The sequence below is a fragment of the Brachionichthys hirsutus genome, chromosome 9, assembly GCF_040956055.1.
Source record: "Brachionichthys hirsutus isolate HB-005 chromosome 9, CSIRO-AGI_Bhir_v1, whole genome shotgun sequence".
Taxonomy (NCBI): domain Eukaryota; kingdom Metazoa; phylum Chordata; class Actinopteri; order Lophiiformes; family Brachionichthyidae; genus Brachionichthys; species Brachionichthys hirsutus.
In genome coordinates this window covers 3505453-3615865 of record NC_090905.1, presented here as the reverse complement: position 1 = coordinate 3615865, position 110413 = coordinate 3505453, and the positions used below count along the sequence as shown (strand labels likewise).

Here is a 110413-nt window from a genome sequence, read left to right as displayed (position 1 = left end):
AGCTAGCTGGTTAATGACAGGCAATCCTCAAACCTATGTCACTAATGAATTCAAGACTGTTTCCTTTCGTGCAGGAAGGCATGGCGGTTGTAATTTGGGTGCCGTTTTATGTGGAGCGCTTCTCAGTGGCATTGCTGCAGTACGTGTGTATAAACAAATCCCCTTGTGTGTCTTGAAATGTGCCATTTGGGGCCCAACTAAAAGCTGATACCAGATAAAATATCAAATCACCTGATAAAAGGCACCAGGATGCAGGAAATGACATCGACTCCGTTAAAGCTTTTCCCAGGCCCCTAACCTCCAGTTTCAGTGCTTCCCATGCCAGTAAAAGAATCTGTGGAAGAACAAAAACGGCACCTACATTATGCGGGATGAAGTAATGTCTACACCACATGCAGTTCAAAATACAGGAAAAGTCCTCTGTACGAAGCAAAACTGATGCTTCTGGTCAGGATAAAGACTAAAACACAGCTTCTCTAAGCCGCGTCAAAGAAAGCTTTGCTGTTGGGTTGAACTTTTGATTGGAATATATATCCTATACAGACTCCTTCCTGCATGGACCAATAACAGCCTGGCCGTGTACTGAGAAACACACAAAGAACTTTTCTTTTTTTGGCACAAATGCATCAGAAAGTTGCCTCCTCTTCCAGAAAGAAAACTTTCTGCCATTTGCTGCGGGAGTGAATGTCTTCATTTGCGGCGTTTCATGAATTGCTGCTGTTTGAGGTCGTTAGCTGAGTGTTTATGGGCTCTTTCCTCCTTGCTTCCCCTCCCGCCACATCCTCCCTCCATTCTGTAGGCTCGCTCCCCTCCACCCAACAAACGATCCCATCCCTCTGGGTCCTCCAAATCCCCCTTGGCCCGGGCAGCGGTGGGGGGGGGGGGGGGGCTGGATACGGCCCGTATAATGAACTCCACAGGGACTGCTGTTCAGTTTCATCACGGCAAAATTGCTCCCATGGAGCCCTGAACACAGTGAAAACAAACAAAAGTAAATATCTGGAATTAATACTTCGCTGTGGCCCCACCTTCTCGGCCTCCTCCACTTCAGAGTGAAACTGGGTCTACATTTTGGGTTTAATGATGAAAAATATTTTTTGAAAAAGCTTGGGATCACTCGGTCCCCCCCCCCCCCCCTCTATTTGCCATATACATCCAAATCCATGCATCCCTAAGTCCATCTTGTGGTGGAAAGTCTTCACTGCAAGTTTTGTGTTGCTCGTCAGACGCTTTGAAATAGCCTATATATGTAAACTATACACAAGAGCTTTTTTAAGTGTATTGTCAAATTATTGACCTGTATCTAAGCATGTCTAGAAAATATAAAATTGGGGGGGGGGTTAGATTGAATGCAAAAACCCCAAAGATAAAACATGCTGTAGAAAACGGTGCAGGGAAAGAGAAAGGCCTTGAAATAGGGTTTGAGTTGAAAGATGATTGTTAAATGTATTATTAAGGTTAAGGAACATTAGAATAATGTCTCAGCCCGTTGTCCTGGGTGATCTGTGAACGCTCTGAGGCAGAAACAGAAAAATAAAATGCGGCCATTCCAGTGGACGCTGGAATTGTTCATGTTTTAGTTTTGTTTTTAGAAGCCTGAAATATCCGGATTTATCTATTTATTTTCCTACATTTGATATCGCTTGGCAACGGCGGCACCCTGAGCTTCAAACACATTAGTTTACTGGGGAGAGAAGAATCCCGAACCACCAGGGACGGTCCCAGAACGGCTGCGGGAGGGGCTGTTCATCATTTGAAAGCCTCCCCTGTTTGAACTTGAGCAACTTTAAACGGGCTAAGCTCATATTCAGAATGAAGCGTTTGTCTTGCAGGCCCGTTTGGTTTTCAGGTTACAATATTTGTCAGCAGCTGCTCTCCAGGGAAAAATGTTCTCGCAGAGAGAAAGACGTTTCCTGCAGTCATTCATCAGCTGGAAGCTGCGCGCATGCAGGCCGCTGGCGCGCGGCAGGCGCGCGTCAAGGCGGCTCCTGACGCGCAAACGTGCGTGATGGCGTGCGCGCACATAAACACCGGGCATGTGCGTGCATGCGCATGTGACTGCTGCTGCTCGGCGCGTCATCAACGCGCAACCGCCGGGGACGCGGCGCAGAGGGGCCGCAGTAAAGTACAAGCAGCCTGCGGTGCGCCGAGCCAAGAGGCGCACGGAACCCGTCAGGGGGCGGGGAGGGGGGGGCGCTCCTAAAGGCACGCACTGCTGCTCTCCAGCAGCCCGACAGGAGGCTTCATAAAACACCAACCCGCGGAACTCAACGTGGACGCATCGGTCCAGCCTTCCGGAACCGGCGCGTTAACTGTGAACCGGTGGAGACAAATGCCGTCTTAAACGTGTTCAAAAGAAACCTGATCCTCAGAGACACTTTACAGGCGACGGGGGGGGGGTCAGACGTAGACGACCCGGCACACACACACACACACACTGTATCTCTTTACCAAACCACTACCTGTGAACACTGAAAGGTGTGTGTGTCAATCGAGTATTTGTACACACAAGGAGGAATATGGTGTGTACTCATTGATACACAAGTATGATAATGTAAACATCAATAACCACATAACGTTAATAAAAGTATGAATTCTGTAAATGATTTCATCAAATTAACGTTCAAGTGAGAATTAAATCCTTCGATCCAAGCTGACAATGTGCTGAATAAAAAAATAATAATAATTGAAATCGGGTTTTTATTTCTAACCAAACGGCATTTCAGTCAAACGTTATCATCAAAAGTTCTCTGGGTGATAAACGTTCGGGGGGGTTTTACGGCCTCTTAAGTCGCCTATATTTCAACCGTATGCCAGACTTCCGAAAGGATTTCCCTCACTGTCACGAGCACATGTGCTCGACTCTAGTAAAATAAGCACTCTGGCCATAAACTTGCCAATGAGCTGTCCCCAAATAACCACATCTGTCATCTCAACTTAAACAGGCCCTAAAGAGTCACGTTTAAAGATGAAGGGAGTCGCCGGCTGCACATGCACGCTGTTGGAGGAGCTATCGGTGCTGCCGAATGAAGCAAATACTGTGAAATAAGTCTGGGCTGCAGATTCCCCAAAATAAAAGATCAGATATTTAAAAAAAATAGTCCAGAAAAGCAAAGTTTGCTCCCTAAATCGATCAGTCATACTTAATACTGAGGTTAGATAACCTGCAGTTTCTGTCTAATTACCTCTGCATGACGAGTGACTTGGCTTTTATGGCCAGTCAAGTTAAATTTAAACCGTCGCACACTTTGCACACAACTTGAGCTCGCAGGCGGTTCTGGATCTCACCTCATAACAGTAAAACTCAGGACAATAAAGCGATCGCTGGCTTCAAATTTAGGCCGAGCGGATTGCATCTCCAGAATGATTTAAGCAGAGCTGCCGTGAGATGAGCTGAGACCCTTTACACGGGGGGATAAAAGCGTTGTGTAGGGTGTGTGTGCGTGTTGTGGAAGAAAAGGAGGGCGGTGTTTTTGTACCTGGCCGTGCTGTGTTTTCTCGTTCCCACGATCCTCTCTGTGTCGCAGCCAACCCCTCCACCTCCTGCATCCGACCCCCCCCCGAGTGCATTGACAGCACCTCCTCTGAAATTATAGAGGCAACATGTCCTCCTGTAGCCACTGCTTAAATGATGCAGAGGGGAGGGGCATGAGGGGACGGATGAAAGAGCACAGAGGGAGCCGGGGTGCCTGTCGGCGTATCCGAGATAACTTTTGGACGTCATCTTTAAAAAGAAGCTTTTAAAAAAAAAGGAGGCTAAAGATGAGACATCGTCTGGTAAAATAACGGCGCTAAGCGTATCGCTAGCTGCACCTGAAAGGCAGGCGAGAAGCCAGACACACTTTTTCATGCTTCAAAAAAAAAATAAGAGAGAGGATCAAATAAAAACTTGGATCATGGTGAAATGCCGTCTGTTCTGGATGTAATCAATAGCTAAAGAAGAATCAAGTTCAGGGTCGTCTCTCATATTTCAATCCCTGCTCCTCTGTGATCAATAAAAGTGAGCTGAAATCAAAGCGGGCCCTCTTTGCTATTGTCTATTCAACGTTAGCAGACAAAGACTGAGGAGCCTTTGATCGCCCTGTCTGCAGGGCCCACAGCTAAACGCAGACCCCATCCTCCCACTCCCACCCACCACCTCCAGGTGAGCAGTGTGTGTGTGAGAGAGAGAGAGAGTGGGCTCACCAAAATGTTTCTCTGCAGAAACACACACACATAAAACAGAATCAGAGCGGGGGGGGCTCTGCGGTTGCGTTGCCATCTGGCGGGTCGTTGCCTCAGCCGGCGAGGTCATGTTTTCACCCGTGTCCGTTGCTTCGTTACTTTCTTTGTTCGTCAGCAGGATTACTCAGAAATTACAAAACACATTTTTAGTGGCTCCAGGGATGAATTCTCTCGATTTTAAAATAGTTTTTTATTTTTCCTTCTTCAACATTACAATTTATGTAAAAAGAACCGAAACTTTGGAATCACGCTGATGCATTCAGGAGCGGATCCAGACTTTTCTCTAACTAAACCCGTAAATCAGGACGTTTGTCATCAAATGTGTCTGTTTGTGTCAGTGAGAGGGGACAGTGGGGTCAGAAACGGGTCTTTGCAGACGATGACCTTTAATTCAGCTGCTGCCTGGAGGATGTGACCTCCAGCTGAGATCAGGCTGTTTGGAATCGTCTCGGATGAGGTCGGCTTGTTTTATGGTCTTTGGTGGCATCCAGGTCCGGGTCCGGGTTTGGTAGTTGCCTCTTGGGGGGGGGGGGGGGTAGTAACCCTTGAACTTCCTCTGCTGGGGGCGTTGGCCACCATTTATAATGATGCAATGACTAAAATAACAAAATCTCTGGCTGAGTCCTGGAATAATGAATAATGATCAGGTTCTTTCCTTCCATATCGATGGTGGTCGATCCCGATGAGACTTTAGGAATGTAAAGGAGTTGAGGTACAAAGTACAGAGCATCAACTCCAAGATGGCCGACCTCAACGTTGCCCTTCAGTTTATTGTGTGTGACGTGGCTTGCAGTAATTAAAGCCTGGTCTCAGCTCCTTCCCGTCACCGGGACAGGCAACGCTTCCGCTGCTCGCCAGCCTCTCCTCGCCAGTCTGCCTGCTCGTTTCCTGTTTGTTCGTCGACCGGCATCGTCTGCCACATTCCTGTGTGCGCGGCCGTGGGAGCCCGCGGTGCGCGCGCTGCTGTTTATTTGTTCTGTGTGCTTGTTAAACGCACCGTCGCTCAGGAGTTGTCGACAAAAATGGACAGAAAGCCAAATTAAAATTGTGCACATCTCCCGTCACAGCCTGGCTTAGAAAAGGTGGAATGGGGCGACGTTTTCCATCAAAGACAGGAATGCTGGGCGAAGTCGTGTCTCGGGACTAATAAATACCGAGATGTTATTCAGATGCCTCAGAATTAATAGCCGCTGTGAACTTTATAGCATCGCTGCTGTGTAAGTCAGTAGATGTTCGCCACGGAATAAAAATGATATGCATTTATGCAAAGTGAGCAAACATGAGGCTGGAAGTGTTTTGCGCATTTGTTTAAAGGCCAATATTAGCATAGCGTAGCGACAGACAGGAATCCACGGTCCGTGCTGAATGCTCCGTCGCCAGCCAATCGGAATCAGCCCCCCCCCACCTCTGAAATCTTCCGAGGACGACGTGAACTGCCCGGCTCTAACCTGGGTGAGAGGTCGCGACCTTTCAGCCGGCGCCGTGGCGGTGGAAGGGCCTCGCTGAGCACAAAAAGGGTGCGAAGTGTGACAAGAAAAGTTAGGAACGCAGAGGCAGAGGAAGTTTTCCGATCTCTGCGCACCTAACCTTTAAGCCGAGCCCCCCCCCCCCCCCCCCGTGACTCCTGGATTCCTGATTAGCTTACAGTATACTCCCAAATCGGCATAATAAATCCTGTGATGAGGCTGATGAGATCTAACAGTCTGATCTTGTTTACCCCGCCGCAGCACCGGCTCTGTGTGTGTGTGTGTGTGTGTGTGTGTGTGACCCTGAGGCACAGAGTCACTTGATGCATCTTGCATCGCTCCGTAAGGCGCACACACATATACACCCACATACCCCCCCCACTGGTATAAATCCTGGTTGTGTTGCCGGATCTCAGCGGAGGCCGGGAATCCGCATCCCCTTTAGGCAAGTCCTGGGGTGCATTTACTCCACACACACACACACACACACACACACACACAGAAACAAACACAAGCCCAAATAAATGCATATGCGCTCGCGTAGACACGTGTAGCATCTTAATGAGAGAAGGAGACGGTGCTGTGAAGGCGACAGCAGAATGAAACCTACTCACCAAGGACTGACCTGTGGTTCAGGGGGTGGCGGCAGCTCGGTGGGGGGGCTCCTCTCCCAGCGCTGATCAGAGCGCTTGCTCTACCGAGGCTGCTCACGCTGACAGCGCTGGAGAAACCAACTGATTAAACGCCACTGTCGCCTCAGCTCGGCTGCTGTACGGAAAGAAAGCTTCCTCTCTTTTATACCTTTCTTTTTTTCCCACTCGCTGTTTGTTTGTCAGTCTCCTTTGTTTTCTTTGTCCTCGGCTGAGACAGCAGCGCCGGTGGATCGGAGCTGTAAGCGTGAGGGATTTGTGCGTAATTAGCTGAAACGCTCACCCAGGCGAGCACAAAAAAAGTTCAATTTTCAACTTTTTGAACTGTACTCCCTTTTTTAGCGGTATTTCACTGACACTCTGCTTCACTTCTAAGATCAAAACCTCGCTTCACGGTAGAAATATACTTTATTTGAGCCTTTGGAGTACACGGACAGCAAAACAGCACTGCCAAACTTGCAAGTCCCATTAACAAGTTGTGCAAACTTAAAAATTGTGCATGAAGAAAAAAAACTCGGAGAATATATGAATATATTGATGAAATGTTAACGGCATGACAGATGGAGTAATTGTATCCACTGACCGACGTTTTAACATTTTGTGCGCCCATCCTGCACGTTATTTATTACATTAGCATGGGGGGGGGGGGCTGTTTTAGAGACGCTCACGTCTGTCTGCAGTTACAAAGAGTTTGGGTCACATGAAGGCTTTAGGAATATTTAGGAAGTTTTCAACGCCATCCTTAACGAAGTAAATCCTGATCCTACTTGGGGATCACGGAGGTTGTTGGAGCCATCCATCATCCATCATCCATCAGCTGACCGACCGACCGGCCAGTTCTCAGCTCATTGGACCTCATCGGAGCTGAATGAGGCGACATTCTGGCACAAACGAAGGGCTGGAAGACTCTGCCCATTGTCTCTTCTGCCCTCTGGCCTCGTTGGGTGAGTCATCCGAGGCTGGACAGTATCTCTGCCAGCCTGGAGGTGGGGCATCATCGAAGGGCAGGAAGAAGGATGGCACGGAGGGGGGGGGGCGGCGCTCCAAGGGCGCTCCAAACCGCGCCCTTGAATGATGGCTGTTCCAACACACAGGAACGACATCCACCGGCTAAGTCAGCTTTTCGCTCATCCTCCCCAGGTTTCATTGTTTCAAAGCCGCAGCGCTGACCTTTGACCTCGCCGCGGCAGCCGAGAGAGAACCTAATATCTGCGATCCCACCGGCAGCGGAAGGAACCGGCACGGCAATAGCCGGGCAGGGGCAGCTTTGGCAGGGTAGTTAAGTAATGGCTGGCAGCACGAACAATGGCTCCCCTTCTGTTTTTCAGCCCCATTAATATCTGAGCACCAGCCTGCATATATCCTCATTCATTATTCATGAGGCGACCAGGAAAGAACACAAGCGGGGAGGAAGGTGGGAAAGCAAAGGCCAAGATGGTTGCTATCCGTCCCGGCTTAAATGACACTGAGTGACAGAGCCTGGGGTTTTATGGCTCGCCCTTCAAATGTGATAAAAGGGTCACACCGCCCCCCCCCTTAATGGCCGGCAGGACGCATTAGCGGCTGCGGCGCTAGTAAAGCCCGCTGCTTGCCCAAACTAACTTCTGATGGTTTCTGCACAGGAGCGCTTTACTGGCCTCGCCACAACCCGAGTTTAAGAGCAACTGCATAGATTTGGGAGGCTTGCAGAAAAAAAAGATAAGTATACAAGCAAAGGTCCTTTTATTTGTGCAGTTTTCTCTTATCAGAGCTCTCAGTGTAATTGGGAATCATGTTTGCATGTTTTCACGACTCTCACTGGAACTTATATAACAGATACAATGAAAGAATAAGTCTAGTTTCAATATGTTTAGTTCTTAAGATGAAGGCTGGTGAAAATAAAAATAGTCTGATAACATAAAAGAGCCTCGCTGCTGCACTGGGTAGCATTTTCTCCCGTTGCAATTAACATCAGCCCTCTGGTTTTTATTTTTTTTTAGAGTTGATCCAACAAACACCAGGAAATAACTAAAAGCCAAATGTGTGTTCATCCACTGCTGAAATTAGTCCCCAACTAAAGCAAAATGAACCCGTTTGGATAAAGCTCACGCTCTTCCTGCTATGCTTCTTTGGGATATTGTCTTTTTCTTAAAAAATAAAAGCGTCTATAGTGATGCTGTCTTTTCACTGGATTAATTTACAACATCACAGCCTTTAATACCCATGTTGATACCCCGGACTACCACTGAAACGCTTTATTAAAGCAACCAATGAGGAATTCAATCGGCTTTATTCCCGAGATGAGTGAAGTTTAAGCCCTTCTTTATTAATAAATAAAGGATTATCAATGTAAATTTTTATTTTTTTGGTCTTTGTTTGCTTAAACATTCTTCACTCAAAGTGAATTTGATTCTTGTCAGATCAGCGACAGCGCAGTCCCTCAGGCGCTGGTGTCACTTTTAAAACGCCACACGCTTAAGATGATCGTTGTTCAGAGAAAAAAATGAAAACAAGCCTTCAATGAATATCTTAGAGTAAAAGCTTTTTGCAAAAGACTCCAAAATATTTTATCATCTCATGGGGCAGCTGGAGAGTTATACCTTTGTTCGTGTGTGTGTGTGTGTGTGTGTGTGTTTTCCTGAAGTCTCAGAAATGGTAATGCCCTTAACCTCAATGCAGGGAAGACTTAACAGTTGGTATTGACTTTGTGAACATTCACCATGGAGGATTCAGACTATTCAATTCTATTCCAACTGAGGGCTGCAGACGGAGAGAGGGAGGAAGTCCCAAGGCTCCGTGTTGCTCACACACACACACACACACACACACACACACACACACACACACAGCTGCACACAGTCGGGCTGCGTGTTGAACGTGTTATTCTCCAGTGATATCGCCTCAATCGGATTTTAACCCCTCTCTGCTGGAGCCGCACAGAGACAAACGCTCCACATAGCAAAGGCTGTGTGTGTGTGCACATGTGTGTGTGTGTGTGTGTGTGTGTGCTTTTTTGATTGTTGTTTCAGACGTGTAGTCCTTTGAATAGCCGCCTCACAGGGGACTACAAATGTGCCACTTGTGTCAGTTTAAATAAAAATAAAACTGTAATCTACATTTTAACACCTTGAAATCCACTCGGTCCTTGAAAGTGTTCCCAGATTTCCTTTTTTTAAAAAAATGCATTTATGCTCTTTCTGATTAAATGATTTCTGAGCAGATTGACACCGCTATCCATTAAACGACAGCTGCTTAGCTTAGCTTAGCACGGGGGGAACTTCTCTCGTTTCCTGGTGTTGACTGTGTGAAAACGGTTCTTGACCGAGGTTGTCATTTTTACTCTTTAGTTTTAGCAGAGAAACATTTTTTAGGACTTCTGTCCTCCATTTGCACATTTCTCCAGCCCGCTCTTAAACGATATCCACGCCCTCTGAAGATTGATTCCACACGGCCGCACATCCTACCAGGACGCCTCCCCTTGTCCACCCACCCACATCATTTATACATGTGAGCATTAGGACTTGTCACAGCCCCTCAGTCAGACCCTGTATCAGTCCCGGTCATAGATTCTCATTAAATGGGTGAATCTCCAGCCTCTGACACTCGGCCCATCACATGTCCACCCTGCCATCGCTCCGCCGCTGACCGTTTGGCCGATCCATCCGGACAGATACGCGCGGAGAGTGTTTCTTCAGTCCTCTTCACACCTAAGGAAACCCCAAAAACACACCTGGCATTTGGGAATTAGCCAAAAATCCCATTCGGAGGCAAAAAGGAAAAAGTACGGGCACCGTAGTGTGTGTTCATCAGTGTGTCTCTGCTTACTGGAACTTGACTGGGTGATTGGCTAATCAGTTTAAACAAGTGGTCAAACCCGGTCAGGAGATAGCCGGGGCTGCGCGGCCGCTAGATAAGAGCCGCTCGTCCTCGAAGGCCGGCCGAGCCGCCTCGTTACTGCTGGGTCACTGAACTGCCGTCCAGATTTCTAAATGGAAACTCAAAAACCAGAGCTGTGTGTGTGTGTGTGTGTGTGTGTGAGCGAGCGAGCGAGAGACCAGCGGTACTGCTGTCTTTCTGGACTTTCTCACTGACTCATGTTCCCTCAGCTCGTCTTCACAGGAGGGAAATGTTTAATAGGAATGTTTTTATGCTTGTGTTGTTGCCAACTTGAGATTACAGTCAAGCTGCTGAGTTTATTCACCTTCTGCTGCACACAACAGACACACACACACGCACTCACACACACACACACACACACACACATGCACACACACACGCTCCTGAGGGTTCTGTTGTATTATTGAAGCAGGTAAATATCTGTGGCATACAGTATTCAGTGGGCTTGAATAGGAGAGCCCTCACACTCTTCCATCCCCTTGACCTTATGTCTCTGTACGCACACACACACACACACGCACGTGTCTCCAGCCCCTGACCCCCCCACAATAGCGAGGCGGTGAGGTCTGTACTGAGCTGCTGCTGGATTGACTGGCAGTTCATGTGTCCACAGAGAGACAGAGCCGTGTGTGTGTGTGTGTGTACAGGCCCAGTCTGGCAGAATAAAGCGGGACCTCCTGGGAGGGCCGGATGTTGGGTCATGAAGAGAGGAAAACAAGCAAGAGCGGAGGAAGAGAAGAGGGATGGGCGAGAAAGATATACATGAAAAACATGAATCTGTCTATAAGCGTGTGCGTGTGTGTGTGTGTGTGTGTGTGTGTAGGTGTGTGTGTGTGTGTGGCATGTAAAAAAAAAAAGGATGCATCCGCCGCATCCCTCACCTCCTGTTTGCCATTTGAGAAGCCACGTACAAAAATCCAGCACATGTATGGGAGGTAAATTCCCAATCGATTTTCATGTCTATGTAAAGCTCTATGGGTATAGATATATAAATCTATTTATATACAATCGCAGCGGGGTGGAGGGGGCCACAGCATTTATTTTCACCTCTCTGAATGCACCAGATCTGTCACTGCATGGGGGGTAGAGAGACTGTCACGGAGGAGGTATGTCTTTCTTCATCGTATCCATCCACATAGTATTTTAATTGGGCTCTCTCTCTCTCCCTCACATAAAAAAAAGAGCGAGAGAGAGAGTGAGCAGAGGTGAGAGGAGGAATGAATCACTCAGGGGTGGAGGGAGGAGTGCGTGTGCTGCTCAGGGTTTCCATCTTCACCTCCCCAGCTATGCCATCTCACCACTGTGGCCCTCACAATGACAACGCAGCAACACGCACACACACACACACACACACACACACACACACTCTTCAGATAGCCTTTGGAGCTGTTCTGCGCCGCTGTAATGCGTTTGTAGTGAACCTTACTGAACAATGGCGGAGCTGACATTCCGTCTGCGCCGGATGAGACTGTCTCCTAATGATGATGCTAAACCCAAAGCGTCTCTTAGTGACTGTCGAACTCATCCTGGAGCAACGGATGGAATCTGAGAAACGGGGCAGAGAACGTCAGCAGAGAGAGAGAAAGAGTGTGTGTGTGTGTGTGTGTGTGTTGATGATGTTTGTGTGTGTGTGTGCGTGCGTGCATTGTGTGTTGATGGCTGATGTGCAGGCCTGGAGGGCAAACGCTCCAGGCTTCTCTCGTTAAGAACCTGTCAGTCACTGGCGGAGGGGAACCAAGAGAAGTCCAAATTGCAGCACTGAGCACATGTGTATGCGCGTGCACATGTGTATGTGCGTGCACATGTGTATGCGCGTGCACACGTGTTTGCGTGTTCATAAGATGCATTCAGCCACTTGGCTATTCCCAAATATAACAAGTAAGAGGAGAGATGTGTGACGTGTTGCAACGTGAAGCCACACTGCCCTCCAGTGGCGGCGGACGACACATTCAAAGTGAAGTGTGGAGGTTGTTGGTTCAAATCTAGTTTAGTCAGGCGATTTGAGAATAGGATGAAATGGACTACGCCCAGAGTTTAGGTTTGCGTATAAATAAATCTCGCTGCAGCACAAAAAGACAGACCGGAAGGAGAAAAGAGGAAACGATTGTTCTGACTCACTAAATGTGAACGGACTCATATTGTTTTTAATTTAGAGCAACATGTTGGACTATTTGGTCACTTTATATTTATGAACTTAACGCTATATTTTATTCCTATATAACTATTTTAAATCAAATGTTTAAACGTATTTTTCACTTTGCACAAAGGAAGACTGACAGCGTGAGAACGATTGAATGATGCAACCAATCAAGTAAAGGATTATACTTGACGCTCTTCACCCACACAACATGCGTGGACGGATGCACAGTGTGGAGGAACATCTGCACACATCCTTATTTAGTGCACACACACACACACACACACACACAGGCATCACCAAATCAATGGTGGTCACAGATGTGACGTTCTTTACCGTGGAACTAAGCGGCAGCTTTAAAGAACGGTCTACGCCTCCTCTCCTCTGTCCTCGCCGATGATGGAGAGATGAGATGAGGGATGAGGACATGAAAGGGAAGGAAAGGATGCTAGAGAAGGAGACAATTGAGGAAGTAAGATAAAACTTTTGAGCAAGAATCCAAGCATGTTGAAACCAAAGAGGAAATTGGGGAACATGTGACCCAGTTACTTATCTCAGCCCCCCCTCCCCCCTCCCACTCTGACACCAAAACGGACACGCCTTAACTGTCGACACGCCAATGAGATTCATTCCCCTCATGCAGCAGCTGGAAGTCCACAAGAGCCACCTCCCTCTTTGTAGGGCCAGAGCCCAGATGTGTGACTGAGTCATGTTCAGGTCATGTGACTTCTGTTTTCATTCTGTGGTTTGCACGGAAAACCGGGAAAAGCTCAAACGGGCAAATGTGACTGTGCGTCATTTCATTTCATGAGATTCAGGACAAATGTAAGCATGTTGTTGTTTGGTTATGATCAATCAATCAATCGATCAATTCTACAGTAGTAATGACGAAACCTCATGTATGGGAATGGTGATGTATTTAAAAATATATTTTTAAAGCAGCCAAACAGATGATGCAGCTGAAGGTGCTGCGTCCTTCCATGTTTCCATTTCCGCTGTTGGTCGTTTCGACTTAGTGAGTCACTGCTCGTATTGTCTCTATTCTGGGGGATGTGCACTTTGAGCTCGGCTGTCTGTGGTTCGGGAAGGCGGTTTCGTTTTGATTGCATTAACTTGATGCTGCTTGCTTAAGAGCCACTTCCTGATTACAAGAACGTAAAGTGGAAAGAACCAAAAGGCGTGTGCTCCACTGGTATACGAGCAAATATCTTGATTTTTGTCCTGCAAATTTGAGCTTTTCCCTAATTACTTCTACCCATTTAGACTCGTTTCATCTAAAATGATGCTGCTGGGGTGCGTCTTTGTACCGTATCGACTCAGCAGTTAAAAAGTGGACGAAACCTCTAACAGGTCCAAAAACGGGCCTGTTTTGTCGCTTGCATTATGTTTCTGGATTCAGGTCCATCCAGCATATCTCCACTCCTCTCCATCCTCTCTTCTACCCCCCCCCCCCCCCCCCCCCAAGTCAAGAGCGGGATGATCAAACACGGTGCAGGATTAATAACTTTGAAGAGATCTAACATTTCACTCAGATTCACGGCCACGAGTTTTCTCTCTTTAGACTGGAGAAGAAATATGAGGGACAAAGTTGGAGCAGGGAAAAGCTGCCGCTCCTCTCCTTTGCATTTCGATGACGCACCCTCGTGTCTTTGTGATTGCGCGGCTGTAGGCCCGAAAGCTTCTGAGCAGGAAAAAGACATCAGCAGATTATATGTAGTCTTAATCTGATACCAAACATCTAACAGAGGCCGACGACTGCGACGAGACAGAAGGCTGTTACCTGGAAGCCTCTGTGTGTTTCAAAATCAGCATTTTCTCTTATTTCATTTCATTAATATGGAGATGAGCTGTGAACATTAAGAAGAAAAAAAAAAACACGAATTGTAAAGGAAATGTCCGAACACGGTGACCCTAGATTCGGATCGGATCGGAGAAGACTTCTGGTTCTTGGTGGCGTAGCTGAATTGAAGCTTCCTGTCACCAATATTAAGGTAAAGGCAGGCTCTGTTGCTGTGACATCACCCATCTCGCTCGACTTGAAACCACAGACGAGCTTCAGTGTTTGGGGAACAAGTCCAGGAAGCTGCGTCGACCGATAAGACAGAAAATGTCTGTCGCTTGAACAAGACGACATTACATTTTTTTTTTTAACTTAGGGTTGAGTTAAGAATCGGAGCTACAGCTCCAATTTGGAGTGTGTTTTTCCGCCTGTTGGTCCACGCCGGGACCGTGTTGCACGGTGTGTGCCTGAACACACCCCAGCTGCTGGAAATGGCAGGTCCCTGTGGCCTGAAGGTGCTGCTGCTCTGGGCCGGAATCATCAGTTTAACCAGCTGTAAGTAACCGAATGCGTCCTCTGTGCTCCGTTACAAAGCCGTGTCCTTGTGTTCGTCATCCGAAGGACTTGCGGGACACCAAAGCGTGAAAAAAAAGCCATCAGATGTCCTGTTATAAACTCCCGACTTAACCGTGTTTGAAGTTTGAGCATATTTTTTTGCTGCGTATGTGATCATGTTTATGAGGGAAAGGTGAAACGCTTTCCATGCCTGATGGAGACATTAATCTGTCAGGCCTCAACGCTCCAAAATGTAATAATTAAAGTCAAGAAGAAAACAGTAAATCTGAGGGCAGGGATGACAAGACGCCGCTCCTTTGAGTTGTGCCTGTGTTTGTGCCGCTTCATGTTTCTTAAACTTTTATAAACCTAAGAACACAAGACAATACAGCGCACACGAGTGATGTGAGAATGTAAAAAAAAAAACCTGACAGGTTTGTGAGCCCCTTTGGCAAAAGAATAAAGTTACGCTCAATCAAAGACTCCTTTTAATAAGAAGTCTCTTTTAAAACGCGTTCTTTTATTTCGTACAAAAGCTATGGGAATCTTTGCAATCATGTTTCCTGTTCTGCTTTGATATGCTCTGTATGATGATACGTGTGCATGTATGTGTGTGTGTGTGTGTGAGACAATGGTTCGGGGTGCATGATGCCCATCTGAGTGTGTGCACGCTGCATGCATGCGTGTCAGAAGTCGGACCACCTTACCGCCTTTTGCGCCAGCCTGAGCTCTGCTACAGTTCAGCACTGTTTCAGCTGAGGCGTCTAAGATTTTTCAGGTATTATTTATACATGCGCTGGTACAAATTTACATACATGTGCTGGTACAGTTTTACTCTCCCAGCGACGGGGCGTCTTCATCGCAATTTATTTATTCATCAGAATAAATTTAAACTATGTCTGAAATAACTTAATAACAAGTGATACTGTATTTTCCATTTCACTATAAAGAAATGTTTTTAAAAAAAGAATATAAGAAACACCTAAAAATTTTGAACTGAACAATGAAGTAAAGGTGTTTTGAAAAATATGGGCTCCTTAGACATGAGGTTAAATGAATAACTGAATAATTGATGTGAATATTGAGGTGATATACATGGAAATTAAAATGACGTTATGTATTGATATTTGTTGATGATGATATTGCTTATACCCTTAGACTTTTATGTAGTTTTTTTATGTTCTCCCTCATTACTTTTATATATATATACACACACAAAAAGATACACATCAAATGTTCAACTATATATGAAGACAATTCTACCAATCCCCAGATTAAAATGTAAATCACATCTAATATTTCATTGACAATTATCTTGATTATAACAGTTTATTCTATAACAATGACTTTTCTACAGCTGAATGAAAAGCAGCTACTTTAATATCTTGTGTTACACATAATACTCTTTGGAGACAACCTTTTTAAATCTGATGGATTAGTTTTAGCAATTTCTTTACTGCTTTGCTCAATTTGTTCGGCACTGGCAGTTATATTGGGATTTTAATTTGGTAACAATAGTTTAAAGTCTAAATCCTATTAGTATAAAATGTCTATTATGAGTTAAACGAGAAGCAGCTCGACTTTCATTTGGCTTCACCATCTCTGTTGGAGCCACTTTGCCCTCAGCAGTGACGCCGTAGAGCCGATCGCTTCTGGCTTCCATTCCGTGTTGCCTTCATTTCCTGGCAGAACTCAGCTTGTGAGCGACGGAAATTACACGAGGAGTCATGCAAAAAGGGGGAAGCACATGAAGCGTCGAAATTGAAGAAGTGAGGTCAAAAAATGTTTAAAAATACAACACGATTAACGCTTTCAAAGGGAGGAGGGGAAAGTAAGGGCCAGAAAATGATGGTGAGCATGGGTGGAAATAAAAATGACGAGGAGGAACACGGGGCTTGAGCTTTGGCTGTCACTAAATTTACGTATCGGATCAGGGATTTCTTTTCTACACTGAGCTGCTTGGAATGAGCTTCATTATGATGAAAATAGGGTTTGGGTGAGGTTTTATTCTCAGCAGGGAGCGATTGCAAAAAAAAAAAAATGATTCAAGTCAGTCGCCGCAGAGGATGAAGAGGCATAATGTCACTGCAGAGAGCATGCATCGCTGCTCGAGGCTAAACCACATCCTGAGACTCGCTGTTTGACGTGAACGCCCCCCCCCCCACCTTCATTACTCTTATTTCCATCTTTATGAAGAACAAATGGATACAACTGATGAGATGTGTTTGCAAGCATTTCTATTGTGTTGACATTGAAACCCAGACTTTGATCAAATCGTATATATGCCGGTGGATTCAACATAAAGAATTATATATAATAATATTATATCTTTTATGCTCTTATTTCCAGTGACTAAAAACGCAGATATAAAGGAGAACCCCCTCCAGCCCACATTAGCGGTTAGCTCAAGCTAACACTACTGTTTGAACTATGGGGAGGTGCTAGCTTTCCGTGCAGGGCAGGAAGCAGCAGTTTCAGTTTGTCTCCTGGAATAGCAAATGTGGCTCTTTGCTTGATTGCCATAGCAACCAGGATAATGAACTTCAAAGGCCTTTTTTTTAACGCCTCGACCCTGCAGAAAGGTTTGATCAGTCAGATTTTGGGCACTTCCTCACTACGTCTCTCATGTCCTCCCTCATGTCTCTCATGTCCTCCCTCACTACGTCTCTCATGTCCTCCCTCATGTCTCTCATGTCCTCCCTCACTACGTCTTCTCAAGTTGCTTCTTTTCTGTGAGAGATCTGCAGAAACCTTTCAAAGATTTTGATTTTTCTCCGAAAGTGAAGACGCACTAATCTTTGAATCTTAGCTCTGACCGCGGCGAGACAATCCAACGTCTTTCATTAACACCATTGTGCCGATGAGTATCGATTCAAACCTCTTGCCTTCACGCATCAAAGCAAAATTCCACTTTCCCTTCAGTGTCGAGTCGATCCATCGCTTCTCAGCCTTCACGCACCGAGACAGACGCTCCTGTCACGCCTTCACGCACCGAGACAGACGCTCCTGTCACGCCTTCAGTAACTGCCCTCAAACCTCCACTCACCTCACCAACCGCCCACCACTCCTCAAATCAGCCCCTCAATTCATCTCCCAAATCTGGTACTTCCTCCTCAGTTCACTGTATTACTGGAAACAACCTTTATACTATTGGCAGTGAAGTACTTCTCCTCATAGATGACCTTCAGCATGTTCTCCATCTTACAGCCACTGAGAGACCTTCTACCGCCGTCTCACACGTCCCCAGTCCAGCCAGCAAGGACTCTCAATCAATGCCTCACACCACAATGTCTACAGTCACCACAGGTTGGAGCTCTGCAACTTTAATCCTAGTTGTTCTTATGTGGGACTGTAATAAGATTAGGATTATCGATAGACTACCATTAAATATGGACGCGTTGAATTTTCTTGTTTCCTTGTCTGATTTCATTTGTATTCATTTTCCAGACACCACAGAAGCTCCTCCAACTCCAGAGTGTGAGTAATCGGACCGTCGCCGGGCCCTTTTGGACTCTTTCTCTCCAGTGATTTGGCTTCATGATCTTCTTTGATTTGTCTGCAGGTTTTTACGACGTCACACCCATCAAGTTTGGCTTCTCGATTAACATCACAAGCTCTATCCCTGGTAAATACAAATACATCATCAGCATCCATGAGGATAGACGACCTGCACGAACGGAACCTGGTGACATCTCTGGACAAAACTCGTTGCGAGACATAAAACACCTGAAGCCATGTACAAAATATAATCATAAAGTGGAGTTTGTAATGAATGCTGACAGACGAATCTATTGTAATGCCACCTGGAATGAAGCCACAACTACTGAAATGGGTAAGTAAAAATAATTCATAGCGCTTGATTGCATCTTGGTCTCAGTTCACTCAAACATTTGTGCATCATTTGCCTGTTTCAGATAAAGATGACATTGAAAAGGTCCAGTGCACGGATGGACTTTGTTACCGTAGCGACTGGGACATCAGCTCTTCATTGTCAGCAAATGATATTAAAGCTCAAGCATGCAGTAATGACAGTAAAGCATTCTGCATCAAACCTGCGTACACGGACATATGCAGAGACTTAAATATAACTTTCACTTCGGAAGACTGTGTGAATTCGTCCTTTAGCATCAGCAGCAACATCTCTGCCGGTACGTTCAGCGGAGTTCTGACTAACACCTGGCATACACGTTACGTCATCATGCTCGACCCGAACGCTCCTCTCTTCTGTCTACAGATTTCTTACATCCAGCAGACATAGCGCAGCGCGCTCCAACTAAATTTCCTGCAAAAATAGAAACGAACTTACCTGAAAACTGCAAAGATCTCGACGTCTCTTACAGTTGTTTCGGTAGGTGGGAAGACGAGAAAGCGTTTAGTACGAGCTGATTTTGCATGAAACAGGTCAGAGAAAATGTGCACGATTAAATGCACTAATAAGAAATGTACATTTAATACCTCTTGAGTTATAAAATGCCATTTGTCGAGGGAACAGTGCCATCTTTGCGTCTCCTCAGAGCGTGAAAGACGAAACGAGCCGAAGAACTTATCCATGTTGGAGCCCTTCAAAAACTACAGCTGCGTCGGTGACGTTGTCTACAAAAACGTCACCATCATAAAAACCGAGGCTGTCAACTTCATCATCGACTGCGGTAGGTTGATGTTCTTTTACTGTCTTTGCATTGAACTATACGTTTGTAGACACGTGCGGATGAGAGAGGAAACATCCGTGCTATTAAACTGAAATGTGTTCTGACAGATCCTAAAATCAGCAACACAAAGAAGGACATAACAGAAACGTCCCTATGTTTGAGTTGGACCACCGTCAGTGACAACTGTGCAGACATCCTTCCCAACCTCCACAATCTTTCTTACAGCTGCACTTGTTCACCGGACGGCAAGAAAACCGACGGTAAGTAAAATTCCTAATGATTAAATCTATTTAGTTCATTTCAGGAATAAACATTTGGATGTCGCTGCACAGCGATGCGTCTGGTTGCTTCACCAAAGCAACCAAATAAACCGATAACGTACTCGCCTCCATGCAAAGTCCACAAGCTCAGATAAAAGACTAAACGATGAGCTGATTGCAAAAAGACATTTACGGGTATCTTGAATAAAACCTTGTGCTACAAAAACCCGCTGCTCAACTGTCAGCAACAACAACAACAACAACAGCGCTAATGGATCCATGTTACAGGTGCGGCTCCCAAACAGCCGCGGGGAGGCTCATGCTGCCTTTCTGACCTGAAGCCCTACACCTTCTACACCTGTGAAATCCAACCCACCTACAACGACCGGAATGTCGGCAAACGGGAATACGTGTTTGAGAGGACTGTCGTTGGAAGTGAGTGTGGCTGTTGGAGAAGATTCCAGCTCGTTCCTGTATTAAATAAAATACTACTGGTTTGAATTTATTGTATTTTTTTTTATTTTAGATACAAATAAAGATGTTGTTCTTTTCGCCATGTTTGCAGCACCGGATCAACCTCGAGACCTGAAGGTGACTTATCTGAGTCATAATGCGATTAAGGCTGTATGCACTCCTATCAAGAATTTCAACGGCCCTCCTGAGTCCTACATCGCACGCCTTTTCTACGGCGATGAGGAGATTGACAGTAAAAAGGACAAGTCGTGTCATTTTGAATTCAAAGATCTAAGTTATTCAACATCCTACACTGTCAAGGTATGCGTCGTCCCAACCTTCGGTGTCAGAAGATGAATCGGATCCTCGTGTTCCCACAAAAGCCAAACGATATTCTGCTTTTCCAGGTGACGGCGTTTAATGGATTGCGTGAAAGTTCGCCCATGACGAAAGAGGCTGCCACTTTGTGTACGTACGACAGCATCTCCCATTTCTATATGTCTGATGGTTAATATAAATGTGACAACTTTGAAACGGTTTCTTTATGATTTCATAGATAACGACAAAGCTCTGATTGGGTTTCTGGTCTTCCTCATCATCCTCACATCTGTTGCTCTGCTTTTCGTGGTCTACAAGATTTACGTCCTAAAGCGTCGAATGTCCCTGTAAAGATCCTTCAACTTATTTTTCTCATCATCATGACAAACCTGATTTTAGTTTTCTCAATAAGCATATATTGGAATTCTAAGAGTATGAACGGTATTGTCGTTACATCTAACCCAAATACTGTTATAAATATTTTTGTGTTGGTATTCTTTTGTGTATTTCCTGTGGTTTAAAGCCAAAATTATCTCTCTTCTTGCAGTGACATGAATGAAAATATGAGGTTAATTCCATCAAGACGTGAGTAGATTTAGATTTTTTCCTGGATTTGCTATCAATAAAAACCTTTTGAATTATTTATTCACATGTAGCAGCTACTGGTTTCCAATATGTGACAGTCAGTCAGGATGTCTTCCTTTTTTTTTCCTTTTGTTGAAACATATTTCAGGAGAAATCACTCAATAGTACTCCAACAATATAAATATTCCCTCTGCTCTGCTCTAGTTTGTGTAACATGCAGTACAAACTGAGTATTACTGAGTATCACTGAACCATTCTGTTTGATGTTGCAGGCGACGAAAATAACCTGCTGACTGTCGAGCCAATTGCAGCCGAGCTCATGCTGCAAACCTACAAGTGGAAGCTTGCTGATGAGGGAAGACTTTTCTTGGATGAGTTTCAGGTAAATTTAATATATATTTTTTTTTAAGGATTTTATTTTTGTAGTTTGGGTGGATGTTAGCAGTGGGGGCTCAGAACAATTTGTCTTTGTGGGTCTTTTAGTATTATTTTCTTCTGTTTTCAGAGCATCCCAAGAATATTCTTCAGTTACTGCATGAAAGAAGCCAAAAGGCCCTGCAACGCCACCAAGAACCGCTACATGGACATCCTGCCATGTGAGTCTGAATGCGTTTCAGATCTTTAATGACTAAACTTCTCCTGCAGTTAATCACATCATTGCGTTTGTAGAATTCCTCATAAACAGTTTGTTTAGGGTTTCTAAGGTGTCTCGCCTGTAACTTCTATTTCCTTCCTTTTTCTGTCGTGAACCAGTCGATTGTAATCGTGTGCAGCTGACCACAGGAAACGGCGAGGCGGGATGCGACTACATCAACGCCAGCTTCATTGACGTATGCGAAACGCTGACTTGAGCTGCAGCTCAGATTGAACAAACAATGGGAAACATTTAGGGGCTAAATGTGCAAACCTTTCTGACACATCCTGCTGAACATCGTTTGTTTTCCTGCTACAGGGTTACAAGGAATCCAAAAAGTACATTGCAACTCAAGGTATAGCCTATTGTTCTGTGTGGTTGCATTAAGTGTTGGTGAATTTTTGTACAGAGTATGTATGATGTGTGCATTGTAGGGCCCAAGGAAGAGACTGTCAGCGACTTCTGGAGGATGATCTGGGAGCAGCAGTCCTCTATCATCGTCATGGTAACACGCTGTGAAGAGGGAAACAGGGTGAGAATGGCAGCTTTCAATTTTTGATGGATTTGATCACAATGTGAAATTGATAAAGAGATGTTAACAATTTAAAAAAAGAAACCCGACTTTTACTTTAACACATCTGCATCGTAGCCACCAATGTAAATACTGTACAATATCAGCTAATTCACACCCATCCACACACTCTGATCCCCATATGATCTCCATAAAATATACCTTTTCCTAACCGAAGCAGCGCTGCTGATTTGTTGCTCATTTGCTAAATTTGCCGGCCACTCTTTCTCACGTCTCCGTCTGTTGTGCTGCAGGTCAAGTGTGTGCAGTACTGGCCGGCTGACGTCCAAGATGCAACGATCTTTGAGGAGTTTGTGGTGAAGCTGATCTCAGAGGACCAGTGTCCGGATTACACCATTCGCCATCTCAGTCTGACTAACGTGAGAATGGAATATGATGATGCATGATGTTACTGCCTGCAACGCTGCTAGCTATTTCATTGATATTGTCGTTGGTATTGTTCTCACTGAAATGTGTGTGTGTGTCTGCAGAAGAGGGAGAAGAACTCCGAGAGGGAGGTGACCCACATCCAGTTCATGAGCTGGCCGGATCATGGCATCCCAGAGGAGGCGCATCTCCTGCTGAAACTGAGGCGGCGCGTCAATGCTTTCAAGAATTTCTTCAGTGGCCCCATCGTCATTCACTGCAGGTGTTTACATCCATTTTGCATTGTTTCCATCCCATTTCAAGTTTTCCTGTCTGCAGCATTTTGTGCATTGAAGACTAAATATTTGCTGCACAGAGAGGGTTCAATTTCCTTTTTCTGCAACTTTTCTCATGGTGTCTATGAGAAATAGAAATAGAAACAATAAAAACATATAAAATGAAATCATAGGGTATGACGGGACTAACTGGGCTCACGTCACCTGACATTATAATCTCACGCAGCGCCGGAGTGGGCCGGACGGGGACATACATTGCCATTGACGCCATGATGGAGGGTCTGGAGGCGGAGGGACGAGTGGACATCTACGGCTACGTTATCCGACTCCGCAGGCAGAGATGTCTGATGGTTCAAGTGGAGGTGAAATATTCATTCAGATCATATTAAACAGAACGTATGCAGAACCTGACATGAGATTCTGACTCTGTGTCGACACATTTTAGAAGGGATTAGTCCCGAGGTTATCACACAAACACATTTCCGATGCAGGTCAGTTTACACAGGCTGTTCTTCTTAAATGGATTTAGGGCTTTAAAGAAATCTTCTTTGCCGTCTGTATATTCTGAGTTTCTTAACTTGAAAGCCTTTTGCCTTAACGCAGGCCCAGTACATCCTGATTCACCAAGCGCTGCTGGAGCACAATCAGTTCGGGGAGACTGAGATCGCGTTGGCTGAGCTCCACAGCACACTGAGCATGCTCAGAGAGAAAAGCTCAGGCAGCGAACCCACCTTAATAGACGGAGAGTTTGAGGTGTGCATGGAACATTATCTCTCTATTTATAGTAAAATATGTGGCAACCCCCCAAAAAAAATATTTAAGGGAAATATTGTTATATAAATGTAATAATTGTTTGAATTACAGACCTTAATATCAGTATGAATTATATGATCTATCAATCTTTCCATTCAGCGACTGCCCACCTTTAAAAACTGGACGACTCGCAAAACTGGCATCACAGAAGAAAACAAGAAGAAGAATCGCTCTTCATCAGTCGTCCCATGTGAGTAGCGGCGCAACACGGCGTCAGGTTGCACGTTGCACGGCTAGTGCAGCGTGCGCATCGTGCACATCGTGCACACGCAGCCACGCACGAGTAAGTATTTTCCATCCTCAGATGACTACAACCGAGTGATGCTGAAGATGGGTGAAGGGCACAGCCGTGGCAGCAACACCAATGTGGAGGGTGAGGAAGAGTCATCAGACGAGGAAGATGAGGAGTCCACCAAGTACATCAATGCTTCATACATAAATGTATGTTATTTTACTGACCCCCCCCCCCCCAAAGAGAGAAACAAACAGGACAAACTGCGTCTCTCCGGTTGCAGCAGTTGTTGTCTCATTAACTCTGAATGCATGAACGTCTTTCATGCAGCCAGCTGAATTTTAATACCAGCGTAATTAAATTCATCTCATTCAATTTGTTTGGACTGCGTACAACAATACACGGATGTGTTTTTCTGCCCACGCAGGGTTACTGGGGCCCGTGCGCCTTCGTCGCAGCGCAGACGCCACTGCCAGACACTGTGGCTGATTTCTGGTCGATGGTTTACCAGAAGAGAACATCTGCTATCGTCATGCTCTCGGATTACAAAGAGGAGGATAAGGTACCCGAAATATCAAGCATGCGTGTTGTTGTGTTCACTTTCACGCACATAATATTTGATAAACACATTTGTTTTCTGTGTGTTTTCCCAGGAGTCTGTCTACTGGGACGAGAAGACCTATGAGGACTTTGAGGTGGAGGTGGTGAGCACGGATGCCTCCCCAACCTTCATCAGACGCAACATGCTGATCCGTCACGTCAAGGTGACGCGAGAGCGACCCACATATTTATCATTCCAACCTCACAAGCGTACTTACACCACGTCTCCCGCATCAGAGGAAAGAGAGTCGGCCAGTCACGCACTTCCAGTTCCTGAAGTGGGTGAACAGGGAGCTGCCGGAGAAACCTCAAGATCTGACAGACATGATGAAGGCCATCAAGCGCAGCTTTGGCAGCGACAAATCACAGAGCAGCGTGTCCATCGTGGTCCACTGCAAGTAAGGAAACCCCACAGAAATCGTCTCAGGGGTTCCCCCAGGTATTTCACGAGGATAACGCAAAGGCTCAACCTCAGGCAAGGAAGAATCCTCTGAGGGCGCTCCAGATTTATTGGTCTCATAATTGGGGCATGACAAAGTGTCCCCTGCCCGCAGGGTCTCCTGTTTCTCCTGGGGCTGCGGTTATATATAGAGTGCAGGACCCTGAGGACAAAGATACAATTCCAATAATCTATAAGTTTAAACATTATTGGGTCCATATTTCTCCAACTTGTATATATTACACTAGAACTGGTCTAAAGAGCCAATTTAGAGGAAAATGAAAATGTCTTGGCTGAGTGTGACAAAGGCGTAAAATGTGGGAGAACATTTATGAGCTGCTCTCCAGTGATTGATCACATGATTAATGCATCAATATGGAAGGAATGCTATGGTGTGTGTGTGTGTGTGTGTGTGTTTTGCACTTCCTCAGTGACGGCTCGTCTCGTTCGGGGGTTTTCTGCGCTCTGTGGAACATGCTGGACAGCGCCGACACTGAGAACCTGGTGGATGTTTTCCAAGTGGCCAAAACTCTACGTAAGGAGAGACACGGAATGATCTCCAGCGTGGTAAGGAAGAGGCATCAGACAAGATTCCGAGCTGCAGTATCCAGTAGCATCATCGGTGTTCTGAAGGGAGGCTGCTCAGTCGGTCGGTCGTGTTCTCACACACTCCTGTGCTACTTTCAGGAACAATACCAGTTCTTGTACGACGCACTTGAGGGCGTCTACCCTCTGCAGAATGGGGACGTGAAAGCAGTGCAGGCTTCTGCAGAAGACTCGGTCCACATTGTCAATGAAACCGAAGCAGCAGCAGAGCAGCCGGCCAGCACTGCCAGTAACGACCAGGAGGGGGCAGCTCCCCGTGAGGATGAAGGGAAGGCGGTCCAAAACGAGGAGCCAGAAGAAGAAGCCTCTGAGGTTGCGTCACCGGAGGACACCGGTTCCGGTCCCACGGTGGAGGACTGAGGGTGGCGGCGGGGGATGGATGTGCATTTCAACTTGGAAGAAAAATGCTTCAGCTAAATGCTTTCTTTTAAAATACTTCCTGAATGTATGAACATTGTGAAGCTATAAGAGTCTGGTTTTGGTTTAGCTTTGTTTGAGAAAAAGAAATATTTTTAAAAAACTGATAAGATTTTTTAAGATACATTTCCAAAATGATAATAATAATAATAAAAACTATGCAATCAGAGAGCACAGACCTCCGCCGAGCAGCTTTTTCCCTTCCTAATTGGATTTACACCGTCCACATGGTGATCTGGATCATCGTCAAAAGGTTCTAAAATGTTCTTTGTATCTTTATACACCAACCATGAAAAGCAAAAGTGAATCGAAGTTGATGTGCACTTTTGACAGGTTTTTGAATCTGTAAATGGGGTATTCGATGTAAAAATTAAATGTTTTTACTGACTCCATTCTGGATCCGATCCGGATGTAATTTTGTGATAAGATAGGGGCCCCCACCCTGGATGACTGCGTCAAACTCCATAAACATCTGTCAATAATCAACCGAGATATCAAGGAACACATTTTGAAGCTCCATTGAGTGCAATGTTACGGAAAATCTCAAACTGATTCCATAATCCAGGATCTCTTCTGGATTGTCACCAAAATGTAATCATCGGTTCCTGGTAACATTCCCAACATTTCCTGAAAATTTCACCAAGATCCATCCAGAACCTTTTGAGCGATCTTGCTAAAGACGGCGATTACATAACCTCCTCGGCGGAGGTAATTATGAAAATAAGTAAGAAATTCTTAGATGTTTATATTTACATTTTTTATCACTGTTATCAAAGCTTACTAGATGCTATTGTCAAACTTGAGCGCATTTGATTTACTGTACAGTTAGAGACATCTATGAATGAGATTTAAAATTTAATACAACATGGTGTTGTGTTATAATCCTTTATATATAGTTTATATATTGATTTCCTCCCTAAACTAACAGGTGCGCTATTCTAGATTTATTCTATAAGATAAATAATTTAGTCATTAATTCTAAAATTTGTGACACTGTGATATTTCATTAAAATAAACATTAATTTGATTCTAATTTTCATTACAGAAGTGTGAACTCTGCAAAATAATGTTTTAATAAATCCTGGTTTGACTGGATGTCTTCCAAGTTAGTAATAAATACTTATTAGGGAATCTATCTGTCTCTGAAAAGGATCAAGATCAGGAAGCCCATCCCAGATATCAGATATCAAGCTGCTGAAAACTGAAATGGATTTATTTCAGAATAGTTTCAAATCAACAGTTTATGGGATTCTGGTTAAAGGCAGTCACAAACAGTAAAATGAATTAAGACACAATTAAGACACACAAGATGTAATGGGTGAAAATGTAACCACTGGAACAATCAGTCATTTCTCATCGTTGCTGTCTGGTCAGCAGTCGCCGGTCGGACCTTGTAAGGCTCACTGGTCTTGTCGGGTCTGCCGTTGGCAGTCTCTGGACGTGTTTTGGACTCTTTCTTTGGCGGAAGAGGCGTGGCTGGCTCCCACAAGAAGAACTCATGCAGGAGTGTGTTGACAGCCTCGGGACACTCCATCATCACCATGTGACTACCGTCCTCCAGGACCTTCAAGAAGGCCATTAGGAGGATCTGACAGAAGTTAACATTTTGAATCAGCAACAGCGGAAGACTTCTGAATTAAGTCCAATTTACCGTACGGAGAAAGTGAAAAGTGGAGATGTTGGCTTTTCATTGAAACTTTTACGTACCTCGGTCATACGCTGGTCTTCTTCAACTGGGACAAACCTATCGTGCATGCCGTGAACCAGCAGGATGGGCACTGTGAGCTCAGCATGGTAGACCTCGTCCCCCTCAGGCCAGTACTGCCCACTCATCATGGCGCGGAGAACAAAGGACGACACGTTGAAGGCATTGTTGTCTTTCAGTAGCTGCTTCTCCTTGGCACTCTGGTGGGCAAATCCAGCCCTGAATGGAGCAGAGCAGGGCAGATTTACCTGGATGACAAATGGCTTACTCACAAAGGCCTTTTAAAGTTGTTAAACTAGGGGTGATGAACATACACCGTTCCTCGTGCAAGTAGGATTAGCATAAATATCACACTTCACGTGACTATCATGATGTCGCAAAACCTTTCTAAGATGTAAAAAAGTCTTTCGAATTTGGCTTGAGATCATTTTCACTCTTCCGTGTTAAGACACTGGTCAGAATGTTAGTTAGTCTTTTGAGTGATAGGATGCATTACAAGAATGACAAAGGACCAAGCACAGAGCCCTGTGGTACACCATACATTTAAACACATTTTTGAAAAGTGCATCCCCCCCAGAAAAAGAAAAGTAATGTCTACCTGTTAAATGTAAATGTCAATGTTATTTTTTGTCTCTGCTATCGTTGTGTGTGTGTGTGTGTGCGCCTGTCTTACTTGAGAAAGCTCCATGTCAACAGCGGGGAGAGGCAGTGAAGCACACAGGTGGGCAGGTTAAAGATGGAGCAGAGGCTGGGCTCCAGAGCTGTGGGGCCGCCTCCATTGATCATCACCATCTTGTGGACCTGTTCCGGGTACTCGTGGGCCAGGAAGGTACAGAACGACACACTGGGCAAGGCAGAACAGATGGCTTGTTGCAGGGCATGATAGAATCAGGGTAGTTAGGCTTGGTTATATTATATAGAATAATCACATCTGGAAAGTGTGTAAGAGTGTAAATAAGTGTAAGAGAAGAAAATAAAAGAACAATATTATTGTATTACTAACTGAGATGCAATTTGTGATCTTAAACTTACCCATAAGAATGTCCGATGAGAATGTTCCTCTTGCGCGCGTATCTCTTAAAGATGATTCTCATATCCTCAGCCAAGGCGTAAAACGTGTATGCAGCAGCTACCTGTGGTGCGGAGCTGGAGCCATGGCCTACTAGGTCTGCAGCTATCACCTCATAGCCCTGCTTGGAAAAGAAGTCCAGCTGGCTTCCCCAGATGTCCAGCGAGCCTCCCACTCCGTGAATGAAGAAAAGCGCCACGTCTGGATGCGTCTCTTTGCAGGCTGATATCTTCCTCTCGCTGTCTATCACCACAGTGCGCTTGGGCTTCCACTTGCGCCTCCTGGCTTGCTGCGACTGATCGGCCGGAGGACCAGCAGGAGCATCTCCTCCTGCTCCTCTTTCATGTATCCCATCTTTTCCATCAGTGAGAGACTCAGACTTGGCCTCGGGTAGGCTGACGGGCGGCGAGGAGTTTCCACAGTCTGTCATTTCAACCTCCCCGGCACGGTTTGGTTCTGCATTTCCATTTTGGCAGCTTTTCAGCTCAGCACTCGCCCTTTCACCCAAGTTCTCGACAAAAAGCTGCCCGTTACGAAATACTGTGATCTTCCGTTTGCAACTGACACTCCCACCCACTCCTGTGGGTTCCTCCACCACGGGCCGGTCAGGAATGATATGTCGAACCCGCAAGACACGGCCTGGCTTCACCTCCACGAACTCGTAGCCGTCGGCTGACTCTGAGGTCTCTACGGGAACCACGACGTTTGTAGACTTTGAGCACAGGCAGCGCAGAAGACCCTCCATCAAGGTCGTCAGCATGGCCGCCAGTCTGCAGGGAACACATTCATTTATAAGAACGGATGAACGTCTACACACAGGCAAAACTCAAAGTATTTATATCTTTATTTTCATTCCTCTATGTCACAACTGTGTTCCAAAAAAATAATAACTTATACTTTCATCAAAGGTTCTCCCACATATATGAGCGCCCACCCCAGGAATCCCTTTATCACTGCATTATCTGTCACTTTTAAGAAACACGAGATTCATTTCTTATTTTAGCTTCAAAGCGACTTTAAGTCTGTACATCAAATGGACATTTGAGTCTGCGACCGCTCGCACGCAGGTAAACACCAGCCTGTGCATTTACACGCATCAAACTCAAACCCTTGGGGACTTCCTGTCAGATTTTATTGAGCAACGTCTTCCTTCAAGCGAGGACTTTTAATGGACTTTTAGGGTATTAATAGACGGGGACAGTAATAGCTCCCTGGGTTAAAGCTGTCCACCATGTGATCACCCAGCCAGTCAAACCAACAGAACGACGAGCAGCAATGAATGGCACATTTGCGAAGTGCGGCTGAGTTGTTATACTTCAGACATGATATGAAAGAATAAAAGGGGAGTTCGATTATTGCTTCGGTATATGACTTAAAACAGCGAAGATGCGTTTCATTCACACGACAGCTGCAGTTTGTTTTGAGGTTGTTGGTGATTATCAACCTTGGTAACTGCAGCCAAGTAAGGTTTGCAAGTCTCCCTGCTGGTGACATTATCCTTCCTTCCTGTTGCTCCCCTCCCTGCTTAAGGGGATTATACAACACAATCTGTGCATCTACACCCTGGACTAGCACCAAGTCACTGTGTGGCAGCAGTTTTACCCTCTGCTACTTTTCATCTGGCGATAAGGACACAATGAGGTTCAGCATTCCCGCCCTGCTGGGTATTCTCTTGCCCCTTTTTCTTGTACTTGCACGTGCTTTACCTGGTCACTTGTGATTTCCTGTGTGATCTGACTCGGAAGAGGCTGAGCAGGCCATTTTCATATCGTCAATGGGAAAATCTGGATTTTTATTATTTTATTTTATTTTTGGTATCCAGACAGGTATCCGGATTGCTCTCAAAGTTTAATGGGATCTAAATTAGACAAAGACCCATGCTCACATTTTTTTCTTATCAAGATCCATCCAACAGTTTTTCCGTTATCCTGCTAACTAACTAGCAAACAGACAGACAGACAGACAGACAGGCAGACAGACAGACAGACAGACAGACAGACAGACAGACAGACAGACAGTCGCACGCCGTCAAAAACATAAATAACCTCCTTGGCGCAAGTAAATATAAAAGATTTACAAAGTCTTCAGACACGAAACAATGAACTCGTTCCATACGCGCGTTTTACCTGCTGTTGTGTTTTAACGTGCGTTCACTTTCACCCTGGAGTCTAATCTGTTTCTAATGACGTTCATTTCATGTCAAAACATTCAACAGCTTGATGCTGCAAAGAAATGTACAGCGACCAATGATGTTCTGGTGTTTTGACATTAATATGCGTCATAAACAACAGTAAATTAAAATAAAACGATAAAATAGTTGCTTACCTGTTTATGAAAATTCCGCTTGAGATCAAATTGTTGTGATTTTCTTACGAGGCGCGGGGGGAGGAGGAGCGCTGTAATCTGTTGCAGCCAATCCAATAATCTAATTGCTGTGGCTCCTGCAGGGAGGCTCCGCACGGCGGGCAGCACCGGTCTACCGACAGCATCTTTCTGCGGGTCACGGATCGATCCAAATGCTCCTGAGCGCAGGTGGATGCGCGTAAAGATCCAGGTTCAGGTTGTGGCCAGTGTCGCGCTGCCTCCTGCTGTTCTGTGACGCAGCAGGCGTTTTATGTTCAGATTAAAAGATGTATTTAGATTCATTCAGTGAAAGATAGGATTGTTTATTCATGAAATTTGCCTACTTTTTAACCTGAAGCGCCACTTTCGACTCACGTGACACCGATGATCAGGACAAGCCTCTTTTTTTTTTGTCATAATTATGTTATTTAATCTTAATAAGGAAGCGTCACCTACAATAGTCAGGAAAGCATTCTGCTGTGAAAGAGATTCGAATCTAGATATTATGGCAATAAAGTTCCATGAAATTCGAGTTATTTCACGAATATTTTGCCAAACCTTTGTAACCACCATGGCTTCAGTTACAACAAACACCTGTTTATTTTTTACGACTATATTAAATAAATTAAAACATATACAATAAACCACTCTAAGTGAGTCAGGTTAATGAAAATTTAAACTGGCATGTATACTACAAATAAACTAGCTCAATAGATTGAACGGATCCTGTTGAATTTCCAATGAGTTTTTGGTTTGAAGCTAATGATCAGTTAAAGTAAAACATAATAATTAATAATTATAAAAGCGTGTTAAAGCAAGCGCGTAATGTTTCTTTTACAAACCTCGCCATGTGAGAAACAAACCCTTAAAGTTTAAGGGAGGGCTTAAAACGTCTTGTCTAATGATTCGCTCTCAGAGCGAAAGCCAACCAATGACCGCTCTCGTGGGCGTGGCCATAAACGCTGTGTCGCGTCCTCCCAGCCGTCATGCTAGCTACAGAAGTCGCGTCTAACTAGCTTTGCTAACATTCTATTAAGACCTGGGTCCGTTTTCTCCGAATATAGTATTTTTTTTAATGGACAATCGGATATACAACAGAAACAACAAGTTGCGTCTTAACACATTTGTGTTTTTGCCCGTAGGACACGATTAGAGAGGCATCTCGGTGAACTAGCTGCTAAGCTAGCGTGGCTAACTGTAACGTATTCTCGCTGCCTTTCATCACCACGACGACAGACGCCGAGTAAAACAATCACAAGTCGGTGAATCGCTCGCATTATCATGGAGAAGGTAATTATTCCACTTGCGTCATTCCTGTAGCGTTAGTTCAAGATTAGGAGTATAGTCACAGAGCAAGCTAACAGATAGCCGCTAGCCACACCTGCTTCTCCGGTCGGGACTGGCTTACAGAGGCCATACCGGCATCGTTCGGTCCTCTCAGCTGCTCTTACTAACGTAAACTAACCCTGACCTGCCGCTGACAGCGCGCTGATCGCGGCAGGAGGCCCGTTAGCAGCACGGGTCGGTAATACGGGAGAACGCCCAGCACCGACTGGCTAACTTGTGTCCTGCATCCTGAGTCATTTGTAGGCAATCTGTAGAATATCTGTTTGATATCAAGCAAGTCATTTGGACGGCTAGTATTAAATACCACAGATGGGGAGTATTTTATGAAAGGTGTAATCTTAGTGGAGGACAGATTTTCATCCCCCCCCCCCCCCTATCCATCTCCAGGCTGATTTCTTGAAAGGACTTCCCGTCTACAACAAGAGCAACTTCAGCAGATTTCATGCAGACTCAGTTTGTAAAGCATCGGTAAGTCCTTTATATTATTCATCACCTCAGATTATTGCTTTTAATCCCTGTGAGGGGATATGTGAGACGACTAAGAGGTCAAGTCTAAATAAAATATGTGCTCATACCTGAGGTAAATCTCTGTGCTGATTTATACACATAAATATGGAGGAAGAATGCACGACTGTATTTTAACTTGTACTGTGCTGTTTTACAGAATCGGAGGCCCTCTGTGTACCTTCCGACGCGGGAATACCCATCTGAACAGAGTAAGTAACAAACGTGCAGTGCTCGAGGTAAAAGTTACTAAAAGAGAACTAAGGAAAAACTGATATGTTTAGAATATCCTCTAACTAGTGAGTTGTAAGCGAATATGTCATCAACATGCTAACAATGTTTTCTCTGCAGTTATTGTAACAGAGAAAACCAACATCCTTTTGCGTTACCTCCATCAACAGTGGGACAAAAAGGTGAGTCGGTTCCATTTTTGGAGTTAAACATCCAATTCTGGTTTTACTTTTTAGAAATAAATCTAATTTACTGACTGCTGTATAATCCTTCGTGTCACACAGAATGCAGCAAAGAAGAGGGAGCAGGATCAAGCAGAGGGTGACAGCCCAGCGCCCCCAAGGAAGATCGCCAGGACAGATAGCCAAGAGATGAATGAGGATTCATAAGGGGATGTGTGTCTGTGTGAGAGTGTGTTTGTGTTTGTGTTTTCCACTGCAGGGTATAGTCAGCGTAAACTAACAGAAGCAAAAGCTAATCCCACCTAAATAAAGACTTCTCGCTATTCAGCTCTGGAACGTCGGGATGACGTTCCCGCAAACTGTTGACCATAGAACATTTGGGGAATTCTTAACAACAAAAATCCACCTTTTTTTCTTGTCACCAGAGAAGCTCTCGGTCAGCGAGCGAACAGAGCTGTTGCTAGGCGGGGAACTTCTCATTTATGTCGGCTACTACCTGTGTGGTTCAGTAAACGTGCGGCTGAATGTTTTCTGAGCTGTGTTTGTTTGTCGTTCCGTATCGTGTGTGTGAAGTGAATGAATAGTGTCAGATTATATTTAAGATCGGACATGGACTTCACACTTAAACAGTCCCATAACTGGCACATGACTTGAGTCGCCTGGAGGGACTGTTTGATTTGTGCAAAGAGCATTTTGTTACTGTTTTAATTTTGTTATAAATATTCTTTTGTTTAAATACGGCAACGAGCTTCCTTCCTGCCACAGTGCCCACCCTCTGTTTCACCTCTCGGGGGGGCGGGGGGGGGGGGCATGGCAACATTTATCCACACTATTTAAATCGATAGACTGCAGAATCCACTGTGAAGAACAGCACATAGTCGACGCAACCCTTCCAGAATACCCTTAGATGTGCATTTATTATAAATATGCATATTATTCTCTTCTGGAATTAACGCTCGTTGGATAAATGTTGTGTTGGTGTTTCCGAGAACTATTTTTACACCTGGCAACACCTGACTAAGCAAGGCTTGTACAAATGGCTTTTTCTCACAGTCTTAGATGTTCTTTTAAGAAAGGATGTAAAAAAAAAAAAATGAGGAGGAAAGAGTTTGGCTTTTCAGCGTTGCAAGGTGGCGATGGATGGAAGCGATGTCTGGAGAAAGACTAGTCGTGTGTACATAACTGCCAGAAATGTAATTAGTTAATTAAATGGAGTTTCTTTGCGTCTGCCTTTTTTGTGAAACATTACGAAGGAAACGACAGAACGACCCTCGTGAAACAACGAGCCGCGTGGCCAGCGGATGTTTCTTTGTCTTGCATGAGTGTTAAATTCTAAGTGTAGTGTCGTCTTGTGCGATTGAAAGTTAAGTCCAAAGGCCTTAATGGATGCCATCGTAGCCCGGCCCGCTTTGCCCCGGGGTAAGGTACAGAATTGAGAGCTGGCTTAGGTGAACATGGGCGGGGTAACTGTTATATTTTTAGCCATAGAATGCACAATAAGCATGCACAGCTAAGTGCGGTTGCCATCCTGCCTTGTTCCTGAGATTCGGTTTGTATTGGTATCATACTGTGCGACACTGAATAAAGCTTTTCCCTGCCCTAACCCTGCCCAGCAGAGTCACGTTGAAGCTTCCTGTCGCTTCTGCACTTCTTTCCAGACGATGCTGCAATGTGTGTGTTGAAAGGGGTCGACTGTAAATAGGTTCCTGAACCGTGAAGCCACTTGCTTCCGCTCAGATGGTCGACCACAAGCTGAGCCTTGCTCCAGCTGGTTGTGGTGCGCTGTACAGTACATGTTTTTAGCTTCGCTGGAATAAACTGGATTTAAACTGGGTGTCTGCCGTGTGTCGCCATGTTTGCTGTAAGGAGATTCCTTTGTCTTAAGATCAAACTAAAAGTTGTGACGTTTTTATGCAACGCAGCCACAATGGTGATAAAATAGATGCAGCACAACACACAAAAAATGACTTGAAATACTTTTATTAACTATTTTTCAGGTCTTACAAAAATATGACAAAATAAATTAAAATAAATAAATCCCATTTCCCGTATTTCTGTTCAAAAGATTTGTATTTGTACAGTGGTACATTGGAAGAGCGTAGTGAGGCCTCTGTGAGGATGTCTAATCTTAATCTGAGGTTAGAGTAAGATTTTAACGTAGCTGCAGTGAGAATCTCACCTGTTCAAATCCGCTCTTTAAAACCAGAAGACGGTACATTTACAAAGTTCAGTCCTTCCCTACTGATCTCACGAGACCCAGCTGCTGAATCTAGAGAAGCCCAAATCTTCAAAAGAACTGATTTCTTTGTGACTTCCTGTCCCGTTGCCCCTGGAAGCCTTCACAGAGACCCCAAACTGTTCAAATCTGGTAATGCAGCTCAATCAGTGCTCATTTCAAGACCCCGATAATCACCATCTGCAGAATCCATGCCCGTCATAAATTGGCTAATGCTTTATACTTGGTGGAATAAAAGTTTTCTCTGAATGAGTAACCACATAACTCCTCCGTCATGTGCCAGTGTCGGCCAACGCCCCGGCCTGTGCGTGGAAACCGGATTCTTATCAACATGAACGTTGAAACGAGGATATCTTGACTCGACTGCATGACAATCGGTTACATTATCCCGCTTCTTATCACGTGTTCCTTGGACAACAGCCAGCCCTTGGGACTGATACACACATGACATTTCTCTCTAAGCTGTACTACGCACTTATAATGAACAATGACATCCAATTATAGAATAGGACAATGGGTGGATTGACACCGAAAGGATGCAGTGGCCATACATGTTTATCTCCTGTTTCCTTATTGCATTTATGTCTGTGGGGTTTTTTTCCTGATGTGGAAGTACATTTTAGTCCAGTGTGTTTTTTTGTTTGTTGCTGTTGTAAAATGTTTACAGACACATTAAATCAGCCATAAAAAAGCTGCAGCTCAGTAACATTACTACCCCTAGACCAGGCAGATCTCTCAATAGATGGATGGGTTTGCTATTTGGCTAATGAATCAGGGGACATTCGTCACACACAGAGGATGAGCTGTAGGTAAAAAAAAAAGAAGAGGGAATATAAAGAAAAGATGCATAGATTCTATAATGCAGTAAAATGTGTGCTGTTGGGGAGTTAGATGTCAAAGTCTCCTGCAACTCACTGTTATTGCCACAATTCTTGCCAGAGAGATGGTGTGGAAATGCATAGTTAATGTTTCCGTCCGACAGCTTACAGTGCCATGGCCTCGGAAAGGGAGGACCCTTGTGTAATTTCACCTTAATACATTTAAACTCTTGTTAAGAGTTCAGAGTCAACAAGGAGAAACTCTGGCGCCCCCTCCTGTAGATCTGATAGAAGTGGAAAAACGCTGGGCTTTGCTGACTGGAATGACATGAATAGACCATAAACAGTGTTGAATATTATTAACAGTATAACCCGAAAAATACAAAACACTGCAATTAAGCAATGCAGAAAATGGTGCATATGGAAAAAGATGTGGATCCCAATTATATAAAAGAATATTTAGGAAATCCCATAATGGCTGCGAATATTTAGGACATCCCATAATGGCTGGCTTACTTACCTGCGAGCAGACGCAGGTAAGTAAAAAGAATGTGTGAAAGGCTTTTGCATAATGTGATGAGGCAGGCTGGTGTTAGGGGTTTAGTGCAAACGCTACCTCGGTAACTCCAGGCCTGTTCCCCGACTCTGGATGGAACGCCATCTGTATTTACAAGGCGCTCTCTGGGTTTGGATGGATAACGACAGGTTTTCACCACATCGCTGTCATTTATTTCTGCTTGCTTTTGTCTAGTTTTTTGCTGCTTCTTCTTCTGCCCTCACCCTCCTCGGAGGAATACGGCGGATAGAGTTGAGCTTTTTTTGGACAAATCTTTTTTTCCCCCCCCATCACAGGGTGGTAGGAAAGTGTACAAAGCTCAGACGTCACCCCCGCTTTGAAAATAAAGCTGGTGTGCAAAAAGAAAAAGAAAAAAGAGGGCTATGCATGATGATCGATAATAACTAAAACACTGATTAATATTGCTTTTTCAATTTCTCCACTTCGATATTGAAGCGAAGGGCCCAAGTCTTCCTCACAGTTAAAAATGAGGCATTATACTGTACATTAATTCATGTTCTCGCTCCACAACAGGATGATTATAAATCATTGACTAGAAAAAAAAACCCCAGCTCAGCTTTAAAGGCTGAAAAATAAAGGAAATGCAGCTCATGCATTTCTTTATGTATTGCAGACCAGGAGGGATTCATATGCCTGTGTGTGACGGTGTGTGTGCGTTTTTATTTGTCATGACAGAAGGGCTTACATCTTTCTTTTAAAGCCTGTTTTTTTTTTTAACCGAACCTGAAGTCAACTCACATCGGCTTCATCCTCTCCCTTCCTCTTCTTCCTCTACTCTGCACAATGTCTGTGCCACACAGAAGGCAGGCCGGGTCTTTCCTCACAGTAAACGCACCAGTTCTCCCGTTAAGATGCGGCCGGCGACTCGTCTGCTAGACTTTAGAGCCGGCCGGGTCCAAGTCTGCTGAATGTCCGTTCTCTGACGCTTCCCCTCCAGGCGAGGGGATCTCATCCGGAACGTCGTTCAAGTCGGACCTGGATGGGGTCAGGCGTCTGAGGTCGGACACCTGAGATGATGATGATGATGATGATGATGATGATCCGTCCATGGATCTGGGTAGTGTAGCCCCGTTCACACACGCCCCCACCTCAGATTTCCCAAAGTTAAACAGTTTCCCAGGGTTGAAGGCTTTGCTGGGTGACTGGGAACGCTCCTGAGAGCTGCTACTTGATGACGATGATGAAGCCGACGGCGCCACTGTGGCGGTCGAAGCTGCGGTCGCAGCCACGGAAGCCGCGGCGCCTTCCTTCTTATTCTCCGGTGACTTGAGGAATTTGAAGCTCAGGAACCCGGGCAGTTTTGGCTCGCTTCCCGTCGGTGACTGCGGGGAGCGGGCGCCGCCTGAGGAGAACTTGCTCTGCAGCGGGATGATCTGTTTCAGCTTCATCACGTTGTTGTTGGCTAACAGCGAGCTGGGCCTCTTGGGCCTCTCTGACCCGCTGCTCCCTCCAGCTCCTCCGCCGGGACGCGATTTGCTGCTGTGACTCTTTTCATGGTGGTGATCGCCGGAGGAGTCGCCCTTGCCGTCATCCCGCTCCCTTTCCCTGCGGGCCATATGCTCGGCCTGCCTCTGCCTCTCCTCCTCCTCCCTCTTCCTCCTCTGCAGCTGCTGGTAATGCTGCTGCGCCTGGCGCTCATGTTTCTGCATGGGAAGGAAAACAGTCGCACAGTTTAGGATCGCTGTCGGATCGCCGGTACAATACTGCAGTCCTACCCAGCTAACAACGCCCTTCCTGCGAGGCCTGCGTCGCTGCTGCAGGGACCAATCCAGCCTCATCTTCTCTTTAATGCGTTCTATAAATACTGTGTTTCTCTAAAGCATAATTGCTTAACTATCCCCAGAGGTTTAAAAAGATATAAATGATCTCCAAAATGAAATCAGTCGAGTGTTTGCTGCAGGAAGTTCAGCCCCGTGGATAGCTAGTATACAAATTAGATGTTAAAGTGCTCCTCACATAATGAGGGTTTGTTCAATCTCCCCGGAGAATTCAAACACGCATCTCCTGCAACTTTTCCCGTCCGATCGCTTACCTTGAACGCTTCCCTGCGTTGATAATCCAGTTTAGCCATCTCCTCCTGCACCCACGTTGGAACGTCGGGGATGGCTACATGGATGACGTACTTCAGGAGGATGGCAAAGTGCTGCAGGCAGACAGGCAGGTGGGGAAGGCGACGATTGGGAAGGAAGCAAAAAAGATTAAATGAAATCCTAATCAGATGTAGGACGCAACGCTTCGGATTACTCTTGAAGTGAGTGATGAGCAAACGTTTTCTTGCACATCATCTGGAGCGTGAAATTCTCCTCCTCATGGCCTGACCGCTTTATCAGGCCCAAACAGAGCTGCAGGCTGTTTACCTTTTTCCAAATATAGGGAGGCACAGGTTGCAGCGCTAAGTACTATCTAAATATGTTTCAAATAGAGAGCTACAATCTACATGCTCGTGCTTTTTTTTTCTTATTATTAACAATAATAGCATGTGTCCATAACCTAACCTGGACATTTCCTGGCTCTCTAGGTGTTTAGAAAGCGCACGCATCCCGTTTGTGTGCCAGGCGGACGGGTGCAGGCAAATATTCTGCCCCGTAAAAAGCATTTCCAGAATCAAACATGTTGGCAGCCTGAACAGAAAGCACATTTTCTGATTACCGTGCCTTTTATGCTGCGTCAGAGAAAAAGGTCTGGAAAAGCATTAAGCTCAAAGCGCTTCAGGCAAGACGAGGAGGAAGGAGGCGCGCTACCTCGAGGATGACGATGGAGACAATGGCCATCTCTGGGCTGAGCCAGGGGAAGAGACGCTGCAGCTGACCGCACTGACCAATCAGGTAACAATTCACTATGATGGCGATCAGGCCCATGGCTTCCATCACAGTCTGAAGGAGGGGGGAGAAAAATGGGTTTAAGATAAAGTCTCTTGAGTTCATCCAGGCGATTATCTACAACCGATCGATTCATATGATAATAACACATTCACATTCACATGGCGGTAATCGAATCGATATTTATTTCACTCAGACCACTGCTGCAGAAAAGTCCGTGTGGGTGTAGGTCTGACCTGCCACTGGCCAATGCTCTCCACTCTGACTCCGAAGGGCCTCTGCAGGCCAGTGCACAGCTTAAAGGCATCGCTGCGGATTTCAATGATGTTGTTGATGAGAGCGCACATGGCAGCCAAAGGGAAGGCCGAGGAGAAGAGCACCACGTAGCCGAACTGGACGAACATCTCCTGGTAGTCCTGGAAGGGGTCCTGGGAGCAATAACACATGGTTCTAGCATGTTAGGCTAAGAGTGACCTTCTGCAGACCAAACTCAGGTTACCAAATTATGATCCGAGTGTCGTTAAGCTGTTGTTTATTCACGCGAGACGTTTTGGAACATGAACCCCGGTGGCAGACAGGAAACGTGTGAGGTGTCATGTAACTGAGAAGGTTTGGATTCAGGCGGCATGAAAACTGAGCTCAGTATGTGGAAAATGTCAAGTGTTACTACTACTACTAGTAGTACTACTGATATTTTGGATTACTGCCTATACCAAAAATGATCATTGATTAGTTTGTGTGTTTGTTTGACCGCTTCAAAAACGATGGACAGATTTAAATTTGCATTCAGAGTTTTTTCAGACATTGGAAGAGGAACATGGGATTTCGTTTCGGGAACAATGTTCCCATTGCAACAGGAAATCGCCATCCCTCCCAAACTCATCAGGATATGAGATTGCATATTCTCTAAGCCTTCAGTTATCATGGAGAGGCGAATAGAATCAGCTCATAACTCCATGGAAACCACAAAAATGTAATTGTAGTTTTTGAAATGCAAACTACAAACGGCGACCTCTGAAAACGGTGTGCAGCGTTTAACCTTACAGCGCAAGTCTGCATGCAGCTCTCCATCTCGGCCTGAGCCAGGGTGTTGCTCTCTCTGTCCTCAGGGGGGGCCATCCACGATGCCCTTTTGGTCTTTGGCTCGGGTCGTTCTGCGGTCCGGCCCATCCTCCTGTGTCGCAGGGATGTGCTGCCCTCAGAGCCAGAGGGCAGGGGGGCAACGCCGGCGGCACCTCCCTCGGCCACGCTTGTCCCACCCCCGGCCGACTCTTTCACATCATGGATGCCGTTATCGTTGTCGTCCTCGTCGTCGCACATTTCAAACACAGAGGCCGGGTCCATTCCTTTCCCCACCATAGTGGGGCTCCCCTCCTCCATGAAGCTGCTGTCCATAGTGGGGCCGCTGCAGGCCGGGCGCCGGCCCACCTGAGCAGCAATAGGACCGATTAGCATACTGCTAATCAATATTAAGAACTATCATTAATGCACAAGCAGCACCTTCATAAATCATGAGCTTATTAACGCGAGCTTATTAACCCTTACATGTCCGAGCTCCTACCTTCTCTATGAAGCTGACTTTCCTCAGCTTCAAACCACAGTCGATCAGATTATCCTCGTCCGTCTCTCCTTCACTGAACCTCCCGCTGTCAGCTTCATCCCTCTCGCCTCCCTCCTCCTCGTCAGGCACCCCGCAGCCTCCATTCAAACACTTCTTTTCCCTGAAAGACATTAAAGACAGAGAGACGTCAGACGGAATGTGCCCGTTCGCCACTCGCCGCGGCGCTCTATTCCCGGCGGCCGGCGCAGACAAAGAGTCTTAATTCGAACCGACTCGCGTTTGTGTTTGTAGCGACGAATGCTTTTAGGGTTTTTGTGAATGAAAACAGAAAACAGAGAAATGTAACTGTACATATTAAATATTTAGCAGAAAATGTCTGTTTCTTTTCGTGCAAGCAACAAATTAAACTGGAAAGGATTCCGGACTCTTTTTGCAATCCACAATCCACTACTGAAGTATATGTTTGCTGCCTTTTATTAAGTGAGAGGAACTTTAAATTGGCTTTGACCTTCTTTCTGACAACCCCAGCGCGGGCCTGGCGCCGCTCAGTCCAGCTCCCGGCACGGCTCGGTCAGCGGGAGAGGCCTGCGCTTTTCCTGCAGCCAGCCGGGCGTATTTCAGCAGCACTGACAGCAGGAGGTTCCAAACAGCCCGCAGGGTGAGCTCGCCCAGCTTGTGGCGTTCGTACAGGTAAGGCTGCAGGACCTCCTTCACATTCTGAAGGAACTGGCGTATGATGAGCAGAGTGGCCAGCATCTGACCGAGAGGGACAGTCACACGACGTGAATTACACAGTGTGAACATAATTTAAAGAAAAGGAAACACCTCCCTGATTTAAAGCGGTTAGAAATGTGCAGAGCATGAGAGAAGAGGAGCAGCAGGATGAAGGAGGATTTAATGGGAATCAGAAGGATAAAAAAAAAAACACAAGAAATCCAACAATTAGGTTTTCAGACCTTATTCAACAAGCACATACGTTAAAAAACATGCATGTACATGCAGCGCCTCAGAGCTCCAATACCGGCTTCACTGTAAGAGAAAGTCCAATAACGCTGATGCATATTAACAATATAGCTGCGAGCTGCACACAGAATGCAAACACACAACCACAGACATGGACCTGATGCCATTTTCAGTCGGTGATGGAAGAGCTGGGAAACGCAGAGAAGGAGATCGGGTTCCCTCCCACTGTGACCTACAGGAGCCTTGAGAGAGACGTCCGACAACGCCAGCCGCTTCTTATTTCCCAGTGCGTTTTCAAACCCGTGGGACGGCTTTCTATTCCTTTCACTGCCGTGTGAAAGCGAACTGCGTATATATTTTACTTGTGAGTTGTAACGCGGCTGCTCTGTTCTGGTCGGTGAGAAATTGAGGTTGGAATGGCAAGACTTGTAGCAGAAAAGCATTTCCCACAAATTTCATGGATGGGAAAGGCCAGTGAAATTCCAGACACCACATCCCTATGTTAAACAGAGGAAAACCGCACAATGACAGTAACTAGAAACTAATCATTGAAATAATCAGAAAGCCGCACACCTCTAAAATAGAGCTTTAATTGTCATGTGGACATTTTGAATTTATAATAGGGCGAAGGAATTATGACATTTAGAGGCTCCCACCAGACAACAGCATAAGAAACAGGTTGATAGGTGAAGTTTCTGTAATGATCACCGTGAAGCATGTAAAGGCAAACACCAAAAAGAGTCACACAACAACCTTTGACCTCTTTCCCCAGACAGTATATGTACAGAGACCATACTTTGGACTTGAGTAAAGCCCTGAAGAACCAGGGAACAGAGACCACAAGCATCTGGATCTTGAAGAAGATGATGGGCAGCACATTGACCCGGACCTGCCGCTGCAGGCTCCGTAACAGAGACAACACCAGCAGCATCTTCCGAACGGATGGATGAAATGAACGGGTGGTTACAGAAACCGATGCATGGAAGCAGAGAGAGTAAATGATTTAAATATGGGTTTGCAACAACAACAACAGACGATGGAGGCCGAATGAGTCGCTGAAGCCGACGCCTGATTGAAAGGCTTCTTACCTCTTTCAGCCGCTCCATGTCTTTGAGGTAGAATCCAATATAAAAAAGGCTGAGATACGAATTTACAAACTGAAACTGTAAGAGAGAAAAAGGCCATAAATAATAGAAATGAGCTTCTTCCCCACGTTTGCAGATGAAATGTTGTGGAATAAAAAAAAAAAGCAACTCACAAGGACAATTTTGATGATGAGATTTTTCTCATAGGCACTCTGGAGTCTGTAGTTTTCTGTGGGAAAATAGCATACAAGCCATCTCAAACAGTAAAAACGGAACCACCATGATGATATACTGTAAAACTACTGATAACACGAGTATAAGGCGGATTATTAAAACGTCAATCTTCCATAAGAAATCAGCTCCGCTCTGAGTGTGAACCCGGACCCGCGACTCTCACCCATGTCGTTGAGCCACCAGGCGATTTTCCTGTACACCTCGTCACATGCGGTCACAGTGATAGCGAGCATGATTTTGGGGATGAAGCGAGCCAGCCGAGGCATTTCCTTGATCCCCATCACAAATTCCTGCAGAGACAAAATTGTTGCTTTTGACTCCAAAAACCATCCAGGCTGTGTAATCAGCTGGACAATCTTTTTTTTTTTTTTTTTTTAAAGGTAATCGCGCTCTCTTTCTGCATGACCGTATCGACCTTTAACCGAACGAGGACATGATGCAGGGTGAGGAGGTTTCTGTGAGTGAAATCAATACCGACACAAAGTCACATTAAACACAGATGCCGACAGCCGACTGACCTGCAGCTCGAAGCAGATGAGCATGACCAGGAAGACAAAGCAGAGACAGAGGACACAGATAGGCAGGCTGACCAACCACCTGAATACACGCCTCCGCCACGGAGGATAGTAGAACTCCTCGCATCCTGTTATGGGACTGCAGCGCTTCACCCCCTGCAGAAGGGGAGCGAGCAAAAGGGTGAAAGGGCTTGAAAAGGAAGAGAGGAGGACGAGGATAGCGAGAGGCAACGTTTCAGTTTCTCTCACCCGGAACTGAGGCCGCGGTTCCTCCAGGGATTCGGTAGGGGTGTCCAACGTTCCCCACTTGTACGCCAGCTCGGCGCCTCTCCTCTTCCACCGCTCCAGGAACAGGGTGGCCCAGACCACGTTGAACAGCGCAAACACAACGCAGCAGATGTCGCGGCTCGTCTGACACAACCCGGACAAAAAACACGAGCTACTTTCAGCCCACAGCGGCGCCACCGTCGGGAGGTTTTCAGCGGGAGGCTCGCTTGTTGCTTAGAACGGCGGACGCTTCGCGCCTCACCTGATCCGACTCGGTGAGCATCCACAGCACAAATCCGATCAACGCGGGATACAACATGGACGTGGTGTAAAACCCCAGCCAGGCGAAATACATCGCAATCTTCACCCCGAAGTAATCACAGATGTCATCTGTGAAGTGAGGAATGAGTGTTACTGTCAGCGTAGAGAAGTACGAACGAGTCAACAAATATTCGCTTTAATTGGTACGACGGAGGAACATGGAGGGAGCAGGGCTGGCGCTTTGGGAGCAGGAGAATCTTCGACTGACCCAAGGGCTGTTTCTCACAGACAGCCTGAACCCAAGACTTCATCAGCTGACCGAGGATCCTCTGCTCATGGAGGGGAAAGAGCTGCTGGATGACTCCTCGTGCATGCAGCTCTGGGACTGTAGGAGGGAATAAAGCACGTTGGAATGTCAGTAGCATTTTCAACCAAGTATTTGATTATTAGTAATGCAAAAAAAAAAAGAAAATGTTAAAAAACAGTAAAGGACCGGAACCTACTGATTGGCTGTCCCTCCAGGAAGTTGATATTATGAAGCACCTCTCCGTGTTTGGCTCGTAGATTGTCCATCCAGAATTTAATGATGCTCTGCCTCTCCTGGAGTCAACACACAGGAGGAGGACGGAGACTCCGGTGACTTGGGAGGACCTTTATTTCCATGTGTGTGTGTGTGTGTGTGCGTGCATGCTGACACTGACCTGCGATGTAAAGAAGCAAACCTCGCTCTCGATGTTCTCGTAGATGTAGTCCTCCTCACAGGAGAAGTTCCGCGTTCCTCCTCCGAACTCGGGCTTCACCGTTTTCCTCAGGCCCATCTCCTCAGCTCCTCGTAACAAACTGATGGACGACAAAGAAAGCTGAAGCCGGGAATCCATCTTCTAACGGCAGCGCAGCGCGTCGTAACGTGCACAACCGTAACGTGCGAGAATGTGAATATTTAATCACATTTAAGACCTGAAAACTGTCATTTCCTGTTTAATGTTACTATTAATCAACAATTTCTGAAGATGTAAAATGCTTTTATTTATTTTTTTTTAGCTCCAGCTCCTCTAATATGAGGATTTACAAGCGGTCACTTCTCAAAATAAACTGAAATCGTGCTGATTCGACATTGCAAAGATTCATAAATCACATTTCTGCTGTGGTCAGCGGAACAAAAAGCTACACGGAAAAGGACGAAGCGGCGTTTGGTAAAACAATCGGCAGAGACGGGCCGACCTTCATCGTGGCGTCACCTCTAACGCCTCCCCCTCATCGCTCAATCCCCATCAGCCCCTGCTCCACTTCCTGTTTTCATCCTCCTCTTTCTCTTAACATCCTTCCACCTCCTCTTCGTCCTCTCTTCTCTCATCCACCTTCACGCAACCATCCGCCCCAGCAGTTTTGAAATAGAAATCGGAAACGCGCCGTTGCCTCCTGATGTGACGGAGCAGATGCTGCACATGCAGGAGCGCAGCCTGGGTGGGTCGTTACATCCATCCATCACACAGAGGAGATCCAGCGCCATGATGGACAGCAGCAGAGAGAAGCTGCATCTGTGTAACCGTTTAGTTATCCGTGAGGAACGGCTAAGCGCTCCAGGGTTGCTGCTCCCAGTGGAACATTTAACCTCCGTTCTCATGAAATCAAACAACATTATTGACTTTTATGCTCTTTCTCCTCAAACACTTAACACCAATGGAATGTGTCGACGTAGAAAAAGGACTTCTAAAGGCTTACGCTAACTCAGAGGAACAGGAACCTTTGAAACAGGCACAGACCATGTGAGCCCAGCTGTCTCTCTGCTGGTGCCTACACTGGTACTACAGTTCAGTACGACTGTATTCAAGGGGCGCTCCAGAGGATAGAATACTTTCTGGGTTATCTTTTCTTTCACTTGAAATGTAGGTCGACCTGTGTGTGTGTGTGTGTGTGTGTGTGTGTGTGTGTGAGGAAGAGGAGCCCAGCAATCATTTTCTTTCCTGGAGCTCTTTACCTGGTAAAGTCTAAAAAACACTGTATCCATCCTTTCTCTTTTGCCTCTCTCCTCCTCCTCCTCCCTTCTTTTCTCTCTCTCTCTTCAGGACATCTGTCTATTCCTATTTACACTCATGGGTGAACGATTCAGCCGGGATTCTGTATTTATTTCCCTTTCCCTGCCTGCCGTCGGATGCAGCGTCAGCATCCTACGGAACGGTCAGTGCCGCCTCCCTCCGTCGGATTGTATTTCCTGACGCACCAAAGTCAGCGCTGAGATTAGAATGACGACGAGCTCATCTTCAGTCAACCCGCAGATGGCTTCCAAAATAAAAGACTGCACTTATAGGGAGAGCGTGAACCGAACGACGACGCAACTTTCTGCCAAACCTTAAATGTCTCGCAGCAGATTAGTGGAATCAGCAGAGGACAGGAAAGACATTTTTGTCTTCAGCAAAGCAGAAATCACACAAACTCATTACAAATCTGGATTATTCAATCCGAAGGAGCAGTTTAGATCAGATCATAAACCTAGAGCAGATACAGATCTACTCATCTAACTTCAAATAAAAACGAGATAAAGCTAAATGTTAAATTCTATACACGCAAGCAACAAACTGCACTGAGCATTTTTCACAAGCCTCTATTATTTTATTGAGGAAAAACAAAATAAAGTAGTTGATTGCTTAGAACAAACACCTTTTACGTTTACTCTGTACTCAAAACTACGATTACTTGCCGTTATATTGTAAAGACTGAACACAGAAGAGGTTAATGCTGCAGAGAGTCCTTACTTCTCATACGTTGCCGTGACGAAGAACGCGTAAACCCGCGTGTGCTTGTGATGACGGATTTGGATAATGAGCTCTGGGATTCCCAGCCGGATGTGGTTCAGTAGCCATAGCAACGTGTGGTCATCCGTAGTATCTGTGGCAGGAAATTGCAAAAAAATAAATAAAAACATCCTCAATGTTTTCCCACTCATCGCTGCATCCAGAGGACTCCCACAGTCCTGGGCTATTTATTCCTGAGCAGCAGCTGCAGGTTAAATGTTACACAAACGCATGACGACATTGAAATACAAGTGTGTGTGTGTGTGTGTGTGTCTGACCTGCAAATGTCATGAGGACATCACAGTTTTCTGTGGGCACCGTCTTCATCCAGGACTTGTGAGACATGATGTGTCTCCCAGCCTGCAGCAGTCGCTTCCCAAACAACTTATCTGAGAGGGAAAGCAGGCAGAGAGAGGAACGGAGAGAACGAGACAAAAGGGGGAGAAAACCAAAGTCACCTTTTCAAAGTGGAACAGTGCAAGGAGCGAGGACATTTCTAAACTCTTACCCCACTGCCCCCTGTAGAATTACAATGCACAAGTCAACAAAACGCTAAAAATAGCTCTGCTGTCGCCACACAGTGAGGCCGGAACGCAACCTTATCGGGACGGCTCAGTGGAAAGAGGACAGCACATCTTCCCACAAACTCCATGGGACAGAAATGTGTCATCTTTATGTACACCCATGAGAAATACGGGACGTTTGAGTAAGTGGTTCGCTTATCGTTCACACGGTTACAAAAGCAGACGCTCTGTGAGAGGCCCGAGGCCGTGGCTGGCTGTAAATGTAACTGTGATATCACAGCAAGCGGCCGTAAATCCCACCGCCAGATCAGCAGCCCCCCCGATAAAGCCCCCCCCCGACCCGTCACATTAAACAATCAACGCTTCATGGAAGACGGAACGGCTCAGGAGGGGACACAGCGAGGCTTCCCAGAAACGAGCCTCAGAATAAACGATGTGCAACGTGAGGCTGCTGCACAAAACAAGTGCAATAAAAACTAAAGAAGAAGACAGCACTAATGCTACGATAACGATTGATTTGTCATAGAATTCCAACTTCATTTCTTTTAATGCATTAAATGTAATCTATTCAGCTGCAGATGGTGCTTTTCCCTCGATGGATCGAAAGTCGCCGTTACACGCAAACTCCAAGAAAGGCTCCGTTTGATACTTACATAAGAGGATGTGACAACTTAGTCTTTTTCCATATTGTTTGTCCCCCCCCCCCCCACTGAAAAAAATAATCATGCAAATATCTCAACAGGCCAAAGAGGAACCAGGGAGAGGTGTTTTCACCTCCTAAAGTCTGGAGTGGTGTGCCTGGAAACTGAAATCTGAATGGCTGCTACACCGTGCTTCAGATGAAGAGCTGCAGGCAGGAGCTGCAACATGACAGCAATTCCAATGAGTTCTGTATTCATTGCTGAGCAGCATACGTGCACGCACACACATAAACACACGCACACACACACACACACTCTCCTGAAGCGGGCTTGTTTGTACAGAGCTTCTATTTACGAGCTCTAACACCGAGTACTCTTTAGGTTCTAGAACACAGATCCAGGATTCCTTCCTGCTTTGGAGTGGATCTGGGTAAAGATATATGACGCATGTCTTGTTGGAATGTGGATTAACACCAACTAAAAGCAGCTGTCCGCGTTGAGAGGAGTCAGATGAGGTGGCTCGGGACCTATTCAGGATGCGTCCTGGACGCCTCCCGGGTGAGGTGTTCAGGGCACGTCCCACCGGGAGGAGACCACGGGGAAGACCCAGGACACGCTGGAGAGACTATGTCTCTCGGCTGGCCTGGGAACGCCTCGGGATCCCCCCGGAAGAGCTAGAGGAAGTGGCCCGGGGAGAGGGAAGTCTGGGCTTCCCTGCTTAGGCTGCTGCCCCCGCGACCCGGCCCAGGATAGGCACCGATCCATTCATTTGATTTCTACCTATAAGATGCATCAGTTCACTGAATACACACAAGTAAGTCATTACTGGGTCCATTATTTATAATTCCATTACCTCATTCTCCTGCCGTTATTTCCATCTCACTTGATGTGATCGGTTTAACAATGCTAGTTCATTTGAACTGAAGGCTTTCGCCTCATCATTGATTTCCATGGAGAGAATGATTACCACAGCGTATTACGGACTTTACCCTGAAGACAACATTGTATTGTTGTTAGTTTTGGAATTTAAATGAAGTAAGACACTTATGTTATATATATATATATATATATATACACACACAGCTCACTAGTGTATTTCCATAGTGCACTTGATCATTTGAATAGCCCTGCTGAATGCCGTTCATGTCGCCTGTGTCAGTGAATTATAGGTTTTAAAAGCCTCGTTCGGGCTTTGTAACAGAAATCAGGTCGTTGTTGAGCAGTTCAGCTTCGCAGTGAGACGTCGGTCCCATGGCTATAGCGCTTATCAGCCCGTCAGGCAGGGTGTCTGGGATCAGCTCTGTGGGGTGTTTACACAGGCATTTCTATACGAGTCTGTGTGTGAGCCTGAGATACCAGATTAATGCGCCAAATGACTGAAATGAAGGTCACAACGCTCAAACGAGTACTTCAAGATGCATTCAGTGTGATCTTCGCTGGCTGTGTTTGATAACGCTCTGATGGAGGAGGGACCGTGAATCAGATCGCTGTGTAAACGGTGTAGTTCTACATTGGGGTGCTGTAGTTCTACGTTTGGGTGCTGTAGTTCCACGTTGGGGTGCTGTAGTTCTACGTTGGGGTACTGTAGTTCGACGTTTGGGTGCTGTAGTTCTACGTTTGGGTGCTGTAGTTCGACGTTGGGGTACTGTAGTTCTACTTTGGGGTACTGTAGTTCTACGTTTGGGTACTGTAGTTCTACGTTTGGGTACTGTAGTTCTACGTTGGGGTGCTGTAGTTTTACATTTGGGTGCTGTAGTTCTACGTTGGGGTGCTGTAGTTCTACGTTGGGGTGCTGCAGTTCTACGTTGGGGTGCTGTAGTTCTACGTTGGGGTACTGTAGTTCGACGTTTGGGTGCTGTAGTTCGACGTTGGGGTACTGTAGTTCTACTTTGGGGTACTGTAGTTCTACGTTTGGGTACTGTAGTTCTACGTTTGGGTACTGTAGTTCTACGTTGGGGTGCTGTAGTTTTACATTTGGGTACTGTAGTTCTACGTTGGGGTACTGTAGTTCTACGTTGGGGTACTGTAGTTCTACGTTTGGGTACTGTAGTTCTACGTTGGGGTACTGTAGTTCTACGTTGGGGTGCTGTAGTTCTACGTTTGGGTACTGTAGTTCTACGTTGGGGTGCTGTAGTTTTACATTTGGGTACTGCAGTTCTACGTTGGGGTACTGTAGTTCTACGTTTGGGTGCTGTAGTTCTACGTTGGGGTACTGTAGTTCTACGTTGGGGTACTGTAGTTCTACGTTGGGGTGCTGTAGTTCTACGTTGGGGTGCTGTAGTTCTACGTTGGGGTGCTGTAGTTCCATGTTAGGGTGCTGTAGTTCTACGTTTGGGTGCTGTAGTTCTACGTTTGGGTACTGTAGTTCTACGTTGGGGTGCTGTAGTTCTATGTTAGGGTGCTGTAGTTCTACGTTGGGGTACTGTAGTTCTACGTTGGGGTACTGTAGTTCTACGTTGGGGTGCTGTAGTTCTACGTTGGGGTGCTGTAGTTCTACGTTGGGGTGCTGTAGTTCTATGTTAGGGTGCTGTAGTTCTACATTGGGGTACTGTAGTTCTACGTTGGGGTGCTGTAGTTCCATGTTAGGGTACTGCTACGGCTGAAAATACAGCCAGACTCGTAATTGGACATGAATGATGCATCCAGCTGGTGATTTGTTCAACTCAGCAACATTTAAAAATGTCATCTGAACTGACAATCCAGTTTAATCCAAACAAGTCTCATCTAAGAATCAGTTTCATGGCCCTAATGAGAAACCTTCAGACAGGAAGTCAGCTGGATGCGAGAGCACAAAACAAACTCGTAACCATGGAAATGAGGAAAACTAAAGACAGAAGTTTATCTCTAAATCACAAGCGGGACCGCTGCAGTATTTGGATGTTGTGGGTTGAAAGATTTGTGAGAGAGACATTGGGACAGTCTCATTCTCGTTCTTTGTTTGGTGTGGGATGATGACACGGGTCGAGCTCAGCCAACGCGGAGACGGGCGGGAACTCCTTCCATTGCAGCTGCTGAGCGTTTAAATAAATGGCCTTATTACAATGATCATGTCAGCCAGTGGGATGGAGCGTCTAATTAGGTTTAGAGTACCCGGCAATTTCCTTAATTAGGTTCCTCTCCTTCTCTGACTCTGCGCCGCCATCCTTTACAGACGACTGTAACTGGGGCGACCAACCTCAGTGAGCGAAAGAGAAGCGGGGATAAATGGAGATCACGGTGCCGTCATATTAATCGTGAGCGTGGCTGAGTTCAAACCCTTTCAGTGCAGATCCCTCCTCCGCCGTCACCCGGCTGGCTGAAAGCAGCATTGTCAAAAGGCTGGTTATGAAAGCGAGGGGTGGCGATGATGAGTACAGCGGCGTGAATGGCGGCCTTTGTGTAGAAAGCAGACCTCGTTGTTGAGTAGTGCCAAAGCGGGGCTGCAGCCTTCTGACTCGGCCCCGCAGAGCGAAGGGAAGGGAACGCTCCCTGCCATTTGTTTAAAACACACCAGGTTGCAGGTTCAAATACCGGTACAGAAACACCGTTCAAATGGAGATGGCCCTAAATGAAATGCAATCATTTAAAACATGCATAACAAATTTAGTGATTTGTGTAATCGCTTTATTTTTTTTATTATCTTTGACCATATGTCATAAACAACAAGGACAACAAACAGCTGGATATCTGCAACATGAAACCTTGACATGGGCACCGTGTTCCCCACACTGCGGGCTGCAGGCTGGCCGCTCACGCTCTACGTTAACAGAGGCTACTGGAAGATCTCCACTACAAACAAACGGCTGCCGATTCCTTCGCCTCAGCAAACACCGATCGGGACAAATGAGAAATGCTGCAGGTATGTCGCTCTCAAAGGCAAACACGGATGTTTGCAGCAGCGCCGACGCGGCTTCTCTTCCTTGGCGGTTAAGATGCCTCTAATCCCGATGCTCTGACCGTACGACGCCTCAGATACACCAGGTAGCCATCCAAACCAACAAGTCGGTGCAGATGACACATGCATTTTATGTTCCATTGTTTATGCTGATGTGGCACAAATAGCAAACTAAAATAAAAATGTAAAAAACAAGGGGGGGGGGGGGGTGAAAAGCAGAGGAGCTGTAAGAGAAGGAAGCTGAGACAACAGACTGTGCTTGAGTCTCATCAATCAACACTGCCAGCGTGCAGATATATGAGCTGGAACAGAGTGTTCCCCCTCACTTGTAGAAAGGCTTTTTGTCGCATTCAAGTTCTTATTGGAAGATACAAGTAAAAGAAATAAAAGTATGACGACCAAACCTGCACGAAAAGGAGAGTAAATGGCCTAAAGACGCACGACTGAGTCAGTTCACACTCAAACTGCACAGCCAGACGAGACGTCTAGTCTCAGGTTTAAATATTAATATTAGGATTATATGAATACAGTGTCACAATGAATCTTCAGATACATACGCAGGAGAAGCCTCCGTTCACCACAAGCCCCATTGTGTGGAATGTTACACCTGAGCATCCCTCGGAGGGCGATAGAGTGGATGACGCGGGGCAGTTCCCTGTGGCTATCTTGGCAACTGTCGATGCATTTCTCCTGGCTTTGCTTAGCAACAGGTAACAGAAAAGAGAAACGGCGCCCTGCAGGCTGAGCCAACGCAGTCGCAGAAAGGCAGAGGAAGAGGTATTCGATGCTGCCTTTGTGTCGAAGCGATAATCGGTCGCACCCGCATTGACGCTTCTTCCAGTCTCTGCAGCATGTCGCAGCTTCCATGCAAGGCAGGACGCCTGCGGCGTTCGGCTCTGGAGCAAACATCATCATTCGCAGCTCACAGCTCGATTGTCTCCACGGCCTCGGATGGAAAAGTGTGAATTTCCTAAGAGCCATGGAGGGATTTAGGAGTTGATTGGCCTGAGGCAGAAAGGCATTATGGGTGATATGATTAAGGCATTTAAAATAAATAAATATCTTGAGAAGCTGGGACGAGTGAATCACCGCAGGGGAGGCAGATGGTTTATCACAACTCAGGAAAAGTGTGTGTAACCGCATCTAATGGCTCTGCATGCCGAGTGAATGGAGAGCGCTCAGAGGGGGACGCGGGCCCTGAATGCATCTAATAATAATAATAATAATGGTGGAATATGTATGAGATCATCTAGATTTGGGAGGGGGGGGGGGGGGCACACAACCTAATTGGTGGGCACTTAATTGAACTTTGAAATGCCGGCTTTTGACCATTTGAGTTTACAGAGAGAAATGGCTGGATTAAAGTCATCGTGGTCGACTGTTGAAGGATTAGGAGAGGATTGGAGACAATCAAACAATCCAAGCCTCCAGTGAGGAAAAGCCTTTCAGGCGGAGACCAAAGAAATCTCGTCTGGAGATTTGCTGCCATGCCGGGGGGGGGGCTGACAGTGACACGCGTGACGGCACGGCCGGTGATTTAATCGTAAATTCCATCAAATATCAATAAAGTATTTTGCATACAGAGAGCAGATACCCTGTCAGCAGCGGAGGCGAGCATCACCAGACTCCTTCATCTCCGCACCGCTTCTAGGCGATGACTTCACGTAAAACTAAACTTTGCTTGCAGGCTGCTCAGGTTACCTCCAGCGTGGAAAGGAGCGTTTCTCTGCTGCTGACAAGCCACTGCTCCTCTGCATCGCTCTGCAGCAGGAGTAGCAGGGGAGCACAGAGGCCTCCTCCGCACCCTGCAACGCCGGGAAAGTCACCCCGGCTCAGCAGCTACTGCGGTTCGCTCCAAAAATAACCTCACTGGCAATCCTCACCACGAAAAAACTCTGATGTGGCCAATTCAAATCCATTGTGGGTGTCACAGAGAGTAAACCGGTAGTAGATGCACTCTTCCTATCTTTATTTTAAAAAAAGGTAAATACTATAATTGTACGCACACTGGTTAAAAAAGAAGAAGAAAAAAGAAGTGAAGTGTTACTTTAAGAAGGCAACCTTTATCAACCAACAGCATGGAACGACTCAGAGTGAAAACAGTCATCAAGTTACTAAACAGGCAGTCACCTGGAAGAAGGATCCAAGAACGCGAAATAAAGTAAATATTTGTGTGGCCTAGAGGAAGGCTGGTGGGCGTAGGACGCAGGACGCAGGGCGCAGGGCGCAGGACGCAGGACGCAGGGCGCAGGGCGCAGGACGCAGGACGCAGGGCGCAGGACGCAGGGCGCTCAAACCCAAACAGCGCGACGCGCACAGTGCACCCGAGCTGGCCTTATTCCTAAAGAGCGTCGCCGCTGCGGCTCCACAATGCGCGTCAAAGACATTTTCCACGCCTCTGTTGTCTAATCGGGTAATTTCGGGACGCCCTCGTGGAAACAAAAGGAGGGCGCCGCGAGGTGGATCACGACGCGGCGGCGCTCCGCTCGTCTCCCATCATCGCGTCCACCTGTCCTTCCTCGCTCAGCCGCGTCGACTCACCAAGTACACCGGAGGAGGCTGCGCCCGGCTCCGGCCTCTCCGCGTCTCCCGGCGGCGCTCGGTGTCTGTGCCGGGCGCTCTCGCCGCTGTCGCAGGCGGTGGTCGCGCCGCCCGCGGCAGACGCGCCGGTCCCCGCGTCGGGCATGCTCTCTATCGGCGAGGAGCGGAGGAAGATGACGGCTTTCTCCGGGAAATTGGGAGGAGGTGTTGCATCTCAGGAGGAGGGTAGCGCATGGAGGGGGGGGGGGGGGGGTCCGAGGGATCAAATGGGTGTGAAAGTGAAGTGAAGGTTGTCGGTGACGCTGCGGCGGCGAGTCATCCCGGTAGTATTCCGGAGCAGGATGCGCGTCTGGATGAAGAGCGCTCCTCCGGTGACTGGAGAGGAGGGACAAAGAGAGAGGGGAGGGGGGGGGGGGGGGGGGGGGGGGAATGGGTGGCGCGCACAAACGCGCACACGCTTTCGTCAATATTGATCCAGACTGCCTGCAAGGAATTCCTTCATCGGAAAGTAAATGTGAGAGAATGTCGCAAAACTCCTTTCGTGCGCAGCAAACTAGACTTTACTATAAAAAAGCTGCACATTCCATCAACATCAGTCATTTTCATGCGTTCCTGCTAAGAGGGCTAATAGTAGTCTATTTGTCTCCCTGCAGCGAGCTGGACCACAAATAGAACCGACTTGGTTATATCAGGGCAAAACGCAGACCCAAATAAAACGCATGATAATATTACTAATGTGTTCATAACGCTGCAATTTATTTAGGTCTTTCATACATTTAAGGTGTGCTTTTGGAAGCAAAATTATTCAACCTCCAATGGGATTAATATATTGTTATATTGTGAGAAGTGGGTTCATGCATGAAGTATTGGACACAAAGAAGACAGATTACTTTTATTCTAGTATTAGGCAAAGCCGCACCAAAACCGTGAACTTCTCATTACATTTGTCAAAATAACACAATTCCATTCCTAGGAACCGCATATGGTTCCGCTAGTTTAGATAGATAGATAGGAACGTTAGCAGTGAAGAGTAACGGTAGCGACACGGACCAAAATAAAAGGCGCACAGTGGGCGGGTTCAATTCTGACTCAACGAATAGCAGCATAGAACGTCTCGCACTGTAGAAAGCACCGACCAATCAGAATCAGAGAGGGCGGGCCGGCTTCGCTGTGGTAAAGATGAGTTAGCGACACGAGTTTCTGCAAGACGCTTTCACGGACTATTTAAACTCCAGATGCTGATTTTATTCAAAAACTCACTTTATGTTTAAGGTATCTCGGCGTGCACTTATTGGTGAATGATGATTCTTGCCAAGGAGAGCCTGTTTTGTAACCCCAGGCTCTGACGTCGTCCTCGTGCGACTCAGCTAGTAAATAACCAGTTTGTTGTTGTCGCTGTCTCCTAATAATGATGGGGTCATCAATATATCATGGAATAAGGAGAGCACTTAAAACAAGGTTTGTTGTGATATTTTATATTCGAGTTCTGATATCGGAAAGCTCTGCTGATTATTATTATTATTATCCTGGCACATGTACAGCATATGATACCTTCCCAATAAGATGTATAACGTGCATGTGAAGATGACAGTCTAAAATTGACTTTGACTCAATTTAAGTGTGTCTTAATATTTTCCTGTCTCTCTCAGACCATCTTTACCCTGGAGGTTTCTCGCCACCCACGACGGGGCCCCAGTGGCTGATGCCGAGTCCATCTTTGCTCTGTCATCAGGCCATGGCAGGTGCGGCGTGGCGGTGGTACGAGCGACTGGTCCAGCCTCATCGACAGCGTTGAGGTCTATGGCCGGGCTCACGCGCTGCCTCCCCCCGCCACGCGCTGCCCTTTTACGCAGCATCACTGACCCTCAATCCAAAGAGGTGCTGGACCGAGGACTTGTCTTGTGGTTTCCAGGTCTGTTTTCTTGTCCAGAAAAACTCTAGAATGTTTTTTATTGTATATATTTTCTCATAGTAATATGATTATACTGATATAATTTCCCTCTGGGATTATTCAAGTATTCTGATATTTTCCTGTTGAGGGAAGACATTCATTTTGAACTGTTTTCGTGTGATTTCCTCCACTTTTATTCGCCCAAGTAAATGTAAATGACTCACAATCGTTGTGTTCTCTGTGGATATTTAAATGAAGGCTATTCAGACCATGCTGTTGTCTCGCAGCTCCTCATAGTTTCACAGGAGAGGACAGTGTGGAGTTCCACATCCACGGCGGCCCTGCTGTGATCAGTGCGGTCTTACAGGCTTTAGGTAACACACAGATGGCATTCTTTGCATTTCACAGATACATCATGTATCACATGTGTCCTTCCATCCGCATCATTACATACATATTCCAACTACAGGAACAAAAAACACAAAAACGAATGCCTCCATTTCCATTTGTAAGATCCATTAAATATTCTTCTTGGCAAGTGTTTACATTTTATCTACCTTGAATGAACACCCTCTAGAAAACCGATGGCCTCTCCGTTCACATAACTTTATTTGTTATTTTTTGCTCTGTGGCAAGATTTATCAGCATTTCAGAAAATGGCTTCATCATCATCATGAGACACATTTTCTAACAGTGGAAATGATGTGAAAGATTTAATCGGACACCCTGTAGATACCAGACAACAGTTCCCACATTATGACGAGCACCAAAGCAGATTTGTTATTCCTCACGAAAGATCCCTTTAATCCAATGATCCATTTCTTCTTCTTATCCCACTCTAAGCTTGTCTTCTGTTTAGGTGTTAGTGCTGGTTTTCCTTTGGCTTTTCTGTTTGCTAATCCATTTCATTCAGATGTTCGGCTATAAAATAAAATGCTTTTTCTGATATTTGTGTGGTTTAAAAACGACGTATAAATTAACTTAGTGTAGGCGTATGACCTATAAATGTGATCATTCAACTAATTGTATTTTACTGCAGTTCTTCGTTTCGCCCTCTAGAGGGCAGTGGCATATAAATCAGAACTTCAAATAATAGCAGGTCACCAATTAATTGAAAATGATCACTAATCACAAATTGTTATTTTGAGTTTACAGTGAACATGGCATTGCTGGATAATAAACACTCTTTAAATAAATAAAGTTTTTTTTTACTGTTTGTAAGATGACAACCGCCCAGTAAAGGTGAATATTCAGCTTTAATGGATCCTGATTTCCATCAGACTCACTCTGGTCTCCTGAGTGACACCTTGACCTTTCGTCCTCCTCTTTGTGTGTATCTGTCTGGGTGTTGGTGGATTGTGGTGCAAATACATGCACGCATTGCGCCTGATGGACGTCTGCTTACGTTTGTTGCTCAGGGAGAGTGCCTGGCATGAGGCCTGCTGAAGCTGGAGAGTTCACACGGCGAGCCTTTCAAGCAGGAAAACTGGGATTGACCGACGTAACTATAAAAAAGCATGGAAAAATACACACATCTGTGCATTTAAGTTCATGAAATTAGCAGATCTCTCCATTTATTTTTGAGCTTTTTTTTTGAGAATTAAGATAATCAATAGGTTGGGATTTTCTTCTTCTAAAAACATGCTTGGTGAAAATAACAGTGCAACAAATAGATGCTAATCCTAATCAATCGTTGAAGGTAGAGGGTCTCGGAGACCTGATCCATGCTGAGACGGAGGCCCAGAGGAGACAGGCTCTCAGGCAGATGTCGGGAGAGTTGGGCCGGCTGTATCAGGACTGGACCGACCGACTGAAGCTGGTAGGTTCTCAGCTTTATGGACTGGTGGGTTGCTCTTTGGTCGTCACCATGACTTCATCTCAGAACCAGCTCGGCAGGTGAACAGAGTGTGGGTAGAAGTTCCTCCTTGCCCCCTCCCTCGAGTTTGTGGCTGACAGTTCCCTGAAAACAATGTTTTGGAAAGTACCTGTCTGTCCTGTGCTGCCGGTCAGGTTCCTGTTTTCATGTTCCTGCAGTAAATCTGTTTCAGTTCAGTACGGAGAATCAAAATGCTGTGAAACGTGGATCATCGTCAGAACCCATCCGGGCTTTAAGACGAGTACGACACATTGATTAAATATAGTTGTTGTGTTTTTAGGGATAAATGAAGGAAAATTTCTGCTAAAATAGAATAAACTAAAATAAGATTTAAATGCGATTTGGTGTGAGAATACCCATTTGAACCGACCTCACAGTATCAAATCTGCGTTATTGATTATATTTACATAAATTGTAGAAGTCTTCTAGTAAAGGTTTTTATAGTTCAGCAATAATCACAGTTGATCTTGTGCCAGATTAAAATCACATATTTCTTAATTTGTGGTTGCTGTTCTCCTCCTGATTATGTAATTCCTGGCATCGTGACTCGGTTTTCCAAACTTTGGGAACAGAACCAAGTCCGATCCTGCACTGTTTTTGGCTCAAGCGCTGAAGCCACCGAGAGACAACGCTGAGCCGTGGATTTATTTCCTGAGGAACACCACTAATAAGCATTCAAGGACATGCGGTTTTTATTTTTGACTTTCCAAGAACAATAATTGCTAAAATAGCATCTTTGGCATCGTACCATCTCGTGTTACAGCCGCTCTGGTGGGTTTTGTTTTTTCCTTCTCGGTACATCTGGCTTTCGTGTTTGTTTGGGCGGATTAAAACACAGCATCTGCACGTCTGCCTTTAAGACAGGCTCACCATACAGACCTTGATGTAATCTCTGCTTGGCTTTACTTATCTGTACTGCATCCTGTACTGCGTACCGCAGATAAGGGTCAGAAAGTGTACTCGGTCTCGAAGGTGAGATAAACCGGATCGGGGGGGCAGAGCGCACTGGGCATACTGGAAAACAGGGCTTTGCAGCGAGCTGGTTTGACGACTCCACGCCGGTGATCTTTATTTATTGGCACCAGAACTGACCGCCTGGTCCGGGAGATCTCCCTCGGGAAATCGTTCAGCTCCTTGTTGCCAGCTTGCTTGGCAGTATTTCCTGGAAGCAATTTAAACATGATCTTATTTCAGACGGCGGTTCCTGGGAATCCAGTTTATCAGAAGTGAGTCGTCTGTATGTTCGGCGTCAAACCGAAGCATTTCGCTAGCCCTCGGTTTCCCGCTTTCGTGAAGGGCCTGAATGGGTCAGAGGAATCTGATGCTTCCTGTATTTGTGCAGTCGCACCACCATTGTGTTTTTAATCCAGTGTCAATCAACCCAGTGATGTGTTGCATGTGTTGATGTGTTGCAGTGTCTGGCTCACGTCGAGGCCTTCATTGACTTCAGTGAAGACGAGCTCATTGAAGATGGGGTCTTGGACCAGGGTAAGCATGAACCTCATTGTTAGTGGTGCTCGTCCCGTGGGCTTAGAGGGGTCCGGCCGCCTTTCCTTTCCTGTTTGCATCTTCGACAGGTTCTGCAGGGAGAAGCCAAAGACATCCAACAGCTCAAGAGAAAATTCCCTTTAGGAAGTGTGGAAAAATAGGCCGGGGGGGGGGGGGGGGATTAGAGTCATTCGTGTTGCCTTCAAAGCCAAATGCCATGTCAGTCAAAAGAGGTACAGTCTAAGGCTTTAAGCGTTCTCCCGTATGTGTGTGTGTGTGTGTGTGTGTGTGTGTGTGCGTGCACACCTACATGAAAGATGTTGCCTGTTTGGCAGTGGCAGAGCTCTTCAAGAGCCTTAGACATTGTGAACCCTCCGCACAATAAAGCCCGGGAACAACTTTGTTCCGGTGGCACGGAATGTGGCAAATAATAGACTCGTCTGTAAATATAGAAAACCTGGCTGTAAATACTTTCCGTCGTCGGCTGCGAATGTACCGTAAATATCTTGTTTATCGTTACCTCTGAGGCGTTCTTATTTTCCTTCTCAAGCCGGATGCATTCCTGCCAGTTTCGAGTTTTATGAAAGAGAAGTGAGGTGTTGTGGGTAAATCGAGTTTTCCGCTTCAGCCACAGAGACTGATCCTTAACCCATTTTTCATCCAGACGAAGGATGTCAGACATCGGAGGCCGGGCCTTCTTCCTTCAAAGTACAAAAAAATCATTTTACAAGGCCACAAAAGGGAAGTCAAACACGAACCCTGTGTCTGTCTCTGACCCCCCCCCCCCCCCCTTTCCTCACAGTGGACAGATTGGTGTCCAACCTCCAAGCAGAGATGGAACGACACCTAAAGGATGAGAGGAGGGGTGAGCGGCTACGCAGCGGCGTACAGGTGGTGATAGCAGGAGCCACCAATGCAGGGAAAAGCAGCCTCCTGAACACACTGTGTAAGTCCAAGCAACCCCTCACACACACACAGACACTTGGTAGATTCTCCTCTCGTTATATCCAGGCCAGAGACCTGCAGCCATCGTGTCTCCCATTGCCGGCACCACCAGAGACGTGGTGGAGACGGCTCTGGACATCGGTGGATTCCCCGTCGTCCTGAGCGACACGGCCGGCCTCAGAGAAAGCCCAGACCTGGTGGAGAGAGAGGGGGTCCGCCGAGCCCGGGAGAGGTGGGGGACATGAAATTATATCAAACAACACAATTAAACATTTTTATGATGCAGACAAAAACAATGTAAAGACATGAACTCTGGTGCGGCTACAGCTTCAACGACTGTTCACAAGTGTGTAACGAAACAATTCGACGGGGGGGGGGGGGGGACCGATGAAAAATGTTCCTGGAGACAAAGAAGGGAAGAAATAAGTCACTGATTTCCGCCGGTGCAACGGTCATATATAATGTCTGCGTCAACGCTAGCGTTTATATTACTGCAGAGCCACAGTTAAAAATAAGCGAGACAAACAGTCGCAGAATGAAGAGCCTCCTTTCCTCGTCGTGACGTTTTCACCAATAAGACGTTCTTCATGCGTGACATTGAGGACGGACCGATGGGGCCGTCCGCTGACGGCTGCTTCCGCTGTTTAGAGTAGAACGTTAACGGTGCTTGAAGCACTTCGCCATCGTTCAGAGAGGCAAAGACAAACACGGGCGTGTCATATGTGCACGTGTGACACGGCACGAAGACAAAACAAATGTCAATGGGCGAATACACAGGCTTGCATAAATACCCAACCAACAGCCGTACGCAAATACAGGTGTCAAATCGCTGCATTCTTTCTGAGGCGATAAATAAGTGTAATAATAAACGTTCGGGATTGTTGGCAAAAAACACAGATTACGGTCCAGATAAAACTGCGGCTGCATAAATAACATTTTCAGCGTGGACAGGCTGTAATTTCTCTGCTGTTTTGTTTAAGTTATTTGGGCGACCTCTTGGCTCTGAAGGAAGGGTGGGCAGTTTCTGTTCAGTAGGGAACTTTCTGTGCAGGGAGCAGGTCGGAGACTCGTGACCTGGGTCACTACAGGAAGGACGTGGTAAGTGCAAGCATCCGCTGCTGCTGCTGCTGCTGCCTCACTGTGGGACCAGGGTGTGTTTGAATACCCTCAAATATTTCTCTCATGACTTACCTTATCGTTTGTGAGGCGAATCATAATGATAACATGAACAGTATGTGGACTCGGGAAAAGGTTTAGGGCCACATGAGAATTGTTTTAAGGATTCTCGTGTTACAATCACAAATCTAAAAAAATATTATTTTTTTATATAAAAGTCAGAAAAAAAGTTATAACTCTGACTTCAATCTCAGAATTCTTAGTGTTTGTTTTCTGACATTCTTCTCAGACTAAAAGGTTTATTCCTAGACTTTTGACTTTTGCCTCACTCCATGCACGTGCAGCCTCGTGCCATGTTCAAATCAGATTTAAGAATTCCCACCACGGAATTACAAATTCAGATTTAGACTCTTATTGACATCTGAGTTGCATCAAAAGTCAGAATCATCATAATCCTTCCCGAAGCAAGTTTCCCTCCCACACAATCATCGCTATAGTATAGACAAAAGACGTGTTTCAGACGCCACCAAAATAAAGACACGGGTAGCAGGAGGGGGGGTTCTAGGGGACGATTAGGCTTCTGGCCCTCTGGCCCCACTGTGACAAAAAAAAGACTTTCCGTACAATTGTCAGCCTGTAGATTTCATTAATTTACATTTTGACGGCTGGATTTAAGAGTTTAAAAAGATCCAACCATGTTTTGTCAAAGCGCTGCTGTGACCGTGTGAAGAGTTCCGGGTCAAAAGTTGAGGCTGCTTTTGTTTTTCCAGAGTGGAGCAGGCCGATCTGACTCTGGTGGTTGTGGACTGTGCTCATGTCCCCACTGATGTTCAGGAAGCTGCAGCCTTCCTTCAGGGACACCTCCGGAGTGTCCTTCCCGCCCAGGCGAAGCCTGAGACCGGTAGGACAGCTTGACCTCATCAGCTTCTGCTTCACTGAACCGTAATTTAGGATTATAGATAAATGATCAAATAAATATGCCGTATCGTACCACATTTAGAGCCACGTCCTGCATTTGGACATGGCTGGGGGGACAGCGTTTTAAGACCCCAAGATAAACGAAATGGGAACATGGGGGAGTAATCAGGGAGCCACTCATTTTTATTTTATTTTTTTTCACCACAGGATTCCCAGCAGACAGGTTTCTTCTGGTGCTGAATAAAACGGATCTGTTGCCTCGGGAGCAGAAGCAGAAGCTGGACGGAGACCTGAGCCGGTCCTCCGGCCTCCCTCCGATTTGTCTGATCTCCTGCCAAACAAGCGATGGACTGCGTGACTTCCTCGCTGTGCTGCACCGCAGCGTCAAAAATCTGTGAGATGCTGAAATTTACAATGTTTTGATGCATCAGATCACATCAGAAATGATTCACTGCCGCAGGACCTTTTCTGTATTTATAGGTGTTGCCAGTGTCTCCACCAGAAATACAAAATAAAGTACAAAATTATGGCTGTTGATCACGCTGGATCATTTTGTTCTCTAACTTCCTCTCTAGGTGTGGCGATCCTCTGGCTGGTGCCCCCACCCTGACCCAGGCCCGCCACAGGGCCCAGCTGCAGCAGTGTGCTGTGGCCTTGGCTCAGTACCAGCGGTACAGAGACATTGACCTGGCTCTGGCAGCTGAGGGGGTTCGCCTGGCTCTCACCAGCCTGGGTCGGATCACTGGACGGGTCGGGGCGGAGGAGATCCTGGACATCATCTTCAAAGACTTCTGCATTGGAAAATAGTTGGATTTGGATCCAACCTATTAATTTTGGGTTGTTTTATAAAAAATAATAAAAAAAAATATATATTTCTTTGTTCAGTGACCAAAAAATGCCAGAATATATGTTTAAAAACATGTAACCTGTCATTATTTACTTAAATCTGATCATGAATCAGTTTCCCCTCACATCATGACGAAAGGTAGAGAACCCGTTCCACCTATTCTTATAGAGAATGCCCACATCACTGAAACTCCAGTCCACGTTTTCCCCGTGACCGCGCTAATTGTAGGACGTCGGTCCCTGCAGCATGTTTGAAGCTTTAGGAGAAGAACGTGAACGGATGGATGAAGAATGGATATAAGAAAGTTTTTTAAGAAAGTAAGTTTATCACTGCTGGTAGGAACATTTAGTTATTGTGTGACACACTTAAGGGAAACGCACAGACACATTAGCCATGGAGCTGTATGGGAGAACCACAGCCCTGAGCAATGCCCACAGCCTCCCTGAATCAGGGGCAGAGACCTGCAGAACCTGGAGGAACCTGCAGGTTCACGCACTGAATGGAACTCAGACACAGTGAAAAGAGAGTTACTTTTCCCTTGTGTGGGTAGGATGGCTGGCGACCTTGAGTTAAGATTTAAATGTGTCCTAAATGAATATGAATATGAATGAATATATTTATTAGATAGAATGTTAGAGTACAAGTACAGTCACACAGTAGCATGTATTACAGTACAAATAAAGTCAAACATCCTGTCTAAGAGGAGCATTTCAAAAAAGCCCTTGCGGTCTTGTTTCCGTTGAAAGTCCTTCGTACATAAATCATCCACAATTAACAATACAAATTAAACAATACAAATAAAAATGAAACCAATATTAAATCTGAGAACCTCTTGAGTGGATCACACTTGAATGAACTCTGAAAACACTCCAGCCTGAAAACAGAGGAGGTTCTGGTGGCATGAAAACAGAGGCTGGACGTTCTCCCAAAGATATATTGTCTGTGTACAACCTCCTTGATTCAGACATGTTTCCCTCTCTGAAGGTTCTACCCAAGTTGCCCTAACAGTTCCCGTAAGCAGCTGCTCATGTGAACGGTCCTTTAGTGCACTGCGTCTGGCTCAAACGAGCCAGAAAAGACTTCACAGTCTTGCAGTCATTGAAGAAGACGAGCTTCAGAATCACAACAGAGTGATTGACAGATTTGCTTCTCTTAAAAACAGACGGCATTCTTTGATGCTTCCATCCACCAAATAAGTTGTAATGTGAGCCTTTTTTTTTATTGTTAATACTGTAAACATTATCTTACTGGTTAAACCTGTTTGTTGTTGTACTGTATTGAAAAACAGACAGAAATAATATTAATGTATAATTTCTCAGTCCTTGTTAGCCGTTTGTGAGGTTTTGTTCTCTTACGCTACATTTGCTCACATCCTGTGCATCTCCTGGGGGCTAAGCCCCCCCTGTCCTTCAAACCTAGTGACGCCCCTGCTCGACACCAAGGAAATCTCAAATAATTGTTCCGTCTAGACTTCCAATAGAAACTTCCCAGAGATTCACAGGAAATTCCAGCGATAATTCAGGAGGAGTTCTGATAGTTTGACCCTCGTGAAAACCGACCCCTGGAATTTAATATCGCTTTGCTCCTTTGACTGTCCCTTTATCCGGATCCACTCTATAGCTGACTTTGCAAAACGTTTAAAATCATTCTGTTACTTATAATCGAACGTATGGAAGGACTGTCCTCCTGCTGTGTGCTGACAGACCACATGTTTAACTGGCTACTGACAGGAAGAGGAAGTTGTAAAGGTTTAGTACACTTCATAAAACGACGGCATTCATATGCTTGTAAAACGCATCATAAAAACACCATTAATCCTACAGTCTCGACTTTTAGCCACAAAAAACACAACAATTCGTGCAAAACTTCATCCTAAGTCCGATGCGATGATGCCTTTTTATGACTTATTGTCTATTGCAGTAGACAGTTGTGTCCTTTCGGGAAACACAAGTGTGGCTATATTAAGAATATCTGACCTCCAGTGAGCCGCTGCTGCCAAAAGTTTTGAGTCTTTGTTGTATTTTTTAATGGCAAAGTGACAAAACAGGCATAAATAAATGGTCTTTGGTTAGCGTGATTTAAAGTCTTCGCTAAATAGAACACAGTCAGTCACAGGAAGTATTTACAGTAACATTGAGGACGACTTTACATTTCTCTGGTTGGACAACAAGGCTTTTCACAGCAACAGTTTCAACCACAAATACCGGTAAAAAAAAAAAAAACATCCCTAGACGAAGCATGCACAGATCAACAACGGGCACGCCATCAACACGCCGTGGGTCCAGGGTATTTACTGGACTTTCTACGTGTCCTTCAGTCGTCGCTCTGCTGCTTCCTCTCATCTGACCTGTGAGACAAAACAACCAAATCGTCATCAGATCATTTCCTAAAAACACTTGATGAAAACGATGGAGTCTGAAGTACGTGAATAAGAGACAAAGACAACGATGGGAGGACGGACATAGACACTAAGTGAAATGCAAGTATCCGAAATATGTCTCCAGAAGGAGCTTCACGGACGTTCATGATCCTCTGAGGATGAATCGTACTGACTCCATGCTCAGGTCAAAGGCTTTAACTTGACTGTTTTGTATTGTGACTAAATAAATACCTTCTAAACTAACGATATTCCCGTAAACATCGGTTTACCGTTGGAGTTTTGCTGAGGACAGGAGGTCCAACGACCGGCTGCTGCGCTCCGGGCTGGCCGGCCTGCTGTGGGCTTCCCTGGAGAGCAGAAGCTCTGGGAGCGCCAGGCTGAAAGGGAAGACGGTGTCTGAATTATTTAACAACGCACACAGTTGTTACACCGGAGCGACTTCACCTGTTCGTGGGCGCATGAACTGTTCGCTAATGACCTTGGAGTTTTTGTGATCACATGACTCCATAAAATGTTTGTTCTGTGTTATCTGGCCTGTCCAGTCTTCCTGCTGCTGCCCTCAGATTCCTCTTTTCTGCTGACTCCACACACACACACACACACTGCTCTCCATGTAAACAATGGAATAAATCCTATCAAAATGATTTGATGGTTCCCGTCAGGGAGCCAAACGAGAGAATTTGTGAAGATTTTTGAAATGAGCAATGGTGAAAGAAGACGTTTTGATCTGGTCGGTTGTCAGCACGAATCCCCTGGCTGACTACGTGTCTGAACATTTAGCCTTACCTTATGATATTTAAGAATTGTATCGTCTCAAGAATCTTTTCTTTCTCTTTATTTTCTTTGAGCACTTCAAATTTTAACACAACAAAAAAAAAAAAACAGCAAACATAAAATGCCCAAAAGGAGTAGGCAGAAGCAGAAGGCTTATTAACGCCTACCCGCGTTCAAAAATAATAAATTATCCATTACCATCCAGCAATCAGGTACACAGAAATAGAACAAATAGACGTTACATAATACAAATCATATTCATAATAAACTGTTGAACTGCTGATTTTTATCACAAAACGTTCTGCACACATCCGGATTTTGGGATATTTTTATGTATGCATGTGTGGTGAAGGTGAAATATACTTAGTATTAGCATAGCAACATGTGACCTGTGTTAATAAAGGACTTGAAGCCGTGTGTGTGTGTGTGTGTGTGTGTGAGTGAGTTTTACCTTGGGCTGAGTGTTGATCAGCCGCTGAAGCATCTGCAGCTCTTTATCTTTCAGCGCTAAACTGACTTCCTGCAGCTTCCTCTGTTCTCTCAGCTGGTTCTGCTCAAGCAGTAGTTGCTCCACCTGAACAAAAGAAAATATTGCATTTAAATATTTTGTTTACACTCATACATTTATTCATGCATATCATTTACCTGGATATCGTGAGTCCTTTGCTTGAGCTGCAGCTTCTTGGCGGCATCTGCGGTCGCCTCGTTACGATTGCGTTCACACTGCTGGAAGTCCGCCTTCAAATGTGCGTTTTCTACCTCCAGTCGACTGGAAAGGGCTTGGATTTCAGACACCTAGAAGAAGGAAGTCATTTCACGAATGAAACTCCAACGGTAAACTTCAACGGTTTACCGTTGGAGTTTTGCTGAGGACAGGAGGTCCAACGACCGGCCGCTGCGCTCCGGGCTGGCCGGCCTGCTGTGGGCTTCCCTGGAGAGCAGAAGCTCTGGGAGCGCCAGGCTGAAAGGGAAGACGGTGTCTGAATTATTTAACAACGCACACAGTTGTTACACCGTAGCGACTTCACCTGTTCGTGGGCGCATGAACTGTTCGCTAATGACCTTGGAGTTTTTGTGATCACATGACTCCATAAAATGTTTGTTCTGTGTTATCTGGCCTGTCCAGTCTTCCTGCTGCTGCCCTCAGATTCCTCTTTTCTGCTGACTCCACACACACACACACACACTGCTCTCCATGTAAACAATGGAATAAATCCTATCAAAATGATTTGATGGTTCCCGTCAGGGAGCCAAACGAGAGAATTTGTGAAGATTTTTGAAATGAGCAATGGTGAAAGAAGACGTTTTGATCTGGTCGGTTGTCAGCACGAATCCCCTGGCTGACTACGTGTCTGAACATTTAGCCTTACCTTATGATATTTAAGAATTGTATCATCTCAAGAATCTTTTCTTTCTCTTTATTTTCTTTGAGCACTTCAAATTTTAACACAAAAAAAAAAAAAACAGCAAACATAAAATGCCCAAAAGGAGTAGGCAGAAGCAGAAGGCTTATTAACGCCTACCCGCGTTCAAAAATAATAAATTATCCATTACCATCCAGCAATCAGGTACACAGAAATAGAACAAATAGACGTTACATAATACAAATCATATTCATAATAAACTGTTGAACTGCTGATTTTTATCACAAAACGTTCTGCACACATCCGGATTTTGGGATATTTTTATGTATGCATGTGTGGTGAAGGTGAAATACACTTAGTATTAGCATAGCAACATGTGACCTGTGTTAATAAAGGACTTGAAGCCGTGTGTGTGTGTGTGTGTGTGTGAGTGAGTTTTACCTTGGGCTGAGTGTTGATCAGCCGCTGAAGCATCTGCAGCTCTTTATCTTTCAGCGCTAAACTGACTTCCTGCAGCTTCCTCTGTTCTCTCAGCCGGTTCTGCTCAAGCAGTAGTTGCTCCACCTGAACAAAAGAAAATATTGCATTTAAATATTTTGTTTACACTCATACATTTATTCATGCATATCATTTACCTGGATATCGTGAGTCCTTTGCTTGAGCTGCAGCTTCTTGGCGGCATCTGCGGTCGCCTCGTTACGATTGCGTTCACACTGCTGGAAGTCCGCCTTCAAATGTGCGTTTTCTACCTCCAGTCGACTGGAAAGGGCTTGGATTTCAGACACCTAGAAGAAGGAAGTCATTTCACGAATGAATGTGGCATGTTCATTTCTTCCATGTGGAAGCAGAGAAAGGTGGAAGGTGTCTTGGATGAGGACCGATTACGTTTCCTGATGTCCCTTCTGACAAAATTGTAATTTTGTCTCCTATCAAAAACTATATTTGATCATGTGCATGTTTCTCAGTTTTACAGTGGACTACATGCTGCACAGCCCCTGAAGGAATTAAATAAACCTGTGAAGTGTACGTTTTATCTCTTCTGTGAATCGTTGCTTGGTCAGCAAAGCCAAACGCCTGACCTCTGACCCTGCCTTTGTCTGTCTCTTTAGCTCAATTTATCATTTAACGCAGAGGATATACTTCCTCCCGTGAGAAACTGGTTTCCCATCTCATTTGTTATTTGGAATATTCCATCACGTTTTGTGGCGAGGCTCGGCCAGCGGTGGAAAGAACTCTGAGGTCATTCCTCAACAGCTGTGTAGCAGAACTCGGAGTTACTTCACTGAAGAATTTCTTTCTGTTCTGTTGACTAAGCTGATCAAATGGTGTCAGTGTAATATCTTTTTGAGCTATCTATAATAAATCAATTTAAAGAAAAACACTCACCTTGTCGCCCACTTTGTCTAGATACAGCTGAAACTTATTCTCCACTTCTCTGGACAAGTTTGTGCAACTGTTCCGCATCTTTTCCATTTGTTCCCTCTGACTGTCACACGTGAGGTGAAAGGTCATCTGGTTGGGGAGAAGGTTGTTGATCCTGCTCAGGAAATCCCTGGTCACCGTTTTGATTCCATCCAAAGACTGACTGAAATCCTCTTTGCACTTCCTGGTTAGAAAAGAAAAAGAAAAAGAGAAGCCAATCACGCATTTCATGTTTGCATTTTCAGCTACAGGGCAGATGGACAAACGGACGGCACCTGCTGTAGGAGGCAAGCTGCTCCGTCAGCACGGTGTTCTCCCTGCGCTGGCCGATGGCCTCCTGGAACTGCCTGTCCCGGTCTTTGAGCGCCGCGTCTCTCTCGTGGCTCAGGTACAGGACCGTCTGCGTGAAGTTTGCCTGAATGAAGCTGATCATGGCTTTCTGCTGCGCGTTGAGGCTCTGCAGAGTCCTCAACTCACCTGAAAGGTTCCATCAAAAAATAAACCGCAGAGCCTACTTCATAAACGTGATGTGAAGGGTTATAAACGAAAAAAGGACACAAAGAACAGAATAGTTTTCACAGTGTTTAAAGTCAGTATGAGAGTACGTACTGCTGGCGGCGAAGGAAAGGGCCGGTTGGATCATGGTGGTGGGGCGCCGTGCCGCCATGCTGAGCATCATCGCACTCTTTTTCTCACAGGTTTCCTACAAAAGGAAATAATTCATACAGCGATTCATTGTTTGTGGGGTCTCAAATACTCAATTACTTACACAGTATATTCTATCCATAGTACTTACATTTGTTTCATTTGAATTTATGAAATGTGACCATTAGCTATAGACTAAAGTATCCGGTACTTTAATACTTTTATTAGTGGATCATTTTACAAACTAGTTTGAAATTGAGAGTACATTTTTTTTTACAATTATTTTCAAATAAGATGTAAAACTACATCGATGCCTTCAGGAAGACTTTGATTTTTCACGTCGTCTAATCCTTCCTTTAACCCTGACAAAGGTCATTTTTTTCTAAATGTGATTAAGACACATTAAAAGCTGCTTAGTGACCTGCTTCCCTGAAAGTGTTAATAACATCCTCTTAGTCATCTACTCACTAGTTTTCCTTTCAGCAGATGTTCGGTGATGTTGGCATCGGTCTTCAGCTTCTCCACGTCTTTCCGGAGACCGTCTCTCTCGGCCGTTCGAGCTCCCAGCTGAGCGTCCAGGTTGGCCTTCTCTTTCCTCAGCTGGACGTTGGTCTCGCTCAGCCTGTTGAAGTTGATCTCCAGCTCCTTCAACCAGATCACTCAGCATCATCAACACGGCATTTCACAGCTCTGAACGTGTTAGATGGGCTTATGGCAAAGCTCATTTTGAGTTACACAACATGTCCTAAACGTAGCAGATTGATTCTGCTGCAATCAAAAGCTGCTGGAGAAATAATTCCGTTTCATTTTCAATGTCAACTTTAAGAACTTTGTGTTGAAAAAACAAACCATCATTCAAAATTCAGCATTTTACTTAAAATAACCTTCAGTAATGCAATTAGATGGAAATAAATCCCTTACTTTGACCCTCTTCGCCTCTGCAGACTTCTCAGGCTGGCCATAGATGAGGAAGAGCACCAGGCTGACGATGATCAGAGACTGGATCAGAGAGGAGAAGAAGAAGACGATCCTCATGTAGTAGCCACAGCTCTTCCCTCTGGATTGGTGCAGAGGCTCCCTCGCCTCCTGCCGAAACTTGGCATGGGAGTAGCTGGAGCTGTGCATGACTGCTGGAGGTGAAATGGTGGCAGCGGAGTCTGGAAGATCTAAGCGGGAATTATTTTTTGCTAAAATCCACCTTGTTTCCGTGCCTGAGGTGATCCTCTCTGGAGAACAGGTGCTGAGGATTTAAAGGAGTGAAGCTGATGCAGGAGAAAAAGCAGACGTGGGTTTACGTCTGCGCAGAGACATAAAGGTAGAACTGGGACGTATGGATGGATGTAAACAATGATCCCGAGGTGTGTAAAGAGGCCATGTTTATAAATGCTGCTGGAGGCACACTTCCAGGCCATCCTGGACCGCCCCTCTCCTCCCTCACCGACCTCTGTCACAGTTACAGCCTCCTAGTTAGAACTCAATCACGTCAAACTGGAGGTTCCTTTCAGACGCGTTTCCAAATTTCTACTTGGAAAACTTGGATTTAATGTCTGTTTATTCCACAACAGGTTTGATGAGCTGTTAATTTCTTTTTAAAAGTCATTTAGAAATCAACACTCTTGAATTATGACTTGTAAAAATAAAAAACAATTCCATCTTGTTCTGGACTCATGAAGACTCTCAACTCATTCAAAAAAATCCCACTTTTCCCCCACATTAATATGCATTTAAAAAAACTTAAAGTGAATATGAGGTTCCAGAAGGATTTTGTTAAATCAAACAGAAATCTCATCTCTAAAAACATTACAAATCCTGACAAATTCATTGTCAAAATACAAGGAAGATTTTTTCTGAGCCAAAAAAAAGATTAATCTGTCAATATCAAATTCAATCCTGTTTCATAAAGTGGTGAAATTGGCCACTGAACCTTTCCTGTTACCAAGGTAACGTGGTTATCTGGGGATCATTCCAAACTTTTCCATCTTCAGCTGCCACCGTCCCAATTTGCAGGAATTACATTCCAAACTGTTGAAGTAAATTTGATTTGATCATGCATCGTTTTATCACATGGAAAAATCTGCATTTACTGACTGTAGTGAAACAGAAAGTACAATAATGACAAATTGAATTACGAATCTCAGAAGTGTGGTTTCTGTACAGAACGAATGCTCTTCATGATTTTCCACTACTATCTGCAGGTTATATAAAATAAACCAGGAAAGGTCACCCATCTGGGTCCCATTTTATTAAATATAGCCACTGCAGAACAGTAAATAATTCTGGGTCGTAGTCCCCCGACGGCAGATAAACAATGTAAACCGTTTAAGGAGTTAAAAAGGAGAATTTACAAAACAAAACAAAACAAAATCCACCATATCCTGTTCCAAGAGTACGGAAAGCAGTCATGGCAATGGAGGAGTGAGACACTGAAGACAATAGGGAACTGTCATTCCTCGGGGATGAGGACATAACAAATGCTCCCTGCGGCATCGACCCGCTGGATCTCCACGTGCCGTTATCCGAGGCGATGACGTCACCAACAGCCGGCGAAGTGTGTGTGAAAGGGGAGAGGTCGTCTGAGCCGGGGTTTTCCTGCTCGCCATTGTCTCCCTGACAACCTGTCCTCACCGCAAAAAAAATTATTTATGAAGGTATGATAGAAAGACAGAAAAGGAGCGATGATCAAGAGTCAGGAACTCAGGATAGACATCGGATCAAGTTCTGAACAAACACAGGAAACAAAGCGATGGAGGATCGAGATAAAAAAACCTCTTAAGATTACCGACCAGACGATTTTAGGTTGAACGGAAGACAGCTTTCCCCATTTAAAGTGTTATTCATGTCACGCGTGATAACAAATGTGCTTTTTGGCGGTAGCTACGATAAACACCATCTGTTAGTAGACTGAGAAATTAGCACAATGCTAATTATAAATGGAATGGAACATTTGCTTGAAAAGATGATCAAAACTGAAATAAATATTAGACTTAACTTAGTACTGTGAGATTCATATTTTATACAGTACAGTATTTGCGTTGCTTTCTCTAGAGGGATTTGCTGCCATCTACTGGGGAAAACATAGAAGGCACATGTGAAAAATATTAAATATGCTTTTTGTAATTTACAGAAAGAGCTTTAAAATGCTTGCGTGTACAGGATGTTTTGGGTACATCAAGACTCGCGGTCAAGATGCACCCAAAACAAAAAGAAGACGCTTTTTCACAAGGAATCCGTCAGCGCCACAGAGACGATGGTAAAGAGACGAAAAACATCTACAGAGCTTTACTGAAACTTCGTTCGTCTGTGATACAGAGCGACAAAAAACAGGAAAATAACATTTGAAACAACGAAAAGGTGAAAGTTAGCAAACAAAAGGAAAGGTAACGTTTGGAAAAACCACCACAGGTTTGATTAGATTTCAAGATTTACAGACGTGAAGAAAAAACAAATGTTTCAAGCATTATGCTTTCCTTCTTTATGATTATTATTCTGTCCATTTCTTCTTCTTTACTTCTACTTCGCTCCTGCTGTTCATATTTCTGACAATGCCTTCATTATCAGGATGTTAAGAAATTGGTCTTGTTTTCCCAAATATTCCAAATACAGTATTCCAGTAGGTGAGCCTGGAATCCCCTTTCCTGTGGATCTATGGTGTAAACGTCACGGGAACAGGGCTTTGTGCGCGTGTGCCGTGTCAGACTGTTGCCTCGATGTCCTGGGGCTCGTCCCCCTCCAGCAGGCTGTACGACGCATGACTCTGGAACGGTCGTTGTAGAGGGTGAGCCAGGAGCTTGGCCATGCAGTTGTGAAGCTCGATGGCGGGTCCACTCAGAGAAACTTCGAAGCGGTAGCACGTTCCTTTCGAGTCCAGGTTGCAGAAGGAGGCGTAGTTGTCCTGGAGACAGGAAACACACCACGTTGTAGAAATACAGCGGGAAATACATATCTGATCATATAATCATGTGCAAAGATGTTCTATTTAAAAAGATTTCACAACATCCCCCCGTTCTCCAAAAGCTGGAAGATGGACAGCAATATACATTCAAAGCTGCAGCGCCCCCTGGAGGTCGGGGTGGGAATTCTTGTTTTTTTCAACAAGTACCGGTAAGTTTATTTACAGTATTTTTTCTTATTTACTTATTTTAAATCATACTACTCTTTTACATTTACTGTTCACTCCCCTCAGTCGGACAGATCAACCTGCCTGGTTGAACTGGTTAATGATAAAGTTATTGATCAAACTCTGGCTTCTATAATCTGTCAAGGTGAAAAGGAGGACATTATGGGAATGGCCTGCCAGCGACACACAGTACATGCAAACCCGATAATTGCCCCTTTACGCACCCTCCAGCATGTCTCATCCGCCTGCTCATCCACCCCGTTGTGCAGGTAGACCACATCAAAGAAAAAATATGGCGACTGCAGCATCTTCTGTGGAAGGACACAAGCATTAATATTTAAAGGCCTGGATGGAGGGGTGTCTCTCTGCTTCACATGCTTACACTAAAGGGCTCCGAAGGGCTGAACTGAAGCTGTCCCGCATGGCGGCTGTAGATGAGCACAGAGCGCACCACATATGGAGGAGGGACGGTCTGAACATTCTCCATCAACGGCAGCTCAATCTTCTGACGACTATGAAGACAGCAGAGGAAGTGATGACATTCAGAAAGGCAACTTTCCACATCTAATAGTCAGGAAGTACTTACATTACATTGAGAAGATCTTCCAGGTCTTTGACGCAAGGTTAAGGCTAAAATGTAACAACTGCAATATACTTAATGTATAATTTCAGAGTGGGGCTTTTGTTTTGAGGATACTGAAGGACTCGCACACATTGGTCTCAAGGTCGTACAAACAGCTGCACAGCTCCCTGGGGTCGGAGGTGAAGCCTGACAACTGAGGGCAAAATGATAGCAAATATGAGTCATACAAAACACAAGGAGTCTGCGGACGACACGAAAACATTCCAGCACTTACCCACAGAGCATCGTCGTTAACGACCACCAAAGCAAACTCATGACGTTTGTCAATCTTGTGCTTCGTTCTGACAAACATCTCGATCATCTTCTGGCACACGTTCAGGGCGTTCGTTTTCGACCTGCGCGAGTAGACGGGTCGAATTAGACGACGGTGGCAGCAGAAGCAGCAGCGCCGGGTACGTTAGCAGTAGCTCACCCATTAAAAGACTCCAACTTTGGCAAAGACATCTCTTCAGAAAGGTCCAAGCAGATTATCTACCGTGGAGAAAGCACCAGATGGTAAGAGATTCACGCGTCCCGTTACTAACGTCACACCCGTAACGCGGACGCACCACTTTCTCAGGACAGTTCACGCGGGGAACTCTGAGCTGGTACTCCGCTGGTGGCGGCAGGCGGGTCGCCAATGACGACTGCTGCTGAGCGGGCTTCGGCCGCTCTTTCGCAGCGGCGGTGGACAACGGCGCCGTGGAACCGGATGCAGTTACCACGGCGGCGGCGGGGGCGGCTGCCTGGGCCGCCGCCCCCGCCGCTGATACGGATGTAGCGGTGGAACTCGAAGGACCGTCGCTAGTCGAAGCTTCACCCTCCCCCTCAACACGACTCCCGACAGCGGGCTGAGAGATGTTGGCGTTGCCGTTCCCTCCGAGGCTGCCCGTGCTGCTGCGACGGTCCTCCGCTCCCTCGGGGTTGGACCGCGTCCGAGGTCGCAGCTCCACCGGACGCTCCTCGCCGTCTGCTGGGCCTGGCTCTGGCGTCTCCATGGATCCGCAGGTTGCTGGAGAGAGATACGTGAAGGTGACGAGTGGCTGGGTGGTTTAAAACGAATAATCTGAAAAAGAGGTTACCGAGGGAATATTTACATTAATTATGGGCTGTGCAACAAGTCTGGTACAAAATCACATCGTAATACAAGCTTCAAATGTCATATTCTAAGGAACAAAACGCGACGCATCGTCTTTGTGGCCTCCATTTTGTGTTGACATTATAATTACAAGCTGCATGAACACACAAAAGTCCAAATGTGGCCTGTGATTCGCACCGTGGGACTATTCGTGGAGAACGCCAAAGTATCAACTTTATGTTTGTAGTTTTGGCTCCACGGGAAGAAACGTGTAGAAAAGAATTGATCGATCAACGCGCATAGAAAGCCGGACAGGGAAGTTTTCCAGCTAACACGGACTGACGTTTGACAGCGCAGCAAAAATATAAGACGTTAGCTTTAGCTAGCTTAAAGATAAAAGAGAGCAAGAAGGTTGACTCTTAACGCACGCATTGTTTTAAATTAAATTCTTAAAGAAAACTTACGTGATAAAAAAAAAAAACCCGAAAAATGCCCAATGTTAAGATAAAGAGAAACTCATTGGAGCTGGCTAAACATCTCAATGACGAGCTAGCATTTGTTTTTATTTCTGACAACTTCCTTACCGGAAATGGTCAACACCGGAACAGCGGAGTTTTGGTGCATGCTGGGTAATGAGGTTTAATTAGACTGGAACGTTTTTCTCCGTCTGTTGTCTGGTAGAAGTTGAAATCCATGACAAATCTTGTTTAGGAAGATACAATCATTTAGAAAAAATGAAGCTACTTTGTCAAACGTACTCGTGAAATGGAATTCTCACTAATCTTTAGGGAAATTAATCATTAAGTCTGCAGTCCTGTTTGTTATCATATAACAGCTGCCCCCCCCTGTGGAATCAGATTTTTCAGTCTCTTGCCAAATTTGTATGGAAATCCATGAAGTTCATTTTGTGAAATCCTGCTGAGAAACCAACAAACAATTTGACATGGGTGAAAACAACCCTCATTGTTTAGCCGTGAAGGCATTTCTTTATGCCGGTGTCATTGTCTAAATTGGTTGTTAGTTCAAGTATTTTGCGAATTATATAACAGCATATTACAGCTAGAGTTAAAGCATACACTGCTATAAAAAGCCATTGAGGTTAACTGCGGGCATAACAGGAAAGCACACAAAGTGACAGGGAATGGGTGGGATTACTTTCTGAGTGTTTTCCACTTACTTCATTCATCACACTGAACACTGTTTGGCAGACATGAGGAGAGCAGACTGCAGTGGCACTCCTGGAAAATGTAGCAACATGAAATAACAGGACTGAAGAAACCATTCTCTCATTTTGTTAAACATTTAAGGAGTGAGCAGAAACCAAATCACTGCTACAGTCATCCGGACTTATGGAGGTAAGTTCGTTTGTCCTACAAATACTAAAGGCTTATATAATATTGCCTGGGGAATTATATGTTATCTATAGCTCTAAAAGTATCAGTGTATCATGTATAACCTTAATTCCTTCAAATTCTTAAGTGAAATGGGACTTTTGTGTTAGATGATCTACCCACAGTAATATCACGATTTGTTCAGTGCACACTTAGAGAGTTTTTCAGTGACTCTTAATGGGAATACATGGCGACATCAGACATATTACTGACTGCAGGAATTTAAAATATGCCAACCCTCATCGCATGCAGAACATGCTGTTAGAACACCTCGGATAAAAACGCTGTCATTGCAGATCGTATTCCTTCTGTGTATTTTGAGAGTTCATGTGTCTTTTTTTGAAAAATGAAAGATAAACTCTGTGTTCTGATTTAATATTTCAGAGATGTAGTTGACATTCTCTGCGCACAACAATAGATGGTTTGGTCTGCAAATATTTGCCAGGCAGGAAGTTCGATCTCAGGATGTTTTAGTTCCCTCCTTTTCCGCTGCTTAAAACAATAGAAACAATGACCAGTTCAAGAGTTTAGTGCATTTCTATTTAGATACATGCAAAATTTGATTTTTGTTTTGTAAGGTATTTTTATTAAGCACTCTTTACTTGCAGATGATTCATCACAGATATTTATTTATTTTTTATTACACATACATATGAGTAGAACTGAAATAAAACAAGAAGAAGGCTTTAAAAGTGGGTCAAATAAAGCCCCCAAGATATTTACTGAGTGATGTTTCTGCAGGATTTCTGCCTTGTCAGGTGTGACAGCCTGGATGCTGGGTCAGGGCGTGACAGGGAGGCGATGACACAGATCGACCAAATGACCTTTGACTCCAAGGCCTCTGACCCCACAGCAAACCTGGAGCCTTCACCAGCAGAACTGGCTCAGTGCGAGGCTGAAATGGACACACTCCTCAGCATCATCGCTGAACTGAACAAGAAGATGGGCTCATTAAAGGCGCCGAGGTAGCCTCAGCGAACAGAGTGATTTTATGTGGATTTAATCTGCTAAGAGCCAAAAGATTTATCAGAAAGTATTGATTTAGTTTTACTTCAAATATTTGTTGTCCATTTGTGCATAATTTACCAGCATTAAATTGCATATTGATCTTCTCATAGCTTGTCTCACGCTAATATATTATTATTGATATTCCCAAGCAAAATAAAATAATTTAATGTTGCTGGTTTCGTGCAGCGACCCAGGAGATATGAGGCCATCTGGATCATCCCGGCCTCTGGTCCCAGACCTGCTTTCCCACAGGCTGGACAGACGTGAGAGGAGCACTGCCTCTGCTGCCCCACCTAAGCCTCCTCTGACCGGCCGAGGTGCAGCGTAACTGTCTTTTTCCGTACAAAAATCATTGAATGTATTAATACGCAGCACAACCCAAATTTTTCAAGGGCACATAAGTGCAATTGTAATCACAATGAAGTGATATTTAAATTGCACCTATACTTCTCTTCCATTAGGGGGCGGAGGTGTCGTCTGGTCTAAACTCCAAGAAGTTTTATCATCAGTGGAAGATTCCATCAGCTGTAAAAGGTCCTGGGCTGCACCCATCACCGTCTCCGACCAGGTCAAGCACCAAGAGCACCTGAGAGCGGCCCAGGAGAGCTGGGTGAAGGCCACGCAGGTATAACAAATACCCATGATTCTTTGAGGTATTTGTTATTACATTGGCCATTTCCCATCAAAACAAGTTCATATTTATTTAATCATTTTGCAAAATCAACTGTATTTATACGGTTGTGAGTTGGAAAATAAAAGTATTTTAAATGTGGAAAAATGTCATTATTAAGTAAAGTATTTTCTGTACTTGTTCTGAATTTTAATGAATCAAATAAGAAGATAGATTTTTTTTACACCACATTTAATGAATTTGGCTTTCTGGTTGCAGCTTTTAGAGGATATGGAAAGAGAGTTTGGGATTTCATGCCCATCAGGCTTGTCAAAGGATCAAAATCAGGAAGACATCCTGGATCTGGACACACGTGATTCTGCTCTCAGGAGCATCTTGCAGAGTCATCAGGAGGAGGTGGAGAGATCACAAAGGATCATCAACCAGATGGAGGAGGAAAAGAACAAGGTGGGAGTTACTCAGGTCATAATTTACTGCAGGGGTAAGACCTATTAAAAAAGCCAAAAACATGAAAAGTAGCACAATTTAATGAAATAAAAATTTTTTTTAACAGTATAATGTAATTTTTTAAAATCAGGGTTAAAATATAAAAAAAACACCACTTCCCTTCCAGCTGGTTGGTTTCCAAAAGCTCTGGAGGGCAGGCAGTTGTTCCCACCAGCCCAATTCTGGAGCTCTCAGTCCGGACTGGGCCTTTCCTCCCTTCCCAGGTTCTCCTTTACTCCACAGAAGAACGGCCAGAGCGGTGGTACCTCTGTCTGTGGATGAGGAGGGTTCTGCTAATTCATGCAGCCTTTGTCCAAGTCCCATCAGCCTGGAGTCTGAGACGGAGCGGCTCAACAGGTGATGTTACATTTCACGTACCGGTATAAAACATTTGGTTTTTCTGAGGGTATGAAACATTATAAATAAATCAAAAATAAATACAAACATAGAGGAGATGATTTTTGATTCTTAAACCTTCTTTCTATAAAACTATTTTCTTGTACGACTACGTACTTATTATTCATCATTTATTAAAAAGGCAAAACCTTCACACGGCACGCAGACTGTGGAGATGATGTGAACAGAACTGTGAATTATACAGACAAACAGTATTTTGTTAACATGTCTTTTGACACTTTTTGGACCTTAAGGATTATTTTTGATTTGTTGTTTTTTCATATTCATTGATTAAAAGTCTTAAGCTTAAATATTTGTTTGATCGACATTAAATGATTAAAACTTTTGCTGTCGGCTCCTTTTTGCTCATCTTCCTAATTTTCTCAGGTGCATCGACCGGCTGAGGGCCAAAAACGAGCGTCTGACCGCATCTCTGGAACGACGGAAGGGAGAGTCCAGACAATTCATTCTCGTACTAAACACACTTGAATCTGAGTGTTCAGCCCTGCAGATGGCTCTAAAAAACTGGTACAGACACGAAGCGCGCAAACAAGCACAAAAGCACTCTGCAAACATATCCTTGATCTTTGTTTGCAAAGTTAATTCGATGTGTCAGGAAATAATGGATGCAACCAGGCCATCAAATCAACAGTATTAATCTAGTTTCTCCCGTCTTGTGAGGTTGTGTTTTGTCTTTGTGGTTGTGATTGACAGTGAGGAGTGTGAAGGGGCCTACAGCGAATTGCTGACACTATACGACGGCACCAAGCAGCAAAGCGTCCTCCTGCAGACGGACTCAGCAGGTGTTTGACTACCGTGCTTTCACGCCGCCTACAACTCGGCGTGCAAGTTCAATTAGTCGCTATGCTTGTCATTCAAAAGTCACACAAACACACAGATGGGCTCACAGTGTTTCCTCTCGTCGGAGGCAGCCGGCGACAGGAAGCAGATGGGAACAGAGGAACTGTCCACGTCCTTCTCAACAGCAGGGGTCACAGAGGAGAACCAAACGCAGAGTCAGCCAGGCCAGAGGTGACGTTTCAAAGTGCTCCTTGTAGATTCAAGCACAGTTAAGAGAAGTCTCAGAGGAATTAAATTACGTCAGTGATGATCGAAGAAGCAAATGTATAAGGATAACTGTTTAAGAATTAATCAGAGATGATTCAGTGAAGTGCAATATCGGTTCACCACGCAGGGTGCCCGAGCTGGTGGAGAGAGAGGCTGATCTCCGTCAGAAAATTCAGTGCCTAAAGCGGGACCGGGCAAACATTATCCTAACGAAGACGAGTCCAGGATTTGAAGGCAAAATCGGCCCCGAAACTGCTCACCTGGCTGGATTAAGAGGAGGACATGGAGCTAAAGATAACACGAAGCCTCCTGATGTCAAGAGAGAGAAAACATCACTCTCCCATGAACTCATCTCCGTCAGGGTAGGAGCCGTGCGTTTTAAGATCGGATTAAAAACATTCATTCATTCATTCATTTTCTCCACCGCTGTGTCCGTAACCGGGTCGCTGGCAGGGCTGGAGCCAATCCCAGCAGTCTAGAGGCGGGAGGCAGGGGACACCCTGGACAAGCCGGGCCGGATCAAAAACAATACAGGAATATTTATTTTTGCTACATGAAGGCGCACTTAGCTCGTCTAATGCATAAACGTGTTTAATTTATGACACCTGACACTGCTAATGGTTCATTTTAGGTTCATTTTGTTAGCATAAGGACACACAAATAATTACAGAAGGCCAAATCTTTGAATCTTAAAAGAAAAAAAGAAAAAATGAATCCTGTTGTCATGGCGATGTCGTCATTGGACCAGCAAGTCGTCCGGATAGAATCCATTCCCTGTGGAACCACTGCTTCCATCCATCGATTATAACCTGGAGTCCTTTACAGGGTCACGGGGGCTGGAGCCCATCCCAGTTGACATTGGGCGAGAGGCTGGGTTCAATCGTTCTTTACAGACAATGTGGAGTCGTCCATTCACCAGGGTTTTTGGGACTGTGGCAGAAATCCAGACCAACTGGAGGGAACACACAGACCCAAAGCCCCCCTGCTGTTAGGCGACAGCGCTAACCTCCACAGCAACACGCTGCCAAAGACGCCACAGCTCGCCTTTTCTTTTCAAAGAACATGTCAAGTAATGAGATTTAAGAAGCTCTGGCAGGCACAAAATGTTAAATGTAGACAGAGCCAGCTTGCTGCTTCATTGTTTCCAGCCTTTGCTCAGAAATGCTAAGCTAGTGGAGGTGCCAAAGTTGTAAATCATTGTCAAAATTCCTACAGATTCTCTCCACAGCGGCACCAAACGTTCCAGTAAAGCCTGCCGGCTGCGATAAACAAGTTACCAGTCTTTCAGCGCAGCTTTGCTGTCGCTGCATTGCCTCTATTCTATGATTTATGATACAGGCTTTATGTTCAGGAGGAGTTGGCAGATTTGCGAGGCCTGATCTGCCTCAAGGAGAAAAAGCTGAGGGGTCTGGAGTGGCGTGTGACGGCCCAGAGCGCTCAGGACAGGGCTGGAGCATTTGATCCAGAAAGTCTCGGAGAGGAACTGGACGACTGTAAGAGCCAACAACAGGTAGGCTTCTCAGCACCAGCAGAGACTTCTTCTTCTTTTTCTAATACAAAGTCAAGGTGAAATGAGCGAGAGGGAGCAGGTCGTTGGTCTACTGTGACAGAGCCGATTCAAGCCCGGGTGTTCCACGTGGGAAATCACACATCTACCAAAGCAGAATCCCTGCAGGCACACGATATTTCTGTTCTTCAAGGTCTTCTGCTGGGCCGTCCTATCGCTGCAGCACAGTTTCATCATCAAGAACAGTTATTCGGGTCTAAATGTTCTATAATATTCTGTAGAAATGGACAGAGATTTCAGCAAGAGGCACAAGGTCAGACCAAGGTCAGACCAAGCATCACTTGGTTTTGCTCACTAACTAATAATAGAAAAAACATTCTGCTTTAAAAAAGATATTTCTTATCTCCCTTGTGTTTATATTTATTCTACTAAACTCCGTAATATCAGCCCGTCAGTCTTAATGAAACCGTTTTGATGGGGGAAACATCTTTCTTTGGTTTGAACTGTATTTTGAATAACATTGCATCACAATCTGAACAGTGAGGAACCTCGGCTTTATAAAACCCACCGTGCTCGGTGATACACAAGAAACTGGAAAAGCTAAAAGGACAATCCTAACTGAATGTTGTGTTTCAGAGGCTCTGCGAAACCGTAGCTAAACTCGGAAGTGACGGGGACGAGACTCAAACCGGAACGTTTCTTCAAGAGCTGCAGGCCGCCCTGCAGAGGTGAGTCGAAAACAACTAGAGCAAAGTATGGTAATAGATAAAAGTTAAACCCAGTCTGGACTAGTCACTTTGAGTCATTTGGTCAGACAGTACTATGCTTTATATGCTATTACTTTACTCAAATATTCTACACTGCACTATGCAGTACATATAAAATGAATCCTTCAGGTATCTTTTGGCTGTTTTTTCTGTTGCTTAGGAACACGACCAGCTACCAGTAGGAAATGAAATTATTTTTGACATTCAGAGCTCCTGGTTCTTTCACCATGTGCTTGACAGAGCATCCTGTGCCCCATCTGACCTCGTGTATGACGGCTGCTCACACATTAGCTCCAAAATTTATATGTTTGCGATATTATTCATGTAGTGTAGATTTTGAAGTGCCTTTAGAATAAGGAGCAGACTGGCATGACTGTGAGTTTCATCTGATCTTACTTTTCTTGCAAGGGAACGAGCCCTGAAGAAGAGGCTGGCCTCATCCCCAGACTCGCCGGGCACGGCCCCGTCAGACGGCAGCCCCCACCGGGGGGACAACGGGGAGCAGATGTCTCGGCTCACACAAGCTCACAGGTAGTTCTCCGGAGAAATGAACGTAACTGCATGTTTTTGTCTTTGTTAACTGTCACCTTTACGCATCTGCAAGCGACCGAATCCAAGAAGCGGTATTTCATCGATGTCCTTGCTCTTTCTAAACGTGTTGGGTTCCTTTCATTCCAGTAAAGCCTTGAGTTCGTACCGGCAGATTCGCAGGAAGTACAGGGAACAGGTGTGGAGGCTGGAGCAGAGAATGGCAGCCATGACGGAGCGTCCCCCCCGACACCAGAGCGGACCACCCAAAGCTTCAGGAGAGGCCTCGGAGTGTCGGAGGGAAGAGACTGTTCTTTGATCCTGGGATCGATCGCTGACCTTGTTCTAGATCAACCACAGCGCTGCAGCTGAACTCCAGTCGCGTCTGTGTAATTTAAGTTGCAGCATTAAGAAGCCTCGTTACTGCAGAATTGTGTTTTAGCCACATTTCTCGGTACCAAATGGATGAAATATCGATATGTGTGGCGCCTTGAGGGTGATTGCACATCGACATGCTGATATTAGTCTTTAATTCAAAGCATCTCCTCACAGAGCCGTAACCATAGCGACAGACTCCTAGCTTTGTTAACTAGCACGTTAAGAGCCTGCATCTCATCGTAAATAGACGTGCATGTTTTCATCCTTTTATTATCACCTCAGTGACGTCTTCGTTTGCTTTCGTGATGTGAACACTGTCAGACCTGCGTTTCCAACCCTTACAGAAATCTGCAACCAGCTGAAAAAGGATCTCGCCATTTATTCTGCCTGGCAGGAATCACACGTCACGAGACACATGCAGCGTTTTAGAGAAACAGCTGACCCACACTCATGAATATCCGGCTCAAGGCTCATTCAGGCGCTCCGGGGCGGTGCTCGAACGTGCACATGTCATTTTTCCCAGACTCTATGAATCCGAGAAGGGGGGGGGGGGGCTGGACAATGGCACACATAATGATGCAAACCCAATTGTCTTGGCAGTACTTTCATTCTTCTTTCCATCACGATTCTTTCTGCCTTTCTCTCTTCCATTTCTCTGTGAGTGGAATTATTCATGTCATAGATTTATTATCAAGAAACTAAACTAGAGTTTTTATAAACTGTTTCTGAACTTGAGTGAAACCGCATGCCCTGGGTTTGTGGTGATGGATGGGTAGTCGCTCTACATCTTCTCTCCTCACTCATCTCCCAATCATCTCTATCAATCCCCCCCCCCCCCTCCCTTTCCAGCTAACCCTTTGCCCTGACCCGCTCAAGGCAGTCAGCTGCAGCTGTGACCGGCGGTCAGGAGGTTAAGGCAAAGGTTGAGTGTCACCCCCACAGGGTCACAGCGGTGCCTGGCTGTTGTGTTAGCCTATGAATGGAGAGTTCAGTGCGCCAGACGAGGCGGCGAGCCCCGACGCCCTGACTTTTGCCTGAGCTTGCCCTTTCCCGAGCAGCGTTCCCGACCTTCCCCACCCCCCCTGTTCCTCCAGGTCACCGTCACCATTGTTGTAATAGCTGCCATTAGAGCCGGAGATGCAATTATCATTCCATTTTGTGTTCGCTCTCTCTGAGATCAATGTTAAGCTTTTTGAGTTCATCAAACGTATTTCAGACAACATGATCGTTGTAACCTCGGGGTGACGCTTGTGTCAAAGAGGACAGACAAAGGTATTTTTGTTACGCATGTCTTAATAGATGGGCAAAACTATCTAATTAAAATCTTACTTAACAAAAGCAAACTTGTTCTGCGGCACAGCATGGCAGGATCATTGACGAGCTACCGTGTTAGCTTATGCTGCATCCAGGTTGGTGGTTGGTGGAGCTGATGGAGCTAAATTTAACCACTTAGTGCGCTAATTTCTTAATTTAAAAACCTGATATGAAAAAAGCAAAGATGTGTCGTTTAAAAATAGAAATATTTGCACAAAATAGTGCTGCAAACGTGAAACAAATTGACATTAGTTTGTCCTTAATATTATCAAATTATATTAAGGCCATTGCATTGTTCGTATGCACACCTTGCTTTAACCTTATCCAACATGAAAGTGTGAAACGTCTAATCTAATCTTGCTGCTGATACATATATTGCTCTTCTATGTCAGTGATAACATATATGCATTGAAGCAAAAGTGCATTAATGAACGCAATAGATAAAGAGGTCAAACAAAGTGCATGAGAAGAGATTCTGGTGTTTAACGCAGCCGTGTGTTTGGATGGAAGGCAGCCACGCTGTCGTCCAGATCTTCATCCAGTTTGAGCTCCACATTTCTGGACGTTTCTTCCCCCCACATCGATCAGCCACCATCGGTGCCTGTGGATCACGGAGTCTTTCAGTGCCTGGGAAAAGTACCCAAACCATTATTAGACAATGGCGGAGGCTGTCAATGAGTGTGTGTGTGGGGGGGGGTTGGAATCACACACACACACACACAAACACACAAGAAGGGGGGCCGTGACCCAGAGGTTTTAGGTCAACTCATTTACTTGCTGCATCCGTTCCTCGTTTTAATAAGTCGTCCCTCTGTAAGCTGCATAAAGAGATCCTCCCCATGCCCGCTCTTTCTCAAAGCTATTACCACTCCTCATCCTCGCTCATCTCCTCTTCCTCTCTATATCTCTCTCTCCCTTCCGTGCCCTGGGATGTTGCCACACTGAGGTGACGCCTCTGTCCCCGGCTTATGGACGCCGGCCAGCCCATGACGAGGTCAGGACGACGGGCTACAAATGGCACTAAGAAGCACGGAAGGGATTTGACCTCAATCAAACACGCGATCACATCCGCTTTCTGCTCTCAGCCCCTCAGATAATGACGGCAAACCGTCTCAGACCGACGGCGATCCCTTGCTGCTGGTTGAAGGGAGTCCTAAAGATGTCAAGGGGAGGGGCCCTGTTGTAATCCCTTTATAGCATGTGAGGCGTCTTCACGGAGCTAATAAGGTTTATTTCCTGTTATCCTAAGCACCTTAGCCGACCGACAAACAAAGTCTGGTCAATAGCAGAGGGCACAATCAGCGAGCAACAGATTGGACACAGATTTACTATAGCGAAGGGACACATGGTGAAAGAAATACTTCACTGCCGTGACAGCAAACGTTTCTACCGACTCCTGCAGTGGGTTGATGCCTTGTTGTCATAGTGAACACATTTGAATAACAAGGAAGCAACACCAAATGGGAAGTTTCCCACCATCTCTAGCAGGTCCTGGGCGGGGAGGAGGGTAAATGCTGATTGGATGCCGCGTGTTCCTTTGGAGTCACCCCAGCCCAGCAGATGTTTTTTCTCCGGCAGAATCCGCTGCCCTTTCAAATTGCTCCATCATTCTCTCGAGGTCAAAGGCCTGAGGATGGGGAGAGTGTTGTGAGGGGGGGGAGAGGGTAAGATGGTGGTGCCGCTCGCCTGGAGGCCAAAGGGCACTGAACCAATGAGGAAGGAGCAGGGAGTCATGTGCTCCAGCTTGTTCATCCAAAGTTATTCGGCCAAGTTAAAGTTTAACCACAGTTTTCTGAATTTCACTGCAAAAATGCCAAAATGAAAAGGAAATACACGAGGAAATATAAAGACAATCAATAAAAGAGGCAACAATAATTATTGATTTGTATATTTTTTATTGTTGCTTCTTTTATTGATTGTCTTTATAGTCCCTCGTGTATTTCCTTCTAATTTTGGCACTGTGGCTCCTGTGTGGTTGAGAATGTAAAATCTTCACCACAGTCGACTTCAAGCTGAGAGCAGCTGCATTCCTGACCTGCATTTCAAAGAGCAAGGAACACACACACACCACACACACACACACACACACACACACACACACACACACCTCAGATATACACAACACACAGTTCAGTGTGTCAGTGGACAGCAACCTGATTCACTTTAAATTTACACAAAAAAACAAAAGAACAGCAAAAGTTGTTTTGTTTTTTCACACACTTTGAACTTTATATTTAAAAAACACTCCGGCAACACATTCTTAAGTTCTGCATAATCTGATCTTTGCGTGTTCTTACGGATCACAATTTTACACAACGCATCCCACATGGTCCAAACTCCTCTGCTGCAGATACAGATATAAAGGAAGGCATTAACAGAACGCAGCTTAGTGTGACTCCTGATAACCTCTTAGCAAACAAAAAGCCTCTCCGCGTGGGTTCAAACAGGCTTATGTTCACATTTAAAAAGCTGAATTTACCTCACTGACAGAAATCCTTCCTTTTCCTGACAGCTTGTGTGAACTGACCTGACTTTAAAAAACGATCCAGAATCTTCTTTACGCAAATCTTCCTCAAAATTTGAAAGAAAAATGCACACACCCAAAATCAGATTTGTTATTTGTTAAAAATATTATTACACGGAAATGTGCTGTGTACGAAAGACACAGTAAGGAACAGAAGGAAGAGACGTAATATCATTTGAATGTGTGGATAAAACTTTATGATGTTTAACATTGGGCAAACAGAAAGTGTCAGAAATAGTTCTGTAACCGCCTCATCGCCACGCAGCGGAGCGGTCTGTTCAAATATCAGGCGGGAGAGAAAGGTAAAGAAATCAGAAAGGTGTAATAATGCATTTTACGCCTCTGGAAGTCTGGACAAAATAACCTTAGCTTGCGTTTATCACATCTACGTGTCTTTTGCAGGTCCAGCTTCTTGGCACGCGTGTGATACGCTTTAAAATATGCACATAAAAACACGGCCATCCAGGATACAGCAGTCTGCCGAGCACGCCGACCTGAGTGCGTGCAGCAGGTGTGAAGCTGAGGCGGCGGCGTATCGTATAACCTTTTGACAAGCTGCTCGCCGACAACAACAGGCCCTCCCCTTCACTGTTGGGTCAACAGAGATGGAGGAATTCTTTAGGATCAGAGTGGAGTGGAGAACATGAGTGCATGTCAACCCGTGGGGGCCCCCCTCTTTGTATTGCAGCAGGGTTAGGGTTAACTCCCCCCCCCCCCCCCCCGTTGCTCCCAGGCTGGCCCGGGGGTCAGAGGGGAACCAGCAGCCAGTCGGGCTGCCTGTTCGCTGCATGGCTGCAGCCCACGCCTGCTCTTTGACTCCGCTGGCCTTATAAGGCATCCGGCGCCATGGCAACAGCAGGGCTTGAATAGCAGTGTCAAATCCCTGAGCACACAGACACACGTTCTCGCTCCCTGAAGGAGGCAGGGACCCGAGGAGGACTGAGAGGAGCCGGAGAGGAGGCGATGAGGAGGCGATCTCCGGGCCGCCCTGCACTGAGACGTCTTGTGTGTGCCGTCGTGGTTTCCCTGCACTTGTTTGGCTAATTTATTCCTGCTGGGGCCGGCAGAAAGAAAGGCTTAAAGGGGGGGGGACGAGAAGAGAAGTGAAGAGTGCAACAGTACACCCTGACAGGGAATGGCCTCTGGTTGTTATTGCTGGATGGACAAGCACTGACAAAACAGGCGAAGGAGGAGAGACGACAGCGAGCGGCTCTGAGAGAGGATTTCTCAACTCGCATTTTTGTTTTCAGCTTGTTTTTTTTGTGGGACTTTTAAAAGTATCTGGAAACTACAGGGACGAGGAGAAAATATAATTTCACCCCAGAGGAGAGGAAAACGTATTTGAAGATTTACGCTGACTCGGAGTCAATTTCATCTGGAGTTCATTTGAGTCATTGCGGTGTCGCTGGACTAAAATACCTCCTTTAAAAGCTAAAGTGACACTATTAAAAAAGAAAAAGAAAACCACGTTTCCAAAATTCCGCATGACTTTTTCTTCCTTTCCTTTTTTTTTCAGGACACATGACTGAGCATTTCCGGAGCAAACTCTTGTTTTTCCTTTCCGTCCTGATCATTCCTGCCTCCGCAACAGGCCAGACAAGTCAACAGTGCGTCTGGACGAGGACTAACCCAGATGATCTGATAACACCTCTGCACAGCAGGAACTGGTTGGACTGGTTTACGAGTCGGAGCAGAGGGCAGGGACGTTAACCCTGCCTGAAAGAGAGCCGCGATTCATTTTCCTCTGACTCGCCTGTCCTTTTGGGAAAAGTCTTGCACTAAGAGAGGGGCAGAGCTTCTTTCTCATTTGCAGAGCGGCTGTTCTGTCCCTCGAGACCATGTTCAGGGATAGGTGAGGTGCCGGAGAGAGAGAGAGAGAAAGTGAGAGGGAGGGCGAAGCGGAGAAGGAGTCAAAGTGTAATTTATTGTTTCCTGTGAAAAGAGCCGGGCTGCGCCCTTTTCTTCTGCCTGAACTCTGAACCGTTCCACGCGGGTCCGAAGTTTCCTCAGACCTCGAGAGCCGCCGATCAGGGGTTGGGGGGGGGGGGGGGGGGAGACAAGAACAGAGAGCGGAGACATTAAACAAGATAAAGACAACAACGCTGGGAAGGACCTGCAGGTCACTGCAGCCAGACGGTGAAGGGGAGAAAGGTCACAGCGAGGCGGTCCGGGAGTCTCGCTGCCGCTTCCAGAGATTCTGCAGTCCAGAACCGGATCCGCCGCTCTTGGTTTTTGGACGTGTTGCCGATACCTGGACGCTGGGGGGGGGGGGGGGAGGGACAGGGCGGGGCTGTGTATGATCCACTCGGGAGGCTGCTCGTCTCAGAGAATATGGCCATGGTGAGCGGGGGATGGGGGAACCCCAACGGGGATACGAATGGACTCGGGGAGAAGACTTACCTGAGGAGGGAGGAAGAGGAGGGCTCACCTCAGGCCGGAAACAGCGACGTGGACGTCGGGGACGAAGACAAGGCCTGCGTGTTGGACTGCGTGGTGTGTGGAGACAAGTCCAGCGGGAAGCACTACGGGGTGTTCACCTGCGAGGGCTGCAAGAGCTTCTTCAAGAGGAGCATCCGGAGGAACCTCAACTACTCCTGCAGGTAAGGCCTGCTGGGAAATGAAGTTTTGTAGTTTGAAGGCAATGCATGAAGAACGTGTGTGTTTGGCCAACAACTTTAAAATGAACTTTTTTTTGCACATGGAAAAATCATTCTACAAAACTAAGCTGATTTAAATGCGTTCTATTTCAGAATAGTAAATCACAATACAAACATACAGTTGTGATAACGCAAGATTATTGTGTTTAGGTTCAGTTGATGAATTCTGCACATTGATAAATACTTATTGTAGTGCGTCACGAGTATCCAATAAAGAACTTATAGTGCTGATAAATGCCAAACGTGTCCGTGCATGTGAGTAGAGGAAAATGTCAGCATGTTTTTTTTGTTATAAATTTGCCTTCATAAAAGAGAGAGAGCGCATTAACCACGTCGCACTCCGGAATGTTATGACTTAACCTTGAGATAAATCTCACCAACAGTCATAGAAGAGGGCGGGGGGGGGGGGGTAAAATAAAAGCCCTGAAGGTCAGGCATGTGAGGGCGGCTTGCTTCAGAAGGTCAACATTCCCATTATTCCTCACCATGCAGAGGCGAAACTCAGCGCTCTGATAAAAGTCCCAGCGTCAGAACAGAACGATTTCTTCACATGATAACCGGCTGAGTCTCATCCTGCTGTAACAGACAACACCAGGGCGGGGGGGTTACAAAGGTCACAGCCTTGATGGTGCTCACCCAGTTTACTCATCACAGGGCTCGGAGAGAGACTTCGCCTCCGTGCTCATTTCCTGCTTTGCTTCTCTTGCGCAGATCAAACCGAGAATGCCAAATTGACCAACATCACCGCAACCAGTGCCAATACTGTCGCCTGAAGAAATGTTTCCGCGTGGGAATGCGCAAAGAAGGTATCCAAAGCTCTACAGAGATCCACGTAGCACGGCAGGGTTTTAACGGATTTTCACAGCTGGAAGTGAAAAACTGCTAATCTGTGCCTGGGATTACTGTTGTGGTCGGGATTAAAACCAGTCACAGCTTCACTGTTTTCATTTATACACATTAGCCAGGTTTCCCGTAGCAACATGCAGGCTTTTTCCATTAAAAAAAAAAAAAGAAATGCTCTGACAGGCTAACTTTATACTCCCACGCAAAAAGCAGAATGTAGAGAGACAGTTATGACTGAACAGCAAACATTGTGGAGCGTTTAGCAGCTGAAAGGCCAAAGCAGCGCTAAAAGAGCGAATATTACAATTCCACATTCAACCCTTTCCCAATAGTAGTGTTGCAAACATGTTGATGCAGAACAACATATCAGCAAAATGTTGACTGATTCGTTTTTGGAATGTTTAATCAAAAAAGGCATTCCCGAAATGTTACCAGAGTGACCAGCCGAACTACAGACTGGAGTGAGACTGTGACTGTAAATGTGGTTTAATTCAAAAAACAAAAAACATGCAGAATATATTTCCATCTGTAAATGAGCAGTGTATGGATGTAATTTCTTGGACACTGATTTAAATGTGGAAATGCTGAGAAGCTTGTTGCCCTCCAGAGACCGAAGAATCAGTGCCTGCAGGATAGAGTAGAAAGAGGAAAAACAGAAAGAGCTCATTAAAAATGCAAGTTCTGCATCCAAAATTACAACAGTGAGGAAGTAACAGTATTTTACATGAAAAGTATTACAGTTTATGTCTTGTGGAATGGCCCCTTAGTTATTACTAACATGATGTGTTTGTTTTTGACACTGCTGTAGGTTCTATAGGTCAATAATCAATCAAGTAGTATTAGCTAGTCAGTAAATAACTGCAGCTGTCAAACTAGTGCTCAATATTAAATTAGTGTAAATTACATCAGAAACCTTATGTACTAGAATAAAGGCATTTAGTTACTTTCAAATCAATTATTCCTTTCATTCATCTACAAGTCGTCAGCAAAGCAAACACAAACAAACACAAACAAACAGGAACAACGTAAAAATAAATAAATATCAGAAATGGCAGGTTTGCAGAGGAAGCGCTTCGCTTAGCAGAAACAGCCGCTGACATTTGCCAGTGATCCGAGCAAAAATATTTATACTGTCAACCAAACATGTTTTGACCCCGGCGCTCGAGCTCAGGGCAAAGAAACCACGTTTGATCCGCTTGACAATAAAAAACAAAAAAATGCACGTGCAAGTGTCTCTCTTAAAAGCGCATTTGTCTGAAAGGTGGGAACTTTTCTTTTCTTGGAAAAATGTACAAAATCCATTTCTGCAACCTTCAAATCTACTGTTCTACAATATCAAAAAAAAAAATGTTTTTAAGCTTTTATCAGTTATTTTTTGCAGATGTGGTTTTCACAGAACAGTAACAAACGTCCTTTATGAAAACTTCGCTTTAGATTTCTTTAGAAATGCCAAAGATTTGTCCATGACCTTCAGAACTATCAGTCACCGAATGGTTAACTCAAGAGCTCAAAGAGCAGCAGAGCGCCGCTTGCCTCCACCGAGGTCATTTCACATTTCCCTCAATTGCAAAAGACGTTGAGGCATTGAAGCCTGATTTCTGCTAATAGTCATTGGAAGGCGATTTATTGGTTTGTGTCATTCCAAGCAGAGAACAGGCTAATAATTAAAGGCAAGTCAAGAGAAAGATATTTACGGTGTTCATGCAATGTTCCAGATAAATAATAATAAAGCTTCTCCCTTCGTTCGTGAACTTATAAACAGTGTTTTCATTTAAATGTATAACAAGAAGGGAGCTCAGTTTCCCCACTGACATGAAGGTCACATGTCATAAAGTCACACATTAAGACCACATAAAAAAAAAAGGGAAATTAAATTCCTGGATCTGCCTTTTTATCCAGATCCACGTGACCTCCGGCGGTTTCTGGTAACAAGTTTTTACCAGAAACCGTCGGAGGTCACGCCCACTAAACGTGTGGCGAGGTCACAGCGTTGAAAGGAGAAGCGCTTCTACCACGAGGAGCCTTTGAGAACTTGTTGAATGTCAGTGTTCACTGACGCCAGACACAAATCAGTCAGAGACTAAACTAAGCAGACGCCCGAGATTAACAAGCCGCTTCTGATTCTCACTCCACTCCCACCTCGCAGCAGTCCAGCGGGGCCGGATCCCTCCCTCTCACCAAGGCATCAGTCCAAACCCGCTGGCGGGAGGCGCTGGAGGTCCAGCAGCAGGTCACGTGGGCTCAGACTACTTCAACGGGCAGCCGGTGTCGGAGCTCATCTCCCAGCTCCTCCGGGCCGAGCCGTACGCCAGCAGCCGGTACGGAGCCCCGTACAGCCAGGCACAGATGCAGGCCTCCGCGAGCGGAACCTCCGTCATGGGCATCGACAGCATCTGCGAGCTGGCAGCCCGACTTCTCTTCAGCACCATCGAGTGGGCCAGAAACATCCCGTACTTCCCAGAACTGCCAGTTTCAGAGCAGGTCAGTGAAGAGAGCTGCTTTTTCTTTCTTTCATTTTTACATTCCCTGTTTTGAAAATCAGATTTTATCCACACACACCTGTGGGCAATTCAAATCATTTGCATGTTTTTGGTGGTGGGAGGAAGCCAGAGAACCCATGTGGGACGCAGGGAGAACATACAAACTCCTCACAGAAAGGCCCCAAGTGGGATTTGAACCTGCGACCTTCTTGCTGTGAGGCAATGGCGCACTGCGCCACCGTGTCGTCCCACGCAGTAAAACCGCTTGGGGTTAAACTGACCCCCGGAGGAACAACAGCGTGCAATATGTGTTCAGAACATTGAATAAACTATCATCATGATATTTTTATGCTTCAATTGTCCCCATCAAATTAGGAAAAACCCTGAAATATAAGGTGAAAAGCGAAACTATTCTTTTTTTCATAACCATTTAATGATGTCAAATTGACCCCGAGATTAAGGAGGGTTAAATAATGAATTTAGGTTATGATGTCATAGCCATTAATCATGACTCATTATGATTCATTAAGCCTTTGGAGGTTGTGTTTTTGTCATTGTTTGTTCTTACTCTTGACAGGTTCTGAAAAAAATTCAATCAAATGAAGTAAGATCCCTGAGACGCAACACTTTCAGCTTGAATCCATCGTTTGATTCTGACCCTACAGGTGGCGCTGTTGAGGCTGAGCTGGAGCGAGCTGTTCATCCTCAACGCAGCGCAGTCTGCTTTGCCCATTCACATGGCTCCTTTGCTGGCGGCGGCGGGCTTCCACTCGTCGCCCATGTCTGCTGAGCGCGTCGTGTCCTTCATGGACGAGGTCAGGGTCTTCCAGGACCAGGTGGACAAGCTGAACCGGCTGCAGGTGGACACGGCCGAGTACGGCTGCCTCAAAGCCATCGCACTCTTTTCACCGGGTCAGTTTAGCACATTTTGTACGAGGTTATCTGAGCGATGGCGCTTGCCAGGATGTCTTTCCTTTCAAATGAGCTCCCTTACTGGGAACCGAAACAACTGAGGCGTTAAGTTTCAGAGCCGAATTCAGGTCCAATCCCAGGGAGCCTTTGATTCGGCTAAATGTGACCTCTGACCTCATGGAAGGGACACAAACCGTCTATCGATGCCACTTCCACGACCGCAGGAGGGGGGGGGGGGGGGGGCATGTGTAAATAAATTGAAAGAACTCATCGTGATTAATCAAACGGTGCTCGCGTCCTTTGCTTGTGTTCTACAGATGCATGCGGTCTGACCGACCCGGCCCACGTGGAGTCCCTGCAGGAGAAGGCCCAGGTCGCCCTGACGGAGTACGAGCGGCTGCAGTACCCCAACCAGCCTCAGCGCTTCGGCCGCTTGCTGCTGCGCCTCCCGGCCCTGCGCGCCGTGCCGGCCAACCTCATCTCCCAGCTGTTCTTCATGCGGCTGGTGGGAAAGACCCCCATCGAGACCCTCATCCGGGACATGCAGCTATCGGGGAGCTCCATCGGCTGGCCCTACGCATCCGGACAGTGAGCTCCACAGTGAGACGGAGCGAGATCAGGCTGGGAGGAATCCGAGCTGATGGGGCTGGAGCATTTGTGAACGTGGCGGAGAGCTTTATTAGCATTAGCTCTGTAAAGTTTGGTTTATATATTTGTGGATATACGCTCCATTTTGCTCTGACCTCAGTCGGATCTCTCTCTCTCTCATTCTGGACGATAAACCGGGCTTTAATGAAGCGTAAGACTCTGACATGAGGCCACGTGCCTGTACTACCTCGTCCCACACCAACCCCCACGTGACTCGGATCGAGCCCAGGCTCTGTGCGAGATGTCGCCATCTATAGCGCCGAAACAATGACAAGGCATGGATGTTGTACTGTATACAAGATAAGACATTTTGTATGTTTTAAAGGAATGGCTCAACATTTTGAGGAATGCGTTTATTGGATTTACTTGTAGATATCAATGAGGAATTTCCTACTTCCTGATCCATACTGTAAATATGAAGCTCATGATGGGAGCTTTTAGCTTAGCCTAATATAAACACTAGAAATGGGGTGAACCAGCTCCTCTGATGCTACAGAATCCACCCAGCAGACAATAGTTTATCACGTTTGCACCACTTTCAAGGCCAATAATCAATTATTTTGATGCACATTGACCTTATTTTTAAAAATCTTATTTAAAAAAGAAATACAGACATAACAATTTAAATATTTTACCTAGAGTTAAGTTAATCGTTTCTTCTTTCTAGTCCTCATGATAAACTAAGCTAAGCTATCAGGCTGCTGGTTCCATATGCATTTTGCCAAACTGTTGAGCTATTCCTTTCTCAGAGCATACCATAATATAATGTTCTTGTCACAGTAATCGGCGAGAAGTGTCGAATGTACTCAAACACAGCCTGGCGCTTCAGACGGTCACAACCCTGTTGAGCGTTCTTACCTCAGGTTTTATAGATTTCAGATAAAGATTGTTTTAATGAGCTCGAGGGATCAAACGATCTTTAACACAGAAACTAGTTATTTTTCTTTTCATTTTGGTCTCCATTTGAAAGAAGTGCATACTCAAGGTACGACATGTGTTGTTGTTTTGGTACTGATATAAAAGGTTTATGACACATAACCATTCAATGAAATTGTATCTGAAGTCCCTTTATATTACTCAAAATGAAATAAATAGTTTGGCAATTGGTAAATAAAAAATAAGCCATGAAATAGAAACCTTTTGTGAAGCGGATGAGGATGAGGATGGGGTGAGCGTTGTCTTATCGCTGGATGAGACAACTGCCATCGCTGAGATTGAGTGTTTCTGTTTTTGCCAAATTAAGCCACTGGAAGAAAAACAAATTGGGCCGTTTTTTAAAAGACGTTAAATAATAAAAATGCCTCTGATTCCTGATGCCAACAGTTCACTTTGTGTTGTTTGTTGGAATATACAATACAGCAATCTGATTGTGTCCCTTTCTGTTTAAAAGAAGCATGTTTCTATCATCAGGCCAAACTTGTTTATTTTATTTTTTTTAAAAGGTGCATAAGGTTATTTTAGCATTTCTAGAAATAAAAGTAGGACGATTTCCTTTGTGTATTATTTAAGAACCAGCAAACGCATTTGTAAGAATCAGAAATACTGCCGGTAATTTTAATGTCAAATTTACTTATTGGGATTGTTGAAATAATTTTGGCAATGATTTGTTTGATAAAGAAGAAAACATTTCCTCCAATCTAAAATAATAATAAAACACATTTTGAGAAAACTGCCACATGTTTTTTTATTCTTTAACCAGTTTTAGTTTAGTTTCCTGCAAGTTTGAAATGAGTCAAGAGTTGCTCCTTCATACCAAGTGCAAATAAATGTACAGTGTGTTGTGTGTATATCTGATATTATACAGTATATTGGTGAAGGATCTTCACAGCCGTTTACCAAAAGAGGGCAGCAGCAGCTCACGCTGAGGCTGAGCCGTCTCTAATCGTCCCGCTCAGAGAGACGTCTCTGCCGTCCCTGCTGGACGCTCGCTGGAGACGCAAACCCAAAGCCACAGACTAGGAGGAAAAAAGAAGGAATGGTCTTGGGAGAATTAGACAAGTTTATTACTAAACGTAATACTTTTTAGACATCACACCTTATGGCAGTTACAAAAAAAAAATTTTTATCAAAGAAATTCATACAAAAATAAAATGGCTCGGAAACGGTTTGTAAAATGACAAAAATGTAATAAATGTAATCAACAATAAATTGATGACGTTACACAACTAAGAGTTGGGATTAGCAGATGATCATTTTCATTGGTGACAAATCAAATGAAAAGTGTAGCTTATAGAGACAGAGCACGATTTCCAGTTTGCGGAGTAAAACATATAAAAAATAATCTCACTGATGAATTTATTTGCACAATCTGAATGACAAATGATTAACGAAACATGCTACTATGAGTGTTAAATGAACAAGCTCTTTTTGTGTAGAAGGAACAGGACACGCTGAACGTGTTTACAGCGACGCGACGCATCGTCTCATTGTTCCTCTTTGTCTGTGGCCCTTTTTCGCTCTCGCTGCCTTTGTGATCAGCATCAAATTCTTAGTTGAGACTGAAACCAGGACACAGATAAACGTAAAACGCACTGATTTTAAAGTTAAATACTGATGCAGACGACGTCGTTAATTTGTCACGGAGAGAACACGAAGCCAAGGGTTAAATTAAAATGCGTCTTTGCTCACCAACAACCCAGCGAGCTGTCTCTGTCTCTGCCATTCATTGCTACGTTCACTGCGTACTGTTCCACCTCTTATCTAGCCCAGATAAAATGAAGAAAAGTTTCTAATCTGGAGCGCAACCAGTCACCAAACCAAACACAGTGTTATCACGTTCTGCTGAGGGTCAGGCGACTTTTAAACAAACGCCCTCCGCTTCTTCTTTTAGAAGAAAGGGCAGCGTCTGCTGTGGAAGTGGCAACGGCTGAGGAACTCTGTTCCAGTTTGTTCCAGTAAAGAGTTAGTCAGTAATACAAGATGATTATTATTCATGTCATACAGTACGCCCCCTACGTACGAGTCTGCAGGTCGCTTTGGTCTCAGGGTCTTTGTGGCGTTGTGGAGTGTCTCTTGGCCTGTGTCTGTGTTTGCTGTGGAGAGCCCGGAGCTCAGTGGACCGCCTCGGCGCCTTCATGAGTGGTTCTTGTCGTAGTTTTTCACCATGCCTTTGATGTGGAACAATTTGTGCCTCAGCCTGCGACACTGTTTCTTCTTAGACTTGTAGTCTGATGTCTGCCGAGCGGAGAACACAGACTTCATGCTACTAAACGGTAAACGTAGGATCCCTCATTGACGGTTAGGACTGGAATGAATTATTTAGTCATGGCAGACAGGGAATATTTGATTTCTTTAGCTTTTAAAAACAGCAATGAATTGCTCACGAGACAACATTTTGAAGCCTCATTTGTGACAATGAGAAGCAACTTAAAGAGGAAGTGGTTAAAAGTCTGTAAATAATCATATCCAGGTGTGTGCTGGAATAAAAACCTTCAGCAGAGAAGCGCTCACTTTAGCTTTTCTAGTTTACTAGTCTTTATTATGGAGTTTATTAACTAAATATATCACCAGAGCTTTTTCCTCACCTGCTTCAGATCCTTCAGCTGGTTGTATTCCTCTGCTGCAGCCTGCGGAAACAGAAGGAAGAAACATTAGCGATGGCCCTTCCTTCACAGGGACAAAGCGGACCCCTCTGTGTGTGAGGCAGTGAAGTTTTGTATTTCAGTGTTTGATTTTCATTTGTTGCCACTGAAGCCATCGATCACATCAATCCCAAACATTCTGGAATTCTAGTTGATCTTTATGAAACGACTAGCTTCTATCTGACCTGATATTTAGCCGAGGTGTCGTCCGCCGTGTCCAGCTGCCGGCCGAGTTTGATCAACTGATCGTTGATGTCGTCCATCTCGGCGCACAGGCGCTTGTATTCCCTGAGGTCGGCATCGAATTCTCTCTTGTATTCGTGTCGCTCAGCATCGGATGTTATCTCCGGGTAGGAACTGGGTGAGGACAAGGAGAAGGGTTAAAGATCAGCATCAAAGAAAATCAACATATAAAAACACAAGAACATCACACTTTACAGCCGGTGATGAGGTCATCGAGTTTACGACTGAACCACAGGAACACAGGTCGAGGGCGTGAACTGTAAATGCTGGTTTCAACAGAGACCTATAACATGGAAGCCGTCCCCCGATGTCCCAACGCTCATAAATGTTTCACACAAATCTGATTCTTCAAACTGGAAGGTAAACAAGCAAATAAACAATCCTTGTGGAGGTAATAATGGCTCCCGGCCAGACAGGCAGATCAAACCACAGCCAAGTATATTCTCATAAACTACATTTGCTCCTACGCTTTGCACCTTTGGCCCAATTCGCTAAATATGTCAAAGTACAACTCATGTGAAGTGGAATGCCTCGGAGGATTAGCGCCGCTCCTGGACAGGGTGAAGCATAGAGAATACAGACTTTCCACAATTTTCTGCTTAACTTTGACCGTTTATCTACCGTTCTCTGGCGGCGGCGGTGAAAATGTTCCTTCTTAAGCTCATTCAAAACAAAGAATGAAGGTCGTGTCCTTGCTGCAAGCTGCATTCTGCCTTTTAAGATAAAGACATTTCCATCGCTAATCCAGAGGAGCTGCAGCAGTCCAGCTGAATTCTCACCTCGCCCACTCCTCTCCGTCAAGTTCATTGGCGGTTTCTCCTCCTGTGGTGTACTCTGTCTCGTACTGGGACTCGTCCAGCTCGGGGTTTCGTCGGCCTCTCTTGCCCCTGTTGGCAGAGGGTTTACGGCCCCCGCCGGTCTCCTCTGAAGGGCTGGAGCTGGTCCCCCCTCCATGAGAGAAGACTTCTGACGGTCTGCTGGTGGTCTTCTCTGAATACCTGCAGGGCCGGAACATGAGTGATTTGTTTATGTCGCACAGACCTCCTTCCAAACAAGTTGAGTATTCTACATTCATACTTACTTACTAGTTTATATTTAAATCAAGGGAACAGCTAGACAACAATGGAATTAGTAACTGTACCTTTCAAATCAGAAATAATATGTATTCCAGATTTCTGCATCTTTAAAGTGCCAACCCAACAGAAACTGTTGTTTAAATTCATTGACAGAAACAAATACTTCAGGATAAATAAATCTTTACTACAAATCTCCTCTACCTTCCCTTCTTCATGTTTTTCAGGCTGCCTGTAGAACCAATATCCTGTAATCAGACAGCATGAGGCCTGCAAGGCAAAATCCAGGGAATGCTAATTTCTCTGCTGCTCATAAAATGCATTGCTGCAAGGTCACTTTATCCAGACGTTGTAAAACTGTCCTTGAACCCACAAAACAAATAAAGCAAACGGCAGCATTAGATAAATATCACTGTGTCCGATGGAAACAAATATTTAGGGACACAAATCATATGCTCGAAAGTCAACACCCTGAGCCGCTAATGATTACTGTTGCTCACGCTGGACAGTCTGGCGGCGTGCCGCGTGGAGGCCCTCGGGGACCAGGAAGGAGGAATCATGCTCAGGTTCGTGAGTTTGAAGGGATTTGTTGGGGAATCCAATTCCAGCTGTGCAGATATTATGAGCTCTTATAAAGCAGGCTACATTATTGACAACAGAGAGCGCTGCCATTCTTCAGGATAGCATTCGTCTACCCATGAAAGTCTCGGCTATGTTTTCTTAGTCAGAGAGGAAATGACCAAATACTAGGTCGCTTGAACCAAATTAAAATCCTACACAAACTGTGCTCGCTTCGTTCCACGCTCATCAGGTCGTTCAGAAGCGTCCAACGCACACTGCTGCACTAAGTCACACAAAAACAAGGTGTTTGAGAAATCATTTCTAGCGTCAAAGAAAGGCAAATGCATTTGTTTGCAATCATCCTGTCCTTTTCCTGCCTCTGAGATTTCTATGAGAGTTAAAAACAAGGGAGAGTTAATCCAACAAAGGCTCAAAGGTCACACACAGAGCACCGTTTGTGGGCTTTAAAACAGAGCAGTAAACAGATATTACTTGTGTGAGTCACATGGTTCGATTTGTTTTGCAGTTTGCACACTTAAATGTAGAGCCGACTTTCCTCATGAATTCTTATCACTTTAAAGAAATCGCCTAATATTGGACTTTCTTGGTCACTTCCTGCAGCTTCTAAGACAAATATCTAAACTTGTAAATTCTCTGTATAACATTTAAAACTCTTTTGAAGACTGATCTTGCAATTATACTGTAGCTATATATATAAATGTATCCAACTAAATGTGATAAGGACTACTGGGTCATCCGACTCATCCTACATAACTGTGCTCATTGCTTCTAGTAGACGCAGTGACTTTTGTTGGTAAATATTTGTTTACATTTCTAATTTTTCCCTTTGACAATGCAGATCAATCATTTGTGTCCTCTCAAAAAACATGTGATCTAGGCGTCTGAGGAAACCTGTACACCCACTCGTTGTTGTCGTACTCTTCCTCATTATAGGAGCTGCTGTCCGCTTTGGCTGGGGGGTAGGCGATGACGCTGTTGGCTGAGGCGTTGAGCAGACCGGCTCCCTTCTCCGACACCAGCAGGGTTGGAGCGTCTTGAACGCTTCGGCTCTCCTCGACATTGTTCACCTATGAAAGACACAAAAAAAACACAAACATCTAATGTCAAACACCAGAAGCTCCTACAGGCTTATTTTCTGAATGATCTTTTGAAAGAAATTATTATTTTTCTCATCGACAGAGTTGTAATTCACGGCAATTAGTGCTTAAATTTTGAAAGAGTAGTCAGGCATGTAATTGGACAGCACAGCCCAACTCGCCAGTGAAGTTTGGGGTCGCCGTGCTTGAAAAGGTCAAGAGAACAAAAACAAAAGATAACCCGAGGCTAACTGTTAAATAAACCAAACATTAACCATAAACACTTAAACTTTAAGATCTCGTTTACGGGATTTCATGAAGAATTGTCCATTTGTCGTAACCAAATCACAGATTAAACGTCTCCATAGAACAGTTTCTACACATTCACAGTAAAACCCTGCTAATTTTAATGACGATAGGCTCAATTATATTCATGCTGTGTTCTATTCAGAAACAACTCTGTAATATCTGTAGTCCTGAGCTACTTGCTCGGATGCGTCTTTGCAGACGGGTCATAAATAGCACATTTAGCCAATGCTGATTGAAGATATCCAATAATGTTCCAAGCTTTGCGTTCACCTCTTCCTATTGTCCCATGAACACCTGCAACGGCTGTCCCGCTTTCTTTCTTCAAACAAAAGGAAGCCACGTCTGTCATGTAAATAAATGTAATCTGTATTTTCAAGTCCTTCCTGTGAGGTCATTCGGTCTGCACGAGGGAATTCCACACAATGAAGGCATCGGGTCGGCCTCCTGCCTCCTCCACTTCCACTTCCACTTCCACTGGGCCCAGCAAAGTCATCAATCATGACCGAAGAAGCCATTTAATTGTTTTTTTTTGTGTGCAAATGTCAGGGTTGAAGGGTTGAAATGTCAAAGCTAAACTTGAAATGCAAATGCAAATAATTGTCCTCCAAAATAAGATATGGCATGGACTACCCCCTCACAAGAACGCATGAATATTTGCTACACGTGTTTTTACCATATAAAACCCGTACATAATATACATGCTACCTGCTTTCTTGGGTGTTATTTTACTAAGAGGTCTCCCGACTGCTTCAAAGAGCGGCAGCAGAGCCTTACAGGAGCCGAGCCCTGAAAAACAATAATCACGCTGGGTGGAGTGCTGCTGCTTGAAAGAATCTCAACAATGTGAACGAGGGAAGAGGGAGCAAAGGAGACCCGGGCAGAGGTTGGAAAGGTAGAAAAGGCACAGTGAGTGAGCAGGAGAAAAGGGAGTCAGAGCAGAAAGGATTCAAACTCAGGGAGGGTGCGAGGGAGGAAAAATGTCTTATTATGTAATTTTAAAAATGTCTGATTCAATAGCAAATAAACACTCGAAGTTGCAGGCATGAAGGAGATGACACTAGTATATGTTATAATGCTGCACAGTTTACATTCTCACAGGTTCATTCTCCATCTGGATGTCTCGATGCGCGTCTTTGAAGGCTCCTCAGGATGCTGGCACTGGTCTGTGCAACACTCCAGCGCTCCCAGTACACAGTCAAGAAGGCAACTGTGATGACTTCAGCCAGCGGACCCAATTACCCCCCCCCCCCTCTCTCTCTTCAGGACGCGCTGAATGAGGCCAGTGTGTGAGGTCATCAGAGTATACCAGGCCTCCCTGAGCCCAACAACAGAGATGGTTCCAGTCTCATCCCGACCGCAGCCCGAGGCAGTTAGCCCTGCGCTTAAAGCCAAAGAGGCATGAACTCATTCTGTGGCACGGCAGGCAGGTCGCACGGCAACCCAGCAAATAGATTTAGGGATGGATACTGTTGTAAATTCTTTATTGTGCTGACAGTAAATGTGACGGCATCGGCGAGCGCGCCCCTTTATCAGACACTAGCGCTCTTTATGGGATTCACTCCGGGCCTATCTTGTTCGATACTAGCACACCTCTGTGAGCAGAATGCTATACCCCACTCCCTGTGCGATCCGGCGTACCGCAGGGTTGCAGTTCAGGGCTTATCAGAGATAAAGAGTGACTCGCAGCTATTTTTACATCGTTTACAGACAAATCTGAACAAAATGTCACGGCAGTCCTTTAAGAACAGGCGATATAATGCATATTTATGCATGGTGCGCATGTGGCCTTAATAAAGTAAAGCAGTTCGCTCTCACTTTAAACAAGTTATGAGTGATAGACGGATCTCATGGGGTCAAATAGCAATCGTTTTTAGCTTTCCTACTATTTTCCTTTCCTTTAACATGCACGGCAGGCTAAGCTATAGCTAGCGGTCCCACCATGATTGGTGGCGTGTTGACATTTACAGACTTAAAAGACAAACTCTCCAGAAACCACCTACCCTGCTTACTATTTTCACAGGTGGTTAATAATTATCGAGAGTGAAACCAGCGAGTAGATCACGAGCAAACAATTTGCTGACTGCTATCAGCCGTGACCCTGAACAAAGTGATTCGGCCAAAGGAAGCTCAGTACAGTAATGTGACCGTTTCCCAGCCGGAGCCCATAAACGCTGTCTATCTGTGCTCTGCTCGTACAGCGATGGGTTAAATCAGGAAGTCCTCAGGAACGTACACTCCCATATTTAATGCTTATGCATCAGCAGCCGTTCCTCCGACCTATCTTTATGACCGGTGACCTACATACTTACCTACTCTGCAATGTAAAAAACAGGTAGAACCGAACCCTCCACGCAGAAAGACACGGCGCAGTTCATCGTTTAATCATCTAATCAAATCCGACAGCGAGCGCTGCGTTCAATCAACTTTCCTCCAGCTGGATTTAAACTCTCGCTGACCTGGTTCATTTGACTACATGCCGTGCGCGCGCAGAAGTCAGGGTCGAAATGTGATTTCTCTTTGTAAATCCCCTGTAAGCCCGGTCTCTGTCTCACCCATTCCTCTACGTCTCTGCCCTCCGAGGCCTTTCCGCCGGCGAGAGGCTGTTCCCAGTGGATGTTTGGTTTCCCGTAGCGCCAAATCTTCCCTCTTGTTTTTTGTGCAAAGAAGGCTGCGACGCAGAAGGCGATGACAACCAGGAACCCACACACCATGGCGACTCCCTAGAAAAGCAAGAAGGTTGGAATTCCGTCAAGGAGATAAGGGGCATGCGAAAAGCTGGTTTAATCTGGAACAAGGACACAGAAATCGATCAGAATGTGTGGCTCAATTCAACCCAACATGGTACAGTCGTTCTATGATATCATAACAGAGCAGAGGTGATTGAAAATAGGGAACGATCATCTGCTTAGTGTGGCAAAGTGTATTTCTGTCTCACATTTCAAGCATGTGCTTCAAATAAAAAGATGTAGGATCAAATGATTTGATTTACATTCATTAAATTTGAGGATTTTACTGCCCAATATAGATTAAACCTAGATTATTTCATCTATTTCAAATGATCCTGAAGCGGGTCTGGGGGGGGGCAAACCTGCTGCGTCACATTAGAAACTGATTCAACCCCCTGAGATCCACGAATATGTTTATAAGAAGGTTCAGACCTCCTGTGGGTCCACAAAGCAGTAGTGGTAGAGGTACTGGTTGTACATGGGGAAGCCCCCCACTCCCCCCATCTGTGAGTAGCCGGTCTGGTAGAGGTTCTGGCACATCATTAGCATGGGATTGTACATCATATTGGAGGAGCTCTGGGCCATTGGGTTCACCCCCACAATGTAGACAATGCTGATGATGCCCTGTAAAAACACAGCCGTTAAAGAAAGTCTGATCGGATTAGGTCTCACAAACGAAGTATCTGCAGTATTTTTAAATACTTGCAGCATAAACATCCTTTAAAACATGTGTTTTAAACCCACTGGGATCTGAACGGCGTTAAACTGTGTCCAGAGTCCGGCTCCCGATAATATTTCTGGTATTTAAGTTTTATCAAAAAGCACACGACCTGTTCACAACGGAGCCGGGAGTTTATCACGAACAGCAACGAGAACGTCCAAATGTCAGGCGTCAGTGCGGAATGCTCCCGCAGGAAAATGCTGCTCTAATCTAATTGTGCTAATTCAGCACACATCAAAAAATGTCAGAAATGTTGAGGCCTGATATGAGCAAGGCTGAATATTTATTCCATTAAAAAACATTAATTATTTAAGTACACTGTCCTCTCTTTTATTAGCCTGTTTTACATTTTAAGGTTTCTGTTTTGTTTTTGATAATATTTATCAGTTTAATGTTTGGTCAGTGTGTGTATTTGTTATTACACAACACAATGTGCATTCTGAGCCTCTTCACAATAACCTGCTTCTAAACATAAAGTACACGCCAAGAGATCTCCCACGAGACATTCTGAGGGAACATTTAAAATGAATAATCACTCATAGAGAATCCAAAAACAACACAGGAGCAGAGTGGAACACTCAAAATGAAGTCTGCACAGTCTGAAAGCTGTAAAGGCGTCTTACCTGCAGGACGGCCATGACGACGCTTGTGATCAGCAAAGCCAGGAAGAACTTCCGACTCCGGACGGCGTTCGATTTAGAGAAGCTGGCGATGAAGAAGGACAGCGCTCCGATGAAGTTGATGGCCGCCATGGCAATCATGGCGGTTTTAGCCGAGTACGGTGAGATGTAGGAGCCGGCGCCGCTGCCGTAGCCCCCGTAGCCACCGTAACTCCCGTACCCGCCGTAGCCCCCGTACCCTGAGCCGTAGCCCCCGCTGTAGCCGCTGCCGTAGCCCATTCCCATTCCCATTCCATACTGCATGTCCCACATGAGCGTGGAGGCCACGCAGGCGAATATGGCCACGCACAAGATGATCACCGTAGCCAGCATGGCCTTGACGATCCCCGGGGGCGACAGCCATTTGTAGAAGTGCTGCGGTTTGTCCTCGGCGTAGTAAGACCCCGGCGGCGGAGGGTAGGCGTTGTAGTCGCTCTGAGGGCCGTGGAAGCTGCCCGGGGGGCCAAAGCCATTGTTGGGCGGTGGGGTGAAGGGAGGGCTGTAGACTGGTGGACTCTCGTAACGCTGCTTGTCAAACATTCTTCAGATACGTCCCAAACTGTAAAAAAAAAGACACAAAAGAAACGATGAAAGGGATTCTGAGGACCGTCAAAGCGTCCTGCGTAACGGTGGGACGTTGTCCCGCGCTGTCTTTCTGCACCGCTGATGTGGACAAACGCTACGTGGAGATACGGGAAAGTTAGGCGTGCCCGTCTCCGGTAATGCAACTTAGTAACAGAGCGGTGTAAATGTTTGACCGTCGTTTACGAGGCTGCCGGTTTGGTTCGTTGGTGCCATTTTCTCTTTCTGCCAAGTTGTGGAGATAAAGGTTTAAATAGATAAAGAGAGTAAATCTCTTATCAGACCATAATCTGGATTATGATCGGACATGCTTTCCTGCGGCGACAGAAAATCTAAATATTAGACGAATGACTTCAGCTTTGGGGAACCAGCCGAGTCAGACAAAGTGGCGATGTCGGTACCAGGAAGGGGAACCGAGCCAAAGAACAATACTTTCCTTTTTTTCCTCTTCACAGGCTGTAGGAGTCTCTCTCTCTCTCTCTCTCTCTCTCTCTCTCTCTAGCCTCCACCATGTCCGGCCAGACTGAATTTCACATCCCAACCTCCCTCTGAACTTGTTGTTGACTTTCTGTTACAAATCTTAGATAGCGACATCTAAGGCCAAAGTGTGGACCACTTAACAATGGCCATTCTTCTGCGGAGAGCTCTGCAGGGACCGGGTTTAAAAGGTTTTTATTAAAAAGTGTGAAACATTCAGGGTCCAAGTAGTGAGTCATCAAGTGATACCTGTCTATCGGTCTCACTGAGCCCGGTCTCGCAGCGGCACCACAGACAGACAGACAGACAGACAGACCTTGGCGCTGCCCACCGTCTGCTATTGTGGGTAATAACTTTCTGTTCTTTATGAGACTCAGCCAGAAGAGGACTCGCCTCACTGCCTCCATCCCAGATACCTTCCTCCCCCCCACAACTTCTTGTCTTTGTTTTGAGAGCAGGAGGAGCAAACGTTACGGCTGCTCGTCTCGGGAACAGTGTTGCCATGGAGTTGGGGTGGGAAAAAAAAAGTCGGGCCATTGTCCAGAGAGCATCAGACAAGGGCTCCTCTGTGCTGCTCCTAGCTGGAGGGAGTCATGACAGAAAGATAGTGGGGACAGGTGGACGGGCAGCATCAGGTGCTGTAGTTATTTGTGACTCTTCCCAAATTCCCTCAACACAGGGTAGCTTGGCTCAAAGCATTAGCTGAATACGCAGCAGCAGCAGCCAGAAGGACTAGCAGTAGTAGTTGTAGTACTTTTAGTACAGCGGTATTTGTCTAATTCTGGCTCACAAATCTCATTTCCAAGCTGGGCAGCATTTGGGCCTCAGTCACGGGTCAGGCCAAACACCCACCAGCAGCAGACTGGACTCCACAACAACACAGAGAGCCTATCATCTGCTGCTGGTGATGGAATTCCAGTCACACAGTCACATGCTTCACATCTGTCAGAAACAGTTAGACCCTGCCCAATGGAGGCCGAGCGCCTGTAATCAGGCAAGACTTCCTGCCCAAAAGCGCCCCGCTGAAAAAAACCTGTGGGAAAAAAACTACAAAACTACAAAACTACAGCTGGGGCAGCGTGACCGGGATCACAGCGGTGCTGCGCCGGAGGAGGTTCTGGAGCTCCGGGATCACACCGGTGCTGCGCTGGAGGAGGTTCTGGAGCTCCGGGATCCCACCGGTGCTGCGCTGGAGGAGGTTCTGGAGCTCCGGGATCACAGCGGTGCTGTGCTGGAGGAGGTTCTGGAGCTCCGGGATCACAGCGGTGCTGTGCTGGAGGAGGTTCTGGAGCGCCGGTATCACACCGGTGCTGCGCTGGAGGAGGTTCTGGAGCTCCGGGATCACAGCGGTGGGGCGCTGGAGGAGGTTCTGGAGCTCCGGGATCACACCGGTGCTGTGCCGGAGGAGGTTCTGGAGCTCCGGGATCACACCGGTGCTGCGCTGGAGGAGGTTCTGGAGCTCCGGGATCACACCGGTGCTGCGCTGGAGGAGGTTCTGGAGCTCCGGGATCACAGCGGCGGGGCGCTGGAGGAGGTTCTGGAGCTCTGGAATCACACCGGTGCTGCGCTGGAGGAGGTTCTGGAGCTCCGGGATCACACCGGTGCTGCGCTGGAGGAGGTTCTGGAGCTCCGGGATCACACCGGTGCTGCGCTGGAGGAGGTTCTGGAGCTCCGGGATCACACCGGTGGGGCGCTGGAGGAGGTTCTGGAGCTCCGGGATCACACCGGTGCTGCGCTGGAGGAGGTTCTGGAGCTCCGGGATCACACCGGTGCTGCGCTGGAGGAGGTTCTGGAGCTCCGGGATCACAGCGGTGCTGCGCTGGAGGAGGTTCTGGAGCTCTGGAATCACACCGGTGGCGTGCTGGAGGAGGTTCTGGAGCTCCGGGATCACACCGGCGCTGTGCCGGAGGAGGTTCTGGAGCTCCGGGATCACACCGGTGGGGCGCTGGAGGAGGTTCTGGAGCTCCGGGATCACACCGGTGCTGTGCTGGAGGAGGTTCTGGAGCTCCGGGATCACAGCGGTGCTGCGCTGGAGGAGGTTCTGGAGCTCCGGAGCTCGACAGCATGAACATATCGTCTAATATTGATTATTATCGGCCCACTTTGTGGACCGATGGAGAAGATGCAGCCAACTCAAGCAGGGATAGACGCAAAAGAAAAACGTTCCTTCACTGCGTATTATTGTTTTAATGTTTTAAAGCGTAAAACCACAACTGTTGTTATAACCTGTGGGGTATAACGAAGTTATAACCAGTTATAACCAGTGTGAACATCCTGCACAGACTCAGAAGCAACTCCAGGCGAGGAGAGGAGGAAGACGGTCCATGATGAAGAGGATTACTGCTAC

General features: G+C 45.7%; 10 protein-coding genes across 11 annotated transcripts; 5 read left to right on the top strand and 5 right to left on the bottom strand.

The window, feature by feature from the left end:
• The first annotated feature begins 17755 nt into the window (after positions 1–17755).
• ptprc (protein tyrosine phosphatase receptor type C) lies at positions 17756–26919 on the top strand. Its single transcript, XM_068743166.1, has 29 exons — positions 17756–17790; positions 17896–17994; positions 18136–18165; positions 18251–18520; positions 18603–18836; positions 18923–19036; positions 19203–19337; positions 19445–19597; positions 19886–20032; positions 20163–20371; positions 20458–20518; positions 20607–20715; positions 20916–20953; positions 21226–21335; positions 21459–21549; positions 21707–21783; positions 21906–21942; positions 22022–22119; positions 22413–22538; positions 22650–22807; positions 23047–23182; positions 23424–23573; positions 23733–23823; positions 23938–24074; positions 24293–24427; positions 24519–24629; positions 24703–24863; positions 25336–25471; positions 25592–26919. The coding sequence occupies exons 2-29, from the start codon at positions 17961–17963 to the stop codon at positions 25868–25870; spliced, it is 3567 nt and encodes a 1188-aa protein (XP_068599267.1). The 5' UTR covers positions 17756–17790; positions 17896–17960; the 3' UTR covers positions 25871–26919.
• Positions 26920–27269: 350 nt separating this feature from the next.
• Positions 27270–29461, bottom strand: abhd8b (abhydrolase domain containing 8b). The gene is made up of 4 exons (XM_068743167.1): positions 28665–29461; positions 28306–28476; positions 27635–27851; positions 27270–27515 (listed from the first exon to the last, which is right to left on the bottom strand). Exons 1-4 carry the CDS (start codon positions 29459–29461, stop codon positions 27270–27272), a joined length of 1431 nt encoding a protein of 476 aa, XP_068599268.1.
• Positions 29462–32017: 2556 nt separating this feature from the next.
• On the top strand, positions 32018–35113 carry dda1 (DET1 and DDB1 associated 1). Of its 2 annotated transcripts, XM_068743359.1 has the most exons (6): positions 32018–32087; positions 32187–32334; positions 32779–32859; positions 33056–33107; positions 33247–33308; positions 33411–35113. In XM_068743359.1, the coding sequence occupies exons 2-6, from the start codon at positions 32326–32328 to the stop codon at positions 33513–33515; spliced, it is 309 nt and encodes a 102-aa protein (XP_068599460.1). In that variant the 5' UTR covers positions 32018–32087; positions 32187–32325; the 3' UTR covers positions 33516–35113. The 2 variants fall into 2 exon arrangements, with proteins under 2 accessions (XP_068599460.1, XP_068599459.1); XM_068743358.1 differs by having other exon boundaries at positions 32047–32334.
• A 2412-nt stretch (positions 35114–37525) lies between these two features.
• ano8b (anoctamin 8b) lies at positions 37526–55239 on the bottom strand. The gene is made up of 20 exons (XM_068743145.1): positions 55017–55239; positions 47715–47825; positions 47398–47530; positions 45346–45484; positions 45148–45244; positions 44913–45029; positions 44646–44773; positions 44366–44527; positions 44120–44272; positions 43765–43891; positions 43541–43596; positions 43371–43445; positions 43079–43213; positions 41828–42075; positions 41320–41479; positions 40803–41186; positions 39995–40186; positions 39681–39812; positions 38972–39082; positions 37526–38582 (listed from the first exon to the last, which is right to left on the bottom strand). The coding sequence occupies exons 1-20, from the start codon at positions 55159–55161 to the stop codon at positions 37812–37814; spliced, it is 3576 nt and encodes a 1191-aa protein (XP_068599246.1). The 5' UTR covers positions 55162–55239; the 3' UTR covers positions 37526–37811.
• A 1188-nt stretch (positions 55240–56427) lies between these two features.
• On the top strand, positions 56428–65596 carry gtpbp3 (GTP binding protein 3, mitochondrial). The gene is made up of 11 exons (XM_068743473.1): positions 56428–56432; positions 56666–56928; positions 57195–57281; positions 58326–58408; positions 58607–58726; positions 60199–60271; positions 61074–61217; positions 61283–61448; positions 63103–63233; positions 63458–63644; positions 63826–65596. Exons 1-11 carry the CDS (start codon positions 56428–56430, stop codon positions 64055–64057), a joined length of 1491 nt encoding a protein of 496 aa, XP_068599574.1. The 3' UTR covers positions 64058–65596.
• A 2496-nt stretch (positions 65597–68092) lies between these two features.
• Positions 68093–71807, bottom strand: plvapb (plasmalemma vesicle associated protein b). Its single transcript, XM_068743472.1, has 8 exons — positions 71604–71807; positions 71151–71327; positions 70647–70740; positions 70313–70514; positions 70002–70221; positions 69251–69400; positions 69057–69179; positions 68093–68212 (listed from the first exon to the last, which is right to left on the bottom strand). Exons 1-8 carry the CDS (start codon positions 71805–71807, stop codon positions 68093–68095), a joined length of 1290 nt encoding a protein of 429 aa, XP_068599573.1.
• Positions 71808–72177: 370 nt separating this feature from the next.
• Positions 72178–76419, bottom strand: babam1 (BRISC and BRCA1 A complex member 1). Its single transcript, XM_068743328.1, has 8 exons — positions 75991–76419; positions 75855–75913; positions 75657–75777; positions 75497–75575; positions 75386–75410; positions 75182–75311; positions 75024–75110; positions 72178–74574 (listed from the first exon to the last, which is right to left on the bottom strand). The coding sequence occupies exons 1-8, from the start codon at positions 76417–76419 to the stop codon at positions 74374–74376; spliced, it is 1131 nt and encodes a 376-aa protein (XP_068599429.1). The 3' UTR covers positions 72178–74373.
• Positions 76420–78619: 2200 nt separating this feature from the next.
• Positions 78620–84600, top strand: ushbp1 (Usher syndrome 1C binding protein 1). Its single transcript, XM_068743471.1, has 13 exons — positions 78620–78855; positions 79085–79215; positions 79360–79523; positions 79788–79976; positions 80143–80372; positions 80799–80939; positions 81126–81216; positions 81340–81443; positions 81607–81841; positions 82831–82989; positions 83623–83714; positions 84162–84284; positions 84432–84600. Exons 1-13 carry the CDS (start codon positions 78620–78622, stop codon positions 84598–84600), a joined length of 2064 nt encoding a protein of 687 aa, XP_068599572.1.
• A 6228-nt stretch (positions 84601–90828) lies between these two features.
• LOC137899170 (nuclear receptor subfamily 2 group F member 6-like) lies at positions 90829–95981 on the top strand. The gene is made up of 5 exons (XM_068743190.1): positions 90829–91097; positions 91866–91960; positions 94144–94478; positions 95143–95389; positions 95707–95981. The coding sequence occupies exons 1-5, from the start codon at positions 90829–90831 to the stop codon at positions 95979–95981; spliced, it is 1221 nt and encodes a 406-aa protein (XP_068599291.1).
• Positions 95982–99109: 3128 nt separating this feature from the next.
• Positions 99110–107547, bottom strand: si:ch73-61d6.3 (occludin). The gene is made up of 8 exons (XM_068743686.1): positions 106972–107547; positions 106060–106251; positions 105454–105621; positions 102420–102583; positions 100641–100859; positions 99804–99975; positions 99562–99603; positions 99110–99211 (listed from the first exon to the last, which is right to left on the bottom strand). The coding sequence occupies exons 1-8, from the start codon at positions 107545–107547 to the stop codon at positions 99110–99112; spliced, it is 1635 nt and encodes a 544-aa protein (XP_068599787.1).
• Positions 107548–110413: the final 2866 nt, after the last annotated feature.

Coding starts and splice junctions, on each gene's coding strand:
- ptprc (XM_068743166.1), top strand. CDS start 17,961: ATGCCTCACACCACAATGTCTACAGTCACCACAG. Junction 20,033..20,162: donor TGAGAGGACTGTCGTTGGAA/GTGAGTGTGGCT, acceptor CCATGTTTGCAG/CACCGGATCAACCTCGAGAC. Junction 20,372..20,457: donor CAACATCCTACACTGTCAAG/GTATGCGTCGTC, acceptor CTGCTTTTCCAG/GTGACGGCGTTTAATGGATT.
- abhd8b (XM_068743167.1), bottom strand. CDS start 29,461: ATGCTGACGACCTTGATGGAGGGTCTTCTGCGCTGCCTGTGCTCAAAG. Junction 28,477..28,664: donor CTCATCGGACATTCTTATGG/GTAAGTTTAAGA, acceptor TGCCTTGCCCAG/TGTGTCGTTCTGTACCTTCC. Junction 27,516..27,634: donor AAGACCAGCGTATGACCGAG/GTACGTAAAAGT, acceptor AACTTCTGTCAG/ATCCTCCTAATGGCCTTCTT.
- dda1 (XM_068743359.1), top strand. Junction 32,860..33,055: donor ACTCAGTTTGTAAAGCATCG/GTAAGTCCTTTA, acceptor GCTGTTTTACAG/AATCGGAGGCCCTCTGTGTA. Junction 33,309..33,410: donor ATCAACAGTGGGACAAAAAG/GTGAGTCGGTTC, acceptor CGTGTCACACAG/AATGCAGCAAAGAAGAGGGA.
- ano8b (XM_068743145.1), bottom strand. CDS start 55,161: ATGCCCGACGCGGGGACCGGCGCGTCTGCCGCGGGCGGCGCGACCACC. Junction 45,030..45,147: donor CCTGGAGGGACAGCCAATCA/GTAGGTTCCGGT, acceptor TCCCTCCTACAG/TCCCAGAGCTGCATGCACGA. Junction 41,480..41,827: donor CTGGGGTTGTCAGAAAGAAG/GTCAAAGCCAAT, acceptor AATGTCTTTCAG/GGAAAAGAAGTGTTTGAATG.
- gtpbp3 (XM_068743473.1), top strand. Junction 60,272..61,073: donor AGATGGGGTCTTGGACCAGG/GTAAGCATGAAC, acceptor CTTTCCTCACAG/TGGACAGATTGGTGTCCAAC. Junction 63,234..63,457: donor CCAGGCGAAGCCTGAGACCG/GTAGGACAGCTT, acceptor TTTTCACCACAG/GATTCCCAGCAGACAGGTTT.
- plvapb (XM_068743472.1), bottom strand. CDS start 71,807: ATGCACAGCTCCAGCTACTCCCATGCCAAGTTTCGGCAGGAGGCGAGG. Junction 69,180..69,250: donor AAAGGACTCACGATATCCAG/GTAAATGATATG, acceptor TCTTTTGTTCAG/GTGGAGCAACTACTGCTTGA. Junction 68,213..69,056: donor TGATCAACACTCAGCCCAAG/GTAAAACTCACT, acceptor CTTCCCTTTCAG/CCTGGCGCTCCCAGAGCTTC.
- babam1 (XM_068743328.1), bottom strand. CDS start 76,419: ATGGAGACGCCAGAGCCAGGCCCAGCAGACGGCGAGGAGCGTCCGGTG. Junction 75,914..75,990: donor TGAACTGTCCTGAGAAAGTG/GTGCGTCCGCGT, acceptor TCTCCACGGTAG/ATAATCTGCTTGGACCTTTC. Junction 74,575..75,023: donor CGGATGAGACATGCTGGAGG/GTGCGTAAAGGG, acceptor TCCTGTCTCCAG/GACAACTACGCCTCCTTCTG.
- ushbp1 (XM_068743471.1), top strand. CDS start 78,620: ATGTTTCTGCAGGATTTCTGCCTTGTCAGGTGTGACAGCCTGGATGCT. Junction 78,856..79,084: donor GGCTCATTAAAGGCGCCGAG/GTAGCCTCAGCG, acceptor GGTTTCGTGCAG/CGACCCAGGAGATATGAGGC. Junction 79,216..79,359: donor GCCTCCTCTGACCGGCCGAG/GTGCAGCGTAAC, acceptor CTCTTCCATTAG/GGGGCGGAGGTGTCGTCTGG.
- LOC137899170 (XM_068743190.1), top strand. CDS start 90,829: ATGGCCATGGTGAGCGGGGGATGGGGGAACCCCAACGGGGATACGAAT. Junction 91,098..91,865: donor AACCTCAACTACTCCTGCAG/GTAAGGCCTGCT, acceptor TCTCTTGCGCAG/ATCAAACCGAGAATGCCAAA. Junction 91,961..94,143: donor CGTGGGAATGCGCAAAGAAG/GTATCCAAAGCT, acceptor CCCACCTCGCAG/CAGTCCAGCGGGGCCGGATC.
- si:ch73-61d6.3 (XM_068743686.1), bottom strand. CDS start 107,547: ATGTTTGACAAGCAGCGTTACGAGAGTCCACCAGTCTACAGCCCTCCC. Junction 99,604..99,803: donor ACACCTCGGCTAAATATCAG/GTCAGATAGAAG, acceptor CTGTTTCCGCAG/GCTGCAGCAGAGGAATACAA. Junction 99,212..99,561: donor AGCTGAAGGATCTGAAGCAG/GTGAGGAAAAAG, acceptor TCCGCTCGGCAG/ACATCAGACTACAAGTCTAA.